Source organism: Ammospiza caudacuta, chromosome 1, assembly GCF_027887145.1.
Source record: "Ammospiza caudacuta isolate bAmmCau1 chromosome 1, bAmmCau1.pri, whole genome shotgun sequence".
Taxonomy (NCBI): Eukaryota; Metazoa; Chordata; class Aves; order Passeriformes; family Passerellidae; genus Ammospiza; species Ammospiza caudacuta.
In genome coordinates, this window is record NC_080593.1 from 43,450,391 (window position 1) to 43,594,569 (window position 144,179).

General features: G+C 40.7%; 2 protein-coding genes across 3 annotated transcripts; one reads left to right on the forward strand and one right to left on the reverse strand.

Moving 5' to 3' along the window:
- The first annotated feature begins 15,956 nt into the window (after window positions 1-15,956).
- SH3BP5 (SH3 domain binding protein 5) lies at window positions 15,957-66,721 on the forward strand. Its single transcript, XM_058806907.1, has 9 exons — window positions 15,957-16,101; window positions 18,241-18,303; window positions 27,694-27,822; window positions 46,746-46,910; window positions 55,001-55,131; window positions 58,996-59,038; window positions 60,915-61,134; window positions 64,295-64,555; window positions 65,259-66,721. The coding sequence occupies exons 1-9, from the start codon at window positions 16,021-16,023 to the stop codon at window positions 65,438-65,440; spliced, it is 1,275 nt and encodes a 424-aa protein (XP_058662890.1). The 5' UTR covers window positions 15,957-16,020; the 3' UTR covers window positions 65,441-66,721.
- A 1,211-nt stretch (window positions 66,722-67,932) lies between these two features.
- CAPN7 (calpain 7) lies at window positions 67,933-100,089 on the reverse strand. Of its 2 annotated transcripts, XM_058821605.1 has the most exons (21): window positions 99,933-100,089; window positions 95,865-95,973; window positions 95,068-95,225; window positions 92,740-92,807; window positions 91,441-91,641; window positions 90,950-91,036; window positions 90,136-90,262; window positions 89,723-89,808; window positions 87,962-88,055; window positions 86,248-86,394; window positions 84,457-84,563; window positions 82,869-82,989; window positions 82,462-82,606; window positions 80,866-80,965; window positions 79,001-79,136; window positions 78,460-78,535; window positions 76,047-76,192; window positions 75,267-75,329; window positions 72,778-72,908; window positions 71,510-71,602; window positions 67,933-71,429 (listed from the first exon to the last, which is right to left on the reverse strand). In XM_058821605.1, exons 1-21 carry the CDS (start codon window positions 100,032-100,034, stop codon window positions 71,285-71,287), a joined length of 2,442 nt encoding a protein of 813 aa, XP_058677588.1. In that variant the 5' UTR covers window positions 100,035-100,089; the 3' UTR covers window positions 67,933-71,284. The 2 variants fall into 2 exon arrangements, with proteins under 2 accessions (XP_058677588.1, XP_058677658.1); XM_058821675.1 differs by lacking the exons at window positions 76,047-76,192; window positions 79,001-79,136.
- Window positions 100,090-144,179: the final 44,090 nt, after the last annotated feature.

Below are 144,179 nucleotides of genomic sequence, written 5' to 3' on the forward strand. Positions count from 1 at the left end.
CTCCTTGGGAATGAGCAGTGCTGCACTTTTGGGAGGCTCCTGTGCAGAGCCCCACATTGCACAGGGGCTCATGGCTGCAGCCAGCAGACTGCACACGGCAGACCTCTGTGCCTGCTTGGCTCAGGGTGAGTTCTGAACCAGGAAGCCAAGCCCATCAACAAGTCATCCCCTATCCAGCCCTTTTCCCCATTTTCCATAATGTCCTTCTTTATTATCCTCCTGCCCTTAAGTAAATTGACTTGCCTGGCTCTCTCCCTTCAGTGATGCAAGCTACCATGCAACTAACCCTTGTTATCTGCATATGATAAACATTTCCTTCCTTCTTTAGCTTACTGTCTTTAGACTGCAGATATTTGAGGGCAGGTTTGATTTCCTGTATGTTTACATGGTACTAACAACAGCAGAATCCAAATTTAGGCTGAAACTATCAGGATTTAGTCATCCTTATTCTTATTTATCGTTTATAAAATATAAGTTCCACAGGTAAATGCTCTGTAAAAAGCACTGCTTCCTCGAGTGACCTTGGTTCCTGCTGTGCCTCATTTGCATTGAGGATGTGTTGGGGGAAATTGCTCCACACACAACATGGAGTTAATTGCACTTTATTATACCCTTATTCAACACCTCTCTTTTATTTTTTTCTTTTAATTTCTCCTTTTTCTGTTAAGCCCTCAGAAAAATGTAGACAATTCACATTATTTTTCTTATATGAGCAGCAAGAGCCTTCTCTGTCATTTTGTTCTGCTGACTAGTGAGTTCAAACAGTTTCACATCACTCTTCACATACAGCTCAGCAGAGTATGTCATCCAGCCTCCTCCCTTCAGCAATTTGCTTCCATCTCAGCAAGTTCTTAGTCTAAAAAAGGTCCTAAATTTCATTAATTGGTCTGTAAGCCGACATATAATGCAGCCCGGTTTGTGAGGTTGCACAGAAAGAGGGGAAACCTCATTCACTGTAAAATAATGTTCTGATTTCTTTTAGCCAAGTGGTGCTTATAGATATTTGTGCAAAGGAAGCACCTGTGCTCTGTAGATCCACTCCCAGTGCTTATTTTCCAATTTTGGGTCATGTTCCCTTCAGAAAGTAGGCATGAGAGGAAGAGCAGCCCAGCTGAAGAGAAGTGAGAGATTTGAGGAGAGGAGAATTGTGTTTGAATTACAAATCCATTTCCCACATGTGACATGTGTGAGAAAAAACACAGAGGCTGGTGGGCTTCTGCTTTTGTTCCAAAAACCAAAAACCATGGAATCTTTAACCAGCAGAGAAGCACAGGTAGAGTAAATCATTGCCTAGAGTGTGGATTTGTTTGAAGATCCTTACTATGACATAAACACAAAGGTCAAGTGGTGCAAGACAACATTAGTGCTCCTGCTATCTGCTCTCCAAACAGTTTGTTTTGTTCCTGGGAGTTGTCTGGGCAGTACAGGAGTTTCATAAAACTGGCTAGGAAATGCATGGTAGTGTGTTACACACAGAAAATCTGTTTGGAGAAACTTAAACTGCAGGTGCCATCCTCAGTCTCTTGAGGCAGAGGAGGATTAAGCAGTAGAGAGTGAGGGACAGGCTCACAGGGGATTTGTATCACTGAGCTTAGATACTGAGACTAGCTAGGCCTAAATAGCTGCAAGGGCATAGACAAAGAAGAAAATGCTGAGTTAAGCAGCTCTGGATGTATTTTGGCCACTCTTGCAGTCTGTTTAGAGTATGAAAAGAGGACCAGAGAGAGGTAGGCTCTGGTTTTCCTTGAAGCTTCATATGAGACCTGGCTGAGAGCTTCAGGGGTGACTCCCTTTTTCTTGTTTTTCCCAAGCATCTCTATCTGACTCAAGGCTCTTGATATAACATACCATACAGTAGTGAGAGGCTCAAACTCCTAATCAGTATAAATAGTAAAGTTTGCTCACTTGACATGAGTTGGCTTTGGCGCTCAAGAAAGATTTCATTGTCTTGCTTTGAGTTCCTCAAGTCCCTACAAAAAAAAGGTGCTCAGTTTGCCTTAAATTAGGAAGCACATGCAGTAGGAGAAAGACAAAAACTCAATTTGGACACCAGTAGAAGAGAAAGTAAGCAAGGACTGTGGAAATAAGGCTTGGTGTGCAGTGTCAAATCTCTATGCTGTCTTCCCAATATGCAGCCCACTTTCATTATTTTGTTTTTCTTCCTAGAGTCCCAGTTCAGGCTGGGACTGTATTACAGATTCAGTTCCCATTAGCAGAAATACAACCTCAGTTCCCAATCCTCTGAGTTGCAGAGCTTGAAACAGTGGCATGATAATAAGAGCCCCCAAATGGAGAGTCTACTGTGAATGTATTTTAAGCCATTTTGGGAGGAGGAGGAGGAGAATATTTGGTTATATTATGCAGAAGCTGCAGAATTCTCTTCCTTCTCTTCCCCCACTTACAGTTCTTGTAGGTAAAGAGGTAGGAAATGTACCAGATTATCTGGAGTTGATGGTGGAAACCTGTCTAGGATTTCTTGACTTAAAAACTGCTGGACTTTTTGTATTGTGACAGAAATACTTCACAAAAATCTGTTGTGTTTCATGTGCTTGTAATTTTTAAAGATATCCTAGATATAATATATAGTAGATAGATAAAATAGATATAAAACACATTTTGGAAACTGCAGACAAGAATGCATACATGTAATGACTGTTAGGATTTGCAGGATAGGAATCTAAGTCAATAGATGTGTTAGAAATACTTAGAAGAGAAGTCTGCTCATCTGAGAAACCCCACAGAAGTGCAGGCTCAAAAGGAAAATGTGTGGCAGATAAAAACATCTGGTGGCTTTTGAACTTCTCAATGATTTTTTTATTGCTGATACATCTGTGTGTAAGGTAGCTGTGAGACCATTTTAATGCCTCTTTTGGAAGGCAGGTCAGTTTTAAACCTGAAGTTCTCTTTTTTGCTTGCATTTATTTTTCCCCTTTCAGGGCATACAGGTGTTCCTTTGCTGTCCCTGTACCTGGTCATATTGCAATTTTCCATGGCAGTGCTCGGGGCAGGGGTGGCAGCAGCAGCCTGGCTGTGGGTCGGGCTGTGGCAAGCCCACAGGGAGGTACCTGGCAGATCATACATTTGTTCTCCACCTCCGCTTTGTGGCCTGGCTCTAGCCAGCATCCCTTCAGTTGGACCACGTGGATTTGTGAAAATAGCAATTTTAAGTGCCTGGCCGAAAACCATAATTTAGTAGAGAAATATTTCAGTGATCCTACTGCATTATGCCAATGTAAAGAATTCTGGCAGTTCTAATAATAACCTTCCTTTACATAGCTTAAAAAAGCCCTCCAGTCTTTCTTTTCTACTTTTTTTTTTCCCCAGGCAGTTCTTAGTTGTAAACTATGTAATGCAGTTTTCAAGAGAAACTGTTTCTATTTTTCTACTGACTAGAAGAATAAATGTTCTTTATTGTGAGACCAGACTCTAAATATGTAACTCCTGAAAGCTTAAAGTTTATTTCTTACATGAAAACATGTATTCAGATCAAGAGTCCAAATTTCAGAGCTTTTTTTATCCTAAGTTTTAAAGATCAGGATTGTGGAGAAGTAGGAGGATATGAACGAACAACATTTCAGAGGAGACTTTTGAACTTTTGAATTAGGCATTCGTTGCTGCTGTCCACATTCCTAAAGTTTTTCTCATTTTAAACCATTTATTTATTTATTTAGTGGTTGAATTATCATAACATTAGGAAACACGTTAGTCACACAACTGTTATCAGAGTGGTTCTATCAAAGTCTGATTAGAGCAATTTTTAAAATCAGAGCCTGTAAGTGAAGTCTGTAGTGTCTGTTTTCATCTGGATAAAAAGGAGCACTCTTTTTTGAAGAGAAATTGATCTGACTGCACACTTGGATACCAATTAGGAAGAAATTCTTGCTGCAAAAGCACAAGAAAGAGTGGGTGGAAGGTTGTACATCTCTTTAAAAAGAAACTGTAATGATACCCTTTTTACAGTCATTTGAATTGGGGAATATTTGAGGAGAGATGTCTGAGCACAGGCTTTTGGGTGTGGGGAAGGTGCACCAGAAAACAAGCCATGATTGATGAAAGGGTGCTCTGCTCTGCTCTCGCAGTGAGATACTGTTAAATGTTAATGTAATAGGTGAGGGTGTGGCATGCAGAGGTTTTTTATGTATTTAATGTATTTTTGGTAGAGAGCCTGTTTCCTTCTAAAAAGCTGCAGCGACTGTAACCCTCTGTAAAAGGTATCATTAGCTTAAAAGGAGCTTAGAATGATGCTGCTGCTTCCTCTATGTGTGTAAAGTCAGATCCATCTTGCACATCCTGCATGAGACTAAGATATTTGAGTCTCAGGTGTGCTCTGCTGTGCTGCCTTCATCTCCAGCCTCGTGTGTGACTGCAGTGGAGGAGAGGTCACAGTGTTCTGGTGCAGCTGTGTTAGGTTTTGGAGCCCAGGCATCTCTTGCTGGAAGGTGATTTTCTCTCAGTAACTTCATACCATGGCCTTTCCTCCATCCTGCACTGAAGAGTCAACTCTGTGCCTTGCCATGTGATGCAGCTGGTGAAGCCTCGTGTGCTGGACTGAAAGAAGATAGGAAAGGTGCCCATGGGCTCAGACAGACCAGCTTTAATGTGTGGGTGGCTTGGAAGCAGTAGTCTGTGGGAATACTCCTGTTCTTGGGGAAATACAGGAGTTTTCGAGCTAACTTTATACTTTTTCTATGTTTTGTTGTTTTGTTGTTTTGGTTTTTTTTTCCTTTTTCTGTACAAAGAGAGTTGTACAATATCACATCAAGGTTTTTTTCATGTATGCAAGTCATGACTAAACCCCTTGCTTCCATATCATAAAATTGTCCCTTGCTGCTGACAAGGCAATGGGCAAGTCTTCTTTGCCAGAAGTGACCTGAAGGAGGCTGCTCTGCACTCTTTGAGGCTCTTCCAGCTTCTGTTTCCAAAAGTTCTGTCATGTTGGACCTGCCCTTCATCTAGGAAAGATGCACAGCTCCCTTGGACTCAGGGGAGCTCTACCAACCTGTGCCAATGGCAGAAATCATCCATTATTGTTAGTGCTCCCAGATGGTGAAATGTCCAGATGCTGTTACTGTAGGCAGGGAAGGAGGAGCCACGGTTTTGTCCTTAATCTGTATCTTTGTAATGCTATGGAAGGGGGAAAAGGTGAAGAAGCATCTTTCCTCCTCTCACTTCTCCTAGTATTTACTCATGGATGTGACAAGCTGTCATTTTCTAGTTTGTGTGAAAAGTGACACTTATTTCCCTTCCCCCCTTTGCAACCTTGCCAATGTATTTGCTGCATGCAGATATAGATTTGTGTTCATTTCCCTAGCAGATGTCACAGTGATTCAGTGCAAAATCTGCTTGGGGACATGATGATAATTGAACTGTCCTCCAGGAAGGGGAGATGAATGTGTGGGCATTTTCTGCTTCTGTTACAACAGCAGAGCTTTGTATTTCAGATCCTCGATTCAGAGCTTTAATTTTCCATTTTTTCCCAAGCAGGCAGGGTGAGATGTACTGACATCTAAAATGATGTTTGAATTGTGCACTACCTAAACTGTTTAAGAACTGACTTTATATGCAATTCCATTGTGAAGTGACAGTTTGATATTTAGATGCAAGAAAGCATCTATTAGTGGAATGTAAATATTACTGTTATTTAAAGTAAAGTTTAATTAAGTGCTGGCTCCTGATACTCAAAATTTACTGAGAAAGCTTATCCTTTCTTTCACTTCTGCATCCAATTTGCATGTAAAAATCATTCACTGCCAAGGAAGTGGCTCAAGAAAGTTTGGTATTCTTGTTATGACAACCCAGGGGCATCACTTCCCTCTTCAGAGTACAAGTTGATTATATAGCTGCAACAAAATAATACAGGAGCCAAATTAAAGAAGAGCAAAAAGCAGTAACTACCTGCTCACATTGCTGCTGCTATGCAATTGTTTGATAGCTGTATAATTGATGTGTGTGGCTGTGATATGCAATCTCCAGTTTGTGTCCATGCTTGGTGCCTGTAAATTCTTCCAGGAATTCCTGACTGCCTGCTATTTTCTGTTGTTAGGAGTAGATGTTTACATGCAGTGCATCTCCAGCTGGCTCTTGACCAAGCCTTCTCAGAGCTTGTGGAAATACTCCTCCTTTAATAAAGTTAATGTCAGTGGAGATTGCCATCTTCAACCATTTTGATATCCTTGGCACAAAGGAAATGCTGTTTCCTCCCTCTGGAGGATTAGACAGCATTAAAGCTGCTCCATCTGTGCAGATTAACACACTGCTGGGTGGCTGGTTTTTCTCCCCTTCCCCCTTGAAAGAGTTACTGCTGCAAAGGGGTGCCTGCAAGAGGAGAGCTGTGCTGCAGGCTGCCTGACATCTGCTTTGTTCCTTTTGCTCTGTCTGCAGAATGCCTGACCTGAAAATCAGTTTCACCTCCTGCTGTTTGTAGAGGGTGTTCCTGTGCTGGCATCCCGCTGCTCATCCCAGCACTGTGTCGTGGGAACACTGAGTCTGTCCCTGCTGCTGTACTGGGGTGCCCTCCCACTCCTGTTTGCTGGGGCTGGGGAGCAGTGTGGATGCCAGACCGCATTTAAGCAGCTTTTATTTGCATTATTGACAGTTTTCCCAATTTGTCTGGGAACTCTGACAGACTCTTCTGGGTCCCCAGGGTGTTGAGCACACCAAACCTTCATGTGACCAAGGGGGCAGATCCCTCTCCTTTCTGTTAGTTGGCTGTTGAGATATTGATATGCCAAACATCTTCCCAGCTTATTTTGCAATGTGTATATCCTTCTCCAAACAAGGGCTGGATGATCCTCACAGAACCATCAAACACAAATCCCTTCAACTACTTGCCTCCACATTGATTTTCTAAGTCCATTTGCTGAAATTGTCCTGACAGCAAATCACCTAGGCAGCTTTTTCTTTTTAAGACCTGAACGCCTTTTTCACAGAAAGTAATGTGAAAAACAAAGAGAAATGAAGGTAGCCTTTTTTTGCACATATGAAATCATATTTTGGACATATAAAATCCCGCTGTCCTACCCAGAATCCCCCCCAGGTATTCAGCATACCTTCCACTTGCAGGGAATTCAGATGCTTTGCATCACAGCAGATTTGTTTGTGCCTTGGTGCCTCGACAGAAGTGTGGGTGCAGGGGTTTATGTGTGGCTTCTGGTGTGAACAGCTCACTTGAAAGGAGTTCCCCTATGGGAGGTAGGAAATAAAAGGGTGGAAGGAAATTGGAGGAAAGGCCAAGGAGCTAAAAAAGAGGCTCAGGGGTCACATTTTAAATCAGAGGAACACAGTCCCCAGTGTGGAGTGATTTGTGTTTATCTGCATCTTAATAAAGGACAATCTGTCAGGCTCAACATGATCCTTTTGGGCAGGATTTTCCAAAGGGCTGATGTGTGTTCCCTTATCTCTTCCTGCTGTTGTGGAACTTGCTCCTGAGATACACAATGGCTGTTACATCTAGGAACTATACCTGCAATTTGAGCTGGAAAATTGCTGTTCTGATATAGTCACTAGAAGAGAATAAAGGAATTGTCATCTTACCTTCTTGTGTCAACAGAAGAAGGAAAACCAAAGAATGAATGCCCTTTTAGACAAAAGGGAGTCGTTTTTAAATCCAGTTATCTGCACAAAATTAATCCCACTCTAGAAGTCTAGAGGGCATTTAAAAAAAGAACAATTTCTAACCATTGGGGAAGTTGCAGGGACTTTCAAAGTAAAATGTTTAATTTCTGTCACTATGACCTCTTATTCACTGGGATTGCAAAACTGCCCTCATCTTGGAGAGACTTCAGTGGAGAGGAATTTGCAGCTAGGGTTGAGTATGTTTCCTGTGGCAAAAGAGACTGCTCTGCTCTGGGGGAGATCAACATATTCAAAATGGTACTGCAAAAGTTTTTCAGTCTCTGCAACAGATGAGCAAACTAACCCCAAAGTGGGAGGGGAAATGATGAAGCTGCATCATTTTGACAAATGGTGGTGTTGAACCATTAGCATAGCTAATGGCAATTGCTGTGTAACAGTTCATATATGAAAGAAGGGGAAAAGAGAAATGAAGGACAAAGACAAATTGACGAAGGAGGGAAACAATGGGTTAAATGATACTTGCAGCTGTAGAAAGAAGGGGAAGACTGGGGAATAAACGAGGCTGAGCAGGAGGGTGAGGGAGCAGTAGAGATGACAGACTGAGGAGTGAGGAGCAGAGATCTGCATTGTAATCCAAAGTGTTTATTAAGCTCTAGGAGATGTGAGGCATTTGGTCAGGTACTGCTGCAGCATGGTTGTGCCAGGGAGGCTTCAAAACCTGCCCTGTGTGACTGCCTTTGGTTTCACAGCCTTGCTGCTGCTGCTGCAGGCTGCTCTTGGGCACCAAGATGGAAATGCAGGGCTGTGGCTCTGCAGCAGCATGCTCCTGAGGTTATGGCATGAGAGAAGGCAAAAGAGGGATCACAGTTAATCACTACTTCTCCTGACATATAAAGTTGGATGCTAAAACAGACTCTGCTTCACTCCTACACACAATGTGCTCAATCACTCCATATTTAATGTAACAGGAAGCACTGAAAAGTCTGATTCTACCAGAGCAGAAAATCTAGCTATTAATGCTGGGAGAGGGAAAAAGGGGGCTTTGTACACAGGAAGCATTTCACTTGTACAAATCTAAGACAGATATTTTTAATTCAAGTATTTTAAATATATATATGTATGGAAGGGCACACTTGAAGTGTGGACACTTAGGATCTTGCAGACATCAAATTCAGTTTGGAAAATGGACAAATTTTTCTGTATCTAGATACTTCATAAGCTTCATATTTTTTGGCACAAGGTAAAATAGGCTATAACCAGCCTGGAAGCTATAGAGGAGCGTATAAAAACATTTCCTATTTCTCCTGTCACTGATTATAAGCAGTCAAATGTGGTTAGGAAGCAAATAGGCAGTGCAAAGACCTTTCTTAATATCCTGCTAATGAGACTTGGCTGTGGAAGGGCCTGTCCCCATCTCTGGGCTTCCCAGCTGTCTCCCTCTTGGCTGCCAGTCTGCCTTCACAACTCACAGGCAGGAGTTACCCTGTGGTTGCCCATCCCTGTCTTTTTTTTTCTCTAGATATAGAGCGTGATTCTACCTTTTCTCTTTTCACTTGAGCTGTTCATGAGGATAACGAGATCCCAAATCTTCCTGCAGCTACCTGGTCTACTCAGGGCGCTAGTTTTGAACAGGTATTTGTTCCCCTCACCCTCTGGGCCATGCTTTTACTTGAAATGTCTGTGCTGCTTCACTCTATTAATCAATTGGCATGTAAAATAAACGGGATTTGTGCTGGGGTCTAAAGGGAAAGGTTCTCTGGATAGCTGATGCTTGAAGGAATGCTCTGAGATCTCCGATGGAAGCTCAAGATTTTGATGTTGTGTTTTCAGCAGCTTAAAATAGGGCATGAGTGGATTTCCTGCCTGATAACAAGATTAGTAGGAAGCAAAGTCTGTGGTCAGAGAGCCTTCAGCAGTCACCTGGTTGCCTCTGCACAGAGCTGTGCTCCAGCCTGCCCATGCCAGGGGAGACGACTCACGGCAGGGAGCAGGTGTCACAAAGCATCTGGCTGGAGCACTGCCTGCTCCAGGAGGCACATGGAGACACGTGGAGACCCTCTCCTGCTGAGCTGGAATGTGCCAAGTGCATAGATAGCCATGCTGCATGAGGGAAGGGTCGTGGAAATTGCCAGCTTTAAGCAGCCCTTCCTGGCTCTCTCACAGAAAGTGCACCAGGCACATGAATAGGCTGAAACAGAGCCACAGGAACTTCACTACCTGGAGTTTCTTGTTTGTCCTTACATTATCACAGGAACTCCAGCCTTCTGTCGGTGTTGCATTCGAGCATGGGCTGATGGCAAGAAATCTGTGAACAGAATTTATCCTTTAATGTACCAGTGAAAAATCTACTGCTAGAGTTAAATAGCCACAAATATAGAACTGGTCTGAACATTAGGCTCACTACTGAAAAAATGAGATGTATTCTTGCACGTGGCTGACGACATCTGAGAGTCAGAGGTGGTTCTTTAAATAAATGCTTTAGATGTGGCTTGCATAGATGTCTAAGTATAAAGAATAAAGGAGGAGGGTGGGTGTTTTTGTACTGAATAGCAATGATGTATCCACACCGCTGCAAAGCCTCAGTGAATTGACAGGCTGGGTAGAGGAGAATGGCACTTGCATCTCATTTTGGCTCTCACGAGCCAGTACTTCTTGTGTAAGGCCTCATTTTGAGTACAGACTAACAACTTTGCATTTGATCCTGCTGCCACTGAAACTGATGTGAGGCTGCTTATCAAGGAAAGCAGATAGCAGGACTGGGAACCTAGGTGGATATATTCAATTTAAAAGGGTGCAGTATAGGGTTATTCCCTGTTCAGGTATGAAGAACTGTAAAAGGGATCTTCCTTATCATTCAGCAGCAGATCTGAGGAAGAGGCTCATGTTACTCTGTTATTTTCTAAATCTGCAAGAGCAGCACACTCTGCATTGTGGCCAGAGGAGCAGCAGGACTGCTGCAAGTGTAGTGTCATTGCACGGATAGCTTTTTCCAGTGGGAAATTCCACCACCACCAGCTTTGCCAAAAGACAGCTTGGAGGAGGAGAAAATTTCCTGTGATGATGGTGGTTCTTTCCCAATGAAATAAGAACAAGCAGGGAAATCCATCAAGCTGTTAGTCACGCATTTTACACACACACACACACACACACACACACACACACACACACACACACATATATATAGCATAGTGCATGTGAGTGTGTCTATGTGTGTGTATAAAAAACCTATATTGCACTCACACTCTCCGTATGAAGCATCATCAATTTCAGCCTTCAAAATAATGAGAAAAGTAACTCATGATATGGTGGGAGATAAATGTATATACAATAGAAAATTGCCCGGCAGATAATTTTGCTAATAATCTTTGTATTTAATTTTTATGGAAGATACTAAGATTAGTATGGCTTGAAAATAGATTGTACCTCTTTAAAATGTGCCTCCTTTCTTTGTAGCCATGAGAAGCCTGGAGGTTATTTTTAATTTTAAATTGTGCTTGTTAAAGAGAAGTGAAATCAAAGGGTATTTTGGAATGTAGCCTTTTCTTTAAATACATTCCTTGTAGGTGGGGAAATCTACAAGTTTTTTGTACCACAGATGCTCAAGCTCCATTAATATTTCTTTGTGTGCAAGTTCATAAGGCAATACCATCTTACAGACTGGTGTAGGAGAGATAATTGATTTTTAGTGCTTTCTAAACTGCAGAGCACAAACATTCCACAACCACTGTGAGTATGGAAGCATGAAATTTATTGAGAAATAAGCCGGGGGAAGTTTTGATTCTGACCACTTAATATTTAATACCCTGCATATGCATCCAAGAAATTAAAAATCTTCAATAAATGCAAGTGCATACCTTCCATAAAAATTTTGTGCTTAGCCTCGTGTAAGAGATTTAGTGATAGATGCCCAGATATTCAAATAACTGTGGGTGAGATACCACCTAATGTTTAAAAATATTTCCAACATGTGCAGCAGACTTCTGGAAAACCAGGAAAGTATATGGGATTTGAACACTGGCAGAGCAATGTCTTTGCTGCAGGTTGGAAAATAGAGGTTGTGGCTCAGTGTTTAAATGAGACATTCCCTGAGTTAAACTAATTTCTGGTGTAACATTGCAAAAGTCAGTGTAGTAAGCTGGTCTTCAGGGTTAATTCAGCTAAGAAGCTACATGGTAGAATTTATGCTCATAAATGTATTTTGGGGACTGTGTTACTCCTTAGAATTGGACTGTTTATACTTCTCTGTTCGTTTTTTAGTAAATTATTTAAAACTGAATTACAACATCCCTTCAACATTTGAAGCCAATTGAAAGTTAGCCTCTAGCACCATCATCAAGGGAAGCAGAAGAATTTCTCAGAGCAGAACTGTTTCTCCAGTCCCTGTGAGGAGAGGGGCAGTATTCTGTAAGCAGGGCTCTGTCTCTTAGGCTGTTTTCTCCTGGAACACTTCCGTGAGCTGAAATGTGTCTTCAGTAATCAAATGTGCATTAATTAGTCCTGAATTTTGCTTAATTTGCTATCAATGTTCAGAAAGAGAAGATTCGTGTTTATGAGGAAGGAAATGCAACCTTTGATTTGTGTTTTCGGCTCTTGCCTCTAGTGCTGGGGCAGAAGCAAGCTTTGAGGGCAAGTATGAACAGAAATTCAAATGTAAGATGAGATTTGGAAAAAAATCTTCCATAAAATCCATTCAGAATCTACCATTATCAAATATATGTAAAATTACACTATCCATTCCCTTTGAATTTTATCCCTAAATTAACTATAGTCATTAGGATGTTTCCTCAGGCAATTCTTCACTGATGCATACTTCTTCCCAGCTTATTTTATTTAAAATGCAACTTCTAGTTCCCCATGGTTATTCAGCAATGTAGTAGCGAATCTACAAACCATCTTCCAGAATGAGGAAGAGAATTCTTCTCTGAATTCCTTCCTCAAAGTACAGACATTTCAATCTCTCCCTTGCCAAATCTTTCCCTTGCCTGTACACTGAGGATTTCTGTGGGACTAGATAATGTGTTTATGTAGCAGCTTACCCCAAAAGTAGAGCTGTAGCTGTACTCTCAGCCAGAACATCACCCTTGCCTAGGGATTTCTGTGCTCCAGGGCTTGATGTTAATGATAAAACTTGCACCCTAAATGCCTGCTGTAATGTAAGGCAGAGGTGTTGCCTGATCCACTTAAATTGGTTGCTGAAGCAGCTTGGATTGCTTGGATTGTGGCTTTTCCTTCATCAGTACCTCTCCTTGTGCTTTTTAGTTGAGCTGTACCCTCTTCAGCACAGCTCATGTTAAGTTGCAGCCCAGCCTGACAAGTCTGGACTAATTCTCTGCTGTGGCCACTCTGGAAACCCATTAGTGAAAGAGCAAGTGGTTTCTTCCTGCCTTGACTTCAGAGTGCTTTGTTCAAATATTGAATACTTGGGACTGGGGTTTTGAAATATTGATACAGGAGAGAGTACAGACTGTCTCGGTCAGGCCTCGTGCAAGCTTTGCTCAGACGCCTTGGCGCATGTAGGGCCTGTGGGGGAAGGAAAAGGTCAGCATGACTGGCTTTTTGGGAGTAAGGTGGGGCTGGGGAGCACTCTGGCCTTCAACAGATTGTGTAGGAGGGATTTGCTGGGATGGGATCACTCATGATTGGGCAAAAATAACACCCAAAGGCCATCTACTGCAGCTCACTTGCACAGGATTGACCTAAGGAGAGCATAGAACCATAGAATGGTTTGGGCTGGAAGGGACCTGAAATATCCTCTAACCATGGGCATCAATGGCTTCCATTATAGTAGGGTGCACAAAGCCCCATCCAGCCTGGCCTTGAACACTCTCAGGGATGGGGGATCCATAACTTCTGTGGGCAACCTGTGCCAGTGCCTCACCACCCCACAGTAAAGAACTTCATCTGATACGCCATTCCAGAATGGATCAGAGTGGGAGAATCACCTCCCTTACCTGCTGCTCGTGCTTCTCTTGATGTAGCCCAAGATGTGGTTGGCTTTCTGGGCTGCAAGCACACATTTCTGAATCATATTGATCTTGTCAACCAACACTCTCATGTCCTTCTCTCCATGGCTGCTCTCAGTACATTCTCCACCCAGCCTGTATTTTTGCTTGGGATGCCCCAACCCATGTGCAGCAGCTTGCACTTGGCCTAGTTGAACTCCAAGAGGTTGGCCCAGACCCACCTCTCACACCTGTCAAGGTCCCTCTAGATGATGTCCCTTCCCTCCAAGCTGTCAATCTCACCACACAGCTTGGTGTCACCAACAAACCTGTGGAGACCATGCCCACGTGTGATACACAAGTTTGTTCCTTGGGTATTTCTGGGGTCCTGCTGCCCTTTGCACAGGACAGCACTTTCAGCAAAACCCATTCCATGGTGAAGAGAAGAAAATGAACATGTAAATAATAGCCTTGAGTCTCTTATTGATCTTTATTTTACTGAATAGTCTCCCTTTCCCTGTTCTGTCAAGTCTTTTCCTTCAGGCCACTTTTCTGTTAATGCCTTAGTGATGTCTGCAGTAGTGACAGACGTGCATTCTTCAGTGATTTTATTATATCCAGATCTGCCCAATGTATTGGCTTGATATAAAATGATCTCAATGGCCTCAGGGCTCTATGAGAGATTTCAGATTCATGGGAAAAGAGGCTTGTGTATCCACACCATCTCTTGCACAGTGCTAAGCTCTGCAGGCAGCTCTCCCAACTTTCTGAATCTAAAGAGAGAGACAGCTTGCTCTGAGTGTGGCAGATTGAGGACTTTGGCTGGATCTTTTCGAGCTGCAACAATTATGGGAATTGTCACAGTGGCAATGGAAGAAGAGGGTCCTTTGTGCAAACATAACAAGTCTCTTTGGGAGAGCATCTGTGCTCAGGAGCACTTCTGTACCCCAAACAGTGTGCAGTGCTTTCTGTGACATTGCCATGGGTCAGCCTGTGCAGTTGTGGAGGAGCAGGGCATGGCTGCAGTGAACCTTTTTATGGTCTTGTTTTCTAGAAATCGAAGTGGTAACAGCAGGACTGTCCACATTAAGTCTTAAATGTGCAGCTTTGCATTTTCTGTGCTGTTTTAGGATGATGGGAGTGCTGGACATTTGACCCCTACAGTCTTGGCATGAGCCACAGCCCACCAGGGAAAAGAAACGCCAAGGTCCTGGGAATCTCTGGCTGTGTGTACTCACTGGAATCCCTTAACAGACAGCAGTGAGAGCAAACACTTGGCTTTGGCTAATTTGGTTTTTGGTTTGTTTTTATTTTTTTCCCCTCCTTAACATGACTTTTTTCTGCTGTGAGCAGTGAAGATGTTGCAAACAACCCATATGCGTTTTTGCAACACCTCCTCTGTTCCTTGATTATTTTAGGTTGTTGGTGTCACTTTGTATGTTTATACTATTTTCAAATGTTTATGTCACTCTCTTCCCATAGTTTGTTTTTTTCCCCCCCTGGTTGCTTTATAGCATTTGGAAGAGTTTGACTGGTTTTCTTTTGCCTCCTTTTTTACCTTAGTTACCTTAGCAATGTTAATTTTTATCATCTTATTTTACCTCCCTCTTATTTTTATCCTATAAAGAGATATGAGATTCTTTTTCACCTTCAGTCTCACAAAGGATGCTCCTTTCTTCACCACATCTAAACTTTCCATTTTTTTTTACTACCTTTTGAGGATTTTTCTAACAAAAAAATTGGGTTAAATTAATAGTGGTAGTTTAAAGGTGGAAACATATTCCTCATTTGTTCAAAATAAATTGTTATCCACCCCTGTGATTAGGGAGACACTAATCTGAAGTGCTCTGCTAGATATGGGCCACGCATGTACATATTTCTTGCACAAAGTTCCTTTTTACTGACAACAAAAGGATGTGTCTTCAGTATGTCTTTTTCTACTGCATGCAGTAGGCACAATAGTTGCCCGCTTAGCTGCCACACAATAGAAATCTGGATTTCATTTGAATTTTCAAGCTTGTTGAAAGTGCCTTTAGTATTTTTCTCTTCTAATTTTTTCTTCTCTCCATGGGCATGTCAGCCTCCAGCAGAGCTTGAAAAAGAGGGAAGAAGAAAAGAAGGGGGGGCGGAAAAAAATAAATTAAAAAAGCCAGCAAGGTGTCCTCAGCGTTTCCCGGCACCTGGAACCACTCATCCCGCTTTCACGCAGCGCCCTTGCGGGGGGACCCAGGAATTAGCAGGCCAGGAAAACGAGGCGTGAGGGAGCGTTAAAATAAAAATAAAGAAAAATAAAAAAAGAAGAAGAGGGAAAAAAAAAGGAAACCCCGCAATTCGGCGCTGCTTTCCTGGCTGCGCTGCGAAGGCACAAAGAGACGGGGGCGCTGTGGGGAGGGAGGGGTTCCCCCGGAGGCGGGGCCGGGCCGGGCCGGGCCGGGAGCGGCGGCAGCAGCAGCGGGAGCGGGAGGCGCCGGCGGCGGCTGAGGCTGAGGGAGCGGGAGCCGCCATGGAGCCGGGGGGCCGGCGGGGCCGCCCCGCCGAGGAACCAGCGCGGCCCGAGGACGAGGAGGTGGATCCCCGCATCCAGGTGAGGGCCTGCCTGCCTGCCGAGGGGCGGCTGCGCTTCCTTAAGTTCGTTTTAGTATGTGCGTTATGGCTGTATGAAGCAATGTAATGTAATGTATGTAATAATGGTTGCCTTTTATTTCATTGCTTTTGCTGCGTATGTGCATACATACATATATATATGTATATATGTACATACATACGCTCACGCATACATCCATACATACACACATATGTGTGTCTATATATATATATATATATATTTTTTTTTTCCCCCCGGGTGTCTCGGCGCCCGCCGGGAGCAGGGCAGCGCCCCCGGGCGCCCCAGCCCTTTGTTACCCCGGGCATCGCTCCCGCCCGGCTCTCCTGGGCGTCCCTCCTTCTCCTCCTCCTGCTGCCGAAATCCCCCCATCCCCATTTTAGTCTTGACCATGACAGCGTGACCTTGCTTGTGGAGCGGGGCTTAGAAATTCATAAATGCGGGAAAATGGGGTTTTAAATTTTGTCTCATTTTTTTTATCGTTATTTTCTTGTTTCTTGTAAAAAGGAGCTTTAGTGGAATATGGTGCTTCCTCTCAGTGAATGCCTTCTGCGATGGTTTTTATTCTTGCATGGTTTCTAAACAAAGCTTTTCTCCCCAAAATCGTGTCTCGACCAATAGCACGGTGCAAACTTGCAGCACACTGTGGTCCCTGAAATGAAATGTATTTTTAGGTCTCTGCAGATTTATGGCTTTTGCCTCCAGCATTGCTGGTACTGCTTGTCATGAATGAATATAACACGTGTGTACATTGCTGAGAGGATCCTTGGCGTAGGTCCCTGCTCGCTGTAATTGTCATTCTTTTCTCCATCGTGAGCATTTTGTTTTCCAGGGCTGTGCAGAGCCATTGCAAAATTCCCAAAATATGGTTACACAGAGCGAGGCCCTCAGCCAAAAGCTAGCCTGGTACTGCCCTGATTTTAAGAGGCTGAGCTTGGTTGGTGTCTATTGATCTAATTTTGGCCATAGGTTCTTTAGCTTGCTACACATTTCCACGTATATGATTTGTGAATTGTTGGCAAAACAATTGTTTTTGTTCAGTTTTCTGTTTGGTTTGAAAAACAGGCTGCTGTGTCTGCTTCCGTGAGAGCCATGAGGTTTTGAGCCTTACAGTAAGAGACAATTAGGTAGTTTTTGGATGAGTGTTTGTTTCAGACAACATGGATAACCAAGTAGGTGTTTTCCAAGTCCTAGGAGTAGGAAATGAAATCTGACTGCTGGGGATAAGAGAGCTAAACTGTTGTAATGAATTCCTTTCTGGTTGTAACCAGAGTCATTCTTGTAGTCCAGTGGGAAGCTGCTCAAGTGACAATCAATTTACAACGTTTGGTGTGTACAGCAAAACATTTCCAGGCGTGTTCTGTTACACTGGTTGACGATTAAATAACGTTTAAATTGGAGAACACTCCTGTTAAAAATCTAGTAATCATGTTGCCCAGATAAAGAAAGCTATCAGATCTCTTCCTAAGGGTTGCTTTTTGAGGTAAGAAAGTCAGTAAGAATGAGCTTTATTTTTACAGTAACTTCATTCATGCCAACACCATTTCTAGTATGTATTTATTCAAGGGATTTAACACCTTTTTTTCTGCTGTTAGGGGATCAAAGTGTTGGCAGGAAGGCAAATTATATAAACATAATTGTATATGTCCCGTGGACGGGTTGGGTTAAGAAATGATTTGCTAAAATCCAAAATAAAATGATCCTCATGTGGCAAGATGTGTTTCTTACCAGTTCTGTCCTTTCACTGTGTGTCTCCTGTGACAGTACAAACTTTGCTGATCTTCTGGGGTGGGTGTGTCTGTCTCTCAAGTACCTCTCTGATATTGACTATATTGATTAATGAGACAGAGCTTACTGTACCTTCTGTTTATTTGTAATAGTGAAGTAGCCAGAATAGGAAATGTGTTGCCTTAACATAAAACTACAGAGCTTCTCTTATTATTTTTTCTTTTAAGTAGTAAAGTAGAAGACCAGTGGCAAAGTTAAGCTGGGCATCTCGAGGTTTCCTCTTTTCACTAAATTCAGCCCTTGTGAGCTGTCAGTGGGGATGCTGAATGAGCCTTCTCAGACATGTTTTTTCCCCTGATTTCTTACTATGCATCTGACTTTCTTTCCTTCTAGGGGGAGCTAGAAAAACTGAATCAATCTACGGATGATATCAATCGCAGAGAGACGGAGCTGGAGGTACAGAATTTACCCTTGCATTTTCCTTTTGTGCATGTTGGATTGTGTGAATGAAAGGACAGTGGTTTTGAGTGGGTTGCCTCCTTAATTTGTGCATCCTGAATGGTAATTTTGCAGCAAGAGTCTGGTGATGATGTTTTTAAAGGTATGAATTGACCTAACAGGGAAAGGTAGAGGTATTCTGACAGTGGAAAAACCCTGGGTGGAGAACCTCACACACAACCACTGCCAGAACTTATTTTTAGGTTTTGACACTAAGCTTAGACAAGTTTTATTTTCACAAGTCACTGTTTTGTGTTTGTTGATTATAGACAGGGAAAGTTATTTGGTTAAGAGGTTTCTGTCTGCCAGGATTTTCTCTTTGGTGGCTGTTTGGGGTTTTTTTAGATTGTTATCTTTGCCTTTTTTGTCATCACTTCCTGAGCAAGGAAGGTGATGAAGGAAACTTGGAATAAAAGACTTCCTGCTTATACAGAGAGGTTTTCAGGGATATTGAAAAATCTAAAGCAAATTCTAGAGAAATTGTTTCTAAATCCCCAAATTTGAGCTTCATCTACTTGCTAGTTATTCTGGAAGGCTCAGCATTATTGATCTCATAGTGAAGCAAAACAAACTATCCTCTGTGTGTGTCTGAATTTTCTTTTGTTTGCAAAACAAAGAAGATAAACACAATGGAAGTATAAGATAAATATGCTGCTAAAGAAAAACTGGCATAAAATATGACTTTACATTCTAAATAATTTTGATATCATTACAAAATCTTGAATATTGTATTAAGTAAAACATTCTGAGATTGCAGTGAGGAGCATGCTATAAAAGTACATCTGTAGATTTCTGTCTGTACCTTCAAAATATCGAAGTATGGTTTGTTTGTTTCTTTTTAATTTTTTTTCCCTCTTGTGTGTCTTGTCATGAGATGGATACCTCAAGCATGGGGTGGCTCTTGATATAATTTTAAAATACTGGAATATCCACTGAAAGCACTGAACAGAAAATGGGGTTATGATCTTTGGACAAGCCTTGTCTTGTAGTTTTTTTCTTATCCCCACTTGTTTGCATATTCTGTCATTGTGGCATGTAGATTATGAATTCATTGGTTAATAAACTTAGTTAAATGGGGAACTATTTGCTATGCATAATGAAACAGTATTTTTGCTGTGAGACCAGTTCAGTGGCACTAGCATGATTTAAATTTTATGAGTGAACTTTAAAAATCAGTATTCTAGTCTGCACTAGAAGCAATTAAATGAACTTCAGGAATCTTTATATAGATATATTGAAAAAAATTATCATATGTATCTTTTCAATCTCCTTATTTCATGCTGAGGTACTGAAATTGAAAGATGGTGTTATGGATAGTTGCCTGGATTTCATTAATTTTGTCATAACCTTGCACTGAGGACATATTATGAAGCAGATGGAATAGTAATAATAATGCAAAGGCATCCTCATGAAATAAATCCCAGTGACTTTAAGATGGGATTTTGCTGCTTGATTAAAATTATTCATGTGATCAAGTGTTTGTGGAGCCTACAGATTTGTAGCTACTGTGTGTGTGGCACATGCTGAGCTGTAGAGGCTGAAAGGCTCCTGGAAATATAACTGTAAATAAAGGAGCAGAATTTCCACATTAGCTTGGTCTTACATTGTTGCTTGCTCAGCCTGGTAAATACCAGGTGTTAGATAGGTAGAAAATAATATAATCATTCTCTGCATTTGCCATTAAGTGTTTGCTGCAGATCTATCTGTACTACTTACTGTAAGCAGTTTTTGATGGAATTAAGGTGAAATACCACCAAGAGGATGCTTTCTTGAATGTTTCCTCTTTGCTTTTCATCCAAAAATCTTATTATTGGATGGGTGCCAGTTTGTGGTATCATGCAACTGCATAATTTTTAATCTGAAAAGATTTTCATTACATTTTATCTGCTTAAATATGCAGTTTGGATGATGTAAGCAATGCTTAATTTATATACAGGTTGATAAATGCATTTTAAATGGACTTAAAACCTTTCTAGGGGAAAGGAATAAAAAATCCCACGACACCCAACACTTGTGGTTAGCAGAAAATCTCTGCATTCATACTCTGCGCAAGAAAAATTTGCCAAGCAGCCTTATAGGAAAGTTTGGAAGGAGGAGTTTGGAACTGGGATCATTCTGCTTCAAAGGCTTCCAAAATCCATGAATGCTGCTGAAAATGTGGGCTTCTGGGAGAGCCATGCTGAGTTTCCCTTTGAAGATTTTCACTTTTGGCTCTTATTAGCTGCTTTGGGTCCCTCTTGCTGCCCCTTCCTAGTTTGTGGTGTTCCTGCTATATTTCATTGGAAGAGAGATGTGTGTGGGTGTTTTTTAACCAGGCAATGGAGTTAGATTTATCCTGTTTTGCTAGTATAATTTTCTTTATCTTTCCAATATCTTTAATGGGAACATAGATGTATCATTACATTATTTAGAGCGCAAGTTGCTGACGGCCAGCTTCCTGTAATGTTACTTTGTGGTCCTTAGATTCCCACTGTTGATTTTTTTTCCCAGAATAATCTGGAAAAGCAATGGGAGTGTTTGAGTAGAAGGTATATTTCTTTGAAGGAAGTTCAGAAAAAGACACCCATGTTTTTGTGACTTGATGTTCTCTCTGATAAGCAGGAAGGGTAACCTTGTGGCATCTGAATTCTGCGAGACTTTTCTGGACTTCCTGCATGTAGCTTTGTGTGACTTGCTCTAAGTGAGAATTCTGGCTGTCTCCAGTTCCCATTAACTGGAAAAAAAAGCTGTTAAATCCTTCTAAACCCATGCTTCTGTTCTTGCTGTGCCTCAGGTCTGCATCTGCAGAGTGGAAGTAATAATGCTGTGTTGCCCAGTGGAAAATGTTATGGGCTGAATTCAGTCGAGGCTTCTAGGATTTTGAGGCTGCTCTGACCTGGAGTAGCCACAGGAATGTCCTTGTTTGAGCAATGTAGAAAATACTGGTGTCTGCTGCTTACAGAGGTGATAAAATGGGGAATTCTGTTTTGAGTTGACCAGCCTGCCACTTCTTCAAGTTCTCTGCTCTGAAACTGCCATATGACCTGTTTTTAAGTTGAACAGCCTGGGTTTTTTAATCTTTTAAAATAACTTCTGCACCCATACCACTTGTGAGAGCACTGGATATACATGCATGGCATGGCTTGAGCAGATACATTGAAGTTGGATGCATATATTCCTTTACTTGGAAGAATTACTAATTTTTTGCTCTTTTGACCTACCCTATTAAACCCTGAAGAAACATCCTGACCTGCTGACACTCGCTGCATGTTCAGGAGCTGCAGAGCTGCTGAAGGGCACCGAGTGGCTCGTGGTTATATGTTGCGTTAATGTATTGCCTGTTAATGAATCTTTGATTAGACTTGATTTAAAATCCATAATGCTGCTCATCCTAAGCGCAGCACTGAGCATTACTGACACAGCAGAAGGGTGATAATGGTTCTCTGAGGGATTTAACACTTGGCTTCGCTAATGTCCCTGTTTATGTTTCAAGTGTCCGTGAAGGGCTGGGGGAAACGCCTTGCAGGCGAGATACAAGTGTGCTTTGGCCAAATGCAAGAGGTTTTTCCTGTTTATTGGAAGTGCATCTCCATCTGAGCTCGCATCAGGAGCTGTGAATGTCCTTAGCAAATGTGCAGGGTTTGTCTGTCCAGCCAGCTCACAGAGGGCTTGGACTGGGCTGAAAGTACAACTCAGCTGTAACAAATTAACCCGGGGACCCTCTGGCAGCCGTGTGGGGAGGGGAAATGCAGCACATACCATGAAAGTTACCACTGGAATCCCAGCGATCCCAAATGTGGTTTTTGTTAGAGAGAGTTTTTTGTGTTGCTGGAGCTACGAGCTTGCCAGTGTTTGTTCAGATACTGCACAGGAAGACTGGAGCTGAACAGTGCTGCTTTCAGCCATGCTCCTTATCAGAGGGCCTGGCTGGCATCCTTCTTGTGTGCTTGCCTAGATCCCCTAGTCCTGATCTGCAACACTTTGTGTTACTTTTAGTCCTGGGTTTATCATAAAGGTCACCCTGGGTTGTTGTTGGATATAAGGGAAGGGGTTTATTAGTTGTGGTGCTCTTTCACTGGTGAGCCTTGTCAGCATTTGAGCCCCTCTCAGAAGGGGAAGAACTTTTTGTCATGGTTTGACCCCAGCTAGCTGCTAAGCATGACATAGCCCCTTGCTCCCTCTTTGTCAGTGTGGGAGAAGCAGAAAAGTAGAAGTGAGAAAACCCATGGGTTGAGATAAAGGCAGTTAAGTAAAGCAAAAGCTGCACACACAAGCAAAACAAAACAAGGAATTAATTCTCTGCTTCCCACTGGCAGGCAGATATTCACCAGTTATTTAGAATTGCTTCTTACTTCTTCACTAAAATACTTGGCTTTAGGAAAAAAACTTGAGCTGTTGACCCTGTCACCTATAAAACATGTAAGTAGATTTTAAGGAAAAATTCTCCATCTTTCAGGTTTTAGAAAAATGACCTCTCAGTGTCTGGAATCTCATTCTGAGCGTGCCTGCTTGGCTTGAGGAAACATCTATCAGTGGAAACATCCGCCACCTTATCAGTATCCCTGTGCAGCATTTTCCAGTGTCCACAAAAGAATGCAGAGATAAGGGCAGAGCAGCTCACTGGCTGCTGTTCCTGCTGGCTTTGGGAGGAGCATGTACATGTGTGATGGATTTGTCCAGCACTATCAGGACAAATCTTTCCACATTTCTTTGTGATCTACTTGCTTCCATAGGAAATGGCTCCTGTGTGTGAATTCCTTGTTGTTTTGCCTTCTGCTTTCATCCAAGGATGGGCAAGGGAAGGCTTCTTCCTCTGCTGTGGCTCTGGAAAAATTTTGTCAACCAAGTGAGTCAAAGGGCTTTACTTGGTTCATGTTCTTGACGTACAGATGGGTTTCCAGTCTGAGAGAGGAAGGGTTAGGTGGAGAAATCTTGCTTTGGAAGGAGCACTCACCCTCCCATGCCTGCTTTCTTCTCTCTTCTTCTGAGAATTAAAAACATTTGTAGTAAAAAGTGTTGGTAGTCTCAGTTTGTAACTGTCTGCAAGCAGGAGATTAGAGCAGCTTTCAGGTACTGATTTTTTAATTATTCTTAGATGGCAAAATAGTAGCTGCCTAAAAAAAACAAATGGAAGGCTTTTCTTATCCCTTAAAAATGGAGATACTACTACTTTTCCCCTTCCTTGCACTTTGTTTTTAAGATTAGGTTGCCAGTCTGGCTTACTTGAGCTGCTCAGGTACCAAAGAGACATTTAAAGTGTCCTTAACTAGTTTGATGCTTGAAGGTAAATTTCTGAGCATACCTTGTGCATCTGTTTTGGTGTGGATGTGTGATGCTGATGCTGGTTTAGCTTGGAGATGAGCTTTTGCAGCTGCTGGGTCTTTGTAGCAGAGGAGATGGTATGGATCCTGTCAGCCTCCTGGAAATAGATGAAGGCTGTCTCTCAGCCAGCAGTTCCATTTCCAAGCACCTCCCGTGCTTGCCGGAGGTTCTGCTCACCAGACTGGCAGAACGGTCACGAGACAACCTTTGTAAATGAAATTTAGATGTACTTGGTACTAGGATGATTCAGACATGGTTGATATGTAAAGCTCATTTTAAAAATAGAATTGTTTGTAAATACATGTTTCATTTGATGGGCAGAAATAGTTATTTACTTGTCATCTGGCATCTAACACCAGCTCATCACCATCACTCATGAGTGAGGAAAACAGGCCTGCATTTTTTCCTCTGACAGGTGCATTATGGGTTGAAAATTGTATTTTAGCTTTTCAGTTTTTTCCCCACATTTGAGAATGGATCTTCAAAATGCTGCGGTAAGGATGACCTGTCCTTAAGTGTGGTCCCTCTTTCTGGTGCAGTATCAAAAAGCTGCCCAGCAGCAAAACAAAGTCTGCTTTTAATAATGAACTATTGCAGCAAAACCATATATGGGGTAGAGGTCTGGCATGCTCCTTAAGACAACACTAGTGAAATCTCTTTTGAAAGAAAAGTGCAAAGGATTTCCAGAAGGAAAGCTGATGAGCATGGAGCTCTTGCAGCCGTAGAACAAGATGTTGAAATGTAAACTGCAGCTGTCCACGTGCTACACTAAATGCTCTGCCTGCTGGAGTGTGTGTATGACAAACACCTAGCTAGTGAGAGTCTCCTTGTTAAGGCTGTAATTTAAATAAGAAGCTTCTCCTGCTACTTTTTTTTTTTTTTTTTTTTTTTTTTTTTACCTTGCAACACACATTGAGGATAAATGCCTTAATCGGCTTTTGTCCAGCTTGTAAAAGGTTTATCATCATCTCATTTGAGCAAATAGGAGGGGGAAAAAACATTGAAAGCTGACTGGCTAACATTTTCAATGTCACCTTTCTATTTCTGAAATCAGAAGCAAGGTGTTCTTAAAAATGATCAGAGACGATTAGGAGTGAGTAGAGGGGAAAAACACACTTTAAAAATGTCAGGCTGTTTGAGATGTTTTATGTCAGTTGCACTGCTTCTGTTAGAGTCTGTGTATGTGTTCAGTGCAGTGATGAGAAAAACAAAATGTGTTTTTAAAAAAGAAAAAAAACAAAACATAAAAACTGGCCCAGAAATGGTGAGTGTGACTCACATGTTACCTAAGGCTGCTGTTATCAATGGATAGCATTTCTGCTGGAATGAGTTATCTTTCAAGAAGCTGAAATACAGAAATAGGAAATTGAGGACTGTGCTAGAAAATTTCTATGGCATATGCTGCACTGTCTTGGTTTTGCTCACGACAGCAAGTTGCAGGAATTGACATATTTTCCTTTCTCTGTTATCTGTGTGTGCATGATAAAGGTCTAAATGAAGCAAGAGTTTGGCAGTTAAATAGTAACACTTGCATGGAGGGGCAAGTCACACCAGAGGATTTGATAAGGAGCTTGAAAAGGTTGTGGTTGTCTTTCTGACATGGATGTAGGACTTACCCTGTGCTGGGCACCACAAATGAGCTGCACTGATGTGCTGTTCTGAGCCTCTGAGTTTTTGATGTGTCCTCACAGAAAACACTGTTAAGAGGATTTATAGCTTTGAACCACTGAAGGGGATGGCTGGAAACCTTTGGTGGGGGTCTCATCCCAGCAGAGAACTGAGCATCTGCTTGTTCTGTCATGCAGAAGGTGTTGGAGCCTGCAGGCTTGTGTTCCTGGCAGGCAGGAGCCTGAGAATAAATGTCACTAAAATAAGTTGTGATGGATGATACAAAGTTCTGGGGTGCTTTGGTTTTCATTATTGTTCTTCGCTGCAAGAATGAGGGTGGTCAGACCTAAATTAAGCCTTAAAAGAAGAGCCAGTCATCTTTGGAGGAAAATGATAAACTGGGGTTTCACACCAGTGTGTTTTTCTGCTGAAGCTCCCCATTCTGTGTGACTAACGACTTTGTGGAGTGGAGTTTGCTCGTGGGCAAATGTCTGCTTCACCATTTGTAAGACCTGTGCTTCAGGCACCAGCTAGAGGAGCACTTGGAGTTCAGTAATTTGTATATGCTTCAGAGTTCAAGGGAGATGAATGGGTACAGAAGTTGCCGTTAATTTGACTGCTTTGTTCTTAGTGTCCTTTGTTTTCTTTTGTTTTGTGTTTTTAAACTCCAAGTGGGGACTAGTCATCTTTTTCCTATGGGATAAGACTGTGTATAATTATTAGATGAGTAAATTTGGGGTAGGTCTCCAAGCACAGATTTGTAGTGGTGGTTTCTTTGTTCCAAGTGATCTTACAAACATGGGAACTGAACTTCTGGATGAATCACTGCATTGGGATTTTTTTACTTAAACTATTTTGCCTAACTAATATCCTTAAATGCAGCTTTCACAAAGAGAGTTAAATCTTCTGGCTCATTCATTTAGAAATGAGCTTTTAATTCTGTTCCTACACCTGCAAAGAATTTTTTGCTTTGTTAAATATACTTCAGTACTTATTATTTTTCTTGCAATATAGTCATCATGCTTGGAGTCTTTTTTCAGTTACTTATGAAACTCATTTTGAGCAGTGAACCATGTATGGTCCAGTAACTTAATTGGAAATATTCAAATTCTTCTCACTGAGAAAATCATTGACTCGATAAATATTGTTTAAATGATACATTTCAGGTTTTCACTGAGAAATGAGATTATTGACTGGATTTGAGTTAATGAAATAATAAGTTAATGTCCATTTAATTCTCCATTTTTGACCTTGTTACCCATTTGAATAATTCCTTAGAATAAATTGGAGTACCTTAAGAATCCAAAGCTATTTGGCCTGGTCTAAGATAATGCTGATGCTGGTTCAGGTTTTACATAACACTGAAAAGGAAGCAAAGAAGCTTTTACAGAAGTATATTGCTTTTTCTGCAAAAACTGATGTATTGTTGCATTTTTTTTTTCCACTTCTGAGAGCATAGTGGCAGCTTGCAATGTATTTTAAATCTTCCAGTGAATAAGCAGTTTTGCATTCTAGAAATCATCAACAATAATGACAAAACCCTCCTGAATTAGGGCACTTCTTGAAGCCAGCTGCTTCCTGATTATCAACATGTCACTCCAGCAGTCTGCATAAATGTTGCACTCTAATTAGAGTTACAAGCCTTGTTGAGAGCTCACATGGCCCTTCCTCTTCATCTCCTTAAATCCTGGGCCAGGTCCCAGCCTGAATTTGCATCAATCTGCAATAATTTCATATATTTAGAGTCTGTGGTGGATTCTGAGATTGAAATCAGAATCACTTTGCTTACATGCGTGGAAATTTCAGCGGAGCAGAGAAAATATTTTAATTGCTTTAGCTAATCATGTAAGGAGTGCAACTCATCCTGTTTGGAAGTAGCTGGGTTTTTTAAATATAGAAAATATTAACAGTGAAGTGGAATGTAGGTGCCCTTCTCCATTGATAGAAACCACAGCTGAAAAGATGGGTTTTCTGTGCCAATTCCAGCTGATTTGCCAGCCTGCTGTGGGGGTTTGGCCTGCCTGCTAGCAGCATTCTAGCTTTATGTATGTGAGATGTCTTTGCCATTGAAGTCCCTCTCAGAACTTGTTTCACTGCTGTTTGCCTCCTCACAGAGTGAGTAATTTACAAACAATTCCTCTCTGAGAAACCCTGCCAGAGGTAACATCTAGAACAGGCTGTTGTAGGCTTTGTATAAAAGCTGTCACTGAAAAACAAAGATTTGGTGTCCAGGATGCCAGCTTTAGGATTTGGCTCTGGGTTCCAGGGTTCCTCTGCTGAAAAATTCTGTCTTAATCCAAATGCCAGCGACTGTTCTGAATGTGTCAACTCCTGTGTGAATCTAAAGAGGAACCTGAAGGTAGGAACAAACAGGTAGAAATAACTTTTAAAGCTCTAATCTGCCTTTGTCCTTTCTTCCCTTCCTGCACCGTTTTGAAGGATGCGCGCCAGAAGTTCCGCTCTGTGCTGGTGGAGGCCACAGTAAAACTGGATGAGCTGGTCAAGAAGATTGGAAAAGCTGTAGAAGACTCTAAACCTTACTGGGAAGCTCGGAGGGTGGCCAGGCAGGTAAGAGCTTTCTGCCTTGTCAGCTTGTGGGCACACACTGGTGGTGTTGCTTCCCTGCTATTAATAACATCCTCAGCACATGCACTTGGCTGGCACTGGGCTGTGCCTTCAGTTGCATGGGAATCAGTGGCAAAATGGATTTCTTCACAGCCACAGCTGCACGTGCTCTTCAAACCCACTACAGCTACAGCAGACACAATTGCAAAAGACTAGCTCTCTTCTCTCATAATAAATGGCCTTTCAGAGCTCTGTCCTATCAGTAGTTGTACTTATTTGAAAATACAGTGTAGACATTGTGTATGTGGTTTTTCCTCTTAAATCAAAATGCTCAGCAGCTCAATGGCTGCAGCTGGAAGCTGCAGGGAAAAAGGCTGGAGTGGGGCAGGGTCTGGTGCTGATTGGGTTGTGCTGAAGTAGGAAAGTGCTAAATGTGTCTCTAAAGTGTTTTGGTTTGGGCACAAACTGAGCTTGGCTTTCTCTGTCATCAGGGCCTTACTTCCCATGCCCCAACTACTGCTTGATTACTGATAGGCCTGTGGAGCTCAGGGAAGGATGAGGTGTGGAGGGAAGAGTGTGACCTGCTGGATGAAGAGAAAGCCAGAAAGCTTGTGACATGTCAGGCAGCATCTCATTTTAGGGAGGAAGCTGCAGAGAGTTGAGTGTGTGGTGGCTTAGGCAGTGCTTCTGCTGGGTGTTTGTGGTGGTGGGGCTTGCTGGTGGGTGAGGCTTTTTGGTTTTTTCCCCAAGGGAAGCATTTTCCTGGTTGCTATTTCTGTTTTCTCTTGAGGCAGGAAGAGTCAAGAAGAACTGCCTGGAGCAGCTACTTCTGTGCTTGGCTGGAAGGATGTGTGGGGTGGCATCTGTGGCTGGGTAGCTGGGATGTGACTGTGTTCAAGGGGAGAGTGAGAGATGGGGTGGCATCTGTGAAATATGGGAAAACTGCAGGAGAGTGAGAGATGGGGTGGCATCTGTGAAATATGGGAAAACTGCAGAAGGATTTTGTTCACAGAAGTAGGTAGAGGGATGAGAAAAGTAGAGTAGGGGTGTGCCAGGAGGCAGAGTAAACTCTCAGGATAGGAGAAGTGGAGGGAAGAGAATGTGTCCTCAGAACAGCGACAGGAAAGGGAGGAATGAACAAGCTTCATTTCCTTGAAAGTTGGTGAAGGAGGAACTGGGTTGATGGGGTGTGGCATGCAAGGTAATATGTGACTGTGTTGATGTTTTAAATTGCATAGCATTGTTCTGGAGGCATTGTCTCAGGTGATGGGGATGAGGTGTAGGGAGTATTAGGCTTAATCCTGCAGACTAGAAGCAGCGTGGCAAAGAGGTAAACTGCCCTGCTTGCTGTGCTTTGAAGTATCTGCCTCTCATCTGTAAGTGCTCTGAAACCCTGCTCTTGAGGGCTATGGTGTGTCTAGGGATAAAGCAGTGGTGAGCTACAGAGTTAGTAATTGTGTAAACTACTATGTGCAATTAGGAAAAACAATCCCTGCCACCCTGCCCTGAGCATGATCTTATACTTCTGTTACTATAAATAGCTGGGTAAGGCACAGCATGCATAGGACTTCAAGAGTTACACTTGGAAGAGTTAATGGTAGAAGCACACACTTTGCAGTACAAAAAAAATATCAAAAGATCAATTGACTTTGAGGTTTGTAACATCACAAACTCAGGGCAGCAAACTTTGCTCTCTGCCCTGAAGCTGGCAGCGGTTTATGTTCTGGAAATGGAATTTTGTATTGTTATGTCTCTGCTACCCCTGAAATCCATTCAGTCATTCTGGTTCAAAGGTACTTTGCAAGACCACTAAGAAACCCAAGCTCCTGAAGTTCCTTAAATCAGTAGAATCACTGCTCCAGCAGTAGGCTTGTTAGAGGGAACAGTACTTTTTCCCCCAATCCATTCTGTCACTAGCTAGATTTAAATGCTGTTTATCCCATTTATGAATGCTTCACATTCATTTGTGTTTTAATTCCTCGACAACATTTTATTTTAAAGCAGGGCTTGCCCTTCTAACCACTCATTTTCCTTTTTTTCATTTTGTTTAATGAATCTGGTCATGGAACAGAGTTCCTACTTTGTATCTGTTCAGCAGACAGAGATAGAAGATGGTCTCTGGTTTCCCTTTTGCCCTTTATCTAATAACATCTTAAAATGGAAAATGTGAGGGCCAAGAGGAATGCAAGCATCGAATGATAGTGAATCTGTCTGGAAGCTGGAAGATTGGAAAGATTGGTGCCAGTCATCAGTAAAGCATCTGTCTAAAGAGTTTTTCTAGTTTTAATTTAATCTAGAAAACTCCACATAACTAGGAGCAAATCCACTATAATAAAGTATGAAGAAGGGCAGAATAGGTAGGGAAATATGAAACTGAAGGAATGTACCAGAGTATTAACATGGTTAGGTGCCAGTTTGCATTTCTCTTTTTACTTTGATTTGCTAAACTGTAGAGAAATCATGGGAAGAGCTTGTTATTATTTTTTTAAAATTAATAATAACATCTAGCCTATGAAGAATTGTCTTCCTCCTCTTTTCTTTACACTTATTTTAGAGCCATTAGACTGCCTCCAGAAATACAGGAACAAGGTTCTTGAGGGCTGAAAGAGCTTTAATTAAACAATAGGGGAAAAATGAGTGACTCTACTGGTAAGAGAAAGGGAAGTGTAAATTCCTGTTTGTTGTTCTTACTAAAGGGAAGTAAAACTATGACCTTGTAAATTTTAAGCCTTTTGGAAATACAGAATTGTGTAATTGATGACTCTTAGTTTGGCAGAAATGCAGGAGTTGTCCAGAGTTACTTGGGTTTAAGATGTCAGCTGCAGGGTAAGTTACCTAATGCAAGCTGTAGTAAGTCACATTGAGGAGTTTGCTTTCACATGGCACCAGCACAAGTCTCTTTTGGAAATACATGAATACATGTTTCATCTATTAAGATAAAACCCATTCAAAACTTATGAGGGCAGTGATGTGGGGTCACCAAAAACCAGGTCACCAACTGAAGTTTTAACACTGGAGAAGCTTTAGGATCTTGAGCCCTTTTGTCTACTCACCCTTATCCCCATCTTGTGCAATCCTGTGTTGGCAGAAGATAGGGAGTTCAAAGCAAATTAACTCTCCTATGCAAAGGTCCTGTAGGATCTTGTTTGTGGAATGTTTGCCAAGAGAGCCATGGCTTGGCCTGTCTCAGGGTGAAACTTTGCTTCACCAGAACATTGGTCCCTTGGTGTTAGTCTGAGTACTTTGCCTCCTGAAATGGTGGCACAGGGAGTCAGGATGCTGTCTGTTGGTACCAAAGCAGTAATATTTGGTTTTTGCTGAGACTCAAGTGAGATCTAACTCATATTCTTGTTCAAGGAGATTTCATGTAACTTCTGACAAGACAGAGCTGTTGTAATTCCTCATTTGGTACAACAGTGGGCCTTTTGTGTTGATTGCAGACAAAACCTTACTTATTTTGATCCACATTTGTTGTTAAATCAAATTTTGAAGTACTTGTGCTGTGAGAACATTTTTGTCTTTTCATGTTGTTCTTTAACTTAAGCAGTAATGCCCATGTTCAATGGAAGAACCTAGGCATGTAGAGGATTGTGCAAGTACACAAGCAATGCCCACATTGTAGCAATATGAAATTCCTGTAATCCAGAAGATGGCCCAGGTTCTAAATGTTCAGAAAATCAAACTTCCCATGTTTGTTTGGTTTGGGTGGTGGTTTATTCTTTTTTCTTTTCTTTTTTTTTAGTTTTTTTTTTTTCACTAGTAGCTGCTTCCCTAGTTGTCTAGTCAAAGAATGAGACTTTTCTTACCCAAAGCTAATGGGGAAGAAGGGTGAAGTTGCCAGGAAACATTAATAATGTAAAGAGCAGTGCTGAGTCTCTGAGGTAAGGAGTGTCTTAAGCCACTCTTGACTTAGCATTTTGCAGGGCTGGGGCTGAAAAGTGCCTATGCAATGGTGTTCACAGTGGTGCCTGAGCAAGTGACAGGGATGGGAAGTGTGCTACCTCCCTGGTGACAGGATGCTGTGCAAAGGCAAGTGTGGTCTGATGCATAAATCACTGGGCTGGCAGGGGCTGATTTTGTGCTGCAGCATGGCACAGATGAATGACTTCATCTCTCTCTCAATTCCCATGTAAAATGAAGCTGTCAAGCTGCTGTGAAGCTGAGTTCATTAAGGAAGTAAAAGCACTTTGAGGTCACTGGGTGAGAGGTGCCATTTAAACACTGCTGTCCATACATCATCACTTGTGAGCCCATAGACAAATTGAGCAGGAGATGTGCCTTTCTGCTTTGCTTCCGCTGGAAAAATAATCTGAGAAAAGTGTATTCCCACCCCCACAAATAAAACAATCCATGTATTTTTACTGATCCTAACCTGACTAAAAGCCCTGGGAGTATTGTTTTTAATTGAGTTTCAGCATTGTTTTGGTTTGTTTTTGGTTCTTTTTTGTTGGTTGGTTTTTGTTTGGTGGTGGGCTGGTTTGGTTGGTTTGGTTTTGTGGCAGGGTGAGGGATTATGTTTTATTGGCTCAGATTGGGAGTGAGGAGGCTTTGCTGAACTTCAGTATTGAGCCTATTTGGGAGAGGCATGGTATTGCTTTGTGATATTCCCTTCACCCTTCTGCCCCCTGCCTCATTTAGCTTTTAAAATAAGTGTCAGAAAACTTACTTCAGGCAAAAATAGGTGAAAGATCTATGCTAGGTCATACCTAGCAAAGATAGAAACTTGGAACTAGTACCCACCGGTACCATGTGTTCTGACAGCAATATGTTGGAGGATATCCATGTTCTGCTTCCTCTTGGGTCAGTCTTCTAAGTTTTACAGCTAATTATTTTTTTCATGTTGTTGGCATACTTAAGCAGCACTCTTTTATCTGAAAAGGCTTGGAAAAAGCTGCTGGAATGAGTACTTAAGTGGTTCTTTTCCGTTGGTATCCAGGCATACCCAAGATGAAGTGCAGTTGATAGACAAGTAGGGACAGGTGTCCCATCCTGTTCACTGCAACTTTTTATGTTGTAGAGCTCCTTTCTCTCACCTCACTAATAATCTTTTACTCATGTAATATTTTATAACTGGATTGCCACATCTGTGTGAAGAAACCAGCTGAGAGAATAAAGAATTATTCAAGGTGAGCTTTCAGATGTTCAGATCCTGCACCTCCACTCTGCTTGTCTTCACAAAACTTAGGGGAGCCCAGTTATCACTGGGAAATTATTTCCTCTCCCAAATGTGAGTTTTGATGTGATTCAGTGAATTTTTTATTCTTAGTGAATCAGGATGAGAAGTAGCTGCTGTAATTTTGCAGAACAGGAATGGAGGAGGAACTGAGCCACTTGGTGGTGAAGGTGGGAGGAGTGTAAGCAGATAAGAGCTCACCTACCTACCTGGAAGAGTCTTCCTCAGCAGATGAGACTGATACCCTTCTTTGTAGAGATCAAGCCAGTAAATGAACAAAACTTTCTGAGGTGGCCATTGCATCTCAGCTGCTAAGTGTTCAGCTTGAGATGTCTGAAAGTAGTGTGGCAAGTGTGGAAAGTTGCAGATGGTGGCTTCCTGAGCTCAGGAAACAAAAGCTTTTTAAATTCTTGTAACTTGAAGGTTCAAAACTGCTGAGCATCCTTAAAGATTAATTAGGAACTGGAAACTTTGGTCTTGCCAGTTCAATTCCCACAGCACCCAAGTTTTGTATCCAAATTCACTCAGTGAGGGAGAGCTAATGGGATCACAGCACTAGCTGGCTCTGCTGGGAGAAGGAGGGCAGCATTGGGTGTGGATGGCAGCTCCTGGGTCCAGTTCCAGCAGTGGTAGATATCCAGGTCTTTCCCTGTTGTTCCTAGACACTAAATGTGTTATCCATCAGTATATTGACTTCCCATGTCATAAAAGTAGGATGGAGAAGGAATCTCCTTCTCCATCCTGCTTTTAGGAGCTGAAGTCCTGATGCTCATGTTTAGGGCAACAAGGAGTTAAGACTGATTTGTCTAATATGGTAAGTTTATCTTGGCAAAAAAAAAAAAATAGGTGGAGGGAGAAGGAACTTGAGAAGCAAAAATTAAATGTCAGCAGAACTGTGACAGACTTGCATTCCTGTTTGGAGACTTGCCATGGAGCTAGTAAAAAGCAAAATTATTGGCACAGTTACAGTGAAGCAACCAGCTGACCTTTCCTGGCTGAAGGAGTGTTTCTGGTTAACTGTTCATAAACCAAATAACTATCCAAAATGTGGATTCACATTTTGAAAGGAAGGAGTAGAGAGACTTGAAAATAAACTTTGACAAACCTTCTGCAAATTCTCCCAACTGTTTAAGGAAAAAACCAAATGCCCAGAGCACTTGACTGCTTTCTGTGGCTGTAGTTCAGTGCTGTTATTGTTTTTAAGTAATCATACAATTATGAAATGGTTTGGGTTAGAAGGGACCTTAGATATCAACAAGTTCCAGCCCACCTGTCCTGAGTATAGGTGCCACCCCCTAGACTGGGTTGCTCATTGCCCATGCTATCCTGTCCTTGAGCACTTCCAGGGATGGGTCATTCACAACTCTCTGGGCAACCTGTTACAGTGCCTCAGTACTCTCTGAGTAAATAATCTCTTCCTAACATGTAATCCAAATCTCTCCTCTTTTAATTTAAAACTGCTCCCCTTGTCTGATCACTAGGATATTTTTTTTTGCATTTTGTGTTATTTGTGTTTTGGATGGCTGTTGCTGCTCTGGCCTTTTGCACTAAGCAGTCTAGGCTGGCAGTGTAGATTGATTGTGCCCTGCCTGTGCTGTTTGCCCTTTGAACTGAGGATGCTGTACTGCAGCTGCCCTGGTGGCTCTCTGGGAGCCTCTTGGCACTGGGAGATGGGAGGGAATGATGCCTGCATGGGGAAGGTGGGGTGCATGGTGTGAGAGGCAGCTCACTCCCTGGGTCTGTAAATCAGCCATGTGGGAATGGCTGTGATTTTTAGATTACTTGGTGGAGAGGCAGGGGAGCAGCTCCCTTCCTGAATTGGGGCTTTGTGGTTGAGGAGCCTGTGTGTGGGATGGATGCTGATGTGATGGCCTCGGCTGGCGCTGTGGCAGGCATGGGAGGGAGGCAGGCTGGCACAGGCCTTGCCTGGGAACAGATGGCTGGTGTGCTCTGAAGGGAAAAGAGACATGGAACTTGCTGTGTGAGCAGTCAGGAAGCTCAGTGCTGTGAAGAAATGGAAAGGGAAGGAAACGTAGGTGAGCTGTGCAAGAAGTGCCTGAAAGTATGGAGCATTGAGGCTGTGTGTTGTACCTGTTTGCCTGTGAAGTTTTGAGTGTCCTTTTTACCTTTCTGCTCCCTGTGGGCCTGCTCTGGGTCTGAACCCCTTCTTCCCAGCAATGTTTTTGTTTTTTTTATTACAAAACACATCATTAAATCTTGGGGAAACCGTGTCGATGTGACGTCAGTCCTGTGGTGCAATGTGGAGTTCCCGCTGCTGTGATCCCAAAGGGCATTCCCACTGTAATAATCTCCCTTCCCACACAAAGCATGGCTGAAAGGGGCATAAGCCAAGCAAGGGAATCTGTAACTTTATTATTGAGGGTAAGGAGTCACTTCCTGGACTTTCACCAGGGAACCCACTGAATTTTGTAAGCTTTTTCTAAGGCAGGATGTACTTTGGCTTCAGTCAAGCAAATGTTTTGCCATGCTCAAAGTTTGATGGAGTGTCTCCTGTCGTGTTTGCACAGTTGGGATCTGAAACCCTGTGAGCAGCGTGTGGGGAGCCACTACCCTGCCATCAGTGCTCAGTGTCTCACTGCTGCTGCACAGAGCTTGTGCTTGGTGTGCCCTGTTTGTTCCTCCTGAATGCTTAGAATGTGAAAACTGTATTTTAGGTCTTGAATCATGGTTCTGTTGCATTTTCCTTCAGGCCAAAGTAGCAACAAAGCCTAGGAAGCAGGGAACTCAGGGTCACTTACCTGGGTCAACAAGCTAGGTTTTGCCTGGCTGATTTATTAACATTATTTATTTACTTAAAGCCTGACTTAATGTGGCTTTTGGGCTTTTGTGTTCTGGCTCTGTCACCTGGTTGAAGAGTGTGATAGTGGAGTGTGTCAAACTGGGTGTCCTTAAACTGCTGAGAAGATGACAGATGTTGCCTGGTTGGCTTGGGAAAGTTATCCAAAGATCTGATCTTTGAAGAAAGCTCCTTAATGTGTTTGTCTTCCCATCAACCTTACCAATAGGACAGTAGGTCAGTGTGGCTGGCAGATTTTTACCCTCTTAATCTGTCCCATGTTTGGGAGCACTGACAACTGTTGCTTCTCAGATGAACGGAAAAAAATCCTTACCTGATTCAAATTTAGTGCTCTGTTGCTATTATTTCCTGCAGAGGAAGTGGCATGTGTAACAATATCATCTGCAAGTACAATGTTCCTGGCACATTTGGATAGTGGGAACTAATTTTAACCACTTGCTTGTTGAAATACCTGTGTCAGTAAGTTCTGTGTGCATGTCCCTCTCTAAAAGTTAGATCACCTGTATCTCTCTGAGCCTCTGTGCCTCAGTATATGGGTCTAGTTATTCTAGGTTGGTATTCATACACCCTGCATTTCTGGTTTGTGTGAGCACTATTCTGTTGAAGGATGGTTGTATAAGCTATTGATACAAAAACTGTTTTCTTATGGTTATTTGCTGATGTGCCTTGGAGGGCTCCATCATGTAGATTTGTTGACTCTGCTCTGTAAATTAGAGATTCTTCCCTCTTCTGCTTTTCTTTGCAGAAGTAGAAGAAAATACAATTTAATCTGTTTTGAAGAATTTATGTAGGAGAGATGAAAAAAGTTACTCTCTTTTGGTGTCTCTTTCTCCCACTTTCTCCAACCCTACAAAGCCTCCATCAGTTCTCAGCCATAGTGGATGGCAGTAGCTCAAAGCCAGATAGCTGTTCAACCTTCTCTCCATTAATTGTTGGGAATCAAATGACCTAATTATTTTTCTACCTTCAAGAATGTTTTTTTTTTTTTTTTCCTGTTGTGAAATACTTAAAGTATTGTGCAAGTAGGTCTGAAGTAATGGAATACTGGGTTAAGCTGATGTGAAATACCCTCAGTTCTTTGGAGTAACAAGGAGAAGGCTGGTGCAGAAAAATTTGGGTTTTTTTGCAGATGACAGCTGATTTAGGCAGGAAGAAGTGATACAGGTGGTCTGGCTATTATGTTTAGACACAGATACAATAACAGATGCTGGAACTGGCAGGAAGGTGTAAGCAGCTCTCAAAGAGTCCTGGAATGTGAAAATAGAACAGAATCCCTTTTTCCTCTGCTGTTGCATGAAGATTTGAGTTGACATCATTTTGCATCCTCTTTATTTTGGAAAAACCTGAGGGATTAGGTTGTGCATTCCTTTGTGTGACTGTAGCACTTCCACAGCTATTGCCAGAACACTGATCTACAGGAAAAAAAAACCCAAAACAATTTAAAGGAAAAAGGTTGCTTTGCTTTGTTGTCTGTCACCATTTTCTTCCCTGATTTTTTTTTTTTTTTTTGTCTGGCCTCTAGTAAAGTCTATTTCAAGAGATTGTAAACCACAGACAGGATCATCTGTTAAAAATAGTAGTTGGCATTTGAGCCTGGGTGGCTTGAGGTCAGGGTGCTATCCTGCCTACCTGTTTTGTGTGATAATTGCTCAGGGATGACTGCTGAAGGCAGCACAAGTCTGGCCACTTCGGGGAATTTTTTCAACCAACCAAATGTTTCCTGTGTACAGTGGTCTAAATAGGTGGGAGTTTATTTTGGAGTGATAAATGCTCATGCTGAGGTCTGCTGCCAAAACAGATGTGATATGGATGTTGGTTACTGCCTTCTGGATGTGTTTTGGTTTGACTTCTAGTAAAACAGTATGAATTTTGCAGCTTTTGTCTGTTCTTGCTGGTAAAAATTATCTGAATACTCTAATTTCTGTATTAGGAAATTAGCATGTGGGAATGGCTCTGCATTGTAGTTTCTACAATGAATAGTTTCTACAAGAAATACATCTCAATTGCAGCAAACAAAAAGTTGTACTGTTCAACAAGAAATTTTGCTGCCAGGATGTGGGAGAAATGTCCACCTCTTTTAGCTGTGTCTGGTTGTTTGGTTTCTGTTTTATTGTTATTGTTTGGTTTGTCGTGGTAGGTTCTTTTAATTTGGTGAAGAGTGCTAATGGCTTGTTCTCAAAGGAGGATTTCTTTGCTGTGAAGTGGAACTGACATATTCCCTATTCCTGCTGCTACCTAGGCTATTTCCTTCGAGGAATGGACTGAGCCCTTCATTAGTCCAGGACACCGCCTGCAACTTCTTTGGTTAAGTGCAGCAGGTGTTATTCACCTGTGCTGTGGAGTTGTGTAATTTGACTAGAAAAAATGCTGAAGGGTTAAGAGTTATCTTCAACATGTCCCTTAGGAGGATGACTGTCTAAAAAGTATCTGTGAGGGTACAAAGGCAGACAAGGTCAGCCTAGAACTTTCTTCCAGAGTGTGTTCCTGGTATTGAGGACAGGCTGTGGGTGTGGGGCTTTCTGGGAACTGGGAGAACGTGTCCAGAACAGCCCATCAGCCAGGTGAAACTCCTACCCACATGCCTTGTCTGTGCTTATGCCAGTATGAATGCACAAGATGTGCTTTCAGAAGCAGCCTGCCAGTCTCTTGCCAGCACTCTGAAAACTTCTACTTAAAAACATTTGCTGCTTTGGTGGTGATTGCATGAGACAAGGATCCAGTGTTTCTCCTGAACATGCCTGTTGCATCTGTGTCTGCTGAATGTTGATTATCTTGGGTAATTAAAAAAAGCCACTAATGCAGGCGGTGTCCCTGTTCCAGGGTGTATTCATGGGAGTTGTTCCTTGCTTCTATATTTAATTCCAGCAAAGCAGGCTGCTGCCAGGTGCAGATGAGCATGTGGAGCCTCTGTAAACCTGGAAGGCAGCTGTCAGCCCTGGACTCGCTGACTCACTGCCTAAGCTCTCAGAATGCAGGTGCACAGAGCAGGGAGGATTACCTCAGTGTTTTTCTCTCTTAATAAGATTGTTTACCTTTGAAATCAAAACCTGGACATATTCTATCATCCCCTCTTCCAGAAAGCAACAGCTTAATAATTTTGGCCGCAAACAACTGCACAACTAACAAGCAGATGGCACTGAATGTCCAAGAAGGCTGTGCCTGGATGGTATTAGTCTGAGCCATTTGTCATGCTCTGGTGCCACAGACTTGTTAATTAGTGTGAATAACTCCAAGCACACCAGCATCTCTCAACAACCACATGAAAAACAAAGGAGGGGCAGAAGGCTTGGGGTAGTGTCTGCCATGCAATCTCTGCACCCAGGTGAGCATCACCTCCCTGTTCCTGTAAGGCAAGGAGCTACATCAATGAAAACCAGCAAGGAGACCAGCAGGTTTCAGATGACTGCACAGTGGCAGTGATCAGCTCAGAGGGGATATCCTTGCCCTCATTTCACAAGATCCTGGTTACAGCCTAGATGGGAGCTGCCAGAGAACAGAGAAGGGCTGGCAGCTGATTGTGCAGTCCAGTTCAGGACTGGCCTTAACAGTGTTTGAAGGGAACTGTGTGTTCAGATATTTTCTTTCCCATTTCCTTCCACAGGTCCCAAAGAATGGAGGTGGGATTCTGCCTTGAGGAGTCCAGCTGTCTGCATGCTGGTGAAAGCAGCAGCTAATGAATGAGCTCTTGGTTGTGCCCTGAACCTTCTGGGTCTTCAAACACACTCGTGATCCTGTCTTAAAGGAGTTAAACATACCACCTAACTTTAGCACAGAGCTAGATGTCTCTGGAAGCATGCTTTGTAGGTCTGCTCTTATTTCCTGAGCCTTTTTATAGACTGCATAGGAATGTAGCGCACAACCAGGAGTCAGGTCAGTTCTGCAACAATTTGGCTGTTAGAAGAGAAGGGGTGGATGCATGTGGGGGACTAAAAAGCCCAGCATAAGAATAAAACACCTAATCAAAAGCAGAGATTAAACTTCACATGGTTTTAGTGTTCCATAGGCATTTCACTAGTTATGCAGCAGGGAGGAAATGGTTTGTGTTTCACAAAACTCTAGCAAGGCTTGTTTTTGCCTTTTCCTCCCCTCTGCCTTCTTCATCCAGTTAAAAATCTTTCAATCTACTTTTGAAAAAACAAATTCTAACTAATGTTCAATTATATAGCTTTATAATAAACTACTTAAAGATCTAAAGAGTATTTCAGACTCGTGAGAGACTGTACATTTTGATGTAAACAGTCATCATAGATTATATAGCTCAGGCCTTGTAGCTGTGTCAAAATGAGGTCACTCCCATGGCCTTGGATTTTAGAAGTTGTTTAGAAAAGTATAGCTAGAAGGGGTTTCTGGAGTGTTTTTACTACTTTTCAGTTCTGGTTTGGATCAGAGTTTTAGGCTGTTGGGAGAGGGGAAGGAAAGGTCATGGTCCTTAAAAAAAGCAAACAGAACCCTTACACCCCCCTCCCCCACAGTTGCACCACTAGTCTGTTTATTCAGGAAAAGAAATGTATCTGAGTATCTAGGAGAACATTCAGCACCACTGCAGAGTTTTTGCAGAAATGTTCTTCAGATTTTGAGAAACTAGGAAAAATATTATGGTATTTGATTGAAATAGTGGTTGTTCAGGACCTTTGGAGGTCATCAGATCCCAACTTTCTGCTCAAAGCAGAACTGTCACATTGCTGGATTGCATTAGCCATGGCTTTGCCATGTCTTGAAGACTGCCAGAGATGAGGATTTGAAACCTCTCTGTGTAACCTGTCTGCAGGATTGGCAGCCATGCCCTCTTAGTTTAGCCTAGGACATGGTTTGCATTACTCCCAGGGAGACTGCACCTTCTCAGCTTTCTCAGCCTGACTCCTGTTGCAGTGTGCAGGTCCTTTTGACAGGGCTGACCGTGGGATTGTTCCACCCCAAGTGCAGGACTCCACAGGTCCCCTTGTAAAGTGTCTCTTGGCCCACTCAAGTGTCCCAAGGTCCATCTAGGCTGAAGTTCTGCCTTTTCAGCCACCTCCTCTGACTTGGTGTCATTTGCAGTTTTGCTGTGGATGGAGCTGTGCCAGTGCCAAGGTTGTTGTTATTTGTTTGGGTGTTGAGCATGGTGAGCCCTTGTGCTGACATCTGGGCTGCTGCTCTTGTTCCTGCCTGCCAGCTGAATTGAAACAGGTTGAGGAAAACTGAAGCTGAAGTAGCAGCTCTCAGTGGCTGGTTACTGTGAGCTGTGCAGTGAGCACTCAGCTGCCTTCACCTAGGGCTTCTGAATCTCTGAATCTGCTGCAGGGCTGGGTGAGATGGGGATGCTGTGGTCCATGAGTGGTAATCCTGCTGTCCCCATTCCTGCCAGAAGCTTGTGCAGAGTGCCCTGGTGCAGTCCCTGCACTCAGAGGGATCCCTGAAGACAGGCAGTGCCACAGCAGCTCTGGTGGGCGATTGATGGAGTAAAGTTCCTGTTTCAAAACACGCTCCCTGTTGTACTTTGCACAGCAAATTAACGTGGGATGTTGATACAAGAAGGAAAGGGGGCCAGAATGAAAACATCTGAAACTTGATTCCTTCTGAAGAGTGGGACTGGAACACAGTTAATCATTATCTATTTGCTAGTAAGCAAGTACATGCTTGCTGGTGGCAATTAAACTATTGTTTTAAAGATTAATGAGTGGGAGAAACATTGGTTTCACAGTAACAAACAAGTGCTTTCTAGAGCAAAGGCTTTGGGCCGGCACATGGGGTGCTGCTGCCTGGTTCTGACCAGCAGCTGTGTGTTCCCTCCACGTTCCAGCTTATGGTGATTTCATAAACAGAAATTGTTCCTGTCTTTCATTGCCAATAACTCAGAGATGCTGAAATAAAGTGGATGTCAAGGCCTTGGCAGTGCAGGATGGGATAGATTCACTTGGATAAATGACAAGCCAATTTTGAAAATATCTGATCTTTGCTGACTGATGTTTCTAATGGGAAAATTTCTAGTTGTGTTGTGATGTCCTTTTCATTAAATATCTGTACTTGAGGTCTGGTCCTCTGATGAGGCTGGCCAAGGGGAGGAATTCTGCATAGGCTTGTCTCCACAAAATGAGCCCTCTGCATCTATTTGGGGAAGCCTGGCTGGGCTGTGAGCTGTGTGCAGGTGTGCTCACGTGTCAGGGGCTGAGCTGTGCCTAGCAGGGTGCATTAGATGTTGGCTAACCTCAGAGGAATGCTATAGCTGTGTTGTACCATGTTTCAGTGGCAGTGACACTGTGCAGAAACAAAAACAAAAATCAGAGATGAGAGGAAATATGAGATGAGATATGTCATAGGTTCCAGATATATATGGGAAGGTGGGGAAAAATCTTCTATTAGCAACTGGGCAAGATCTTGACTACAAAGAGAGTTTGGGTCAATAGAAGCTAATGTAGACTAATCAGAAAATTGTATTTCATAATTAGAGTGCACACTTTTCTGCTTTGAAAGTGGACAAGCAGATGTCAGTATGTTGCTGGCAGTTCCAGAAGGACTGCATTTAAAAAGTGCCTGGTTTTGTTTTCTGTTAGCTTGCCATGGCCTAGTGTTTTTTTAATTTCTAGCTGACAACATAAATCTGTCTGTTGTGCTTGGTTCCCTTCTGTGCAAGGCCCTGTGCGGGCTAAGCAGAGGACTGCCTATGGGGATGCAGCTTTTATCCCCCAAAAGGGATTTGTCAGGACTGAGCATCTTTCAGCAATATATAAATAGCTTGCAGTTTTGAATCCTGCCAGTACCCCTTTAATTTTGCATAATTTATTTTCTAAGCTGACACATTTTATACCAGAGTGCAGGATTTGCTTCTGTGAGTGCTGCTACTGCATGTCACTTCTGGGTCTTTGGGAGCTGCTGGGAAGTTCAAGGCTGTGCCTGTCAGAGCCAGGGAGATCAGGGACATGGAGGAGCTGGTGAGAGGAGGTCACATGAGCAGAACAGCGCAGGGTGGAGAGCAGTGTAAAGAGAGCTCTTGGCCATGGGGAGGGGGCTGAGTGGGCAGAGCAGGACTTGTGCATGTGCTCCTGGTTGTAGGAAGGGATTTACTGTCATGGGAGATGTGTTTGTAGCTGGTTGCTTGTAGAAGACTGAGTTGCAGAGGAGGGACAAACAGAATGGCAGGAAGAGCTGATGCTCTGTGTTGACAGTGTGTGACAGATGTGCTGTGACAGTGGGATTCTCCTCAGCTTCATTCTCTGTGGCTGCCTAATTGTGTTCCTTTAGGACTCCCATTTTATACTTTACACTGATGCAGGAAGGGTCTGCAGTGGTGAAGGCACTCAATTGAGTTTCCTGGCAGAAAGCACTGATCATGAACCACATGAGCACTGTCACCCTGGCAGTGGGAGCTGGGGCATGGGTCCCCCAGTTCCCAAGGTGTCAGCACTTGCTCATTTTCAAAAAGAGGTTTCACTGGGCTGGCTCTTCTGACTATAATGAAAGAGATCCTCACTTCTGTGTTGGGTAGACTCCATCAAGCACCAGTGATATGGATGACAGGCAGAAAGTTGGCATACTACTTGCCTCCAGCCTCCCTCAGCAATTTTTGTCCTCATCCCTAGTACATTTTCTCTCATTCTACCCCAAGGCTAAGCCTCACTCAACTCAAACACGAGTTTCTGATGGAAGACAACCTAGTTTTCAGCCGTTCATTTGAATTTTGGATTTTAGTCTTGAGAGAAACAGCCACTGTCTAAAGTAGTGAAGTTTATATGCAATATAAGGAGGCTGGATGGAGAGGTGAGCTCCTGCTGGTTTCTCTGTGGTTTTAAAATCTCATGAAGAACATGGGTACTCTCTTTTCCATCAAATGGAGTGGCCTGTGGGCTTAGGACTGAGAGCAACCTCTTGGTGATGGTGCAGAACAACTTGTACATGCTGGAGGCAGTTTTAAATGAGGGCTAATTATTGGGTAACTGTATTAGAACACAAAAGAAAGTGTTTGAATATTCTTCTTCACATTGGCAAAGCCACAAACCTGTTGATGTTTTCCTAATGACAAATGTATCATTCTTTACCCTAGCATTTTTTTTTTCTTTCGCAGACTTTCAGGAAGCTGCTTAAATTAAAGACTGTAGACTGACTTCAGATAACTGTTGGAGCTAAATTGCTATTTGGACTACTATGTTGCTCAGAAACAAAACAGTGTTTCCAAATTGCCACTGCAGAACAGTATTCAACAAATGCAGCTGGGAGGGAGTGTTTAGGTGTGATTTTGTTTCAGTTTTCCATTTACCCACCCAGTTAGAGGGCATGAATCGGAATGGATTATGGGCCTAGAGCTGTGGGCTTGCCTGTTAACAGCTCCAGCTGTCACTGTCCTACAGGTCCAGGTGCAAGCAGAAATCTAACTAAATTGTAAATTTGGCTTCTGTTTTTATCTTTATCATAGAGACAGTTTTCCTGTTTTAGAGTCAATTGGCCATTAAGGCCTTCATCAGAAGGGCTGCTAGTACTGCAAGCTACCACTAAGTGTTGTTTTCCATGGGGATTAAGTATCTCAGCTCCTAATGCTCTGCAGGCTTTTTGCTGGCTCAGACGTCTTGCTCCCTGACCCAGGTACGTGTGCCAACAGAAACTTCCAAGTGCTGATGCATTACGGTGAGAAAAGTGCTCTTCTGTGCTTGCATTGCCCCTGGGATCTGGCTGTACTGAGTTTCCAAAGCAGTTGCTTGCTGAGAAGGTTCTGGCTGTGCTTGGAATGGGTCTGCAGTCTGGTTTTGTGTGTTTGTAACTGATTTCTCACATGGGCAAGCCTGCTCATGCAGCAGAAGCTTCACAGCCTTGTTGCTGGAAGCTGCTGGGACCTGGCTCCCTCTTGTAGAGTCTTCCATGAAAATTGGTCTTGCTCTTCCTCCAGGCATCCTCAGCATTGTTCTGCAGTACTTGGTGCAGGTTCTCACTGGAGTCTTGCATTTTATTTCCTATCTTAAAATCCCATCTCAAACTGCTTTTATGGAAACTTTTGGCCTTTAATTTGTATTTGATTCCTTTACTAGGTCAAACTTACTGGACAGAAAAAAGAAAGTTGTGAGATTTTAGAAAGTTTAGTAGATATTTTGGGGACTACACTCAAGCTTTTTGCTGTATTCAGGCTTTTTGCTGTATTCTTTTCTGGAAGCCCAGGTTGAGCCTTGTTTAAAGATCCTCAGATGGCTTTTTTGTATTGGCAAATTTTTGTGCTTGCTGGGTTAAGGTGAGTTAGTGGCTAAGTAAAACATTCTACAGTTAGGCTTATTCTGAATTTATAAAATGTATTAATATATTTGAAGCAGGCAACTGGTGACTGGGGTGAGAAGGAGGTGTAACATGTGGGTTTTTTTCAGAGAGGAAAAGAGGTAATGTTGTCATTGAACTTCTACCAGGATGCTGTGCATGCACTAACCTTGGCCCAAAGGATCTGTGCTGCTTGGAATGTGCAATTCTGCATGGAAATTAACACTTTTAGTGCCCTGGCTCTTCACAAAGGCTGTAGGCAGGGTGATATGGTGTAAACTGGCTGGAAAACAACAAAGGGGATATTTAGATTAACTTCTCTGTGGAAAACGTCACCAGCCTCTTCAGAAGGAAATGCATCAGGGACCTTAGTTGGAAGGAAATTACTGCTCTGATTGTGATGATTTTTATTTCCCTCTCCAGCTTGTAAGTGAAGAACCTCTGACACATAATTCCTATTTTTGCATGGTTACCTTGGAGTGAAGTACCTCCATGTGAGAGAGGAAAGGAAGTAAGAAGAGCTTGATGCTATTTCAGGACATGGAGAGGGAAACTTAGTGCGCTTTATTTCCTTTTGAGACTTGTGTTTAAATTAGGAGTCCATCTCCCCTGCCGTGGGGCAGGGAGGGAGGGTTTTTTCCATTACCTTTACAAATAACTGTGGTGTCTGAAGTGTGGAGGTGTTTGCAGCTGGTATTGAGGGGGTGTAGAAATACACTGTTGTTCAACTTATTTTATATCAGGAATTTTTAGTCACTTCCCAAATGATCACCATTTCTTCAAGCTAAAACCTCCTCCTTTATTCATAAGACTTTGACATACAGAATACTACACTGAGGAAGATAAAGTCCTTTCTCATGTTTGATTGTCAGACTCCTTCTGTGCATATCATGATACCTAAAGTTTTATTCATTATTTTGTTCTGTCAGTTATGTCTGGTCAAAGACGTTTTTCATAGGTATGTACTGAGTAATTCCAGTTTATTTGTGAAAAATCATTGAAGTGTAAATGAGAACTCTCTACACAGTGCTGGATGTTCAATTAATTGTGTGTGAGGCTTACATTGGAAGGGTTGTATTTCTGAGCAAAATAGCTCAAAAATATTCCTTTAAATAAGAATCTGTGAAATACATAATGTAGAAAAATCAGGTAAAGATTTTTTTAAATTCCCTTGGTTGTTCTTTTGTCTATGTGCTGGGGACTTAGCGAACCAGTTGTGTACCAGCGATAGCGAAGTAAAAAAACACCCAAAGAGTTAAGCAATCACCACCTCAGAGAATTGTTTGTTCTTTATAACAAGCTAATAACTCCAAAATATTTTCTCAGCGTGATTAATGGCATATCAGATAAAAATCCACCCTGACTAAACTCAGGGAGTGCCATTCTCAGTGTATTCTTGCCATGCCACTAGTTGGCTATTTCACTTTCTTTTGGTTTGTTCATCAGTGATTAAACCTGCATCATTTGGTGTTATCTCTCAGCCAGGTGCTTATTTGTAGGCCATCAGCTACAAATTAAACTTCTTGGCAAATGACCTCTTTGGGTGGGAAGTGCTGCTTTGGCAGGACTTACTGCAGTGAGAAATCTGTCATTTCAAATAAAAGTTTGGGAAACAGTGACGCCGGTGTGGCTCTTCGTAAAAGTCTTGGGATTTGTGTCATAGATCTTCTAAATGTGACTGTGAGAGTTCCTTTGTCTCTAATCCCAGACTTTTTTCCCCTTTAGGCTCAGCTGGAGGCTCAGAGGGCGACTCAGGACTTCCAGAGGGCCACGGAAGTGCTGCGTGCTGCCAAGGAGACCATCTCCCTCGCAGAGCAGCGCCTGCTGGAGGACGACAAGCGCCAGTTTGACTCGGCCTGGCAGGAGATGCTCAACCACGCTACTCAGAGGGTAACACCAACCTGCCCCAGCACCTGCCTTCTCCAGGCTTTGTGTTCCCCTGTGGTGTATGAGGCCCAGTTTCTGAAAGACCAGATTTTCCTTTTGGTCCAGATACCTGACATGTAGGAAATGAAGCCATGGAAATGGTGAAGCCTAAGCCTGAGTGGTCTGGGCCTTGGCTGCTTCTGGGACAACTCTAGTTCTCTGCCTGGTGGTGCTAAACTAGTGGAGTAGCTCTCTACAGAAAATTTTTAAAAAGTAATTACCATCTATTTTACAGGGATAAACAATGTCTTAAGGCATGTCTGCATTTGGAGTTGTGCCAGAATAATTGCGTGGAGATGCCTATTTCTGAATATGTGTGTTATGGAAGTGTTTACCCTGGCAAAACAGGGACATGTTTCAGTTTTAGTATAACCTGTTCTTTGTATGGACTACATTGGACAAGTCACTTTGCTTCAGAAATGTGTGTTTGAATGTAGAATTACTCAAAATCGTGTGTTGCATTTTAAGCTTGCATGCTGCTTTATCCTGAATTAACTTTGGAATTTAGACAGGGTCCTGCCTCCTTTGTAAAGTCTTCTTAAACCTACAGAAGAGATGCACTAACAAAGAAAGACAGTATTCTTTCTAGCAGATGTCAGGAAGCATTTTCCTGTCATTTGTCTTCTCTCTGTTAAAATAAACCTTTCTGCCTTTTTTTTTTTAACATAAAAGAACCAAAAATCCAAGTTAAAAACCTTTGTTCTGCGTGTACTTAATATGCCAGTGAAGCTGAGCTTGCTATTCCAAACATGCTATCATGCCATACAATGCTCATATTGTCTTGCAGCCCTCAGTGCAACAGTTGCTCTGTTCTGTTGCAGAAGCTTCTCAGTTGAAAGAAAGCCTCTATTTCAGAGTGAATTTTAAAATCCAGCTGCCTGATGAAGAAAAAGGGAACAGAAAGGATATTTGCTGTGTGTAGGGGGAGAGATAGAAAACCTGGTATATAGCAATGAGAAAATGAACTCCAGGGTACTGTTTGTGTTATTGTCCCTGTTATAATTTGGTATTTGCAAATGTGGTGACCTCTGTGTTTATGAGGGGAGCCCCACCTTTGCAGTGTGTGTGTGCCAGCTGTCATTTTTCTTGGCTGTAATTCCTGCTCCATATGAACTAAGTCCAGAAATAGATAAGTTTTGATTCTCAGAATTGATAGATGAGAAAACCAGAAGTGTTTAAGGAGTTGTTTAGAGCTCCTGACTGCTAAACTGCTGAGTTTTGGTGGACAGTGACAGCAATCACACCTGCTTCTCTAGCTGGCAGAACAAAAACTTGGTGTTGGGGTGGGTGACAAAAGAAACAATGGCAGCCTGAGGGTACAAATGAATTCTTCTTTTCCTTGGCTATTTCAAAGGCATCCCTGTGTCCTTCTACAACCCTTGATGGTTCCCTGACGGTGTGTGAGACGTGTGCACCTGAGATGAGCAAACCCAGTGATACAGAGCAGCAGCTGGCAGTGTTTGGTGGAGTTGTGCTGGGGGTGTTGGTGGGTGCTGGCAGTGATTGCAGGGCAGCTCCTTGCTGGGGGGCTGGCTCAAGCCATAATGCCTCTGAGTTGTTACAGCTGAGCAGTAAATGGGGTGCTTAGGTGTACTCACTGCAGCTGTAAAATCTCCTGGGCACTGAGTGGACTGTGTAGAACAGCTGAGTGCTCCATGAATGGAAAACTTGGAAAGCAGCAATCCCCAGTGCTTAAAATAGTCTGGGCAAACTCAGTTCCCAGAAAGCACCCATCTGCCCCTTTCCATGGTGCAGCAGGTTTTGGGAGAGTTCCATGGAAGTTTGTCTTGTGATTTTCATTGGCTGTGGTGGAGGTGTTAAGGCTGAGGCCAGAGCCAAGAAGGGTGAAAATGCTCTTGGAAGTCCTGACTGAGCACACCCAGCATTAGTTTGTTTGGAGTGCTTGACTGAGTTTTGTGTCTTCTCTAAGAGTGGGGTGAAAGCTTCCCTTGGCTTCAGTGCATGCAATTAATGAAGTGTTCAGTGTTCAGTGAGGCAAACAGAATGATTGGGATCTCAGGGAGGAGGAAACATTGGCATTGCCTACCAGGCTATGGGTGAAAAGAGGTTAGAGAATGAAATCTTCTAGAACAAAAGTTCTCCTTGACTGCCACAGTGTTGCTGACACCTCAGATCATTAACTATGAATTACATTAGAAATCACTCATGGAAAAAACTGATTCTGTGGGTGAAGACTGAGGGTTAAGAAATAGACATCTTCTATTGGCACATATAAAATTGCTCTTGGAGAAAGGTTTTGCACTCTGGTTATTTGGATTTTGTAGCTTTTTTTGCATGCATTTTTAGCTTACAGTAGTAGTGGGCAGAGAATAATCTTGCTCCAAGCCTTTTACAAGTGCAGAAAAGCACCTCTGAGCTAAATGTTAGAAGTGGGTACTGATTCATTTGTTTCTCTTCTGATAGAAATGTCAGGCCAGAGTCAAGTGTTTTTATTTGCTGTTCTTAGGCAGAGGGAGCAGGCTTTACTGAATGAATCTGAAACTTGGAGCCAAACCTGAGCCCTGTAGCAGCTTGGTAGCTGACAAACACTGTAAACAGAAAGCATAAAGAAAAGGGTAGGCGAGAGAACAAACGAGAAACTGATTTTTTAATACAGCTATGTGTGGAAATGCTGCCAGGTTACTTTTGCACTTGACCTGATGGATATAGACAAAGACTTGGGTTCCAGGGTACCAAAGAGGAAATGCTGTTTCCAGACCCTCACTGGGAGGAAATAGAGATAAGGGTTGTCTTGATAGTCTGAAAAGCTATTAACACTATTTTTAATGTGATGAGCTATTGGGCTTCTGCAGACAAGACTTTTGTAGCCACTGATCTAGAAAATCATACAATTCAGCTGATGCAAAATGGGACAGTTACTGAAATTTTGTTTTTTCTGGGTGAGCTGGGAGCATAATGTGTGGAAAATTATTCTATTCATGGAACAGGCAGATCCAGCATGAACATGTACATGGAGTATAGGCTATCACTCAGAAATTTCTTTGCACATCACAGTTTGAGCTGTTTCCAAAGGAGGCTGGGAGCATAAATAGGAGCTGGATTCCTGCCTACCTGCCTGTGAAGATGCAGCTGATCCCTGCAAATGTCTGTGCTTGAGCTAAGTGTTCACCACAGAGAAGCACTGGACTGTGGTGCAATCCTGCAAGTCAGGCAGCTGCTTTGCCCACTTCTGCACTTAACTTGATGTGTATTTTGGGTAAAGTCCTGGGGTTTTTTCTTAAATGTCCATTTTTCCAGAGATCTGGGAAGTGTAATGACACTTAGATTGGAATTTAGCTCATGGTGTCATGTCTGGAACCTGGCTGTGTATCACCATTACTTGCCAAATTTCCATTATGATGAAAGATGATTTGCTCAGTAAGTGGTGTCTGGAGAGCAATTTGTGTGACCAGAGGGGCAAGTTCATTAAAAGATAAATTCTCTGTTGATTAGAATGGAAATGTAGACAGGCTTGATGAGCTCTAAAGCTGCCTTGGGAGGAAGAATACTGTTCACTCTTAGCCATTGGCTTATCAGGATTTTGGTAACTGCAGTGTCTCTTTAAAATTCGGAGATGATGTTTTTGCTAGTGGTACCAGCCTGTTTGTACCTTGAATTGTAATGCTGCAGTTTGGGGTGCAGAGAGCAGGGCTATGAAAGAGACAGGACCAAAGGATATTGAATTTTGGAGGGATGGAGGAAAAAGATCTTCACATTTATGCTCCTATTGAAAAGAATTCATAAAGATGTACAAAAGGAAAGTATTGACAGATGTGTTACATCTAGTTTGACACAAGCTGGAGCAGAAAGGAAGATGCTTTATGAATTTCAAGAGAAATTGCTAATTTCTAATTGCTGATGCAATCTGCAGTCTTAAAAAGGTTCTGCTTTTACAGTCTTTCCTGAGATATGTTGAGTTCATAAATTCTGGCAGGGAGAAGAAATGTTTTGGCTCTTGATCATGAGACATTTTAAAAAAGAGAGGATGAGGGGAGAGTAAAGAGGGAGGAGGCATGCTCCCTCTTGGATTAATTTGGCTTGTGAAGCTCCCTTTGATATTACACAGTGAAGTACCATCTGTCAGTGTAAAATGTGTGGGTGCTTTCATGATGTAGAGAGGAGAGAGACTTCCTGCAGCTAGAAAAACTTAGAGGAAAAAGGGGGAGAAGAAAAGTCTATGAAAAAAACAACAAACCACATCTTGTCTTGTCCTGATCTCTCTGTCACTTTATCCTGGAAATGCAGTGATTTTTTTGTGATCCCTCTTATTGTCGATTCCCTTCTCCTGGTTTACTGATACTGCATTGTCTCTTTTCTCTCTTATTTTTAATTCTTCCCCTAGAAGAACAATCAATTTAATGTTTTGTGAAAGAAACAGTCCTTCAGAGTAAATCTCTTGCTTAGATGGTCAGCTCTGCTCAGCTCTACTGATAAAATTGTTCTTTTCCATCTGTTATTATTACTGAAATTTTGCCTGGAGTCCATTTTTACTTCTGATTGTGGGAACATTTTGGGTGGAACAAAGCTACTTGTACAGATTTATTGAGGGTAAATATATACTCTGCACTGACCTTCCTTTTCCAGACAGCTGGGTAGGAAATAGAGAGTAGGGGAGGAGAGAAGAGGAATTGATCAGTCCCTGTGTTGGGGTTTTTGCCTGCTCTGTTTGCCATTACTTGTATCTTACAGCCTGTGCTGCCTGGGAGAGTGAGTTCTGCCTGGGGTAGGTGATCCAGGGATTCAGTAGTTAGGGACAGGCAAGAGCTACAGGAATGTCTGGTGGGCGTGTGGGTATCCTGGAAGTTCATCCATCCTGGTGTTTTTGTCCCAGACTGTGTCCCCTGCTGACCCCGAGGGTGAGCTGAAAGGCAGATCCAATGCCAGGAGGTGAGATGTGTCTTGAGCAGCCTTTGTTTGAAGAGGTGTCATCCTCACTTATTTTTCTGCCTTTTTCTAAGTGATGCTGCTGCATCTGTGCTGGCTTAGGAGCATCTGCAAGGCAGGGTGGGTGGTAGAAGCACTTGGGTTAGACAAACCAGCTTATTTGGCAGCTGTGACTGAGAGCTTGTTTACAAGTCCATATGACACTGCAATTTTTTCACCAAATATATTATTAGCTCTAATAAAAAGTACTTCTTTCCTACACTAGCCTATCTGTCTATTTCTAAGCCTTCTTAAGGAGATGAGGAGTTTGGCTGGCTGGTCTTACATTGAACTTCCCAGCTGCAGAGGTGGCAGCGTCATTTGCAGTTTGTTTCTGTCTGCCAGCCCTGATGGACAGCTTCTCCATTTAAAGGCTGTTTGGAAGGAGGATGATCTCTCTTGCTTCTTCTTGTTTGAATGAAGTGCTTAAATGCATTTTGGCAGGTGATGGATCTCTGCAGAGGTAACTTACAATCCCCCAGGTCATATCCTGGCACCTTACAATCCCTCAGGTCATATCCTCAGCCTCAGGCATGCACCTTGAGCTGCTGTCCCAGGAAAAGGGGACAGGCAGTCTCTGCAGACTTGGGTGGATAATGTGAGCAGGAGAACAGAATTCCCACAGGAAAACAAGGCTGTGGGGGCGTGAGGAGAGAGATTTCTTACATCACTGATTTCTCAAAAGCATGAAGTATATAGCCTTTTTTTCCCCCCTTTCTTACTGAAGAAGGTAATGAACGTGGGTGTATATGGCTGGTAGCAAATTCCACATTTTGTCAGATATTTTGAGGCGTTTGCAATGTGTCATCCTCAAATCCCAGTTCTGCAGCGTTCAGCATTTCTGTGATGTTTGATATGAGACATTTGAAAAATCAGCACAGTACTGGACACCTAACCTGCTTTACAATCCTGATGTTGGTCATACTTATCATGTGGTTTATCCCAGATATCAAAGTTTATGCTGATTTTGCCCTAAGAAAGGATGTGAGGGACTGACATGTAACTGAGCATTGGCAAATTCCTATTGCTCCATTATTTTGTAGCTTGCGGCGTTTTTAAATTGCAGTTTCCTTACCACACTAGAAAGAAGATGAGCCATGAGCCACCTTCTGTACAGTCTTTGGAGACTGCAGTTTGATTTAAGAGACTTCCACATTAAAACCAGCCTTGTCTGACATGTTTCACTAAGGCAAGTCTTTGCACCAGCTGACTTTAAAACAGTTGTTTGAGATAAGAGGCTGCAGTTTATTTTTCAGGATGCAGGAGAGAATATGTCATAAGCCATAAGGTTTTTTTCTTCCTCTTTCTTTGAAAATGGATGCCTTATACATATGAGAAAGTTGAAGGGTGTTGGGGGTTGGGTATATTATTTTATATCTGATCAGAAGATCCTTTGAAAAACTTATTTCTCATAAAGTTCTCTAGGAATTCCTTTCTTTAATAATGAGTGGTGTGTGCAGATGAGCAAAAAGTGTGGCAGTGAGAGCTCCAGGTTGATGCTGATGGCTTTGGCAGTTTCACTCTTTCATTTGAGCATCAGAAAGGACAATGTGACAGTTTTCCTGAGAGGAACACTGATCCCAGTGAGTAAGAGTGGGACATCTCTTTTCCTTGCTCAGTTTAGCCTGAGGGCTGGGAGGATTAGCACACCTTAGAAAAAAAAATTAAAGCTTTGTGGGTGAGGTTATTTAAAATAGAGATATTTTGAATATTCTCTCTGCATATGTGAGCTCAGATGTAGTCGGGTGGTGGGAGGCAGGTGGAGCAAATTTATGTGAAGTTGTGGAGTAGTTGGAATCACAGCTGAGGTGTTTCAGAATCCAGTACTGGAGGGAATCAAGTCCTGCCATTTTTTGTGTGAATACCTTCATAGCTGCAAAACAGGAAGCTTAAAAAAAACCCCACCTGCTTTCCCCTCATTGACAGACCAACAAAGAGGTGTCACCACTTTCCTGACTTCGAAAAGATCAGTCACCTCCCTGCCTGGATCTTGACTGCTAGTGCACCAAATAAAACACATTTTCTGTGTTTTAGATGTAATTTCAGTATTTACTGTAAGCAGTAAAGACTGCTTACAGTACACCTCTGACATCTCAAATTTGAACAATAAAATACTCTGGATAAAATTACTGGCAAAGTGTGGCTGTGGGATACCAGCAGTGCAGCTAATGGAGAGACATTTACTTTCCCAATGCTTGTGACAACTCTTTCAGTGAAAGTTTTTTTCCTAATATCCAATCTAAACCTCCCCTGGAGCAACTTGAAGCCCTTTCCTCTTCCCTGTAGCTTGTTACTGTGGGGGGAAGAGGCCAATTCCCACCTGGCTGCGCCCTCCTTTTGGAGGTTTTAGAGAGCAGTAAGGTCTCCCTGAGCCTCATTTTCTCCAGGCTGAACACCCCCAGCTCCCTCAGCTGCTCCTAATCAGACTTGTGTTCTAGATATCTTGATACATGAGGATGGGGGGCTGGTCATCAGCATAACTCTCCTTGTCTGCATGGTGGGAGTGTCAGCTCAGGGCTTGAACCTTTGCATTTTCAGTGTTGAAACTGTGATTTCAGGCATGTCAGCTGTTTTTCAGAGAAGAGCCATCTTGGACACAGTTTTCTAGTGACTGGTTGTTGAGGCCAAACTGTGTTTGAGTCCTCTCTCTGCTGTTGTTGGTGTCCAGCCCTTTCCAGCATGGTGGGGCTGCAGCTGGGAGCTGAGCAACCAGCAGGCTCTCTGCTGGGAATGTCAGGGAGGGAGAGGAGCAGGGGAAAACAAACATTGCTGTTGAATGTGACTGGTGACTTCTGCTAGTGTTGCTCCACTTGTGAATATCTAACTGGGTTAAAAAATTGATGTTTCCAAAAGCTGAGGGTCTTCTAAACTTCCTGTAAGAGAGATTGTGTGAAAAGCTGTAACATCTTTGTCATAATTTGTAGTATTTGTCATAAATTACAGTATTTGAAGACCTGCTGCTCTTTTCGGGAAAGGCTTTTAAGTATGTTCACTGGAAGTAATTTTTTCTGTGCCCTCACTTTCCTGACATGAGCTGATAGGAGAGATTATGAAGTTGCTGTTAATTGAAATGATAAGAAGTGGATCACTGTGTCTTGCTGCTGAACCTGTTTTTTATCCCTCTCTTGAAGGTCATGGAGGCAGAACAGACCAAAACGAGAAGTGAGCTGGTTCACAAGGAGACTGCAGCCAAATACAATGCTGCCATGGGAAGGATGAAACAACTGGAGAAGAAGCTGAAAAGAGCCATCAATAAATCCAAGTATGTTTTATGTTTGGAGAGGAGTTTAGTGGTGAAACTGCTTGGGGGAAATACCTGTCCTACAGGGTTTTTGGACCTGAAAGTGTATTGCTCTTTGGGTTCCTTTCTGTGTGTAGCAGCCTCACAGCACAATTGGCACTGGTATTTGTCCTTGTTGTCTGTTCTGAGTGTCTTTTGAAACACCTGACTCAATGGACTGGTGAACTGGTTTAAGAAACCTTTTCTGAGCAGCATCCTGGTCTTGTTCTAGTGCACTGAACTCCGTGGTGGTGTGTGATTTGAGGAACAGGCACATGGGATCCACACAAGTGCTGTCTGCAGAGCTCTGTGGGGATGTTTCACAGCCTAGGATTGTTCACAGTTCTTATTTTTAGTTAGGAGAGCAACAAAGCAAGTGGCAGAAAGCTGAAAGGTGCGAGACTGCACGGGTGTAAGGTGCTGAACACGAGGCTTGTTTACTTCCTCCTGCTGCCATGGCAAAGCTGTGTGAGGGCTGTTCTTGGGGAGGGAAACACCCTTCAGAGGGCATAGCTAAGTAGCTTGTGTCATTAATAATTGTGTCTGCATTTGTTGTGCAGTTTGGCTCTGTTGCAGAGAAGTGAAACAGCTTTTTGCTCAGAACCTGTTTAAAATTTTGGCCCTGTTTACAACCAATTCTTAATCCTCTTTATATTTCACAGTCTTTTTTTTTTCCTAATATTTCCAGACTGTGGCTTGTCTAAACAGTCTGCTTGCTGTATTTAGCTTTTAATCCCCTCCATCTAAAAATGACTTTTTTGTGAAATCGGTCAACTAAAAATCTATTTTGATTGGTGTTTGCTCAATTCAGGAAAGGATTAGCACTTCTCAAGCAAGATTCAAGCATGTTTGCTGAAACAGTGTAGTGGTGTGACTTCTAGAATGAGCTGCATGCTGTTTGTCTAGCAGTGCACAAGTGCTGTGAAAACCATCATCAGATCCCTAAATGACAGATCCCTCTGGATAAGGGCAATAGCTGAGAACAGTTTGGGCTGCCAGGAGCTCCCTCCTTGCAATAAGATTTAAAATAAAGACCATGATTAAGTTGTCAGTGGGGTCCTACACAGCTTTTTATCATGGTGTGGAGCCTGGTTTCCCAGCTGCCTCTTGTGTGACGTGCCTCTGAGTTTTCATTTCTTTGCTGGATCTACCCTCAGAGGGGTGTCTTGTGTCAGTGTCCTCAGGCCAAGCTGGTTTCCACTTCTGTGGAAGGATCCCAGTGTATTCTTTTGTCTCACAGCAGGGCTGATTGCAGCATAAACCATCTAGGTAGGGTGTTTTGGAGGTCCTTTAATAAAGGGTGTACAGAAATGCCACTTCTAAGCTAGTACTGATGTGAAAGATGCCTGGTGGCACAAACAGTCGTGGATGTCTTTGAAGTTATGCTACATGGGGATGTTGGAAAGGTCAGTTGTCTCCCAGCATTGCAATTTTCACATAAAGGAAAATTGCAGCTGAGCTGAAAACATCAGTGCTGTCAAGTGGCTGCAGAAACTGGGAAATGAGGCTGCTGAATTTGCAGCTGTTGGTATTGCAGGGTGTAGCTGGCCTCTAGCTGCTCTTCAGGGGGGATTTAACACCAGCATCCTGCTCTGACCTCCTCCCTGCGAGGTGTGGCAGCACTGGCTGTAACACTTTGGCCTTTCTGGCCTGTATTTCATCTTCTCTTTTTAAACTTGTGGATAGACACACTGGATGATTTGTGCTCTTTTGGGCAGAAAATGATTTGCATTTGCTGCTTGCTTCAGTTGGGAATAAGATGCTTAAAGCATTACTGTTGTGAAAGCAAGACTGGAGCATCCTGGAGGAAAGTAATTTAGATTATTTGCTGGGTAAAGTTGATGAGCAAAGGATTATTGGATAGTTTTGTTCTGGTTTTGCTTTTAGTTTAGTTTTTGGCTGCTTACTTGCTTGTGATCTATGAATGTGCATACGGCTGCATGTTCTTAACAGTTACCAGATCTTCTGGCTCAGTGCCCCTGAGCTGTGGATAATGAACTTGCCTGTGCTAGCTGGTTTTTGGAAGTCACTTTCTGCTCTGGTGACTTGGGCAAAGTGCCTTTCACTCATCCTGTCACTGCCTTGAAAAGCACTTTGTGCAGTGCCCTGGGCTCAGTTGTAGGACACCAGAGAGCAGCTCCCTGCCCTGCTGAGTTACAGACCAGCCCCCAATGGCTGCAGGGCCATGGATGTCAGGGAATGAAGGGACTCTGGGACATGGGAGTGTCTCTGGCAGTGCCCTGGTTCCTGCTGGCACCAGGTGCCCAGCTGTGTGTGAGCCATGAGTGAGCAGGAGTGTTCATGTGAGCTCCTGCACACCAGGCTCGTGGTCTCCTTGTGCTGCTGGGCTGGGGTTCCCTCACCTGTTGCAGTGGGACATTCCTGCTCCTGTGTGCACAGGGATGTGTTTGTGTACACACACACTCGGGCATGTGTGGATTGCTTTTTCACACCATGCACACACACTTGTGCTTGTCACTGATAGAGAGGGCACCTTTCCCAAGGCTTGTGGAAGCTGGTGGGAGGTTAGGACTCAAGCCTGGTTGTTCCCTCCCGGCTGGCACCAGGGTAAGGAAGGTTGACAATCAGGTCATTTGAGGTGATTGGGTTTCCCTGTGCATGTTTCCCTGCAACAGCACTCTGTCAGTGTCTGTGTGCTACCATTGCTTTGAGGTAGGGCTGTAGGAGTCCTTTATCTGTTGGACCCAAATTCTCAGCTGCAGTGTTTCATTTGGCCTGGCAGTGCATCTGTGTAGCCTTTGGCAGGGTGATGTCCCACTAAGGGAAGGCTGAAGTGCATTTTGGCTGGATTGAAGCATTGAGACTTGGCTGTGTGCTCCTGGTGATGATGGGAGGGTGCTTAAAAATATCAGAGCTGGAAATCACCTACTCTCATGGAAACACCACTCAGTTATTTTTTCTGTGACCGTGTAGTGAATTCAACCCTTCAAAGAATATAGGATCAGAAAGCCACAGTTTCACACTCCTGAATTCTAGTGCACAGTCCAAAATGCAGCTGCAGTAGGGCTTAGAGCTCAGAAGAGCCTTGCTGTCAGGGTAGAAACACAACAGGAGTAGTTCACATTTCTACTTTCATGTAAAGCCATATCTGATTGTTTATCTCTCCCCTACTTTCCAGGAGAGCTTCTGAGAGGGGAGGAGGGTAGTGAGCCCTGCTAAATAACGGGGCTATTATTTTTTTCCCTGCTCAGAGTTGTATCAGATGATATTGGCTTGTGGGCTTCAAAATTTTGAGGGTGGAAAGTGGTTTCTAGGCTTTGTACTGCACCTCTTGTACCCCTGTGCTCTTGCAGCCTTACAAGCAAGTTTAGGGAGGTGCCTGGTGGGCCACTGTTGGGAGGTGCTGTGCCCTTGTGTAGGGTGCTCTGGCCTCCCTTCACACCCTCTCCTTCACTGGAAAACCCAAGAACTGCCTCTCCACCCCCCACACGTGAGCACAGAGAAGGTTCAGCTTCTGTAGGAATTTATATGTGCCATGGGCTCAGAAAGTAGCTGGGTAGAGAGAGGATGCCTGTACCTGAAGTTGGATGTTACATGTAAATATCTTGCAGAATCTAGGCCTGGAGAAATTATGCTGTCAACTCCAAAAACTGGAATTTTGCAATTTGTATTTAGGTCAAAGGACCCAAGAGGAATAGATGCATTAGGGAGTAAGAGAGAGACGCTGAGAGCATGTGTAGGTGTTCCATCATCTGGATATGGTCTCCTGGGATTGCAGTGATACACAACATAGCTGTATTAATGCTACAAAGAGAGCAACTCCCACGCCAGTACATGGCATTCAGTCTCAGTGATTGTAAACAACTCTTCTTTGTTTTTCCACAGACCTTATTTTGAACTGAAGGCAAAGTACTATGTTCAGCTAGAGGTACGTACGTAATTCACATCCATCTGAAACATCTTTACTGCTTACAGTAAATACTGAAATTACATCTCAAGTGCTCTGACAACTATATTGTGTTTCTACACAAAACCAATTCAAAACCTCTTAAACAATTTGCTAAGCACATTTTAAAGATAAAAGACTAAGAGAGTCTTTGTTTCCTTGTGTGAAATAGGAGTGTTTGAACTCTGTCAGAGCCAAAAGAGTACAGTTTGACTATCTTTCTTCTTGTAGTTTAATGTGTCTGGGATTTATTTGTTTGTTGTGGGTTTCATTTTTTCCCCCCTATGTTTTATGCTTCAGACTGTTTAACTGTACTTGGGGTGCTCTTTTATGTTTACTGGCTGGATCAATTAACAGAATAAGTAACCTGCTTGCAGTGTTCCAATACCATGCAGATGTGAATTTCTGATTTGGGGTTTGGCATAAGAGGGATTTGGGGTTTGGCTGGATGGGCTTCCAGGGCTTTTTGGCATCTCTGCAGTGCATTCTGTGTGGTGCAGCAATGTCTGGCCAGTGCTTGGGCACAGCACATAGTGGCCCTGGGCCAGACGTGGCAGTGCTGTGTGGGATGCTAATCCCTGCTGTTACAGCCAGGGATGGGATGGGAAGGCAGGGCAGCCCTACAAATTCAAATACAGGAGTGACTCTCTTTCTACTTGAGTGACTTTTGCTGCATGTGGCCCCTAAAATGGGGGACTGTGGCTCCTCACAGTTGCAGGGTGGTGGCCAGTGCTGTTGTTGTGTGGGATGGGCACAGGCTTTGAGTGGAGCACATTGCCTTGGACTGCTGGCCATGGGTGCAGGAAGGCTCCAGTGGGGTGTGGGGTCAGTTGGATCCTGGCTAGAAAAGGATTCCCATTCCTTGTCTGGGGTGCAAGGCATATCCCACAAAGGTTTTGTGAGCTCTTTCCTGCCTGAGATTCAGCAGCATTTTGTCAGCCTCAGAGACTCTGGTGTGCACCTATTTCCTTGCCAGGTTCCAGGCTTGGGTGCTCTCTCCTCCTCTGCCTTGCCTGCCTGCAGCTGCTGCTGCATCAAGCTGAGCCCTTGCCTGCCCTGGGCTGGCTGCCAGGCAATAATCCCTGCTGGTTAGAAGCATCTTTTGAGAAATTCCCTTTTTTCCACGGGCATGGTACACTCTTTGTGGGCCTGTTGCTTCTCCATGGCAGCTGCTCAGTGCCTTCCTGAAGCAAGGTGATTGTGTAAACCATATGAAAAAAGCACAGATGGTTTTTTTGTGCATTGAAAGCAAGCATTGAGAGAACTACAGACACACAAGCAGTGTTTCCCCTTTGGGAAATAGGATGCACAACACTTCTGCCCTTGCTGTAGGGTGGTGTTTGTGCCTGGGGACACAGGAACTGCTGTGTTACAGCTGTCAGGGTTTGAGGTTTGCTGCTTTCTGCTCTTCAGGTTGAGTGAGCAAAGTGATGGGTTTGATGCTCAGCAGAGAGTGAGGCTCAGCCCCCTCAGGGGTGGCCCCCAGCCCTGCTGTGCCCTGCAGACCAGGGCTGCCAGCAACCCTTAGGGGTGACTCTGGGATGACATGTGGCTGAGAGCTGCATTCCTGTTAAGGAGAGATCCTGTATGCTCCCTTGTTAACAGGACCCCTGCTCTGTGCCTAGCCAGGGGCCATGACCACACTCCAGAGGCAGTTCCTGCCCCTGGCTCCCATGGTTTGATTTCCTCTTGTCTCCTTCACCAGTGGCACTGCTTGGGCCAGGATGCTTCTGAGTTCTGAGCTCTGCCATCCCCTAGATACCAGCCCAGTTTGTGCTTGCCTGGACGTGTTACAGGGAGCTGTGTGCTGTGCCTCGTTTGTAGTGAAGGTCCATCTAATCCCTGTCTCCCTTGTTAGCAACTGAAGAAAACAGTGGATGACCTGCAGGCCAAACTGGCCCTGGCAAAGGGAGAGTACAAGACTGCCTTGAAAAATCTGGAGATGATCTCAGATGAGATCCATGAGAGGAGAAGGTCCACTGCCATGGGGCCCCGAGGGTGCGGCGTGGGTGCCGAGGGGAGCAACGCCTCCGTGGAGGACCTGGCAGCGAGTAAGCCAGAGCCAGACACCGTCTCCAGTGAGTACAGAGCACTCTGTGCTGGGAACATCCCATGGGCATTGTAGGAAATGCTGATGTTAGGGCTGCTCTGTGTCTTCTGCAGTTTTGAAATGTGCTGGCTGCTGTGGGTCTGTGGCTAAGCTGTGATGCTTCTTGTTATTGCAGGAGTTGATTGCATTCTTTAATAGGCAGTTTTCAAGGGAAAGGGTAATGAGTTAAAGTGCATCAGCCATTCCCTTAACATCTCTGTAGTTTTTTGCACAGTGCTGTATGAAAGGAGGAAAATGAACACACTCCAAAGCTTGTGTCTAATTCTACACCAGTGGTGCTGCTGGCAGTGACTCTCCTGGGGTGGCTGCAGGCTGTGGCAGATCATTCAGCCAGTCTGGGAACAGACCTTCTGGATCAGGGGCTTCTTCCAGTGTTGGGCCTGTGGCACAGGGAGCTGAAGTTGTGGCTACAGTAGTAGAGAAGAATGGGAAGAATGTAAGGATAAGCTCCTTTGTGCTGCAGAGTCTTTTGCCAAGGTGTGATTTCAGCAGTGTGTGCTGTGAGCAAGGGAAGGGAAGAAGCAGCAATATGCTGCTGCAGTGTGCTGAGGGGCTCTGTAGGAGAAATGTGGGACAGCAACAACCACCAAGGAAGCTCCAAACAAGCAAGGTAACCTCTGCTCTCTGCAGGACAAGGTCCCCATGTGCCACCAAGGTCTGTTGTATGGTGAGTTTGCATTTGTTCTGGCTCTGGGTGAAAGTGGATAGATGGACATTACATGTGGCCTACTTGTGCCTCCTTCCTGGACACTTTCCCCCCTTCTCGATGCAGAAAGTCTTTTTCTTGCTGCCCAGTCCCACAAATTCCAGTTTAATTGTATTTCAGCTTCGTTTCTACAGAGGAAAGTCTAGGTCAGGATTGCAGGAGTTGATGATTGCACAACCCTGGTGCCCAAAGGCAGAAGACGCAATTTCCCCATAGGCACCAATGTGTACTGGCACTGAGGCCTTGTAGGTCCATGGTACAGCCTTGGGAGCTGGGAAGCAGGCCTGGGCTGGCCTCCACCCTCTGCAATGGCAGGAATTTCTGCACAATGTGTTGGAGCTCTCACTCAGTGCTGTGCAGCTGGGACCTCAGATTGCAGCAGCAAGGGAGGGCTGTGTTTGGACATCTGTTGCAGCCAAGTTTCAGTATGGCTGCTTATCTTCCGCCACCCTTAATTCCTGAGGTGGACCCTTTCCAACCTAGGCAGGAATTGCCTCTTTTGGATACCCACAAGTCCCCCTCCTCATGCAGAAGGCCTCCTGAAAGCCTTAGGTGTAACTGAGCTTTAGGGTATTTTGTGCAGAAGGAGTTCAGGGACATGGGATATAGGGGCAGAAAGAGCCAGGCAAGTTAATGTTAACATTACTTGCTGGCTCCCCTGGCTGCAGGCAAGGACCAGCATCATGGGCTCATCCCTCTCTTTGGATGCACAGTCTGACATGAGTGGAAGGACATCAGATTGTCTGGTGCCAACACAGAACTGGATTATGACAGGGCAGGACTAGTAGACTGGATTAAATAATAAAATAGCCTGGATTAAATTCTCATTGTAATGTGGGGGGAGCTTTCCACCAAGGTCCTTTTGTATCTTGATTTCTGTCTGCTGGAGTTGGATAACACCTTGTCATCAGCAAGAGTTTCTTGGCCCTTGCAGATGCTCCTGTGCATTACAGTGAATTTAAACAGTGAAAAGCAAGCTACAGTTTAGCTGTGCCATGTGTAGACTGCCTGATGTCAGTGCTTCTTGCCAAGCAGAGGACTCTAATTGGAAACACCCTTTTTGCCAAACCTTTTATTGCTTTCTCCCCACAAAGTTATCTGTACTGCTTACCATATATTGGTGAAACACAGTAAGTGAGAAGAAAGGCCCCGCTGCAGTCTTAGATTTGACTTCATTAAAAACAAAACAACAAAATCCAAACCACAAGAGAGGCTGTCTCTGAGTATGAAATGCCCTTGAGAGGACTCAGGAAGGTGGATAATGTTGTTATCCATTTTATGTTTGAAGCCTTTGGGGTGAATTTTGCAACTTGTAAGTGCAGTTCTGCAATCTGGAAGTCCAGCAGAAAGAGGGTGAACATCTCTGCCATAAAAATGACAGGAACAGCCTCTGCTGGCATCTTTGTGTCCAAGTGGTGTCTGTGAGCCCCAGGCTGCCAAGGTGACAGGAGAACTTCTTTGAAGCTTCTCCTTTGAGCCATTTTGTTAACGCCTCTGCTTTGCTCCTGCTGCTCTTCCAAGGCGATTCTGAGCCTGGCTAACAATGGCAGGAGTCACCAGGAGGAGGAATTGGAGATAACCTCAGGTCACTGTGGATGTCTTGCTGTGTCTGAGACTTCTTCAGGCCAGTGGGATTCCAGCACACTCTTGTGTGGTGTAGAGGCTGATGCGTGTAGAGAACCTTCTGATCCCAGTGGGACTGCTTGTGTGCAGAAGTCTTTGGTCCCCAGCCTGCAATGAGTGTGGTGAATGTCAGCAGAATCTACACCCTTGTGTTGCAGAAAATGGAGCTTTCTTTAATGGGTTTCTGCTCTGGCTGTTCATAAGGACCCTGCAGCTTAACCCAGACAGACAGTTTGGAGTGGGTTTGCTTTAATTAGAATTCAGATCTGAGCAAACACAAGCAGGGAAAAGAATATGTTTTGTTGTGGTTTTTTTTGTGGGTTTTTTTTGGTGTTTTTTGTTTTGTTTTGTTTTGTTGTTGTTTGGTGATCTTCATTCAAAAAGAAATCTTGGGACCTGTGTCTTTCTGATTAGCACCTTAAATAACCAGGAGGCTGCACAGGGATCAAGATAGTGCCGGAGAGGCAGACACAGGGAATTAGGCTCTAACCTAAGTTGTCTACTGAAAACCACAAATGAACAAGGCCAGCAGGGGTGGTAAAAATCCAAGACCTCCTTGGCATGAGGAGCAGTAGCTAGTGCAGAGCTGGCCTTGCATGGCCTGGCTGGCAGGTGTGCTGCTGCCCAGGGCAGAACCAGGCCAAGGCTTTGCACAGGGGAGCAGAAAATCAGAGGGGGCAGCCCATGGGTTAGCAGTGTGTCTGTGTATGGAGGATGCAAACCTGAAATTTGCCTTTGCCTGGGAAGGTGCAGGAGGGGAGGCTGAATTACTGACTGGAATATTCTTTGAACATTGCAGTGGCTTCAGAAGTGTTTGAGGATGACAACGGCAGCAGCTTTGTGTCCGAAGAAGATTCAGAAACTCAGTCAGTGTCCAGCTTCAGCTCTGGTCCTACGAGTCCCTGTGAGGTGCCCACTCAGTTTCCTCCTGCCACACGGCCTGGAAGCCTGGACCTGCCCAGCCCCGTCTCCCTCTCCGAGTTCGGGATGATCTTCCCTGTCCTGGGCCCCCGGAGTGAATGCAGCGGGGCCTCCTCCCCCGAGTGTGAAGCTGAGAGAGGTATGCACAGCTGGATACACCCTGGGCCAGTGCTCTTCAGCCTCATAAAGGGAGCAGGAAAACCTTCCCAGCTCCCCTAGGCAAATGCCAGGGAATGCTCAGAGCTGCTGGCTGCTTCTGTGGGGAAGGCAATTGTGGAAGGCCCTGTGTCTCAGAGTTACCCTGTGTGTCAGAGTTACCAGTGATTTCTATAATGTATTAATTACTGTTCTCCTGGCTGAGAACCTTCCCCAGTTCTGCCTTAGTGCAGGGATTTGAGATTTCTCACTAAATAAGTGATCAGTGGAATTCTCATGGTACATTTATTTGGAGGAAAATCTGAGTTCATTTATTTAAGTTACTGTCCTGCTTTTTGAAAAGCTTGCTTTCCAGGGGAAAAAGAAACCAAAGCAAAATCCCCACAAAAAATAACATGCCAGAAGGAGCTCGTTGCAGGCTCTGCCAGCCCTGGCTGACTAATTCAGACTAGAGGATTACCACTGTCCTTGTCTGCTCCATTTTAAGGCTGTTCTCACTAATTTGCTGATGCCGTGCACAAGATGAGCACGGCTTGAAAGGCAAACTTGGTTTTATTACAGCATCTTGCTCCTGCTCCTGTAATTTCTGTGTGCTTTGGCAAAGGAAGCTGCAGAGGCACCTGCTTGAAGCTTAACTTGCAGAATGAAATCCAGGTTTAACGTGCACTTTAATCCTTTCTTTGCAGGGGATAGGGCAGAAGGGGCTGAGAACAAGACAAGCGACAGAGCGAACAAGAACAGGAGCAGCACCAGGAGCAGCTCCACGGAAGGGCTGGCTCTGGATAACCGAATGAAGCAGCTCTCCCTGCAGTGCATGAAAATCAAGGAGGGAATTTGTGCTGGCAGGAAAGCTGCCCAGATTGGCTGAGGCCTTCTCGTGCCCCATCCTGAATAATGGGAGTCTAAATATTTATACATGAACTTCTAAGTGTTTGAAGAACATTGTGCCAATAATATATGCCAAATCTTAAGCGTTTACTCTGAGAATTTAAAAATGCACTAAGGAGTTTAATTGATGTGGAGGGCTGAAGTTTTTATTCAGTAAATCCTTTGTAGGCCGGACGAGTTATCAAATGTTTAAGCTGTGCTCATATTTCACAGACTTTGTAAATTGTTTTGTAGCAGCCTGGCTGAAGCAATAACTAGTAATGTTCCCGTGTAAATTCATGCCAGTCAGGGTCTGAAATTCAAGCCAGACTTTTGCAGAGAGTGGTTTGGCTTCGGTTTTGTAGAATGAAATGCTCTTTAGATACAACCAGTCTCTTGAGTACAAGTGGCATAATCTTTAAACATCTGTATTGGTCTTTATTATGCTGAAACTGTAGAAATATTTTGTATACAGGAAAGCTGTTGCATGTGGGGGGTCTGAAAGCCTTCACTCTTCCCTTGGTGCTCACAGAAAATAAAATGAGTCATGCCTCTAAAAGCCTATAAAACAGATGGATGACAGGAAGGGGATGGTAATGCCCAGCAGTGGGAGGCCCTTTCTAGACACCTTCCTGAGTCTGGCTTGGACTCCGCAGGTGATTCCAGTGACCAAAAAGAGTTGATTGGCCCCTTGCCCTTCTGCTTCCCTGAGAAGTGAAGAATTATTTTTCAGCACTTTAAGTGGTTTTTTGTTGGTTTATTTTTTTTCCCCCTCAAAAATGGGAGTCATAGATGTTTTCAGGATGATTATGATAAGGGGTTTGCCCTTGAAATATGCATGAAGAAAAGGAATTGCCAGTGTAGATTGACAATGTGTTCTTAAGCTTCTCTGTAGGTTGTACTGTGTGGGGGTTTATAACTGTTAAAGGGACTTGGGATTTTAGTATGCCCTAGACAAAATGTTCAATAAAACTAGAAAGGGCACGGGGCATGTTTTGCCAGCAGCTGTTAGGCAGTAGTAGTGTCTGATAATTATGCTAATAAGTGGTAGTAAAAATCCTAGGACTCTTCAGTTTTGGTGACTAAGCATTTCTGAAAGCACCATTTTCTCTAAAATGTCAGTTTATATTGTTGATTTGATGGGAATCTTAGTATTGCCCAAAGTATTTTCTATTCTGTTTTTGCAGTCCTGTTGTATTTCATCCCTGCCACAGCTTGTGTATCTATTCTCGAAGTTAATGTAAAATTCTTCACACTACAGTAAACATTTTTGTTTTCCACATTTTGAGTCTGTGCAAGTGACGTTTATCTGAAATGCTGGGAACCAATCTTCTCCCACAGCAAGTTTAGCCTCCAAATGTCCATTTCCAGCTGAAGACTGCAGGCTGAGGTCACATTGGTGTTAGATTCCATTGAGGTACGTGGGCAAGTGGTGCCTTTTTCCAGCCTCCCAAATCCCTGCATATGTGGCTCACATTTTATTCTGAACTGTGCCACAAGACCAGAGCTTCAGTCAGGCTCTCCAAAACCTCCTTAGTGCAGGAGGAGGGAGGTATTCTGTTACACAAGACCTCTGTACTTAATGCTGCTGAAATTGGCTGTAAAGCCATGCAGAATTGGAGGCAAGGAATCCTGTTTTCCTAGAAAAATAGATTCCTCACATTATAGCTCTTAAGCTGTAACTGTGTTAGACATTTATATGTTTACATCTTCTGAAGACCTTAAGGCTGAAATCTTTCACTGCCAGCAGTTCCCAGGCACAGAAAATGCTTAGGAAAGAAGTCTCTGGTTCCAACTTCTGATGGGATCATGACTTAGTAAAAAGCTGGGATAGACAGTATTTAATATGAAAAGCAGTACAGGAGTGCCACATTGTATTAAGTGTTTTTACCTAAACTGTCATAGCTGAGCTCTTGTCTGTGCTCCATTCAGTTAGAAAACTAGCAGAGGCCTTTGAATCTCACTTCTGCATACCTCCCAGTCAACACCTGTTATATTTTCCTGGGTTCTTTGAATGGTTGTTTTGATGGTGATTTTTTTTTTTTTAATTTTATTTTTTAACCTCTCTTGTAATGAAATTTCTCCTTGTCTTGCCAGTTCGGACTGGAAACCCAAGCTTCCCACACTTTGGCACAATGAATTAATTTTTGTGTGTGCTGCCTTGCCTATGTCCTGATTGGGTTCAGCTCCCAGCTGGGTAAAACCATTGATCTGGAAGTTTGAAAGAGTGTGGAACCCCCTCTGCCCTTCCTGTTCTATCACCCTGCTGCAAGAGTTAGTGAAAGATCATGGTGCAGCCTTTCTCCTTGGTGAGCCCCAGACTTGGCAGGTAAATCTCCCTTCAAAGGTGCAAGCAAACAGGCACAACTGTGTTTCTAATAAATTAATGGAAAACTCATTTTATTTTAAACTTCATAAAAGCCATAATTATAATTATGACAGACTTAAATGAACATACATTGCTATGGAGTACAAGCAAATGAACAAGCTTTCTCCAGTTACTTTTTACTTAAGCTCTTCATGGATTCTGAAGGGTAACATGATGGTAGCTGCCTTCATGGGTATAAAAATAAGCCTCTGGTGTATCAAAGTATACGTGATTGCTTCATCTGCCCTGATGTGAGAATGTATAAAGCAAATGTTAACCTAGGAGTTCTACTTCTCTTTGGTATTATCAAACAATTTCAGTGTCCTTTTAAATGAAGCAATGAAAACTCTACTGTAAGTACACACAAACTTAGCTCTAAAGAGGTGGCTGTTCAAAGGCTGCAGAGACTGTGTGGTTAAATGCATAATTACTGTACAAAATAGTTACATGAAGCTTGCAGCAGGAGACCAGGACTGAGCTCAGACTCACAGTGTGGGGCAGTTGGGATGGAAGCTGTTGATACCATTCATCCATGGTCTGTGTCTCACTGAATCTTTGGTAACTGAGGGATTGGATCAACCAAGGGCTAACCTGTGCTTCCTAACAAAACAAACAGAACAAACTATATTCTCTGTCATATGGCTCAAAAAATGCTAAAAAGTACAGGGGAAAGTAAAGCTTAACTTAGTGGCCTGAGGTCATGTTAAAATCTAAGGGTCAGTTCACTTTGCAATAAGTTTTTCAGACTTACTTGTGGAAAATATATGAAAGTATGTATTTGACAGAAAATACTAAAGCAAATCCTAAATGCTTACATCAATGTTTTTTCTTAAGAAAAAAGGATAAGAAAATTTTATTGTAAAATTAATTTGCCATAACCAGAATCCCTAGGCTGCAATTTATATGGATATTTTGTAGTACCTCTTAAATACTTCACCTGAGTGTACTGTCCTATATCTGAAGGGAAGTGCACAGTGATGGCATTCCAGTACCCTATGCAGGTGCAATATTTGAATAGACTTTATATAGATAAGATTGACACTAAACTTAAGTCCTGTGCATTAATGGGGATGAGCCCAATCCACTGACTGTTCCAGATGTGTAAGGAATATTGCCATATCATGGTGGGACAGGATCCTTTGGCCTTAATGTCTTTGCCTGGCATTAGGAAAGTGGGTACATTTCTTACTTTTCAGTTCAGTTTAAGTTCTGCACAGTACGGAAGCTGAGCCTTATGCTCTCATTTCATGCAGCATAAGCTTTGGCACTAACTTGTGCTCAGGGGGAAAGAGAAAGAAAAACTCCTTCCTGCCAGATAGAAACCAACTACTGAAGAACAACAACAGATTTTCCTGTAGGCAAGTCTACCAGCTTGATCTCAAACAGCAGAGACTGTGCAAGAACTTGGTGCTGAAAGCTGGCATTTCTGGCATCTGCCTTTCATACTGCCAAAAAGATGCTCAGCTGAGACTTCCTCACTACCTCCAACTCTAGAGGTGATGAGATACATGGAGGACCTCACTGCTACTCTGGTTTAGCCTCAGATAAAAACTTAGAAACCTGTAGGGAAAATGGGAGTTGAATGAAACTTTCATATTCTAGGGGTGGAGCAGTCCTTGGCACATACTCCAAAAGCCAAGTATAACCACAAAGAACTTAATCTGCTTTATTCTCAGCTTGTGCTTATGCTGTTCCTTCTGTTGATTTATTGCAACAACCATCAGAAACTTCCCTGCAAAAGAAGGTAAGTCACTCTGTGACAAACTTGTCACTAATTCCCCAGCCCAGATGGCCTCTGAGAGAACTGCAGTCAGCAAGGCAAGTGTTCTCCAAGGCAGGAGCTATCCCTGCCCTTTCAGTGCCAGACACTTATTAAGCAGCTGTCTGATGAAGGACATGAAACAAAAGGTTCTTCTACTTTCTAGAGAGGACTAACAGCAGATTTCTGTGGGAATAATTTTAGCCCACAGCTATTTCTGCTGCTACTATAGAATATGTTTTCAGTTTCCCAATGGCCAAATGACACCTGTAACCTAAAGCAAGATTTAAATTCTACCTTTTTGCTTGGAAAACTGCCAAACCAGTGTGAATGGCAGCAAAATTCCCATGGCTGTTTTTAAAAATACCCTCTCTCCCCATTGTGAAATATTGTAAATTTTGTAAAAATGACAAAATTTAATCCATTTCAGGATCTGTGAGGCAGCTGGTATTAAATAATAACTTCTCATCTTGAATCCTCTTCAGATAAAGTGTATACAGATCTAGAGGAAGAACACATGGTGAGGGGGTCTTCTAATAAAATAACTTGTTCTGCATTAATCCCACCTGCACTATTTTCTTCAGAACTCTGACCCTGCTTCTATTGATGACACTGGCCCTGTGCTCAATTCCTTCACTGGTTTCAACTTAAAAGGAAAAAAAGTAGCTTTTCAAAGATGTCTTGCATAATGGAATCAGCAAGTGCATTCCTTGCAGCTGTGGTGTATTGGGAGAAAGGTTTAAATGATCCTTCCCTACAGGCCACCTACTTACAAAAGTGATGAAAATAAAATACTTGCTGAGTTGCTGATGGTGGGCAGTTCCCCATCCCCCTGCACCAGCGACTGAGAGTACCCTCAGCAGATACAGTGAATCTTACAGGGGATCTTCAGATGAAAACCTTTCACAGCTGCTCAGGGAAGGCTGTGCTGCACTGCCTGGTCACTGTGCTGGATAACCTCCTCCTTCCTGCTCATCAGGATCAACCTAGCTCTGGTAGATGGCAGGAAGAAAACCACAGAAGCTCCTGCTGTATTATGTGCTAAAGTCATACAGATATGAAATAACAGCTCTCAAGGTACACATAACATGAGCAAAGCAATTGCTTTGCTTTTAGAAATAGCTAAAGCTGGAACCTTCCTTTTCCTGTACTCCTATATACATATTCCAGAGAAGATGACACATGGAATACTACTGGCTCAGCAGTAGTACATTTACATTTAGATGGGAGAACCATAGATAGCAGCACAAATATGTAATATAATAAAAGCTATTTGGTCCTGAGACTGAATAAGCAGAATACACAAGAATATTTTTTTCTTATATGTTTACTTTTAAGAATAGAATCTTTAGCCCATATACCCTGTATGAGGGGAGGAGGGAATTTCAATATTAGTTTTTCTTGTAACTCACTCGACTTTGATTCAAAGTGTGGAAAAACTGCAATAAATTGAGTTCTTCTTCTGCTGGTTCATTTGAATATATGCATTTTAGCCTATTCCCAAGCCTGCTGAACAGTGCTCACTCCTGGACCATAGCAGCAAATCCACAGCTAACTGCCTGCCACAATTACCTGGCAATCTGTCATTCCATGCTTTTGGCTGCAACTCAGGATGTAATTCTCTTTTGTGCAGGTGTAATAAGGGTTCTTCACCTGTTCTCAGGCTGTAGGACAGGTCAAAACCATCTCCTTAAACAGCACTGCAATGTTCTGTCTCCTCACTGCAGCTGTGACACCTTAAGAGGAGTAGTACTGTTAAAATCTAAGAAAAAAGGCCCCTCTTGTTGAGGGAGGAATGTGGTGGGGATAATGTTGTAAACTCCAGCAAAAGTGTTCTCCACCTCCAAGTAGCAAAATCCACACCTATGATAAAGAAAACTACCTGTTAGAAATGAGATCTAAAGTATGTTTCAAACCTCTGTACAGACTTCATTAAGTGTTACCTGTAGTCACCACTGCTTTTTTTCTGAAAGCCATAGGAACCAGGATCTCCCACTGTTGAGACGGTGACCAGTTCAAAACCAACGCTGTATTGCCTGCAAGTGACATGGCAGACTTGCTTTAGATGCTTGGCTCATCAGGATTATCATGAAGAGGACTAGTTATTAAAAACTATACAGCATAACTGAAAGACACCTAGAAGTTTTGCCACATTTGTGGCAAAAATGTAAAGTCAAATTTACCATGACATGAATGTAGTATTTGGAGGAAGACAAAACTCAGTTCAGGTTTAGAACTGGACTGCAGGGAAGATGCCTGCTAGAAGCTGCCTGTGCACTCAGGCAGAATTCAAGCAGTTAACCTTGTGACACACTCCTGTGCCACATGGCACAGATCCTGGGGTGTGATCAGGTTGCTATGGGAGGACTCGGTGTCAGTGATCTCAGCAGAACTTCTCATGTTGCAATACAACTTGGGACACTTTGTCTGCTCCTGTTAATGCATGTGACAGACACCATTGCCTCTGTCCTCCAAACTACCCAAATATGATGTTCAAGTGCAGGAAAAAATGCAAAGAACTGCTCAAGTCATGGAACTGTGCAGCCACACCTCTGCCTTCATCTTCATTTCATGAGAGAAGGAGTTTCCTCAAAGAGGAGAGGAGAGATAGAAAAGTTCTATCACCTTGTAGGGCTCACTGTGCAGCTTTGCAAAGCATAAACAGTTAACTGTAGGTCAGGAGATGTTACTATTCAGAAGTACTGAAAACTGGTATTTTGAGGTAATCATTAATTGTGCCAAAGGAATTTGGCCTGCCTAAGTCTACTTTATGGGACATTGATATCCAGCACTTCTCCTGGCCTGCTACTAGCAGAGTAAATGCACTTTCAAAGGTGTTTGAGATCCCTAAGGGTTTGGTATCTTGCATATTAGCTCTACTACAAAATAGAAATTATGATCATAATTAGTTTTAAGAAGAAATCCTTTATACCTTCTTCCCTAGCTCTCCTCAGACCCCAAAACATGAAGAGAAAGGAAGGCTGCTGCTTTCCTTATAGGTCAAGGATTTCCCTCAGTAGTTAACGTATAGATTTAAAACACTATTGATGGTAAAGATAGAAACAAATAATACAAAATCTGAGTAAACTCCCACATGTTGTTTTCTGGATTTTCCATGAGCTTCCTACCCTCCCCAAGGGGATAGTGACAAAGCTTTATCTTTGGCATGCAATTCTTTCACTGTATTGATGCACAATTATTTTCTACAAACCTCGGTCCCCGTAGTTCAATTAGCAATGGTCCATTCTTGTCTAGCTGGAATTGATAAATTGGGTTATTTTTGTAGGTGTCTCTGAAGTTTCCACATCCTCCAGCACTGTGACCTTTCCACTGTCCATTAACCTGAGAGAAGTCAAAAGTACAGAAAACAGATCCTGAGGATTTCTATTGCTTATATATACACACAAACAAGACTAGAGGGTCCTCTCACTTTGGAAGTTACTGACTTTAGTGACGTCTCCTAATTTTCAAAGTGAAGTGCCAGATGGTGTTAGGCATTCACAAAGTCTTGTGACGCTCCCCCTCGCCCTCAAATCCTTACATTCCCTCCCTGTACTGTATTTTTCCAGCTTACATGAAACAAGCACTGAGTGACTGTTTCTGACTGTGAGAAACTGCAGCTAACAGAGGACCCACATTCCCATCTATCCCATGCCTACTAGACTACACAGGTTATCTTTTTTGTCCTCAGACACTCCCCTGTTGGATTACATGAGAAACAGCAGCAATACAGGGAGTACAACACCAATAATGTTGTAACTTTGCTTTTAAAGATCTCTGCCTCCAGCCCTGTCCATCACCTCTGTGCACTCTGAGAGCCAGCACTGCAATGACAAGGACCACAAGATAACCACAAGGACAGATTCTGCAAAGATAATGACACTCAAGGGGAAAAATGCTGCTCAGACTTTGAGAAGCAGCCCATCTGTTTCCAAGTTCCTCTTGCTAGTCATCAAACTGAAAGGTTAGACTCGTAAGGCATGCCAGGCACACATATTTATATCTGAGATCCATCTCTCCTGCTACTGCTCTCCTGGTCTCTGTCAAAGCAGCAAGGGGCAGCATTTTCCCTTTTGATTTAATTTCTCCACTCAGTGCCCAAACCCCTCTAACCTGGTAAGTAGAGAAGTGAGGGGAATTTCTCCTCCTCCCATGCTACTACCCAGGAACCTAAAACTGCTGTGTGCTGCTGAGCTTTCTAGCCCTTTCCCACTTCTGCTGCACTTAATTCCAGCATCACATCAGGGCTTGGTGAGCTCCAGAGGTGACCACTTGACTCCAGTATAGGACATCTAACAGAACTTGTTTTTACTGCTAAACTGTCATTTAGTTCTCTGCTTGCTTTTGAGTGTGATGACTGCTAAGCAATCACTAAACAGGCATTAAATACAGGTAACTAACTTTTTGTATTCAATCCTAAAGACAGAACCGGCATTGGATAGATAGAACATACCTTTTTTTTTTTTTTGAATACTAGACAGACATGTTCAAATAGTCAACAGAAGTTTTCTACATACTTAATTCTCTTTTCAAACGTATTACAACATAAAATGGATGTCCCTCCTCAAGCAGGCTTTTCACCTTGAATATTTTTGACCTCTTACTTCCTCAAAGTAAGCCCAGTTTTTAATAGCTCTATAGGACAATGGTTTCTGGAAGAACCAAACAAACCATCTTGCTGTTCCCAGGAATCTCTGTTCACTCACCATTCTCTAGAACAGGTTTCAAGGGACTGTTCCAGAAATACCAGCTGCTATGGAACATTGTCTGAACTCGAGAGCCAAGCTGCAAGCCAGCAATGTCCTCCTGAGCACACAGAGTAATGCAGTCCTGCTTCAGGCACAAGTGTCCTAGCAAAGGGACTGTTCCACTTGTTTCTCTCTGCCTGAACAAGTGACTGTTTGGACACAAGACCTCTGACTACAGTAGGATTCCCCAGGGAATGCATGGTAGGTATGGAGGTAAAGCTGCTGGTTTATTCTTTCCTGAGGATAAAACTGCTAAAACATGAAAATACATGCAAGTTACTTTATCCTGTGAGCTCTTGGCTATATTTATACTTCAGCTGAAGGTGTAACTGCAGCTCATGTTGACAGCTGAAATAGGAACGGCAACTGGCCCCAAAACTGCCTGAGCTTCTGACCTGGTTTCAGTCAAGTTTCTCACTCTCCCCCCTGTTCCTATACTCTCATGAAGTGTACAATGGATATACTTCCTTGATCCTGTCTGGCAACAGGAGTGCTTATTCCAATTGTTACAGACCCCAGAGGTATCTTTGAAAAATTTAGGAACAGGTAATGTGCTGTGATATTGCAATCGTAAGTTTGTTTCTTATGCTCTTGCTACTGGTGCCTTTGGTTTGGCATTGCGGATTTTGTCCCATCCTGCTAAGAGTTTTTCCAAGAAAATCATGCAATTCTCCCAAGGGTAAATGAGCAACACTTCTGGGGGATTTTCACTCTACACCATTACTAGCACAACCTGATTTCTGCAGAGTGATGACTTATTAGGGTATGGGTTGTTGTTCCAAAGGCCAGTCTGTTCTACAAAGGCTTTGCAGCATGTCTGCAATGGCACAGCTGCAACAACACACTCTGTGCTGGAGGTGGGGCAGTAGTATCAAAATATATTTTAAAACCTTGTACATCTCAAATATGGAAAAGCCAAACCAGTGATGCATAAAAGAAAATGTTTCGTTACCCGTTTGGAAATGGTGTAGGGTGTAGGAATCTTGGAAAAGGTGAACTTGCACAAGGAATACACCTATATTGTAAAAGAAGCAGCAGGTTACACATTTAATTTGCATCTTTCAACAAAATCATGACAAAATTAAAAGAAAACAGAAGTGCCCACACAACATTTTTAGATACTTGTTCACTTCATGCCTGTATTACCAACCAGATGACCCTGTGTCAAACTCAAAATTCAGAATAGTGCTGGGACTAAGACTTAGTTCTACTTGAAAACCCTGCCCCCTACCTCCCCAAAAAAAACCCAAACAAACAAACAAAACCCAACAAAAAAACCCAACCAACAAAAAAAGCAAAATGGAAACAATCTGCACTTTACTCTTTTTCTGTGAAAAAAAAATCTAGCACTGATCATTATGTGACTCAGCAGTTAAGAGAAAAAACCAAATCCTAAGTCAAGACCTAGAGAAGTCAAAAACCTTTAAATCTTAACCAGGATCTAAAATAGGTTTAATTTGGATACATGGAAAGCCCATGATCTGCCTGTACATAGATACTTTTTTATTCTAGAAAGTAAGAGTATTTTTCAGCTGACTTCATTACTAAAATTTTGTTACTACAAATGGAGAACATTATCAAACACATCATCCAGTGGGGCTGCTCCATCACTCATACCTTCCCTCCCCAAGACAGCAATATTAATTCAGAAATACCCTTTTTATCAAATTCAAAAACAAAGGACAGTTTACAGTTTAACTGCTTACATTCATTATGAAACAACAGCACATACCCTGATGGTGTAGTGGATGGTGTTTTGTTTCTCATACTGGGACACCACTAAGGTGAATGTATGGGAACCTGGAGAGGTCAGCTTTATCTTGGTCAGATAATGAGGACTGTTGATCCGAATACCATCAATATAAGGAGGAGGATCAGCTGAAAAAGAAAAGGATGAACATTTTTTCCTGACCAAAAATACCCCCAGCTTGGCAAACTTCTCAGATTAGACTGAACAGACCTGAGTGCTCTGAACAGATGAGAGCCTCAAGATTTACCCATAGAAAGGACAGTCTTAACATCAGCTACTGTTTCAGGAGGGGTACATCACACATGACAAGACACAAATTCTGTGCTTGAAAGTACAGCTTAAATCCCAAGACATGCAAGGACTGCTTATCCATCTCCCACCAATGCTACTACTCAAAGAAGACTTAGTTCTGTAATTATGTTGACATTTCAAGAGAAAGATAATGAATGTTTAGGTACTCTTTGAAAATCTCTGAAGTGTCTGCTCTTTCTCCATTGGCTGGACAGTTCCAGAATGCCAGCTGCCAGAACTTGGGCCACCTTGTAAACAATACTCCAAAACATGTTAATTCCTTTAACTAAACCACACACACTTTCTGTCCCTCTCTCTTCAAATCCCTGTGATCATTACACAGATGTAGCTGCATCCCAGCACCAATGCACGTGGTACTTAGAAAGATGCCAAATGTTTGCTTTTATAATTAGACAGTGTAATTTGTTATTTGGCCTCTAATTGGTTCTTTCCAGACTTCTTTTAATTTCAGTGAAGCAGGACCAAGTCTAGCCAATTACTTCAATAGGCCCAGGATCAGGTCCTTTTATTTTCTTCCACAAAGCAACATGGGAGAGGGGAAAGGATTAATATAAAACAATAAGAAGCTTAGGAATGGGAAATCTCGGCCTTGCTGCCAAAGGATTAAACTGCTTTGTTCTCATCTCACTTTAACAGATGGTTAAAAATAATAGTGCAGCTTGACCAATCTATTTCCATGGAAAAAGGTTTTAAACAAGTTTGAGCTCGTGAGATCAGAAGTTTTTAAGAGTTTGTGTAGCAAGACAAAACATACAAATTGTTCAGTTTTTGGTACTGGTCTTGTTAGGCTGTCTCCTTCAAGCACAACTGAACAGTTCACTCTGCTATACATTTGTGTTTGGGTTTGCTCACTTAAGGACATTTTCAGTGAGACTTGTGTAAAATAAGCACTGCTCCAACCACCAGGAACACCAGAAGCAACTTGGGCATTTACTTCTCCTCACAGAGGAGCTCTTGCAAAACCAGATGATGTCAGGTGTCAAGAGATCTTTCCACAGAAATACTTGGGTTCTCAGGGAAGCTTGGATTCTGGGGGAATTGGTCAGCAGAGTTCACTGAACAAGATCAGATGCAAACAATGCAATGCTCATTAGCCATTCCAATAGAAAAAGTCCCATAAATCCCACTCTTTGGTGAAAAAAGCTTTAAAATCTACTGAGGGAGTTGTTGCATGAGCAGCTACCTGAATGCAAACCTGGTTCTAAAGAGGTTCCTATCTGTAAAAGCAACTGGCCAAATCCCACTTGTTTTAGAATGCACCTTCACTGAATAATTCCAAGGAATATTTCTAGCAATCTTTAACTTAACAGCAACCTCTAACTTAACTTCTAGCAATCTTTAACTTAAAGAATAAATAAAAAGATGATCTTACTAGCTCTACCTTAAAGTTTCAGCCTATCCATTCAACCTGGGCATTACCTTTACACCCTGTGTCTCAGCCTGTGTCTCAGATCTGCTATCTCTCCTGAAATAAAGCATACTTGGCTACTTCACAGCTACAGCAAACCACTTCTCCTCAAGGTGACAAGAATCTGACATATGATGACCAAGAGATTTGGATAAAATTTGAACATTTTTAACATTCCATACCTGATACTTGGAAATAAGTTGAAGTGTTCACCTATATTTCATAAGCTTGCTTAGGTATTGTACTAAGACAAGTTCATGGGACAATTAACCCTGATTATTTTCATTCTGTGGAAGCTGTAGAGCTTTAAATAATTTCACAAATATAGGAAATAATTATGCTACCAGAGAAACTAACACACAGCATCTGATCTCTCTAAGCATTAACTACAGGCACTGAAAAATAACCAGAAAAAATAAAGAAAATGACGCATCAAAGTAAGTGTCAGCAGGACTATGCAGACCTCTAAAGAGTGCTTACAGCATGTTTAGAATAGCCTATTCCTTCAGTGTAGACTTTAAGTAGGATCAAACAGAGCAAAACAATGATTTAAGAAGACTGACTTCTTAAAGAGGCATCTAGTTTTAAAGAAAAGAGGGCCTTTCCTCTCCATAAAATTCTGTATCCTTCATTTTATTTATAACATCAGCTTCTGGACAATTAAGGCACACTAACCTGGATAGTAAACTTTTTTGCCATCAGTCTTGTACACAACCATTGTAATGAATTCCCGATTGTGTGCAAAGTCATCCTATAAAAAAAAACACAAAAAACCACAAATCAGAATTGTGATATTCTGTGAAACATCATGAATGCTTAATCAGAGTCAAGAACACCTTATACCATCCCTTTTGATCAGCACACAATATGATGTGATATTTGTATTTATTGGGATGCCCAACAGAATTCTTTTTAAAATGCCTGAAGTAATCCAGTTCTATTAGTAATCCACTAATAGAACTTATTCAGGCCCCAGGATTCAAAGTTACTTCAGAAGCTTTACAGTGGAATAGAATCACTTAGCTCAAATTTTACTCTGTTTCAATTGGAGGGACATGTACCTGCTGAATTAAAACACTCCACATGTATACAGGCATACACACCTGAACACAGGCAGTAACATACTGCCTATGAAATAATAAGAGAAATAACAAGAGAAAGCCATACAGAAAGATGTACAGAAGCTGTGGCAGAGCTTGCAGTGCAGAGCCAGCACCTTGTCAGTGATGTGCCTGCTGAGCAGGACCCAGACAGCAGCACCACCCTGTGGGCACTGCACCTCCAGCTTGTACTGAGGGTTGTTGGCCAGGCTGTAGGCATCCTTCACCGGGCCCTGCTTTGCATCCCACGTGCTGAAAGTGACACAGACACCTTATTAGACCAGTAGGAAACGAATTTGTGCTCTGAAACGAGCTCCAAATCCTACACATATGCAGAGTGTGATATTATCAGTAACAAGTTACCAAAGCCCAGTTTTCTACTGGAATCTATGGCAGTGGTTACATAACACAGTCACATCAGAAGCATTATCTTAGAACCTTGTTTATAAATGAGTTCATCACAATACATGTGTGATAATGAAAAATACTAAATACAAACAAGACTGTAACCACAGAAAGCACAGAAAAAGCTGAACCATTTAAGCAGCCTGGGCTACACAACCATAGCCATGATTGCACACACCAATATTAAATGAAAAAACACCTACACTTTTGTAACTGTAAAAATCTAACATCTATCTATCTATCTATCTATCTATCTATCTATCATCCATCCATCCATCCATCCATCCATCCATCCATCCGTCCATCTCTCTATCCATCTCTCTATCCATCTGCTATGGTTGGTTTCAAAAGCTTGCCAAATTTTTTTCCTCCTTTTTATTTTTTTTTCCTGGTGTAACTTTATTTTAAAATATGCCCTGTTTCATGCTTGTAAGGGTGCCCTGCAGGAGTGTTAAAGATCTTTGAGGTGCCCTACTGCAGAATCTGCCTGCTGCCTCGTGAAGTGTCTAGACAAGAAAAATACACTGAGAAGAAACAAAAAGTGCTGATGACTGAACACAAAGTGTGGCACACTGGAAGCAGAAGTGTATACAGCCATTCCTAAGTCTCCTTGTCCTTCTCACACTTGTAAAACTGAACAGCATGTGTGGAAGGCTGCATTAAAAAAGTTCCAAATTATCACCATTGTTACTTTCCATTTTATGGCAACTGCAACTGTGCTGAGGCTTTTCCCTACACAGAGGGAAGACAATCACTGATAATGTAAGGACAGACAGACCAGTAGGTGAGCTCTGACACAGCAGACACATTATCTCATCTTGCTGCATCACCACAGTGTATTTTAGAAATAACTGGAGTGCAAAGATGGAAGGAGCCTTTATAGACAAGCTCAGCAGTCACAGTGTGGATGAAGGAGCTTGTGCAGAGCTAACACAGGCAGGGACAGGGTGGAAGCAGTGCCAAAGTGCAGTCTAGTGGAGTGGAAAAGTACAGAAACCCTTGCTTTCCAAAATGGAGACACATATACACACACATCCTCAAACTGGGAGACAAACCCCTGAACGTAATGGGTATTTGGTAAGAGACAGGTATCACACTCAGAAAATAAATCAGCAGGAAAGGAAGATTATTTATGATAACTACAACTGCTCAAATCCAGAACTGGTTAAACCACCCTGATGTCAGTGAACACACCCTGTAAAGACAACACTTGCAAGTGGCCAGAAAAATGATTTCCAAATAATAACTGGGTCACTTAGGCACTGTCTGGGACCTGCTTAGAGATAGACTGCACAAAAATCTGATTTTTATTCTGATAGGGAGACGTGGGACTGAGGTCAGGATCTGGTTACACAGCTGTAGCTCCACAGAAACATCACAAGGGTCACTGAGCTCCACTGATGTTACAGAACTAATCAAAAACAAAGCCTGGGCTGAGAAAGGGTAAAGTTAGGCTCAAAAGAACAGGGTTGGAATTCAAGCCCCTAGCTATAACCTGGAAGAATTGAAGGAAGGAAATATCACAACCGAACACTTACTGAGATTTTGAAACAAAAATTTTATCTTTTGGACCAACCTGTGAATACATGTAGATTCTTTGAAAAGACTTGGGTTCCAACTCAAATAAATAACATCATAGTACTGGCACAGGTCCTCCCAGGAAATCCAGAAAATGCCTGAAAAGGAAATGCTGTTATTATTTTCTTTACAGATACCTTGATTTTACTTGTTTCTCAAAAGTCTCTTTCTGGGCAAATGGTACAGCTTATGTAAGTCAACATTTCTGCAAAATGTAGTAGTAATGTCTGCACTGCCTAAATGGCAAAATTTAAACTTGCCCTCCAAACCAAGTTAAAGCAAGAAAAAAACCAAATTAGTCTCTGCAAATTATCAGGGACTTTCTGAAGCTGGCAGAATGCTTTTCCATTCTCAATAACTAAGCAGAAGGTATGAGAAAATCTGCTATTTTGAAAGAGACATCATTAGGTGATTCTGACCTGATTTCCTCTTTCCTAGGTTTCTAAAAGCAAAAAAATAAAATACACAGTCAAACAGGTTCCTGCAATTCAACAACCTACTTCAGCACAATCAAGTATTCAACCAACATGTGAGTATTTTCAAATGTATTTCTAAGGTACTTCATCCAACACCTAGGTCACTGGTTTTTGCACACTAAATTTGCTGTATCTTTGCAACATTCTCATGCATTTATTCTAGTTCTCCATAGCTCCCTTAATTGCAACTCCAGCCAACAACAATGCCTTCAAGCCAACAAATTCCTAGTGGAATGAACTTTTAAAATGGTAGCAGCCTTATAAATCATGTCTCTGACATGGGCAGTTGCAGATCTTGCTGCACTAAAAACCAGTAATAATAACTACACAAAACCAAGAAGGCCAAAGTGTAAATCCAATTAGAAGAAATAACGCCATTAGAATTACTAAGGTAATTTCATATAAGATTTTAACAACCAGATGCTACAAATCACTTACTAAATGAATTGTTAAATAAATAATAAACTATTATTTCGTAACTGTCACAAATCCAGGACTGCTATTTTTATGTTTGAATCACAAGTTTTCATCAGGCATTTGCACAAGGCTTATCAATAAATGCTCTAATCTAATGGACTTGGAGGCATAGTGTTGTAAAACAGTGGCACTGACAAAGGGGCTCCCTCAGAGATTTGCAGGCAGCAACTAAGACACAGTAAAAAGCAGAAACATCTTTCTGAAAGTAAAATGAAGCTGATGCACAAGAAAGATTGACTGAAATACTGATTAGAGTAAGCATGTTGATACATATTTGAAAACGCTGGAAAGGAAAAAACCCCACAGAAAGTCCATTCACATATTAAAAAGCTGCATTACTCAGCTTATTGTCAGAATGTTCTCTTTGCACTGGACTCCCACATACTGACACAGCACACTTAACCAAGGAGGTACTTTCTTGTCAATTAATTTGAGATACATATTTAACAGTCTAGATTACTTAAACCCCAGACAAACCTGAAATGACAGATTTAAATACACAAATACTTCCTAAAATTTTGGACTGTTTAGTTTCTAGTATTTGTTTTAATCTCCTTGTGCTTAAGCGCTCCTTTCCTGCAGGGATTCACCACAAAGATATGTACTATTTGAAAAGATAATGACTTTTAAAGCCTTATTACCATTGTCTATTTTCTGAGCTGTTCTGGGATCAAAGTTTAAGTATTTTTGTAAGTCTGGGGTCCAGTTTCGTGTATCATTTTCACTGTATCGTCCCTTCCAACGTAAGTGGCTCCAGGGATTTTTTAGCTGAAGAAATCGAAGTCCCTAATAAAAAACACAAAGTAAAAGTGTCAATTCCGCTTGTCATGGTAATTTTTACATATTGAAAGTGCTTTTATATGGATCACGAAAACACAGAATTATTACATTTTCTGAAATTTCCCAGTAGAGTCCAAGTCCAAGACAAAATACAATGTATTAGCCATTAGAGCAAAAAAAAAACAGTAGCTACCCATCTAGGGTAAACCTAGCAGCACATGTAAGTTTCAAACAGGAGTTTGAAAACACCTCCAGCTTCATTTGATACCTTATATTCTCTTATATCCAAGACTGCATATGCATGGGTTGGAACTAAACCCCACTTTTCTCCTTCCTCTTCAGACATCACCCCTGTTGCTGTTGTGATAAGGACATCTCCCTTGTGAAATCTGTTCAAAAAGAGGTGAAAAAATACCTTAAATAGCTTAATTAAATCCCACAAGTTGCAATCTAACATTTGCCAGACACCACAACAGCATGTTTGTACACTGCCCATTAGCATGACCCTGCTTTATAAAAACTGGGATATAGGGGTTTTTGTCAACAGAAATCACTCCTGAAAAAAATTTGAGAAAGTGGAACTATTTTTCTTCCACAATTCAGTATACAGTTTAAGTTAAAAAATATTTTTAAAATATAATTTCATATTTTCATAAACAAAATTCAGCATTTATCAACCTGAAGCTCAGCTTGTGTCACTTTTAAGATACTCTTCACAAATCCACAGCTGAGCACAAATGTGTTTTCATCACCACTCAGTCAATGACTGCATATAGCAAATTATTAAGTCTGTCACACCCCCAGGATTCTGAAAAAGAAGTTCATGCTTCTATACTTTTGTAGGTGTTTATACTCACGTTTAGTGTTCTGAATAGCAATTGTTAATTTTGGAAGAATTACTGTTGTGAAAACACACTAACATGTTTCCAGCCTATGCTAAAAATCCAAGTTCATACTCAGTGTCCCTGGACAGATTACAGGATCACTGGACTGCAGGATCAACACATTTCCAGGTGAACAACAGCAATATTCCAATGGCTAGATCCCATCCTAACTTTAGTCATACATTCAAATTACAACACCAAAACATCTGAAAAATTGCTGACAGCTCTGAGAGCTCCTAAACAATTGAAAAAATTCTGCAGAAAGACTCTTTTATTGTGGATGCAGTTGTTTCAGTCAACAGAAACTGCATAAAATACATAAGACACTGGCTGCACAAAACCATTTGGAAAGAAATTAAAGTACTTAATATACCTGGCATTTGTAATTTACAGCTGTATCTTTCACCATAAGCAAAATAAAATAATAATTTACTTTGTACCCTTAACACCATCACATACAATTGCTACGGTAGGTCTGAAAACCAGTATTGCAGTTTTGAGAGACTTTTGCTGCTCCTCCAGGAGATTCACTGTATTATATCTGCTTGCCAAGGACAGCAGACACAATATAGTTCTGGGGAATTGTGTGGAAACACAGAACACATATCCTCCTTCTTTTTAAACACTTAACTGGTATATATTATACTAGTACCAGTTATATTATAACTGGTATATTGGTTTCAAACTGCTCTTCTCTGACTTTATATTCTGTTTTCTTTATCAACGAAAGGGTTATTTTTTTTATTCATATGTATAGAAGAAGAATTCCAACACAAAATTCCCCAGTATTTTAATCTTCTTTTTTAACAAAGCCACCAACACCTCATTTTTCTTCTTCCAGAAAGCACATGGAGGTTTTATAAAGCACAATTTGCTGTTGAAGCATCTGTGGTGACTCTACAGCTCTTACAGTGGTAACACAAGTACTACACAGCAAGAATTTTAATTACTTAGGAAAGAACAAATGTCTACCTCTGATAAAGCATTCTGAAAGTGCTGTCTTTATTGAAGGCTTGATTGTCAGAGTGCATTGCAATTCTTTCAGGTATCCAACCTGTCAGTGCATGGAGATCAATATTCTGAAATGCAAGTATTCAAAGGAAATCAGAACAGATAATCCATATATAAACATATGATGTCTGTACACAACTTATAAAACACCTTGAAAGAAATCAAGTACACATAAGTTACAATACAGCTCTACACGTAACAGGGTCAGGATCAAGACTAACAAACAAAAAACTCTTTGATTAGCCAAGGACAACGTTTCCAAGTATCTTAAAAAAAAAAGCTGGAAAGCGAACTGATGAAATAAACTGGAATTCCAGAGCAATTGAAGCATATCAAAATCATCAGTCATGCTCAACTGTGTGATGTGTTCTATTTATTTCATTGATTTACAGACTTTTAAAGCACATCTCAGAAGCACCAAATGTTACTCAGAAGGTACATTTGGTACCTTCCTATTATATATGCATTTTAAATAATTTATATTTCATTTCTAAAGCTCAGAGTTTGGGTTTTTTATTCTTTTTGGTAAAGCTGACACTGATATGTATTTCCATAAAAAGATGCTTTAATCTCCCAACTCCTTGAAATATTGCTTAATTCTTATTCTTTTGCTTTGTACTCCTCAAAGCAAAAGCAGAGACTGTAAATGCCTGAAGTGTCAATAACCACCACTGGGGGCTGGGAACTTGAGGAATTACAAATACAACCCAGCCTGATTGTAAGTAACTCTGATTACAGAAGGAAGCTGGAATACAGTGGAAAGTGGAGAGGGCAGGAAGGGTGGAGATTAAATGTCACCAGTCAAGCTGTTTTTCCAGATAGCAAGTTAGAGGATGACAATGGGAATTAAACATCGTTACTCTCACCAGCTTTTGTCCTTCAAAACAAATATTTTTAAGTGTCCTGACACTTAAAAATATGTGCTACATTTACCCCTTACACAAAGCCACATTTGTCTCCATAACAATTTTTCAAGAGGTGATGATTACTAAGTAAAACCACCAAGAATGTGATTGTCAAGACACCAATTAGCACCATGAAAAAAAAAATTAAAATTTTAGTAATATAAAGTTTAAATCACAAAGGCTTCCTAAGTAATAAATTATGTGGGCTACTCATTTCAGCAAACCATTCCTCCCTAAAGAATAACCTGCATGTCACTTGTATGATGTATGTTGACTGTTTCTTTAGTAACCACATTATAGAAACCCAATGCATATTTATGGAGATGAGTGGAACAATCTGATAAACAAACTTGCACAGATCAAAACACTTGCTCCCTCTATACAGACCTCCTAAATGTCTAGACTGTTCCTTTCCTAGCTGACTCCATTACCTGATGAGGGAGAACTGCCCTATTTATTGAAAGAGTTAGAAACCAAAATCAGCAGTATGGCAATATGCCATATGCATATTCTCTTTGATATGGGCAAAGAGAATTTGACTTCACCCAACAGGTTCATCTAGATTCTATATAAACACTTCCTATCCACAAGCATCAATACTGAAATCTGAGAACTAAGATTAACTTTGACCATCAAGATGTCTTGCTCATTCTATTCTGATGGAATAATTCCATTAAGTACAGCTAAAAATAATTGTGAAAGAAAGAAACAGAAAAAAAATTAAGAAAATGTCATACCAAATACTTGTCTCCCTAAGCTGTTCACTTTGATTTCACTAGAATGAAATTATTTTACCCATTATTATTTAAGTGGATTTTTTTCCTCTTAGAAATAATCTCATACTTACAGAATTTGATCCAGGAAAATCATATCCTCCCATGACCTTCATGTAAGCTTTTTCTATTAGTGACACCCATAATTCATTCTTATTATTGGAATAAGAGCAGAGAAGTTCCCCACTATGATCAACAGGTAGCTGGTCATCTATGATTACCTGTGTGAAAGGAATGAAGCATTATGAATACAGTATTTTGAAAGTAATCAGAAAATCAAACAAAATCCTCATTAATACAAAGCTTTTCAGACACAGCCAGACCTGACCATTATTCTCACATTTGGACACCTCTATTAACCTTGCAGTGGTTTGCCAAAGTCAAAAAGAAATTCCACTGCCAGCTCTTGATTGCACAGGTCTAATTGGGTGACATGTGAGTGGCTGCCTTGACTGATGGTGACAGTATACTCATATAAAGTGAGCAACAGCTACTGCAAAAGGCACTTGAAGAAAGTTTCCATGCAATTTCAAGCATAAAAAGTAAAGAAAAGCCTAACAATATTCCTCATCTAATTAGGAATCAGAGCATGGACAGTGCTTGGTAGCCAGCAGAGAAATAAATATTTATTTATCTTTAAGGGAATAAATTGTGTCATATCACTTTCATAGCCTCTAGTTCCAGATTTAAGTTTCTTCTCTCTGAAAAGGAAGAACACCTCAAAGCAGCAGCTCTGACAGCATTAACATTTCTTCTTTAAATTAGGTACTCTATATTCATCATCACTACAGATTCTGACTGCGTATTTGCAGTAATCTGAAGTAGCTTCTGTGAATAGATGTTTCAGTTTCCTGTTGGCACTGGTCCATTACCAACACAGCCCATTCTCTGGTCAAATCCTATCTGTGCAGGAATGAATAGACCTTTTCAAAGGAGAAAAAATGGCCATTCATCCTAACAAAAGGCAGCCCTTAGGAGATATTTTGGAAAGAGTATTAAGAGCAAGACAGATATAAAAATGATACTTTCCTGGAACATTCAGATTCTGGAATTTTGCAGCTCAAGGACTTCCTGACCCAGAGGTTATATTTTAACAATTAAGAGCCTTTGAGGAGTTTCCCCTACTTCCCCACCCTGTGAATATGACCACTCAACTTCTGAACTCTCGTAAGCATTCATCAGTCACTATGATCTGTGCTACAGTTAAGTATGATGTGGAGAAATACATTATTTTATGTTCTTCTTCATTGCACTGAAAAGAAAATGAAGTTGTTTGTGAGTTTGTGAAGTTTAATCTTCAGGCGTTTCCTCTTCTTACCAAAAATCTGTAGTTGAGCAAGGCCTTGCTTGAATTATCAGTCAAGTTATTCCTCTATGGTCATTTCATATCTACACTCTTCCTGATACCTCCCTCTATAATTTTTAATTCTTTCTAAGATGAAGTGGAAGAGTGCACACCTAATTCATAAATAGGGGATACAAGGCTTTGTTCCTACTTGGTTTTCACAATTTGTTAAGTAATATAAGGCATTTTTTTACATTAATTTAACGTAAGGCTGTTTCTATTAATGTCCATAGAAGTACAGAAGTACAGACAGAAGAAGTATGTGGCTGCATACTTCAAAACCAAAAATGAATCTCAAAAAGGTTTAACAATTAAAAACTACTTTCCAAAAACACCTGCCTAAAGTTTTTGCTATGCAAGCACTTCATAGTGAAGGTGATCAAGCTTTTAAAACACTTTTTGACTTTTGCAGTAACAGCAGTAAGTTCTCCCAAAAGATTTACCTTTCTAGGAACACCATTGATATGAAGCTTCACCATGTATTTACCACATGGATTATATTCTGGTTCTCCTTTCTTATTCTGAGGGTAAATTATACTGTTAACAGAAAAAAAAAAAAAAAGAAAATGAGGAAATTATGACATAAATGACTTGACTTATAAAGATAAAAGTGAGATTAACACAGTCTATTTATGGAATTTACACTGACCAGAAATATGGCATGTTCAATGAAAAGCAACTCAAATTTAGTAAAAATAATCATGTTTAAATAGGTTTTATTTTTTCAGGCCTTGCTCTTGCTGCATCTTTCTACTTAATATAGTAGCAAAAAGAACATAAGCAACCTAATTGTTTCTCAAACAGAAGCAAGGCAAACAAATTTATCTTATGATTAAACAAGCAGTATTTACAAATCTATAATATAAATACAGTATTTGCCTGAATGATAAGTCAAACTTTTGAACGAGAAGGCAGTGCAGAACTTGCTGCTCTTGAAAAGAATACAGATTCAGCTCCAAAAAGAACAGATTAAAACAAAACAATCCAAAAACAATCACACACTGGTCTGGCAAGAGCATCCTAGCAAAGTCCAGAAAATCCATGGCAAATTCATCATAGGATGCCAACTGAGTGGAGCTGAGATAGTATTGTTAACATTAATTCCACAATGAGTTGTAAAATGGACCACCTGTTGCACAGCAGCAAATAAAATAGAAAAATAAAACCAGAGGGCATTATAAATAAAGTTTATATTTAAAAAATCCCAAACAAATACAAAATCCTTCCAAACTATTTCTTATTTGTCAAAGCACATCTGAAGTTAGACTCCAGTTCTGTACACATACCCATATTGACAGCAAGTTATATCTTAGACAGGAGTTTTATGAGTTTTAAAAAATTTTGTCATGAACTATGCTTAATTAGTTAAGGAATGTTTGACTGTGATTTTAGCTGGCTTTGATTTAGATCTGTGTTGGCTGAGTGTCAGAAAAAACCCCCGAGAAATTATCTGACAGCACCTGCAGAAAGGAACTCCATGAACCCATACCCCTCAGAGAACTCAATCAGCAGCTGAAGAACAAAATTCAATAAAGAATTGTTCAATAGTTATATAACTAGAGATGAATAAGATGTCATGGAAAAAGAAAGCTATCTTGAGCAAGTTAAGGAGTCAAAGGCCTATACACCCCAGAAAACCTTAATTAATACATTGCAGGTACAGTAAGGGAGCCACTTAATAGACTTGTTACGCCCCAGAAAACTTAATCAATGGTAATTGTCCAACCAGGACAGCAAATTTAATAAAGTGCTGCTTGGCTGGATAAAATTTGGGCTATCCATTAAACAAAAAGATGAGACGTTCTGGTAGAAATAAAAGACACAAAACACCTATACCATGATGCAATAAATTGTGCAGAGTTTTGGCAGTATCTATAAAAAATCTTGGATATTAGAGCATAAATAAATGTTTGAAAACTGCTGTTTCTTTGAACATGTCTATGGTGAATAAATTCATTATCTGTTCCCAATTTTGATTGATCAAAATATTTATTAGAAATGTTTGTCTAACAGCCTTTTGCTTTTAAACTTAAAACCCTTTGTTTCAATATAAAGTTGGCTTCCAGCTTAGAAGCGCTGAAACCACAAGTCCAGGGGAGATGAAACAAACGCTGGTTTTGACTGTGTACAGCTGTCACAGAACATACTGCAAAAGCTGGGCAGTATTAAATCTGAAAAGATCTTGCAGAGCAACAGCTACTTACCTCGTGATCAATTTTTTGTTGTATCTTCTTTCATACGCTGCACTGATAGCTAGCGATGCCACAAAAGAACAATCTGACACTATTGTCTGCAAAGAGAAGAAAGCCAGTGAGGACATTTAGTAATAATTCAGCTACTGAGAGATGAATGCAGTATGTGGAGGGAAGGAAAACAGTCAGTTAGTAATTCCCTTCAAAAGGGAAGGATTTAAACCAAAAGAAGCAAAGCCACTATTAAAGAGGCATAAAATGTATGCTTGTTCAAGATGAGGCCCCTACAAACAAATTTTTTTGCATTTATTTAACCTCATAAGAGCCAAGGAAAACACTCTCATATTTGGGGATTCCTTTTTGAACAACAAGGTCCCCCATGATAAACAACTAGCAGCCCACATTTTTCCTTAGGAACAATTTACCTGCTTTATGCTGAAACTTGATACGGTGTAGATCATCGTAGGGTTATTTGTTATGTCATCTGGTCTCACCCACTTGGCAAACATTGCTTTCTGTTTGGGGGATAAGGGTAGCTTCCCACACTTATCACTAGATTTAAGAGAGAAAAAAAAGTAGAAATAAATCAATAGCAGTTTAGAAGAGCTTTTTATGGTATGTGCAGTCTTAAATATGTCAGACAGATGGTGCAAAATAGGCACAAAACAAGTACAAAGCTGTAAAACAATTTCAAGGAACACTGCTTTGAAGTTTGTGATTTTTAAGGGGGGGAAAAAGGAAAAATGTTAAAAAAAATCATAACAGACAAATGTCTTTGTCTATTATGGCTGTGTAATCTTAACTTATTATTATTGATTATGAATGAAAATCTAGCTGTTATATATCACTCTTACTTGGAATATCCCTTTTACAGAAGAAACAGCTATGACCTGCATTTTACAGGCAACAGAGCTAAGCTTATTAGCATGGAGCAGCATCAGAAAACAGTCTCAAGCTGCCAGCCCAGCCCAATAATCCAAAAAGCCAAATATAATATTATCCTTATAGGCTTGAAGACACAAGTGCAAAAGTACTACAGAGCAGGATCAGCTTACAGTAAAGTTTTAAGTTCAAAGTGGAAGAAGGAAGTGGTAGTATTTAAATATCTCTGCCTGAATCATGCTTAAAAGCCTATGTAAATTATTTTAAACCCTGAAAAATAAAATACAGAAATACCAAATATGGAAAAGTTTTGAAAGTAAAAACAAAACTAAAGTTCAGTAACTGAAGCATACTTACGAAAAAGGCATAGGGAAGGCAAAACGTTCCCTCAGATCAACACTCATGAAAGGCACATATTCAATGCCATTAATCTTTGAAGTCTTCCTGCAAGTCAGAAGAAAAACAACAAAAAAGAAGAGCTACAAACTTATCAATCATCTTCTGAAGATTAACATGCATAAGGTAAAAATGAAATAAGTTTTTAAAAACTAGAAATACACAGTGCTTCTGAAAACAAAACCACTACCTCTTGAACATTATATATTTGATAGTTTTCAAAAGTCACAATTTAGGTTAATGTTTTTATAAATTATTTGTAGCTTATTTCACCTATAATAAAAATCAAAGTAAAAAGAACTGGATGGAATAGAAGGCAGAGTAATATAAAATATTATGCTCCTTTTATTTCCAGTGAAGTAGCAGTTGTACAATCTATAAAAACAACTTTGCACTTTGGCTTCTCAGAGTCAGACCTTCCATGAACTCATTTTGGAAAACCTTAGACTTACCTGAGTACTTCAATCTCCTCTGCAGTGTATCTCTGACCTTGAGATTCACTAGCTTGTACTGCTCTGATTGTCTGTGGTTTATCATTTAAAGAAAAATCAGGTCCCAATGGAAAGAACGTTCTGACTGGCTGATTTGGTTTGGCTGCAGTTGACTTTTCTTTCTGAGATGACTTTGACATAGATTCCTTCAGTGCTTCTGCTCTAAAGCAAATAAAGAATGTATTTTCTTTACAACAGTGATAAAAAAAATGTAATTACAGTTCAATTATTGATTTTCTTTGTTCATGTTCCCACATATGTTAAATGGAATGAGAAAATGCCCCAGTTGACCAACACTACTTTTTCTTAAAAAAACCTCAAATTGACTTCTGATGTTGGTACTTCTTTATTGTTCTGTTCTTGAATCAATTAAAGTACAGCATTTCCAACTCTTACAAGCTACTTTTGACAGAACTCATTAGATTTTATTGCCTCTAAATTATGCTAATAGGAGAATTTCTGTAAGTGTTCATTATGTGGAATCTCAGAACAAGATCACTGAAACACAGAGAAAAAATTGATCTGTATCCTCTCATACCTTCCAGATTTATTTTGTCTAGCAGGTACAATAGTAGTAAAACCCATGGGCATTCTCACAACCCAGGCTTTCAACTGCTTGAACACTGTGTATGCAGGAGCCATATTTTGTTACTGCTGCAATAAGCTTCTGTATAGTCACACACATGCAAAGTATTGGGATTTTTTCTGAACACAGACTGAGAAATGCTAAAACCCAATTTATACTGAAACTTAGCCCAACACAGCCTGGGATTCACCATCATAGAGCTGATTTAAAAAGGTATACATTGACCTTATACTTGTGCAAATTGTTTCAGAGATCTCAATACACACACCCTATGTAATTAGATTGCTATTGTAAAAAAAAATGTTTCCCAGTTTCCAAGCTGTCTTCCTTATGGAGGGACACTGACACCTTGACTTCATGCTAGCCTGAATTCAGCATCTTTTATAGAGGCCAATGATGATAGTACACTGGATTATATCTCTGAAGCACTGCATTTGTTCTAACAAGCACACAGTCCTCTCCTAACTCTGCATGTCTCAAGATTCCCAGAGGGTTGGCACAACAGCTGCCACATTCAGTGAACATTCATCCAGGGTGAACTCTGCAGGAGCTTAGTCTACACAGAATCCACACAGACAGGTTAGACTAAGAATCCAACTCAGAGGGTACACTCAGAACTGACAGGAAGTATGTTTACCAACATTAGTATGTTTACTAACATTAGCAGTACTCACCTATCCAGTGCTTGTCGAGCCAGCTGTTTCAGTTTGGACTGGAGTCCTGCTTCTGAGGTTTCAGTAGCCTAAAGTGCAAAATTAAAGAAAAATCTACACATCCAAAAACCACCTACATGTTTCATTAGCTCAGTTGTCATACTTCTAGATTACAGCAAAGAGTAACTAGTTATTTATTCCAATTCTCTCTTTGAAATGAGCAAATATTTTGCTTTGTTTATTGTAGTTTCTTTTTTTAAACTCAGCATAAAAAGATACTATGTAAGCAAATACAATTTTGCTGTTCTAGTGAAATTTTGATAGAATGGAAGTTATGTCTAAAATTCTTCAGCATGAAAAACAGTCCACACACAAAGAGAATTTCCAGAAGAATTAACTGTATTCAAATACTATTGGCAGAAAGAAGACATAACAAAATGTTGTAGTATATGCAAGTATGTGAGCTTGGATGCATTTTGATTCTTTTCCCCAAATGTGTTAAAATGATCATAGTAACTTAGGAAAAAGATTTTAAATGTTTACTTTCTTAAGTGTTTTCAAATGAACAACATAGTGGTGCAAGAACAACATTTTTAACTTGCAATCAAAAGCATAAAATAACCTAGGACAGAGTGACAAAGATGTGAACAGTGTTAACATCCATTCCAATCTGGGAAGTCATTTATGACAGTTTATACTTTTGTCTCCCTTACAGATGAAGCATGGCTTCTGCAGCCAAACAATCTGCAGGAGGCACAACAAGAGGTGTGGCCTCTCCTGTGGCACCCAAAAGCAGGTTTCAGGTTCCAGCTTCGTGCCTTGACCAATTATTCCAGGTCAGGGATGTCAACTGAGGATACAAAAAGCAATCTACTTTCACCCCAAGGAATGAAACTAGAAACACCCTCTGTAAGCAACTAGTTTCATTTGCAAAGAAATAACACTCTGAAGCTCCTGGTTGGAAAATACTCTAAAAGATTTATGAAGGTAAGTAATGGAGATGGAACACCAGCACACTCATCTGGGAATCAGCCACAGAAGAGGAGTAATGGCTGCTCTCTGAGTTCTTCAAGGGTAAGGAAGAAACAAATCTCTGCCCCTGAATATACTGCAGAGAAAGATGGGAGTAAAGCTTCAAGATAGCAGAGTCCCTTAAATCTCCTTTCATCCTGTGAAGAAGAAAGTACTTTTGGGTCACCGCAAGGGACAAATCTTACTGTCATGTCAACAAAAGAATATGCTAGTCAAGATTAAAAGAAACTTCAGCAGTATCTTGTACCTAATGAAATACCCAATAAATGCAGCTGTTAATATGAGATATTTTCAGACTAACTTCAGTAATATCTGCATGCACTGACACAACAGAAGGAGGAACACAGCAGAGAAGAAGGAGCATGCTGCTGCAGTAAATGTTATGTAATAGACTGAAAATATTCCTCTCCAACAGCTCAAGTGGAAAAACTAGAGCAGCTCTACTAACTCTTGGTCTGGTTACACTGTACCACCAGGGTTTTAGCCTTGGTAAAACCTGTTAACATAATTCAGAGGAAAGGATTTACTCAAGCATGTAGCAACAGTAACATAACACCCTCACCAACCCACAAATATATTTACATTATAACATTGAAAAGAAGGGAAAAAGAAAAACAGACTTGGTGGAGTTACATTATGATGGTGAGCTCTTCTTGTAATGAGTTAGTTAAGGCAACTGGACTTAAGGGAGAAAAGCAGTACCTGTAGTTATATTCTTCATTGTTTATGTAATGGCCAATTCATCCTTATTAATTGCAGTGTGAATTGAATTCACTCATAACAGCTTTAGTGTTAAACACTTGAGTAATCAAGTAGTATTTGTAATAGTTTTGGCATCAGTAGACTGTTACATCTTCAGAAAATGTTACACACACAAATTTCCCTTAAATGACTTCCTTTATTGTAGTCAGAAATTAATACAGCTGACACATTGGCAAGTCATCTTCATTTTTAACAGTTTTTAATTTCTGTTTCTGTGGTATTTGCTCCAGGGCAAAAATCAACACCAAAAATATTCCAGAATATTTCTAACTTTTAGTATAATCCAGTTCAGAAAAAAAATCCACATAAATGACTAGTCTCCATAAATTTGTAGTGTTGTATAGAACATAAAAAAGACTGTAAGAAACACTAAAAAAAAAAAACCAAAAAACCAAACCAAAACCAGTGAAACAAACAAAAAAATTTTAAAATGTAGTTTTTACAAATACAGGTACTCCATTTTCAAGCCAGCCTTTAAGGGTCAGTCATTTGTGAGAGTGGAAGAATTTCTTACCATCACATAATTCCACCAAGTTAACCTGTAGCTTAACATACTGTTTTCAAACAGAGTTCCACTGCTTCTGTGTACAACTCTATAGCTTCTTCTGCATTGCCTTTATCATCTTCATCAAAAGCCTGAGTAACTAGGAAGTGAGCACGCTCCAAGTCCAACTGTTGTTTTGACTTCAGAGGGTCTGTCTTCTGTGATTGAACTAAAAGAAAAAAACAGTATTTAGCCTTCTATAGCAGCAGACATGGAAAAACATCCTGAACATGTCACCAAAACACTAGCAGCTCTAATCAGATGGGGAATGTCTATTTCTTGTCTGGGAACAAAATCTTTCCAAACTGCTAAAAACATCTATGCAAGGGCAAGGAAACACCATCACAATTCCTGAAGCAGAGGTTAGCTCTCAGGATATTTCAGATTTGAAATAATGTAAGTAAAATCTCTTTCATACTAGATGGAGAACAAGGATGTTTAATTATGTAAAATATTGCATCATTTGTGAAAATACATCACCTACAATAATATACTTCGGTGTCCATCTCACTTAATACCTTTACTAATGACCTTTCTCACATTTGCTCTGCAGATGTGGTTCCTCAGAATATTTAAAAGCAAAGAACACCCACACCCAAGTCCTTAGAAAGTCATGTTCCACTTAATTTATGGTCCATCAGAATTCAAAGCACTGCTGTGCTCATTGTATTTGTGATTCTTCACAAAGGACAAGAAACTCAGAATAATAAAAACAGAGCAAACACCATTGATATGTATTTCACAGCAGCAAACAACTTTCCACTCAATTAATTTAAGCAGAGGTTTAATTAGAAAGCTCCTTACCCACCTGCTGAATGGAGAGCTTGAACTCTCTCCAAGTACTCATTTATTTTTTCTTGAATATTTTCCAAGTTGGACCCAGCCATCCCAGCATAAATCAAGGCTTGTGCAGCTTCCTGAAGGGAGAGGAATTGGAAACAAAGTTAATGTTTGCTGCCTAGAAAATTACCATAAACAGAGGGCCTACAGCAGCCATGAGTTGCATGAAAGCAAGCCCTTAAATCTGCAAAAAGACTCAGTGGCTGCAGGGAAATTCTGCTCAAAAGAAAAAGTTTCAAGTTATAAGCTAGATCATGTTTAATTTCTCACATCTGGGACAACCTATAAGACTATAAAAACATTCAGAATTTCTGTAAGATCAGATGTTAGGCCTGTTTATATAGTAATGTATGAAAATAGGAGATTTTAAGTAAAACTCTTCATGCATGCACTGAGATCAGTTTGGTTTCAAAGTTGAGGATTTAAGGTTAGGAAAAAAAGTAGCTATTCCAGTTATTTGCATTTAATCTGGTAATAACAAAAGGAAATAAATATATAAGCTTTTTAAAATCAAATGTCAAGAATTTTTGTTTAGTAAGCATTTTTAAAAATTATTATTACTCAGATAAAGCTATCCAATCTGGAACATCTACAAATGTGAGGCTTCCTAGCTTCTCCAACTTGTTTTTTTTAATGTATATACACAAAATACTGGGTGAAAGTCTGCTTCCAGGAAGAAGCACAGGCCTCTGGCTCAGAAGCACAGTACATTACCCACATTAAGGCTTTTTCCATCCTGTACAAATCTATTAAGAAAAAACGCCTTCAGTTGCATAAGCTGTCTATCCCTTCACTGAATTCATGAAAAACACGTAAGTTTTGGCAGGATTGCAATAAATAGCCAGAGCTGACACAGTCTCCAAACCACATGGAGAACCAACACTTGTCGCCCCACAGAAATGAGGACAGAAACCTTGTTTTGTTCCCACTATGGACATGGAAAACCCCCCAGTTTTGTGGCAGTTCTTGCCCTCCCAGCAGCAGCAGAGCAGAGGAGGTGGTGGGGTAGCAGGCAGGCTGGGAAGGCAGAAAGCAGGAGAGTAACTAGAGAGGAAGGCAGAAAGCACTAGAGCACCTGGAGAGCTGCTTCACACAGATGGTGCTCAGAGGCTGCCCTGCACAGGGCAAGCACAGACCCATGGCCAGGGCTCCCTTGTGTGTTTTATGGCCATCATTTTGGTCAAGCTTAGCAGTTTGCTCCCATATCCATCTGTTTAGTTTGCCCAAACTTAAATCTGATCCTGACACAGCCTGTATTTGTTACTAGGATATACTTTCAGTGAGAAACATCACACAATCAACCACTGCATGCTCCCTGCCAGCATCCATCTCCATACTACGTCACACAAAACATCCACAGCCACTGAAGGGTAAGCAGAAGTACCATTTATATGTAGCAATTAAATACTATTAAGACCTAGCACACAACTATTTTTTGCAGGGGAAAAAGTGCACTACAGCTGTGTGCTCAAGGGATGGGTATATTTGTCTGTGACATACTGCAAGTACAGACTGACAAAACAGGTGCTGTATCATAAAGATATGTGGTCTACAAATGATGCAAAGCACAAATGTGGATTTCCAAACCAGTGTATAATTGATGTTTCTTCTGTGATTTCAAGCACAATTGTTTTTGCCTGGTTTTAAGATGTAAACATAACGGGAAAGTCTTTTATAAAGCAAATCTGCAAAGGACTGAAGCAGTTGACAGAGTGCTTGTGGAGCCAGCATGCCAGCTGTTTCCAGTGACCAGATGGATGTGCAATTCACGTTTATGATCTCTCCAATGTCACTACTGTTTGTCACGAGTAGTGTGCCACAGTCACACTAAGCTAACTACAGCTCATCAGTCTGCAAGCTGCTAACAGCTGGTCAACAGCCAGACTTAGCAACAGCCTTCAGCAGTTTTGGCTGAAGTCATCAGTGTCCAAATATGATCCTGACATTTCTGCAGAGCACCATTAATTAGCAAGCAGCCCGAAGCTGGCTCACATGCAGCACTCCCCATGGCGCCTATCAAAGTTACATGGAGCAGGAAGCCAAGCACACTCGCTAACCATAGGAACCCCATTCACACATCTTGGTGTTGTCTATGGCACCAACTGTGGCGATTTCCATATTTCATCCTTAGGGTCGAGTTCCTGCAGAAGCCAGTTCAGTACCCAAGCTTTCCCACATGCTTAGTAATTGCACCAGTGGGCTCTGAACTTCTTAGAGTAGTTCATAAGAAAGCAGGTGACAGGCCAGGGCTTACTTCTACTGTGCCGGAATAAATGAATAAATAAATAAATAAATAAATAAACAAAGTATCCCTGAAATAATAAATGGCATTTTGTAATTTATTTGTATAATCTAACATGGAAGTGATTCTTCAGGCAAAATCTGGAAAGCTAAACATATCTAGGTTACCCTCTTGTCTTGTCTAGCTTCAAGTGCACCAAGATTGCCAGGGGTTCATTTTTCCACTTAGCAAGAATATCACCTGTATACAGCATGTGAAAAAGATTTTCCACACACATGTATGTTCCAAAGCATACAGGGGTGACTATTTGCACAAAAAGATGCTTTCATTCTGAATAGCACTGACTAATTTCTGCCAGATAAAAGGAGAGATATACAGTGCTAAAGGAGTACTGCACATGGTTATCAGACCATGCACACATGCTGCTCCTGGTGAACACAGAGCTTATCGGCATTACTATGAGCAACTAAAATTTTTGCATTTATAAAGTACATATATAAAGTACATATATAAATTTAGCCCTCTAAAAATTAACAACTGGGTTAAAAAAAAAGGAAAAAAAGACTCTTCTTCCTATTCTTTCACACTTACATGAATAGGCCACCAAGATATTAACACTATGCTTTCTGAACATTTCACAGACACCTTGTACTCATGAAATAAAAGGCCAGCTACAAATCCCTTAACAAATTATTGGAAGAGAATCACTTTGTCAGGATAACAGAATCTGTGGAATGATTGCTGTGATAAGGATAAACAGAGGCTTCAAAGAGGCTTTTCGCAGGTGAGAAGTCAATGCGATATGGAACTTTAATGTAACTTTACGACACAAACCCCAACAATTTACATAGGTGAAAAATGCCTAATGGTTGCACAAAAATGACTAAATATTAGTAGTAAACCTGCAGATGTGGAGTAAGACACTGAATCAACCTCATTATACCCTTAGCTACACCAACCTGACATTCTACGGAAACAATAAAATCTTTTCCCTAACGGAAAGAGTATTCACACGAAGGTAAAAACCTGTCACTGACAGCTTGTGATCTGAAGCTGTGTTACTGCTGAGCATCTTGTATTTCACCACACACCTCTCTATTTGGTGACTGTACAAGACAGTTGCTTCCAGCTGCACACCCAGGAGCAGCAGCATGCCCACTTGTGGTTCTCCAAAATGCCCAGCATAAAACTGATCAGTCTTTCTGGCCTGGCAGGGCTTGGGGAGAGGCCAGGAATGAACGTGTCAAACCAGCAGGGCAGAGACGTTTTTAGGTTACGATGAATCCTCCCAGCAGCAGTGAAGGGGCCGTGTCTCCAGCAGCTGGAAGAAGCGCCCATTCCCGGTTTTTAAGCCGAGTACCTGCAGCGCTTCCCCACAGCCTGTCGGTAAACATCAGGCCCGGGCAGCGCTGGTTCCCACCTAAAAGCAGGACGCAGGCAAAAGGCGTTTCGCAACCCGCCCTGAAGGACGCGGCTCCTCCGAACACTGACAAACTTTCGACGCTCACGCACGGCCTTCCGCTCTCGTCTCGGCGGGCACCGCCTCGCCCTCCCCGGGCCGAGCGCGCTCCCGGGCACACCCGCCGGGGGAGGGCGGGGGCGGCCGCGCTGACCCAGCGCGTCTCCCTCCGCCTGCAGGGCCGAGCCGGGCCGCAGGGGTGCCGAGCACTCCTCTCCGGCCCTCGGGGGGCCAAGGGGGGAGCGGGAACCGTCCGGCAGCTCAAGAGCATCGCGCGGCCCGCGGTGCGGGGCAACCGGCGGCGCCCCGAGGGAACCGGCGCGTCCCCGCCGTACCTTGTAGTAGAAGACCGCTTCCTGGTAGCGCCCGCTCTGGTCCCGCTGCACCGCCAGCTTCGCGAACTTCACCGCGTCCAGCTCCAGCGTCGTGGCGTCCATGGCCAGCGTCCTCCCGGTGCCGGCGGCAGCGGCGACACCTCCCGTCGAAGCCCACCGCGTCCCTGTCCCTGTCCCCGCGCCCGCCCGGCCGCCTTCCCCGCCTCCCTGACCCCGCCGCGCCCGTCGGCCGCGCCCCCATGTCTGGCCACGCCCCCACGGATGGCCACGCCCCCGCCCGCACGGCCGCGTATGTGGCCACGCCCACCGGCTTCGAAAGCGCCCGGTCCGCCTCGTTTGGCCACGCCCACCGCGCGCCCACGCCCGCGCGCCCCGGCAGCCCTGCGCGTGCTCGGGCGCGCGGGGGCGGGCGGGGCCGGTGAGGCGGTGGGCGGGAACGGCGCGCGCCAGCCTGAGGCGCTGATAACAGAATTACAAAATTTCAGAAACACAAAATCACAGAATGAGTTAGGTTGGAAAAGATTCCTGAGATCATCGAATCCAACCCATGGCCGAACACCACCGTGTCAATCAGACTGTGACACTAAGTGCCATGTCCAGACTTAAACATCCCTGGGGACGGTGACTCCATCACCTCCCTGGGCAGCCCATTCCAGTGTCTAATCTCTCCTTCCGTGAAGAAATTCCTCCTAATGTCCAACCTGGACCTCTCAGAGCACAGGTTAAGACTACCTTCTCTTGTTCTGTCACTTGAAATATACCTTCCTTTCAGGGAGCTGTAGAGAGCAGTGAGGTCTCCCTGGAGAGAGGAGAGGCTCCCTTCCTTTTCTCCAGGCCGAACACCCGCAGCTCCCTCAGCTGCTCCTCAGAGGATTTGTGTGCCAGACCCTTCACCAGCTCCATCGCTCCATTGTCTGGACTCACTCCAGCACCTCCATGTCCTTCCTGAGCTGAGGGGCCCAGAACTGGACACAGCACTCAAGGTGTGGCCTGACCAGTGCTGAGTACAGGTGAAAAATCACTTCCTTGGATTCTCTTCCATCCCTTGGTTGTTAGCCATGGGTGAAGGAAGCAGGTGGAGCCCAGGGGTTGCAGAGTGGGGTTGGGTTTTTTTTTCCATTTCTCAATTTTTAATAGAGGTGGACATGGCTAATCCCCTGAGGTTGGGTTTTCTAGCCTTTAAAGGAGAGTGTTTTCAGTGTGCATCTGTTTTTCATATAGGTGTAAAATAGAAAGCAAACAAAACCCCGTTTTATTGTATTGATCCCCATTAAAAAAAAATTGGGCTAGCAGTTTTGTAACCTAGATTGCTTAGCTAGGATGTTCAGTATTTTCTCTTTTTTTCTACCATAAGAGGCAGTCAGGGAAAATCTGAGGAGTGGGATTCTTGAGGAGTGGGGTCCATGCTCAAGAGGCTACATGGCAAGGGGTAATGGGAACAAGTTGCACTGGGAGAGATTTCATTTTGTGATAAGAAAGAAAATTTTTATAGAAGGCATTTGTTGGAACAGCCTCCCTGGGGACATTGCTGGAGGTTTCCAAGAGGGTATAGGCAGGGTGCTAGTCTCATCTATGCTCCCCTTCCCACAGAAGGCTGTACAAGGTTCCTTCTCACCTGGACAATTCCGTGATTCTACAAGCTTTTATTTCTGCCTGAAAATACGACTTATTGCAAGGCATTGTTTTCATGAGATATAAAAATACTCTCTGGCAAGTTATTCTGCAGCTCTCTTTCGTGTGTATCTTTTCAGCTTGTTTTCTGATTATAGATTTAGTTGGAGGTGCAGCTAAATGCAGGAGTACTAGGTACTGAAATACTTAAATCTGTTATTTTCCCTGTAATTTTCTTAAGTGCAGAGTTAAGTGTTCCCAATCCATCTTGTTCTCTTTATCCCTTTTGTGCTTTACTGACTGCATTTATATAAATACAGTAATGTTTAGTGCAAAAAGAAACTTTGTTCTTGTGATCTGCCAGGTACAGGGAAGTTCTTGTGTTCTTCATGGCTTTCCTTTTTGGTTGTGCTCCTTATAAAGTTACTTTTTTCTTTCAAAGTATATTTTACAGGTTTTGTCTGAGCACAGGAAAGATTCACATTACGCTAAAGGGTTTTGCCAAATAAAGCTCTATTTGTTCCATATTTCCCTAATGACACCATGAAAATGAAGAAGGAGTTTAAGTCAAGGTCTGCTTCAATTTGATGTTGAGACATAGTGGTGTAACTTGCATAGTCTAAGTTAATTTGTGTATCATGTGTATCAATGTTTATCGTTTTGCTTCAGGCTAAACCATTTCTGGATCAAATGCAACTCTGCAGTGCTCAGAGTGACATGCATGATGCAAAGGAGGCTGAACTGGGCAGAACAACAGATAATGCTGTTCCTTACTTAAATCTTCATGCCCAAACCACCTGTTCTGTAGCATAAGCTAGGACCTCTTCCAGGTAATCGGGATTCAAAAATGTCACTTGGAAGAATTATTTTTTTAACTATTTGATGGTCACTGTGATTGGCCCTTTTCACATAATAAATGGCTTGTGTGTTTTTGTTTCTTACTAATCCTGTCTCAAATTCTACAGAAGGCTTTTAAATGCACAGAAAGTACAGTAAGTTATGAAGGTGATGGCTGTAGCTAAGACTTCACACATATAAATTTTTTGCCTTTTGTATGTAGTGGTGTTTTACTTTTGGAGCCAGATATTAAAATTGGCCCGTTTTCTTTCTAGATGAGGAAGAATAATTTCTTTCAATTGATGTTGATACATCTTAGATATTTAAATTTTTGTATGGTTAACTCTTGCCTTCCAAGATACTGTGCAGAAAACCACTTCCACTAACTAAGATTGTTAAACCCCTTTTTCCACTGTCACAAATCCTAATTCCACATTCAGGTGCTCTTCTGCCTCAGTTTTTCTTCCCTTTGGTGATATTTGTTCTGAGTATCCCTTACTTCCCACCTTTTACTTGTCTTATGTGCCTTCCTTCCTAATCTCATCTAATGCTTGCTTTCTTTCCTTCCTGGCTGCCTTTTGCAGTCAATATTGTCTGGGAAGATCATAGATCTGTAGGTTACCCTAATATAATTCCATCCTGCCCATGGCTTTTGGCAGAGGCAGTATCAGATGAAGAAATTCAGGTCTCTGTTTCTGTGTCAGTTTTTCATTACTAACAAGACAGAATCAGTTCGTTCTCATTTGTTCTTCCTCTGAAGATACTTTCATCCCTGTTTTCCTTTTGTCTCACATAATGCTGTAATTTGCTGTCTCCCAACTCCTCTCCCTGCCTCCTGATTTTGATTCTTGCTTCTCTGCCTCTTCTCCTCATTTTTTCAAATATGTGTTGTAAGGATAGATGTTTGCATGATGATGATGCTTCTAACCTAAATTTTGCCTGTTGCCATACCTGTTTTCATTTGACTGCAGCCAAAGCTTTTTCATGCTTTATAAAGCTTTCAGTGCTTCCCCCACCCCTGGCACTGAAAACCCCAAAGATACAAACCTTGGATATGATCTGGTCTGTGAGTTCCTGCACAGTTACTTTCACTCTGTTGAGGCAATACAGAGTCAGAACAGGAGTTACTCTGCTGCTTTATTCCTCTGACTGGAATGCAGTTGGTGCCTGTTGGAAGAGTACAGGAACAAGATAAAGTCAAAGTAGTGTTTTGTCTCAGCTTCCCGTAGGCTGTGGGTTGAACTCACATTATTGCCTCCGATACTGCTTGCTGGGTTTATTTTCAATTAATTAGTCTAATTGTTGCTTTAGCACATTTTGATTTTGGCATTCAAAATATTTTGTGGGAATGTTTAAATTTGTTGTACAACATTCCATTAAAAAAATACAAACCAAAACCCAAAATAATAAATCAACTTCCATGCTGTTTCTCAGTGCATTTTCCTACCCTCTCTCCCCTTCTTATAAAAAATTATGATCCTGTCACTCACATCTTTTATTTTGTCCATAAATTTATGTTCTTTACTATATCTTCCTACCATTATATTTTTGTCACACATTTAATCTTTTTAATCTCACAATGTGTCCTTTGACATGGAGTGACTAGAATAGTGCGCAGTATTAGAGTTGTCTTATTCATTTTGTACCTTTTGCATTGTTTTCTTCTGTTTCCTAATGACTCCTAACACTCTGTTTGCACTTTTAACCACTGCTTAGCATTGACTCAAGTTCTGAGCACTCTCCAGAATGACTCAGCTTTTCTGAGAAAGGATTGATGGTTTAGCATCTGTCATTATGTACCTAATGTGGTGGTTTTTCCCCTGTGACTTACCAGCATTTAATTTCACAGGCTGTTCACTACATGCACAGGAGAGATCCTTGCACAACTTTCTCTAGCAGGCTTTCACAAACCAGACTATTTGTATCACTGGCTGTGGAAAATTGCCAGGCTTGCTGCAGAGAATTGTTGAGGCTGGTTGAGCCAGTGTGAGATGAGATATTTTTTCTTGCACCTGGATAGAGCAAGGCTTACCAACATAATGTGTGGGGTGAAGCAGAGGCCTCCTAGCCCAATGTTGTCTCAGTGAAGCACAGAAGAGCACGGACACCTCTGTGCAGGGATGTTGGCCCTGAGATGTGAATCCTGCTCACCCAGGTGTAACAGGCCTTGTTAGAAGTGTGTGTCTGGTCCTTTGAGGAGACAACAATGTGTGGTTTTAACATGCTGACAGAAGCAGACTACTGGGCAGAGATCAGACAGCCTTTGCTGCTGCTTTGACTTTTTTGGAGAGGAAGCAAGTGCTAAAGTGCTTCTGCCTTTCATTCATCTATAAGTCCTATAGCTCAGCTTGACCAAAGGTCAAAAAGCCCCTCCTCATCCTTCCTTTGCATGTGAAAAAATACACCCATCAATATGAAAATGATAAAGGGGCTGCCCCCCCACCTATGGCAGCAGCAACATTTGACCAATTATATTTGACTACAGTCCCACCCCCATTTACCCAAAAGTCTAACACTGACATTTGGAATCCTCCAGGGAGAGGATGAAAATTTGACCCCAGTTCACAGACAAGTGTTGTTATCATATTTCTAAAGTCCAATACCTTCTGGGCAGTTTTCTCACAGCACTGCTGTTCCTACTTCTTCATCAAGCCTCTCCCTGACTGGCCAGCCCACCCCCCCTTTTATCCTAGTTATCTTCATTAGCCACAGCTGCAGCCCAATTAAGGACATCCCATCTGCAGCCCATTTAGAACAACTAGGATTGGGGCAAGGCCACTTATACAATCCATACATTTTACTAGGACTCCTACTATAGATAAGTTGTTGGGCTTGCTCCTCTCTCCTCCCCAAAACTGGTAGGGGTTTTTTTTGTAAGATTTGTGATTCTGACTTGTGTCAGAGCATACTCTGGTGAAACCAAGCTAATTAGCAGTGAAGTTAAGCATAGTGAAAAGCTGAATTTGTTGCTTTAGCTTGAGTTGTTAATTTACCTTAATTAATCACCAGCTGGCCTTGATATATTTATCACAAATGCAATAAGTGCAATTATCAATGGCTGCTCCAAATCTTTATTTCTGTTGCTCCAATAAACTGCACCAGTCATGAATTTGTGATTTTCAAAGTTCTTATTGAACGTGACTGGACTTACAGGGCCAAACTGGTTGTAATTAGAAATTCAGCCTACCTGCACCCAGCACCTCTGATCTCTGAGGACTAGAGATGAAGGAGAAATGCAAGGAGGTTTATTTTCTCACAGATTGCGCCACTGGCTCTTCACCTTATTATTTCTTGCCATTTTTAGGTGACTTGTGAATTTTTGCAATAGGTGACCACCTTGTTCAGAAACAGAAGTTGGAAATGCTGTGTTCAGGTTCTACAGGGGCCTCCCCCTTCACCATTTGAAGAATCAACATCCTCTATATTTTACCAATGGTTACTTCTTCCTCTATTTGTTAAAGAAGAGCACTGTGTGGGAAGCTTTTAAGTGCCCCTGTATGGAGCTGTCATCCAGATTTCTTCTCTCTTTTGAGTGACATCCTTTCCCAAGTGCCCTCCTCTCCTTTTACAAGTTGTTTTCCAAACATTCTACCTGAGATGCTGTTCATATTTTGACACTGTTGCTTAGCCAGGACAGTGTTCTCTCATTGTTTCCATTACTGTTTCATGTCTAGTCAGACTATAGGTACTCTCTTCCTTTTTTTAGTTCCAAGTACAGCAAAATTATAGTAGTTTTCACTACTTTAAAACAAATAAAACTAATCACTGTATTGGCCTCCTCCCACTTAATGTAATTTGTATTATTTTAGTCATTGAAGTATGTTGAATAATCTCTTTATCCTACATAAAAAGATTGTGGGTTTGTGTTTTGTAGTTTGATTCAATACATAATTTGTCAGGTTAATTTATTTTAGACATGTAATGGTTTATATTTTAAAGACTTGGGGAGATCTAGGACTTAGAGGAATGGAGAAAAGTGACAAGAAGCTAAGGATGGTAAAATAGCTCACTAAAGAATGGCAGCTGTTTGTTCAGAACATCTTTGAATATCAATACCTGTTTCATCAATAGCTTGTTGGATGTGTATACACAAGTGTTAAATGGATTCTGCAATAATTTAGGGAAACTTTGCCCACATTTTTCCGCTATGTAGGAGCAACTCTTTATATCTATATTTGTGGGCATTGTTTGCTTGGCTGTTCTGAGCAAGTCTGTTTATATTCTCCAGTGCACAAAATGTTTTCTTAAACAGACTAACTGATCTTGGCTTATTTTTGTGCAAAGTACCACAAATTTATTGTTACATAGGCTATCTAAGTATTCTATTTTAGGGACTGAACCCCCTACCTATTGATTATATTAAAATCTTTTGGTACAAAATTAAATTTTCCTTAATTGAAGGCTTCTGAATATGAACCCAGACCCCTGATTGCTGCAGATGGTACTTTTATGAAAATAAGATGCCAGGAAAAGCATAGGTGAAAATAAAGTCTTTAAGATTGTATATGATATTTTAATTTTTAATATGCTAGAAATCCCTTCTATTCACAGGGCTTTGGATTTATGAAACTATTTGAATAAAGGAATCAATTATATTATACCACTAGGTGTCCATCTACGATTAGATTGAAGCTAGAATTTTTTGTATGGTTAAAGGAACAGGAATTTTAAAAATACATTCTTAGTTTGACTCTGATTTACCTATGAATGTGGTTAAAGTTGCTTGAGTTAATTTTGGTTTTGAAGTTTTCTTGACTCCCTCACAGAGAATTAGATTTGGTTTTTATAGTCAAACATCCAGTATTCAGACTGGTCAAAAATATTGGTCCCCCAAACACTAGAGAAATAAAAGTATGAAATACAAAATTATTTTACTAAAGATTCTGTAGATTTTTTTCAGTAAGTAACACAGTTTCAGCAGAGATAATTGCAGTGCTCCAAAATTTATTTGTTAGTTTATTGCAAAAACGAATACAACTTTCTAAAAGCAAAATGTTCCTCCTTACACTTTTAAAACACTGGTTCTCAGCTCTCTGGGCTGTAATTTGTGGCATCTGTTTCAAAACAGTCATGGTGACAGGGACTGTGATCCTTATTATGAAAGAGGGAAGAAAAGAGAGAAATATATCTTGATAATAATATATCAAAATATTTAACATAGCCCTCGTTAATTTTCTCAATTTCAAGGACAGAAAAGTTATAAAATAGATGCTCAAATGGTTCTGTCATCCATTGAAAAACATTTCTGTAAAGAAAGCCTTATTCTTTATAGGATATCAAATTTTTACCAGAAGCAACTCCTAAAGGGTTAGTATTGGCTGATATTTTATTTCCTTTTTGAAGAAAAATTAAAATTCAGACTCCATGCATTGTGCAAGGTGGGCCTTTTTTAAAGGTTCCTTTGGTGCTATTTATTTTCTCATTTCCTACGAAGGCATTTTAATTAGCATGAATAATGTTATTTGCAAGAAACTTGAATTTAATCAAGGAAGTCCTTTACTGAAACAGCTTGTAATACTGTCAAATTTGTGCTCCCAGGTAATTAAAAATTTAAAACCCTAGACACATTCCTCTTCGTGATGGGTTGGCATCAGCTGGCAACCAAGCTCTCACACTTTACCTCCACAACAGGACAGGGCTGGGGGAGGAACAGAGAAAACAGATGAACAGGAGTGAGAAAACTCATGAGTCAAGATAAAGACAAGGAAATCATTCACCCCTTACTGTTGACAAAACAGACTCCAGCTGGGGATTAAATTAATTTATTGCCTATTAACATAAGCATTTAGTTAATGATTTGGGCATTGGGAAACAAAGATAACAAACATTTAAACACTTTGTGAAAACACTTTTCCTCCCCCTACTCTGGGCTTAACTTCACTGCAGACACCTCCCCTCCCCTCTTGTTACTGGTGCAAGTTACATGTAGTATTTTAAGAGAGGGTGATGTATGATGGAGGAGTTAGAGGTCAGTGTGTAAGTTTGTCTTTGTTCCTCCTTGTTTCTCTATTCTTCTCCTGTGTTTACTTGTGTGCTTTGCTCAGGTGTGAGTTCTCTACTGACTCGTCCCTTTGGGGTTGTCCCTCCTCCAGCCTGGAGTGGCTCTTTTCTGTTTCAGCCTTCAATGGGGATCAGTTTTGACAAGCTTTGGTGCATGTCCCTGCACTTGATGGCATGTGGCCTCCCTTTTGATGGCTTTGGGGAAGATTTTTTTCCTTTTTTTTTTTTCAGTATCCATGCTGTGTCCCTCATATCTTACCCTCCAAGCTGTGTCCTTCTCCTTAATTTTTTCCCCTGCTTTTGCATCATCTGTGAGGTTAGTTTTGGCCTCTTTCGGTCCTTTGCACTGCACCTGATATGTAATCCCGGTCCATTTTCTTGTAGTGTTTAAATTTCCCAATTTTCTTTTTTTTTCCTGCAATTGCATTTCCTTTGATGGTATTTCAATTCCAGACTGTTTGTAAATCCTTCTTTTCTGTTTCAGCCTTGAACGGGGATCAATTTTGGCAAGCTTTGGTGCGTGTCTGTGCTCTTGATGGCATGCTGTGTCTTTTCATAGCTTTGATATTAGTGAATATATATATAATTTTTATTTTTAAAGTATCCATGCCATGTGTCTGCTATCTTCCTCTCCAAGCTGTGTCTTCCTCTCTGATTTTTTCCCCTGCTTTTGCAACATCTGTGAGATTCGTTCTGGCCTGGTTTGGTCCTTTGCACAGCTGCTCAGTTCCTCAGAGACCATTTTTTGAAGGCACTAAATCTCCCGATTTTCTGGGGGTTTTTGGGTGTTTTGAAATTGCATTTCATTTGATCCTATCTCCTTGTAAGAGTGTTTGTAAGCCTTTCTTTTCTGTTTTGCAAGATACCATTTCCCTTCCCCAAAGGAAATGAAATTTCCTTTGGGGAAGGGAAACAAAATCTTGTGATTTCAATGGGGATCAATTTGGGCAAGCTTTGGTGCATGTCCCTGCACTTGATGGTATGCCATGCTTTTTCATGGCTTTCCCTTCACCGAAGATTCTTTTTTTTTTTTTCTTTTTAAATATCCATGCCGTGTCCCTCATATCTTCCCCTCCAAGTTGTCTTCCTCCTTGATTTTTTCCCCTGCTTTTGCAACATCTGTGAGGTTAGTTTTGGTCTCTTTTGGTCCTTTGCACTGCACCTCATTTCCTCAGAAACCATTTTTTGAAGGCACTTAATCTCCTGATTTTCTGGGGTTTTTTGGGTTTTTTCAATTGCATTTCATTTGATCCTATCTCCATTCCAGCTTGTTTCTAAGCCTTTCTTTTCTGTTTCACAAGATTCTGTTTTCATTTCCTTGGGGGAAGGGAAACCAAATCTTGCAATTTCAATGGGTATCTCTTGGGCAAGCTTTGGTGCATGTCCATGCACTTGATGGCCTGCCATGACCTTGTTGCTCACCTTACACTGGTACTCTCACTGTTAGATTTTTCTGCCCTTTTAAAAAATATTTTTGGAGAGGTGTAACAAACTTTGTCTGTCTCGCCTTCATTGTGCTGTGGGTCCATTGCTGGTTCAGCTGTTTTTGACACAAGCAGCCCCATACCTCTTTTCACTGAGACCACTCCTGCAAGCCCCCCACCACTACTAGAACCCAGTTCTTTATAGCCCAGTGTATTCATAAAGAGATGAGCTTGAGGAGAAAGAAGAGATTATTACAAATAAAGATTTTATGACATAATAAAGAGATTATTACAAATATTCCTCCTCAAATTTTTTAACAGGCAACTTAGTAAAACTGAGGCAGTCAGTTGGACTGGGTTAGTTACTGCTTGATATTACATATGTAAGGCGCAACTGAAAATCTGTTGGAAGGGTTTTTTTTATTGAGGATACATGGATTTCAAGTTCCCTTTCTAGGGTTACCCTCTTCTTTTTGCAGAGGGTGTACCCTGGGCTAAGCTAAATCCACAGCTGCAGAAGGAAACAATCCCTACTGCCTCAGCTCGTAATTGCTGAATCTGGCTGGGAAGACCCTTGTTGAAGATCCTTGTTGCTGATCAAGGAGACATAGGTCAGAAACCACAGATGGCTCCTGTGGGTTGTCCTTCATGTACAGTTTGTATGTTCCTGTGGCTGCTGCTCTCATGAAGGTTTGGGTTAAGAGTGTTGTCTTCTCCTGTTGGAACCAGGTTCATGTAAGAGCATATTTTGTGCCATTTTATGAGCAAAATTAAATTTCTGAACTTGATGCGTATCAGCTGTGCTGTGCCAAGTACTGTGTGAAAGCAACACTAAATAGTGAGATCAGTGAGAAGGTAAAACTACTTTGTGCATATTGTCTTTTAGAGGATAATGTACATGGGGCAACTGTTCATTGACTTTGTACTTGACCTTCCCTAACAGTAATTTTGCTTGTGTATCATTCCCTTGTTTGAGACTTTCTCAAGTGTCTTTCAGGTGCATGATTGGTCTCTCTTGACTACAATCTTCACACCCCCACCCACCCCCCCAAATCTCACATTGTACTCGGGTTCTGATTGCACTCTCTGATTTGTTAGCAAGTTTAACAGTTCTCTCTGATTTGTTAGCAAGTTTAACAGTTCTAATAAATATAGATATATCAAAGTGGGTTAAATTTCAACTTTCATCCTAGTATGGAAATGCCCAACAATGGTGAAAGTTTGAAGAACATTCACATCCATTGGACTTGATTAACAAGGTCAGCTCAGTGGACTGTGGGAGGCTGATTATTTGGGCAAATTCTTGGGATCATAGTAATGGTTTCTGTGGCTTTTAAGTAAGATGGTTTGATACAGGACTGGGTAGTTTATCCTCCTGCCAATACTGCTAATGAAGTTGGTCTGTAAAAGTTCTATTATTTTGCTTGATGTGCTTACTCTAATTAAAAACTGAAATTTTGCTTTAATTAAAGTAATGCTTCTTCATTAAAGTACGTTCTTGCAGAATTTCATCAAATAAGCATATTCTTTATAACTGTCTTCCAGGTGAGAAAGATACTGGATGCTTGAAGAACCTTTTCCTCATGAATGAACTTCATTACTGTACTAATGACATCTGACTGAATTTTGGAGATAGCTTTGTGGTAAAAACATTTTCATGTCCTTAATCTATATAATCTAGGTGAAAAGAACAAATGTGTATGAAGGAATGGGGAAATGTACATGAAGGAATGAGGAAAAACAGCTCAGAATAATTGTGATGGGAGGATGGAGTAAAATTGCTCCGAGACAGTTTTGACCCATCTTGGTAATTGTCACTTTTCTGAGAAAATTTTTCCTCATAAATTGATGCAGAGAACAAATTTGATAACATTTGGAGTAGATACCAAGTGTACATATTCAGCTTTCTCCAGTTATTATTCCCTGTGTGCATAAATACACTTGTGCTCAGTCAAGCCGGTTTTTACTACAGTTTTTTTCCATTTTTAAGTCAAATGACATGATTTCATCAATCATCAAATTACATTTTTTGTTTGAGTTTGCATTTTTAAAGGAGGCCAGAAACATTGTTCTAAGCAGTTATTAGGCAGGCAGCAGGCAGATTCCATGATGAGTGCTAAGATAATGCCATTTATATTGCATAGGAATGCAGCAGAAAAAAATAATGACATAGAAGTCCTGAGGAGACCAATGTGTATGTAATGGTGGGCCTCACTCAGTTATTGCAAATCCTAAACTTTTACTTTACCCTCGAAAATTTCACTAGGATTAAGTTCCTCATGGAGATAAGTGTTTGTACAGCTGGAATAAGAGAAAAGTGTAGGTACACTGCATGTGAATCTTTTAACATAACCATAATTCTCCAGATATTAATAAAAAAATAGCATGCCAAAAAATCTAGTCCATTTTTCAAATGCAAACCTACTTATTGTTTTTTTTTTCCTTCTGCACAGAGTCTCCCTTTAGTCCTGTAGGACCATTGTACAGGATTTAACTGTGTGATAAAACAATATTGAATAAAGTCTAGGATGTAGTGGGTTTTATAATCTGCATTGCTGCAGCATGTCTGCTCTGAGCTACCAAAATAAAATGGCTGAGTACAATCAGAAGGAACTAAGGACAGAAAACCATGACCTGGAAATGTCACTTCCGATCTGGCTGCCATATCCTATAACCTTTCCACGCAGTAGTGGCTTTGCATGTGATGGTCTCATTTTTATTATGTTTTACTTATACATTGAATTTTTCCAGGTTAAAAGGCAATAAGGTACTTGGTTTTTAACTAAATTGTGTCTGCCTCAGACAAATGAATAGCATAATGATATGAAAGTGTCCCTCAGAACTAAGACAATTCCTGTGCTTTATTTATTTTTAAAGTACTGCAGGCAAGGAAGTTGGCAGCGAGCACTGTCTGGAAAACAGAACTAGACCTCCAACAGTATTGGTAGGTGAACATTTCTTTGACTGTTTTGCTGCCTAGAAACAAAGAAGCAGCTTAGAATTGGAACTGGAGCAGCCTGGAAGTTATAACATTTTTGGGCAAAAAATCCCCAGTGTGTCTTGCAGGAAATTGTCTTTTTGCTGTGTTTTACAAGTCGTGTGTGTACACTTTTTTTAAAGTGGATCCTGTTGTTAGAGCTTAACTTCAGGCTCTCTGCAATGATCTTTAACTTGAGTCCGAAGAGGAATCCTTGTGTTCTGTATGAAGATAAAATTTTCATCAAAAAATTGTGCCAATCCTTGGTTCATAAATTTTTTTTTAGAATAATTTTTCCACTATCCCTGAAAGTCTGTGTGAGAGAAGAGTAAAAGAACCCAGCAGAAATGTAGTAATGATCTAGGATCAGAGATTTCTAGAGATAAAAGGTGGGTTTTCAATGCCTTCTGATTAATTTACTTTCAATTCATTGGCTCTTTGTGCATATCTGATGTTTTAGCAATCCCAGCACCCTGCTGCAAAGCATTGCACAACTTAAGCACCCAGTACTTGAGTCTCCATTCTGCTTGCTGTGAATCTGCCAGCATCTAGCTTCAGTTGATATCCTGTCCTTTTGCTGAAGAGCCACTGTCTCCAAGTTGCTCATGGCTTTATAAACACCCATCATAGCTGCACTCACTTGTCTATTTTTTTCCAGTAGTCTGCATAGTCACTTTATGTTTGGATGTCTTTCCATACCTTTCATTTATCCTTTTTATCCTGCTTTGTGCCTGGATGAATCTGCAAAGTTATTGCTGATCTCTGAAAACACTGTTATTTTACTTCAATGGAGACATGAGTACTTGATCATATGAGAGAAAAAAGCAGGAAAAGAAATACATGGGCTTGAAGGGTCTGTGTTGTCCAGTCAAATGCAAACATTGCTGCTTCTTTCTGTGTCTCATATGATCCCTGCAATGAAGTTAGGCTCTTCAATAGATCAAAATCTTCAAACAGTATGTCACAAGAACAGAATTAAAACCCAAACAAAACAAATGTTTAGTGGACAATGATATGTGTTATGAAGTAATAAAAGGAAATCAAGAGAAGTAGTAAAGTGCAACTGTGCATATTTTATTAACCTGATCTCATCTCATCTTTATGTACCAGCCAAGTGGGAAGTATTCCAGTTAAACAGATCTCAATGAACTCTCCATTCTTAGGAACATAGCAGAGTTCACTTTGCCAGATGTTCTAATTTCCTTTCTTTTGTAGGAAAACTGATGTTTGCCAGAGGAGGAAAACATATTTCCATGGAAGCTGGGGGTGTCTTTGAGGATTTTCTTCATGTGTCCCCTGGTTGAAATCCAAGTAATTTTCACTCAATACCAAAACTGCCACAGCGAGGATTGAGTTCAGTAATGACCTGTGTCAAAAGCCAGGAGTGCAGAGATCATGCAGAATCTATAGCCTTAAAGTTTATATTATTTCCTTTGGGTGTTAAAACTCTAGAGGTTTTACTATTTTTGCATTGCCTGTTTTTAAATACTCAGAATTTTCAATATCTGTAGTAGGTCACAAAACTAATGAAACAGAAATATAGCCTATTTAAAGCTCACTGTATGTTCTTCTAGACAGTGCACACATACTCAGATCAAGACCCTGAAGACATGATGAAGATTTAAGCCACTGAAATAAGGAATGAATGATGCATGGGTGGCATGCTGGGACAGCAGAGTTTTCACCATAAGCCTGAGTCTGATCCCTTTAAAAATAATTACACAAAAACTGTATTGTGCTCAAAAGCTACCCTCAGCTACAATGAGGTAAGCCTGTCTATTTCTTTCCCTCTACCTCTCCAGTTTATTTCCATTTATGAAGTACCTTAATGTTCCCAGCACCGGAAAAAAAACCCCAAAACAGGTTCCCAAGAGACCTAGTTAAAAGCTCTGCTATTCATCATGACAGAATAAATTATACAGTGGTTTCTTTTGACCTGGAAAATGATATTGTGCTTTGAGTTTATTAAGGAATAAAGACTGATCTTGCATTAAATTTTGAAAAGGTATACAGATGCAGTGATTGATTAGACTGGAATGCATTTATTCCTCAGTTTTGACTGAGCATTTTATTAGTTTTTCTTTGTAAGAAAATGTCAACTTTATTAATACATGGAATTGATTAACCTCTTGCTGGCTTCTGCAATGAAAGTATGAAGCTCCCTGTAATGATATTCATGTGATGGCTCCAGGCTTCTTAAACTAAGAGACTGTCTTTTATTTTTTTTCCCTTGAAACAGGTGGCTACCTAAGGCAGTGACCTCTTGGCATGGTAGCTTGTCTGTGTTAGGAAGGGTAGGAATCAATTTTTCCAGCAGCTACTGCTGCTCCTCTGACCCTGCTCCTTAACTTCACTAATCCCTGCCTAGTTTCTTGTAATTTTATTTTCCACATCCATTCCATCCTTTTATTTAAAACTGGCATCCTTGACATGGATGCAAGCCTGTAGACAAACAGATGTAAGTATCCTGTAACAGGCAGTATTTTGTATTAGGTTCATTTGGGAGGATAAATGAGTCTGGTGTTACCAGCTAATGGGGTTAGATCATCCCACAGCAATGCCAGCTACCCAGTTTGCTACATGTAGATATTTGTGTTCCTCAGTTCTGCCAGTGTTCTCTGCCAGCATGTGTTCACTGCTGGAACTATTATGGAGCCATGAGATGTCACTGCAGGGTTGTAAGCTAAGCCCAAGATATTTGTAAGAAGTTTTGAAAGTCAGGCTTTTAAAATTTGTTTTTATGAAGAATTTCTGCCTTCCTAGGAAATGAGGATTTTTTTTATCTGTACAGAATTAAGTATACTACCTGTCTACTGTCATCATGTGAATGTGCTACAGGATCAGGATGATCCAGAAACTTTTCCAGATATTCTACAAGTAGGTGTAGTTTGAATGATGGATCAGGCAAACATTCAGCAGTGTCTGTCTCATTTTCTGACCATTGGGCTCTCTACCCCAAAATGTAGGAGACACTAGCAAAACATTACAGTATTTGATGCTGGAAATCAGTTTTTCAGTAAAAGGTTAAAAAGAAATAGAATTAAAGCCACTAAATCCCTAAACCATCCCAAATGGTGCAATTGCCCCATTAGTTGGTGTGATGTAGTCCATACAGTATAGAGCTCCTTGTGATTGAGCAGGGGTAGATCCACACGAATCATTACTCACGTGATCTCTGTTCCAGTTTAGCCTTGCATACCATGGCATTATTAGCTCATCCTACTTTAGCTTTTGCATCTTTTCCAGTTACTGTGTTCAGAAGGGATGGACTTTCCTACTAAATCTATCTTTCACTGGAAATAAAGCAAAAAATCTCTCTTGTATCTTGAAGCAGTGTGACCTGTAGAGTCACTCTAACAATAGCTGGTCATTGCCTGTCCTGGGCAGTCCAAGTGCATTAGCTTTTCCTTTTCCTTCTAAGGAAAGACATTACTGGAGAGGCTATAGGAATAAAAGCCCCATCTGTACACCAGATCCTTATCTACTGTAAACTGTGCTAATGAAGTCTGTGGTTCTTTGTTGATTTGTATCCCAAGGGATATGTAGAATAGGAAATAAATTGGGGGAAAAAAAGCAAGGTTGCTGCCTGTCTTTCCTGAGACACCTGATTTCTATAAAACAGAACAAAAATTTTATGGGTTTTGAGACTCTATGATACTTAGATGATGTTTCCTAGGGAAATAACAACAATAACAAAAAAACTGATGGCACAGCTGAAGGTTAAAGCAAATTGAAAATAAAATGAAATACTGAAGAGAAAAAGTCAGGGTGCATGGAAGGAATCAGACAAGTCAGGGCACATCTGGAACTGAACCTGGCTAGGGAAATTAAAAATAACAAACAGTTTTTCTTCAGGTACTTAGGACAAAAAAGGAAGAGAAAGAGACTGCACCCTGCCTGATCAGTAGAAACGGGACCTGTCTGTGACTGATAGGTACAAAACTGAGATACTTGACAACATTTTTTCCTTCAGTCCTCTCTAGCAAGTGCTCCAGTCATGTCACCCAATTCTAGAGTCTAAAGGTAGGGGGGATGGGAATGGGATGGGAAAATGCCCCCTTAAATGCCCCTTAAGAGAAGATCAGGTTTAAGACCAGCTAAGGAACATGAATGTGCACAAATCTCATCTTTTCCAGGTGTTCTTGCCTTCTGTCCCTCCCTTTCCAGATGCCCCTGCACAATAGGTGTGAGGCTCTGCAAATGGAAATGAACAATTACAAAGATAATGATTCATCTTACCTGGGGGTGCCCCTGAGGTTAAGTTGCTCTACTCCCTGCATCAAAACTGCTTCCATAAAGAAAAAAAGATGGATGAGACTCCCTCCTGAAGGGAACAGAAAACCCAATGTCTCAGATGTGGGCAATTGAGCTTTCAGTGTGTTTGTTTTTGTTTTTTCCCATTTAAGTTTGAGACATCTCAAACATTTCTGTAACATGAAGAAGCATTTTTCTTGCCTACAACCACTCCAGATGAATTTGGTGACATAGTGATTGCTGTCTCCCTCTCATTGAAGAGAACTTTACTGTCTGTTGAGGCCAATGTCTCTGGGTGGTATTTTGACCCACTTGTCAATTTTCAGAGGATCCCAGGAGGTCTGGTTGTAGTGCTTGGAAGTAATTATCATGTTTTAAAAATGAGACCAAACTGCAGCTAAATTATCTGTATGTTGTGCAGGACAGTGTGCAAGATTCCACTTATTTTTAGTTTTTCTGATGCCAGACAAAGTAAAAGCATTTGTTTAGAAGCCCTTTTACATCTGAACTGAACCTACAACCTTCCAAAGCAAAATTAGAATGTAGAAGCATAATGGCTCATGCAAGAATTCTAATCAGTAAATAATTAGAGGCATATGGTAGTCTTGAACTGAAACATTGTCCGGGAAATGTTAGTAGTGCTCAGGGAAAAAAACATTGATGCTATACTTGTTTTCTTTTGTGTGGTCCTAGGGAAACAGAAGGTTCTTTTTGTAGATGATGCTGTAGAGGCCAAATTCCATGACTATTATTTATTGTATGTTATCTCAAAATACATTTTCTATGTAGGTTATTCAGTGTGCATAAAGTGAATTTCAGTGGGCATTGTCATTATAAAAAATGTGGGGAAAGGGTTTATGTGCACCATTCTTGCTGGATTGGAACATCAGAGACAAGGCTTTGAAGGAAGAGAACCCAACATCTTCAGCAGTAGTTTGGAGATTCAAGTGATATTCTTTCATCTGCCAAGGCAGTTCTATGTAGTACCGACTAATCATGTATGACAAACACTCATTTTGCAAGTATGATGTAGCTAGTTTCAGCATTCAAAAGCTTATTATTATAGCATTAAAAAATAAATTGGAGAACACTGATTTTTGAGAAAATGCAACACTTCAGAGGTGCCAAATTGTATTTAAATTTATTTACCTAGGGGAAAAATTGGAATTTTGGTCCTATTTTGATTCTGTACTACACTGATTTCCGAAGCTACATTTTTAAGTTTCTTACCTCCTCACAAAACTGTTTTTCAAGATCTGCTATAGTGAGATAGCAGATCTCTGAGGATTATTAATGAATGTTTGTATATGGATGAGCTTACATTTTATCTGGTGCATTGTGACTTTAGTGCATGGTGAGTGTCACAAAACACATTTTCTAAGTTACCTGTATAGGCATGCAGACACCCGAGACAGTGTCAGATTTCCACATTTGCTTTGCAGAATTTGTTATGGATTATTCTCTTGGTGTGGCAATATATAAAACATGCTGCTTAATTTTCATTGGTTTTACAACAGCTGCAGTTTTAAAGATGATTGCCACAAAGTTTCTCAGCTCTAATTGGCTTGCATACAATCATTTACATGATTCTTCCAAATACAGTATCATTCAGTCAAACAAATCTGCTTCATGTCAATGAATAAGAAAAGAGCCTTTGGATAAACAAAATTTATTCCAAATGATTCAAAGTAAAATATGCACCTAGTAATAATATCAGGATGCTTCAGAAATGTGTATGTCTCTTTGCTTTGTTCATTTTACAAAGATGTTTCATTTGACAAGACAACATGAGCCTCAAACTAATTATGGGTGATATTGTAGTCTTGTGAAGATATTCACAAGCAAAAATCTTGATTCTACCTAGCTTCATGTTTTCCTGCCATCAAAAGTGGTAGATTCTGCTAAAAATGCATAATTTGCAGTACTAGAAATGAGAGGATAATTAGTTGGGCTTTTAAGCAAGTATGTCAGCAGAAGTTTTACTCCTATTGACTATTGCAAGATAAGATTTTTCTAGCATTAAGTTTTCATAAAGCAAGAATCTGCATCTTGCCATCACCAGGAAGCTCCTATTTTTAGAATCCTATCCCAAAGGTACATCTAGCATATGTTAGTGAATAATTGATGGTTTAAAAATTGTGTAACGCTGCATACAAACTGTTATCCTCAATTTTAAATTCCCCACTTTGTGGTCGTTTAACATGAGGGGACTTACACTATTTTTATTCTAAAACAAGAATTGTTATGAAATTAATTTGTTCCAGATGAATTTGAGTACTTACTCCTGTGGATAGGATGCTTTCCCACTCAATATTCCTGGAAGTAGGAGAGTCACATCTGCTGGTTTTCTTAAGAGCTTTTGGCTTTGAGAAGCTGCTTTCATGAATGAAATGTTTGTGTTTAGTTCACTTAATATCCTCTACTCAATGAGTCAGTGAAGCACATGTGGGTAAGGTTTTGCATTTATGCTGTTGACATTTGTCTACTTTTCAGTTAAAGGGACTAGCAAGGATATGAAAAGTTACTCATATCGTCCTCCAGGTTTAGCTGACCCATTTTACAAGGTCTGTGAAATGCTTTTGGTTTCCTGCTTTAATGCTTTTTATTGATCACTTTCATACTCTTTTCTGCATGTAAACAAACTTGATCTGTGGCGCTGCCATGGTATTTCTTTGGCACTGACATGCTACTACAACAAAGTAAGTCTAAGGCCAGAACAGATAGAAAAGAGAGAGAGAAACAATAACAAATGTCTAGTTCCATGAGAACTTTCTGATGTGGGAAAACTGCTCATCCATATGAAGGAGCTCTTTTGGCCTCCTTTACCTCTTTTAACAAATCCCTTAGTAGGAGATACATTACCTTGCTGTGAACTATGTATATACAGGTTATTGGTTCCAGTCCCAAATTGTGGTATGAGGCTTCTGCTCTTCTTTTATTGAGGCCAAAGAACAGAGTGTTTAGGAGTTTGAAAGTGAGCTAGTTCTGGGTCAAAATGAGTCATGGCTAAGTAAGAACTCATTTAACTCAAGATGTAAAGACTCTAAAGTTTCACGGCTCCATTTAATGGGTTTGGTTTTAAAATTCTTTCCCCCATCTGGGATGAAAGGTGAAATGTAACCTTCATCTTGACCTCTTTCTAGAGGAAACTAAAACATGAGTGTTTAAAGCCATAGTAATGTGTATAGTTACGTTCATTGCTGACAGCTTGGGATAGTCTAGTTGAATTCATACATTTAGAGGCAAGCTTTAATTAATTTCAACTGAATATAGTAGTTTAAATTAAGGTGTGATTAGTAAATAGCTAATTACATAGTGTTCAATGTAAGGAAGTGAAAGCTTATCAGGCTCTCAGAATAGCTAACTGTGGTCTTAGATGTTGTAAGTATTCTGGTTAGATTTAATTTTCAACTCATGAGGTTTTCAGCCATTTGTTTTATTTTATTCTGTGTTAAAAATAGCTTTATGAGGAAAAACCACAGACTTTTCAGTGAAGATTTCCCGAAAGCAAAGTACTGGGAGTTGGGGCAAGCAACGTATTTGTTATCTGAGTCTTACTGAGAAAATTTGTTATCTGAGTCTTACAAAGTTTTTACTTCTGACACCTGGCAGGCAGCAAGGACAGCTCTGCCTGTCTCATTATCATGCATTGTGGGAGTTGCAGGTTGCTCATGCTGAGCAAAGGAAAGGTGTAAAATAGAGAAAGATTTTTTAGAGGATGCTCAGGACTTCTCGAGGAATTGTCCTGATCCTAAGGGAATATACATATGTACTTGACACATTCAACACATTTAACTTCAGGAGACACTATGGCTATGGTTATATATATGGTGTTTGGTATGGTTACTTCAGACATGGAGATGTCAAAAATAGCTGGGCTCTCTGACAGAAGATTTGTTTTTGAGGGATCTTCTGGACTGACGAGAGAAACTGTAATTTTATTTTTAATTTCATGGTAGGTTAAGAACTGTTTGAGACTGCCAGGATGCCAGGGTCTACTTATAAAATTTTGTTAATGTGTGCTTATTGCAATTTGTTCTGTTTAAACCATCAGGAATATAGAAATATGAATGATAAGGAAATTACTTAAAGGATCATAACGTGCTAATTACTAGGCTTTACTCAGATATGGAAAAATATGCAATAGGCTTATAAAAGGTGCACCAAATACTGCAATGGAAAATCATTTTGTCTCTTCATTCTTTAAAATGAAGTTGGCAAGTAAACATCCATCCCATTTGCTCACAGACAGGCAGACACTGATTTTGATGGTAAATGAAACTGATTTTTAGTGTCAGTCAGTTTTCCTTGTAAGACTGGGTGTAGACTCCTCATGGGCTGGTTGTGTGCTTGTCTGTACTTACGTCTGTCTGTGGGGGGGTTCCTGTCCTGGTGGCCACGTCCTTTCCAGCTGTGTCTGCATGTCCTTCTAAGCAAAACCACTCCTTGAACCATATTGATCCTCATGTTGTTCACACTGACTTCTTAACTCAGGTAAGTCACCCAGGGTCTCCTTGCTTGAATCAATGCCTGGCCCTGTGATTATACCTGGAATCATTAGGAAACTCCTTTTTCTGTGGGAAACCTGCAATGAGTAAAGCAGCAACTTTCTTCCTGAGACATTTCAGCGCTAACAAAAAGAGAATGTAGTTGTAGGAAAAAATATGTGGCTGTAGAGAAGAGATAACTAAAAAAAAAGATTTCTTCCTTTACATAAAGAGCTGGCACCTAGAAAGTATTTTGCATTATGCTTACAGCAACATTTATCTTTCTTCTGGTTCTATGATTTCTCAGTGTTTAAAGTACAATACGTGGATATATGAGGAGAGTTGTAGGGTGGAATGGACTCCTCCTCTTATACTGTTTGGTGAAACCAGGAAATTCTGCAGTTTAAAACCAGGCTTTAAATTAAATTTGCTTTACTGAGAGAAAATGAGATGGTGGAGGAAAGAAATAACTAAATGGGGCATGTAAGTTGAAGCTTTCTCTCCTCTGCATTCCAGGACTTACCTTATTTCAAAAACTTCAGAAGGAATGAAATCAGCATGTAGAAGTTGAAGTAATCTAACTGGAGTACTTCAGTAGGTAGGAGAAAACTATGTGATCTCATTTATTTGCACTGGTAGAGATGGGAGTTTAAGTTAAAAGAAGGAAAATTGTGTTCCTTCTGTTACTGTATATCAACACAAAAAGGAAAATATTCCCAGTCAGGTGTGCAGGGAGAATCCTGTATGCAAGATGCTTATAAATCATATATGAAAAAGAGATGTTGTTTCAAGATCTCCATGCTTTTGACAGTGTGCTTAAGGAGCATATTATCATTTGAGAGTGCATTTGGCTCTGGCAGCAAAAATCTACAGAAATCCTTTTTTACCTGCCTAAAACATTGAAGCAGCTGAAGATAAGAGTGGGACATTAGTTAGTTAAAAAACAAAAATAAAATATATGGGCAAGTAATCTTTGTGAAGTATTTAAAAGACTCAGGAGTATTGTTGATATTTTTCTTCCTTTGAGATTTATATATATATGTGTATATCTGGGAACAAATATGTAAAAATGCTGGCAGTAAAATGAGCTTTAAAATATGTATTATTTTGTACTGTTTTCTAAGGACTTTCAATAATTTTCAACTTTTATCTCCTAATATAGAATTAAAGTGGAAAGATGTCTTAGATTTTGAAGAATTGCTGCCTTAGCATCTTGCATAATTATGCTTAATATATATATTTATATAAGCAAGTACAGATGTGCATGTATAAGTACCTTATGCTAAGACCTTGTATATACTAGTTTACATTCAAATACATTTTAGAATTAAGATATTGCCAGTGTAATGCCCTGTAGCACTGCATGTTTCTGAGAGAGTTTATCTAGGTTTGATCCATAGTATCTATGAGCTGTATGATTTGAATTTTCCTTTAAATTACTTCTCATTTTGCATTAGTAAATAATGAAGAATACACACAGAGGGCCTAAAGCACCTCTGTCTGTGCAGTTTGTAGTACATGGTTGGAATTTTGTACGTGAAGATAAAGCAAAATAAATAGTACAAGCAGGAAAATCAGTCTACACGTTTCTAAATTGCAGTGCTTCTGTATATTTAAAGAAGCTGCCTGATGTCAGTAGGGACTAATTAAGGGAAAACCAAAGCAAGTGGTAAATAGGTTCCCATCTGCATGCACTGTTTAGGAAGAGTGGGAGAGATTTTTCAGGTCTTGGGTATCTGACCTGAAGAATTGGGAACATTCTAAAGGAACATTCTTGAGTCGTGGGGCTGGAAGAAGCTAAAGGAGGCAGAGACCACAGCTGTGGGGAGGCATGGAAATAGATGCATGGCTAAACAGTCACAGATTATTTTATATATTATGTTGGCAAGAGCTAGATTTTGGTATGATATCTGAATATTTACATATTTGAGGAAAGTCTAGCCCCTTGCTAAAACACTAACTGTATTTTACTTATCTGAGTATGAGCAGCCACATATACTTCAGAAGCTTGCTGCTATTTGGTGCTCTTGAGTTTTTCACATACTCATAGTCATGGAAATTTCTAGAGCAAAACACTAATTGGAGGCTTTGGAAATACTGGCAGCAACTTACTTATCTGCTTTTGAATATGTACATATCTAGCTGGGTCTGTAGATCTGTGTGCAATTTATTCAAACGAGAGTTCAAGGTGTTTATGCTGCTCTGGCATAATAACTGTGCTATCAAAGCAGGAACTGTGTAACACTGTAATGCAAATTAGAAATCATTGTTATTTTTTGGCACTACCATTAAAATATTTAGTTGTCTCTCAGTATAAAGTTTTAGCTTATTAACATCTAAAAAATAGGCTCATATAATTAGGTGTAGTAGTGAAAATAGATAACAGGATTAAATCTCTGTCAAAGTGATCAAGGGGAACTCTTAAGAGATTCATTAACTCTCAGGAATGTATGCAGAAAAATTAATTAAATCCAAGATAAAATTTAATTATGGACATAGCATGCATAATGGTTACAAAACAGTTTCCTTTATGTTAGTAATGCTTATGGAAGAAAATTGTGGTGTGCAGAGGCATGAAGGAGGTTTTCTCAATGCACCAACCCCAGCATTGCTGTCTGTTCTTGTTGAGGACTACATAATACCTAGAACCTCTTTGGTTGCATAGGGACCTCAGCTGCAGCAGGAATTTCTGTGTTACTGCAGTTGTAATAAAAGTGAAAAGTGCCAGTATCTGATAAATGCCTTGAGATATAGGAAATGTGGTGCTTTTCCCCCTAAGGGTTGCAAAGAACTCTTCAAGAACTTCAGTGCAGCTTGGTGTGGCAATACTTGGAAATGAAATTTTGCTCTTGCCTGAGGTTAGAATATAGATTCAATCAGATAATTTCTATTCATTGCCTTTTGTTATTTTCAAGACCCAGGGTAATATTACATGCTGTTACCCTAAGAACCTGGACTGAGGCCCCTGCTGTAACGTTAGACCAGCTATAATCTTTCTACTAAGTTGTCTTTGCAGATCTAAGGCACAGAATAAACAGTGCAATGAGTTGTTAAAGTCAGAATCAAGTGTGCTTGTGTCCTAGAATAGAAAGCTATTCAGAGCTGTTTTGTTCTCATTTGTTTAGTGTGCTCAGCATGCCTTAATTTTGTATTTTCTGAGATTTTCATTCCCATTATCCACAGCATTAAGTTTTGGCTTTTGGGAGATTTTTATACTGTATTTCCATTTTTTCTATGACAACTGTCTCTATTACTGGCCCACTGGTGTATTTCATTTGTAAATGAGTGCTTGTTCTTATCTATGTGTATCATATATAGATAACACCACCAAGTTTTCCTTTAAATTGATGTGGGGATGGGAAATTTCAAGGCTAGAAGGGAATCTTAAAGGCATAACTCCCATTACTCTTGCACTGTGAATAGCTTGCTTTTAGTTGAATTTTAGATCATAGTAAATATAGCTGTGTGAATCAGAACAAAGCATGATTGTGAGAGCAAAGCATTTAACAGTTCCTTTTGGTTATATGCTGTACATCAGTGTCAAACTCCTACAGCTCTGTGTTCAAAGCCTGTATGTTAAAAACTAAGGGGAAAAATTATGAATTTAAAGTACTGCTTTGAATTGCATACAGCTGGAAAGCCTGCATGTTGTTAATAAAATGCACTTATCCCATTCCTCCAGAATTAAGTCTCTTTTTTAGGGAATTATGCTCTGTATTTCTTATATCTTTTGCTTTGATTTTGTTTTCCCTAGGAAGGTTTTCAAAATGGATGCCTGGAAACCACTTCTTCTTCTCTACATTTTCACCTTCTCTACAGAGGCAGAGGAGTCTGGTAATACACTAAAGAAATTACTCTTCAAGTTAATAGTAATATTCCTTTTCTACATTTGCACCCAATGTCAATGGGAAATGAAGAATTGAAGAACATTTTTTCTAACTATTATTTATAATTAGGGATAATGTGGTCGGTTTTTAGGAAACTTATAACTACAATAGGATGATTTTCCTAAAAATGCAAAATTTGATGGTACAGCTCATTACATTTTGTTTGTACATGCATGCTAAAGTTTCATATTTGCAAAAGTAATATAAATCTCTTACAGTTGTAAGACTGCCAAAAGCAAGATAAGTCACAGTATTTAGCAGTTCCATTTTGGTAGTCAGGTCTTCTGAAAGATCTGTTTGAGAAGAGTTCTGCCCAGTTGCAGGATATTTTCTGCATGACAGTCAATTTGAGGAAATAATGACTGTTCCTTCCATGCTCTGCTAGTGTTATATGCTTCTGGAATTTGTGGAAACACATGAGTTTCACATCTACTACAAAGAAATGTGCTTAGTACTCCTTAAGTTAATGTGAACTTATTTTTTTTCCCCTCAGAAAATAAATATTGATTAGTAATGTATGCATGCAGAATGGAGCTCAAAGTGCATGACTAACTTTTCCTTTGCACTCTTGAGAGCAGGCCAACATATTCCAATGGTTGTGTTTCACGTACAGGTGTGTTTAATATGCATTAACTGCAGATAAGTTCTGAGCAGACTGTGAATGAAAATCCTGTTGTGGATTTCAGCACCTCTCCTTTTCCCGTGAATGGTGTTGCAGAAGGATGTATCTTCTGACCCTCTGTATGATAATCAGGGGAAAAGGAACTAGTGGGTGACAACAAATTAGCAGAATAGATGGAAGGGTTTTTCTGCAAAAGGCCAATAAGTCTTGGATTCTGAAAAGCAATTAGGATTCAAAATTACTTTTCTATTAGATTACACAACCTTTAAGGAAAGAGGAAATTTACAACATATTTTTTCAGTCAGCAGGAAAGCTTCCATGACAGACATAATTTTCCTGGTAGATGGATTCTGGAGTATAGGGACAAAGAACTTCATGATCATGCACAATGATCAATGGGAGGACAAAATCTGTGTTGGTGTGATTCAGCACAGTGATGTGACATACACTGAATTCTTGTTGAACACTTTTTATAACAAAAATGATTCCTTATAGAAGATACAAAAAATACATTACAAAGAAGAAGGCACCAAAACAGGGCAGAGCCTCCAGTGCTAGAGAATCACTTCATAGCAAGTGCTGGTAGCCAAAAAGAGGCTTGTCCCAAGCCTTTTTCAGTGAGCACTCTGCTTAGAGGGTAGAGGATGCAGCAATGGCTTTAAGGAGCAATGGGATCTATGTCTTTGAAGCGAACATAAGGATGATAAAATCCCCCTTGAGAACTGTTTTTAATAGCTGATGATGCAGGGAGAGTTCACAGTGAAAAATCTTGATGCACTGAAAACCATCATAAATAATGTCAATCAGGTCTGTTAATGCAAACATCTCCCTGGTCAGGGTAAGGAACAAACCTTTTGTTGGGTGTATAATGACAAATATCCATACAGTTTTCTGCAGTCCCTGATAAAAGTACCTGAGCTAACTGCACAGCAGTGCAATTGTTTTACCAAAGAGTACTGCCCACATTTAAAATTTGCAGTTAGCGCTTTACTTCAGTCAAGAGCCACTACACTCCTTCCTATGGTAAATAACTTCTGAAGTAAGACAGTGCTTCACATTAAGCCCTCATAGTTCCTCAGTGTCTGAAGGGAGCCAGAGCAGATACCCCCAGCAGGTATCTTAATAAACAAGAGGGAAACAGGCAATTCAGTGATACTTTAAAAAGAACCTCCTAGAAACTGCTTTGCCATCTCCATCTGACCATATTGCTTCAGTGGGATTGTCAGCAGCCACTGTCTGTCAACAAAACTGAAGTCTCACAGAGCCACTGTGCAGTGAGTGTGTCAGAAAATCCATCCATGGATTTGTAGGAGGTATTGGCAAGATATGAATAACAAACCCATGGTAATAGTGAAGTGCTATCCAAAAGTTTTTCCTAGATGAGAAACAGAAAGTGGTATCTCTTACTACATCTTTTAGATGGCAACAGTGGATTGGATGCCACACAGCCTGAGAGGCTGCCAACCCCAGAGAAAATAAAGGTTCAGTGATGCCTCAGTTAACATAGCAACTTTTATCAAATATCACATGCTGGTTTTGGGTCTGAGTTTATTCTAACTTGGTGCTGCATTACCAGTTGCCTTATCATGTGGGAAGACTGCAGTACAGAACAAACACAGTTGCTCTTTAACATTACATATTCATGCCAGCTGTGTAGTTTGATAATTTGATAATAATTGATAATACTGTAGATATGTTTGTTAAGTTGCAAAAAAGGAAAATGGAGTGCATGACAAATCAAAAAGCTGATATCTTCTGACTGGTATAAGTGCATGACATTGGCTGGGTAGGGCAAGAAAAGACAATTCTGGAGCATTTTTTCTCTCTTTGCTTATCCTTATAGGGACTGTGACTGTCCTTTAAAGCTCCTTGTTGTTTTCCTGTGTGTTATGTTCACATAGATGTGATATTTTGCATGTTTGTTCTCCTTCTTATGCCATAAAATTGATCCAACCCAGTTCTCCAGGTTTGTTCCCTTTGTAATCGGAAACTTACTGAGAAAGGAATACTGGGATGACCACACTGCTTGTCCAAGGTGTTTTGTAACAACAGCTGAACATCCCAGGCTAGTGAGACCTTGAACGCCCCAAAACTGGCTGGTGTTTGCCAGGGTGTTGGGGGCCAAAATGAAGAGCTGAACTTTTCTTCCTAAAGGCAGAAGCAACCTTGTGTGAATTATATCTACTCAGGTAGTTTGCAGAGAGGACAGCTGGGTCTGATTCAGTATGAGCTCTGTACTTCCACCCACTCTTTATCCCATCAAGAGCTGAGCAGACTCCCAGGTGAAAAAGCATTCCCTGGCTCCTGCAAGCAGAGAGAGAGGGCTGCTGAGGAAGGGGAGTGTGCTGCCATGGAACAGTATGACCGTAGCTGACACAGTAGCACCTCCTGGTGTTTCATGGCAGGGAACAGGGAGATTTAATGGGAGATACAGCAGTAAACTTTATATATATATACACAGGTACACGCTTGTTTAGAGAGAGAGAAGTTAAGGAAAGCACATTGGGTTTCATCTCAGTGATGCACATATTTATTGCTAAGATCTGCATAAATTTGTCTCATAAAATGAAGATCAGCTTTCTGTGAAGCCTGTTTTATCTTGTCCTGTCATCTGTTTTAATATATTCACTGACCTTCTTTCCTGTAATAAATGTATTAATTCCCTTGTCTCCAGTCACCTTCTCTTAAATGGACAGATTTTTCAATTTAAAGAATTGCATTTCAGGGACAGCATGTTGGCAGCAGAAAAAAAGATATCTTTGCAGCAGTAAGATAGAATAGTTTAACAATGTGGATGTATGTAGGAGAACAGGTGGTGAGAAAAAGAGTTTGGCAACACAGAGAGGTTTATTCCTGAAAATAAATGAAGATTATCAACAGGGTATAGGATACCCACCAGTAGATGTTTTACACATCTATTTACTGCTGTTTTGTTGTTCTTGCTGGTGCAATGAGGACTTGACAGAGAACATTTAAAGAGCTGAGCAGTGTGGATGAACAATTGTCAGGGCAAAACTGTTGAGTTCATGCTTCCCCTTCACACTACCTCCAAACTGTGTGGCTAAAAAGACCCAGGTCTTAGAAGAATCTCATTGTGAACACACACTCTGTGTCCTGTACAACAACACATACTGGAAGACATATCCATTAGATTTGTGTTCACATGTATGTGTAGACTTGTATGCATGTATAGATATATTTAACTGATTGTTTTGTTGTGAGCTGAAAAGATAAGAGACATAGATTTTTGGTGTTGCTCTGAGGTCTGAATGTTAGATTTTTTTAGCCATAAAATCTTGTTCAATGGGACCTTTTACAATCAAAGATTTTCACACTGCTTTCTGGCAGATCGCACCCTCTAGGGGGCAGTTTGTACCACAAGCGAACATATTGAAACATAATGTTGGTCCCTCTGAGATGAAACTATTTCTAGAAGTATTTAGTTAAAGAACTGAACACATTTATCTCTTCCATGAGAGAGAGAAAACCCAGAAAAATTATGTGGAATAATAGGAACAAGCCCAAACTAGTGAACACAGAAAGCAATCTTGTGATTGCTAAGGGTTTCAGAGTCAATGAATGAAAAGAGAATAAAATTAAGTAGAGTGCTGTTATAAAGCTAAAATTACATGCCTCTGACTTCCTTGCAGAGGTACAACAATGAATAATAATGCATCTAGGATCACAGAATAAAATTCAACATGAGAAATTAATAATCAAGATAGAGAAGAAAAAAATCATGTGGTTTAGCTGAGGTTTTAATGAGGGCAAGATGATTGGGACAGGGGGAGGAATTGACCATGTCACACTATTAGCTGTTATTACAAGGAAAAATGCAAGCAATTCTATAGCTGAGGTAGCCATCACCTTACAGCAGCTGTTTTTCACAATGGTTATGACATTTCATGTAGGCAATGCTGCCTCTCTCTCTCTCTGTTTGTTTCTATGGCCTGTTGTACGTTTGCATGTATCACCTGGTCTTGTGACAAAGTGACAGAGCACAGTCAGTCATTTAGGTTCCCTTCACAAATGGAATTTGTGTGGTACATTCCCAGTTGGTAGCAAAACTCATAGAGACATTTTCAAGATTAATCCCTTTGAGGGCACTGGGCAGCTGGAGAACAGACATGTTTTGCAGTTTTGGAATGTGCAGGTGTCGAGTAATTTAGTATTTGCAAGTTCATATGGCCACCTGTGGGTTGATGACGTTTTACGTGTATGGAAAATCTATCTTACCGATTCTTCTGGCTTTAAATCTACTATGTTGAATTTTGTTCCATGATTCTGACAGAAAAGAAGATCACAAAGCATGTGTGTTTATAGTCTCCTGTTTCCTTTTTTTTTTTCAGAATGCAATATAGATCTTTCTATAGCAATTGATATTTCAAGAAGCGTGCAGCCAGCAGCCACAATGCTCCTGAAACAGAGACTGCAAGCATTCCTCCCCAGACTTCTCCTCCAGATGAAGTCACTGCCAAATACCAGCTGCGATGCTCCAGTCAAAATTGGGTTCAAGTTCCAAGTATTGGCACAGAACAAACAATTAATCTTTGACTCTGGTTTTGATGACTATAATGAAGAGATCATCCAGAAGTTCTTAGGTGCACAGACCACTGTGGACACCTACATGAATGCAGACTTCTTGCAGGCACTTGAGGAGAACTTCTTTAATGTGACTTCTGCTAAAGTTAAGGTAACTTAATGGTATGAACATATATCTTGGAAAAATTAGGCAGTGTAATATTTACAGACTCTGATGCTGAGTACTCCAGGAAGACAAAAAGAAGTTCAGGAATAGATGATGCTAATAAACAGAATCACAGAAAGGTAGAGATTAGAAGGAACCCCTGGAAGTCACCTTCTTCAATCCCTCTGCTGAAGTAAGGTCAACTAAAGCAGCTGTCCAGGGCCATGTCCTGATGGCTTTTGTGTATCTCCAAGAATGGAGACTCCTCAATGTCTCCAGACAGCCAGTGCTAGTGCTCAGTCGCCCTTGTCTTTTCTTAAGTTTATACAGAACCTCTCATTATTTTGTTGACCTGATATAACCTGATATATCAATTCCAGTTCCCTAGGCACTCCTGTAGTGAGATGGTACCCAGAACTTTTAGCTTAATACATGTGATGAGTATTCCTACAGATAACCTTCTTATATCTACCATGGAATTATTGTACTTTGGGGAGTGGAAAGTAGTTTTCTTTCAGGAACTCTTATTCCTAAAAGGAAACTACTTTCTTATTCCTGATTCTGTATCTTTCTCCAGAATAGTGACAGATCGAAACAGAAGTCACAGAAAAAGGTCATCTGAGAAATTTGCTTACAGAAATTTATTCATGTCATTAACTTGTCAAATAATTTCAAAACACAAAGCTGAGTTCTACTTACAGATAACTGATGATCAGGAAATTCTGCCCAGATGCAGAATTTATCCATCTTGAAGTGAAGTGAAGGGAGAACCATAAAGCTTCATCTAATCTCTCCTGAAACAAATGGGTATTCTTTCAACTTGAGTTCAAGCAATTCAGATCTCATTGGAGTGTTTCAGGGTCAATGCCCTTACAGTTTATTCTTGATAAGGCACTGACTGTGTAAAGCACTGAGTATGTCCTGTAGTTGCTGTTTGAATACCAGCACTTACTAAGGTCTCCATGAAGGGAGACCTTCCTACTAAAGAAGGACTGGTTAGCTCTTGCTACATACATAAGGGGTTTCCTCTTCCAACTTTATTTTTGCTTTTATGAAATGCCAATTTTAATCTGGCATGGAGTGAGGAAGCCATATGACAAACTCCTCTGCTTTCAGATGAAAGTTGGCATTCTATTTTTTACAGCATTTGCATAGGTGTGTTTGATTTACCAATTTAAGTTGCACCAATATAGTGCACATTTAATGAGTTTTTTTCCATAGATTTCTTAAAATGTCTGAACAGGGAACATGACCACATAAGGTTTTGCTTGTTTTGAGTCTCAGAGAAAGAACTTGTTTGACATAAAAGTAAAAGCAATGCTTTTTTACCTCCTAATTGCCAGTTCTGGAGATCAGCATCAAGAAAGGCTTCTTTCTGCTTAGGCATAATTATTATTATAAATAAATATGCTGCATATCTCAGCACTTTACCAGTGGATTAATATTCTTCTCTGACACTGTTTATGTACAAATTGAAAGTACAAGACTTCAGAATACACATGAAATCACAATTTAATCTTCCTAGGATCCTGAGCAATAACATGCTTGTTCTGTAAAGATTATTAGTTATAAAACTCACCAGGGACCATGATTATCTGTTGGTTGAATTTCTTCTTTTCTTTGTTATATGTTTGCTTAGCAGCAAAAAAGTTGGACCTAATTCCAGCATTTTCAACAATGGATGTGTTCCAACAAGAGCTTGATATAAACAAATGCTTTGTAAACATAAAACATATCTTTAGATATATTTGCATATAATACCCACAGTAAAACCCCACATTCCCTGTTCCCCATGTTTTTAAAATGGAAAAAATATAGAAAAAACAACCAAATCCAGGCCTGCAGTGTTGTCTCTAACAATCTGTGATGACTTTACCCATCCATGGTCCAGTTCTCCACTGTATCACACAGTGTTTGAGCAAGCATAGAATTTGTACCAATGCCTCCATATTGTATGTTTGGTAACTTACCAGTTAGTTCCAGCTTAAATTCTTGTCTCCTAACTGCTTTAGTACAGAAATGGGATGTTTGGTGTGGCAGTCACTTCATTTGCTTTTGTCACCTGTGGAAAAATTTACCTTAACCAAAGTGACAGGTTTTGCACTGATTGAAGCTGTGCCTTGCATAGGGCATGTAAAATAGGGGTGGGGGGGAAAAAGCTCTAATTGTCTTTGTGTACTTGCTGGTCAGAGAGTTTAGGAGGAGTTTAAGTCATTGCCATTGGTGATAGGACACAATTTACTTGTGAAGCTTCTTTCTGGGCAAACTAATCCACTCTGTGAGTGGGACCTGAGAAGTCCTCTGTTGGTTTGAAGAGAAAATAGGAGGAGAGAAATGGGAAGAGACTGGCAGCTTGAAGGGGAACTAAGAAACGGTGCTTTTCCTCCATACTGGATGAAATTTAACTGTAACTCTTTGGCCTGAAAAGATGGAAAGGTATCCAATACAAATCCAAATTATTAGCATCCAGAAGTGAGCTAAACCTTATGTTATGAGAAGCAAACATAGGGCAGAGAACAGAGAAGGGTGATGACCTGCCTGTGTGGAAGGACAAAAGGACATAAATATCTGCCTGGGGGGAGGATTAGACCCAGAGAGGATGCACTTCCTGGTGTGGCTCAGTTGACAGCCAACAGGAGCTGCTCTTGCAGAAATGGGAGAATTTGCTTTTCATTCTTCTCCACATTCATGTATAAGAGAACTCTTCAGACACCAGAGAAAGTTTTTCAGTGGGTAAGTTAAAAAAGAATTTGTCTCTTACCTCACATGCTAAGCTGATAGATATAATATATAATGGCTATGCTATATTCAGCAAGAAAAATCCCTCAAATGGAAGTGCTATCAGGGAAGAGAGGCTTTTGTGTTCTGTTCTCATTGTTCCTCACTACCATTTTTCAGCACACATTTCAGGTCTACCACAGTGTAGTGCAATTTGACCATCTCATAGCCATTTCTCAATGTGAGCTGTAATTCTTACAAAGACTGAACTTTCCATTTCTTTGCAATTGACTTGTCATTACCCCCTTTCCTGCCAGGTTCTGTTAGTATTTTCAGATGGGCTGGATGATTCACTGGAAGACCTGAAGAAAGCAGCAGACTCACTTCGCTTTAAAGGTATGACAGTACCACTTTGACAGTTCCTGCCTCCTACTATCACAGGCCTGGGGTACAGCTCCTCCATTGCAACTTTTCCACTTAACCCTGCCTTTCCATGCTCATGTGGAATTGCCCAGGAGTCCCTGGGAGAGTATTTGCTTCTCCATGTGAAGCAGTGTACATGTTGACTTGTCACTATATGGCAGATGATGCCAGACATGCCTAGGGGTGGAGAAGTTCTATTTTCTGGAGTCCAGCTCCAACAGCTGGAGCAATTCAGGATGGACCCTTCTCACTGATGAGAACAGCACCAGAGGTTAGATACAACTCTGACTTCACTAGGAAAAAGCAGGTTTGAACTCGTGTTTGGGCACTGAGTAACATTCTGGTGTGACAGCTGGGGAGAAAAGTCAATTGGAAAATTACTGCTGTGGATTTTTCTCTTGCACATTTTTCTCAATAGCTTGATTTCTTTTAACATATTGTATTGAAGACATAAAATGTAAGTCTTCCAGGGGATTGCTGCTATTCAAGTTTATATTGTTGGTTAAATTGTATGTTTCAGATATCCACTAATTTAAATTTGTTCTTATGTTGAAGGTCTTGATGCACTTCTGTTAGTTGGCCTGGACAATACACAGAACTTGACTGAATTTTGGGAAATAGAGTTTGGCAGAGGGTTTGGATACAATGAACCTCTGAGTGTTGGGTTTGCAGATATTGCAAACATTTTGCAGAGAAACCTTGTAAGTCTTTCTGTGATATAAATAAAAGGCAGGGGGAAATCAGTCTTTTTTATGATTAGTATATGTAAATGGAATGTTTCTTGTAATTTTTCAGGATACTGTTGCAGAGAGAAAATGCTGTAAGGTTTTTTGTAAGTGTCTTGGAGAAAATGGTGATCATGGTGTCCGGGGAAATCCTGGAAGGAAGGTAGGAGGTCTAAGATAGAGATCACATAAGAACTTCTTCATTTTTCAAAGTGTTTCTGGCTTTTTGTAGTATTTCAGAGCATGCATATGTGTTTCCATACCATTTAATGTTAGGACAGATGAAGGAGAAACATGAAATGTGATCCTTTCTCTGCTGCATTCTCCTGTGTAAAAAATTTTTGTAATGAAAATTATTTGTACATATAAAAATCATTAAGCACTCTACTGCCCCAATTCAGCAGAAAATGGAGAGGGATTAAAAAAAAATAAGCCTGATTAATCAAGAGGCTTATTATCTATTGGGAATGAGAAACTTCCAACTGACAAGCTGAGAGTAGAAAATTATAATTTTTCACTCAATATGTGCCTTATCCTTTTGTGACTGGTTATTCCAAATGTCCTCTTCTGTAAGCCTGTTTTGATCCAGAAGGATTACTTCTTTTACGATTTAAAATTGGATTTTTAAGCCTTTTTGAATGTTACAGATACCACTACTTCTACAGCATACTAGTAGAATTAATTATTAAAGTTTTTAATACATGTAGTCTCCATTTGACTACTATTAATTCCGTTATTTCTACTTATTCCAGCAGCATGTGAGATAATTGATATCTGCAGTTCACACTCTTCAGTTATATGGTTGCAGTTAAATGAAGTTTTGGTTATCTCTTAAGAAAAGTATAGTCTTCCAATACTTCATAAACCAATTTATTGTTTGTTTCCATTGCTCTTGTTGCTTTTCTTATACCTTTCTGTTTTACTAAAAGACTAGATTAAGGTGCTTAGACAGTTCAGAATGTAAACATAGTTGTTTTGCAACTAGAAATTCCCTGTGTTCCAGTTTCTCTCTGTGCAAATTTTGCCTTAAGGGTAATGATATTTGCATGACTTCCAATATAAAGTTGAAACGTTCCTATGTGTTTGCAAGGCATTGCAATAACTTTGTCCTAACAAGTTTCCAGCTCCACATATTTTTCATTTCACCTTAGAATTTCATTACTGTAATGCTTTCTTTTCCAAATCACTAGAAAGATGTTTAATTTGACCAGGTATCCCAATGACCTTTGTTAAGCCACCACAGAATTTCCTGAAATAACAGCTGAAACTGTGTATTGACCATTGTTCTTTTCTTGGGTTTATATTTGGGGTTTTTTTCCAACCATGTCAGATACACAGGACAGTACAGAGTGTCTGTGTAAATGCAGAGAGCCTGCCCTCCTTAGCATAACCAGATCTAATTTTCAGGGAATGTTTTCTATCTCTATGTGCAGGACAATCTGATAGAGATGAACCCAGTGTGCTTGGAGAACAGTGTTACTTTTAAATTCTTCTTTTTCAGGGAGGTACAGGTTACAGAGGATCTCCTGGCCATCCTGGTGAGGAAGGTGGGATTGTAAGTAAACATTTATCTTCCTGCTATAATGATGTTAGTTGGTGCCTGAGTCTGTCTGCACTTATTCACTGAATACCCATCAATGTTAACCCAAAATGTGTTAGAGGAACAGGTAAATAGACAGATCTGTTTCTCTGTGCCTCTGCACTTCACCATATATAGTTACACAGTTAAAAAAGCCACTCACCAAAAGTGGGTTAGTTATTCAGTTAAAAAAACCAACCCACCTTCAAGTACAGACACTTGAGTTAGAGATTGGTAATGCAGTATAAACATGGCATGACAGTGAGAGCAAAGAACCAGATGCAACTCAAATTAGTAATTGATATTCTCTTATGGCCTGAATTAAATTTTCCAGAGGACTTGCATTTGTGTTCTTAGTGCAGTGAATGGTGCAGTTCTGTCTTGCTTTAGTCTTGTGTGATAAATTAACCAATAATCATCATTGTATGGATAAGATTGAACATTTTCCTTTGTTCCTAGGGGGAGAGAGGCCCAGCTGGTTTCAGTGGGACTCAAGGAGACAGGGGATGTCCAGGTGTCAGAGGCCATAAGGCAAGTGTGTAACTTTGAAACATTTCCTAATTTGTTTCCCATAAACCTGTTTTCTGTAGTGGGAGCAAATCCCTGTGCTGTCTCTCTGAAGCATGGATGAACATCAAGATCCAGCTGTAGGAATGGCAGACAGTGTTTGCTGTCTAATTTTAAGAAGTATTTTGTGTAACCTGAGCATGGTTGAATGGCTCAGGATTTTGCTGACTAAACAACTTGATGATGACTTTTTCACCATCAACTCCAGACTGACCTTAGTTAAAGCTATAAAGCTTTATGGAGTGGGAATGAAAATTAGGCCTGTTCTGTCTTCCCAGAGGAAAGGAAATCCTATATGTGACAGTAGAAGGTTTTACAGTAGGTACTACCAATACTGAGCTCAGCATACCTCTGCACAACAAGCTATTGTGCCCTGTTTTCAAGCTCAATAAAAACACTTTAACCAAATTTCATCTATATTTATTTTCAATTTCAGGGGGCCAGAGGCTATAGAGGAAGTCAGGTATGTATTTTCATGTGTGATCCATTTTCTTTGAGAACAGAGTTTGGCTCCCTTTCACATTACCCTGTAAATTAATCAACAAGGAAGGCAAATAGTGTAAAAATTTAATGTAAAAATAGCGTAACAACTTAGTGTGAAAATAGTGTGAAAACAGCATTCAATTTACTTTTGCTATGGTTCTATAAGGATGGATTTATGATACCTAGCACATTAATCAAAATCAGCAGTCGTAATTGTATTTTTATATGATTACAGTCTATTAGTCTAACTGACGGGAAAAGGATTTATTTACTGACTAGTCTGATAATCTGTTAAGGTGGAAATTCTGGTTATCTGAATCTCACTCTAATTGTGAGGAGAAGCAGAGGGAAAAAGAGGTTGTAACTAATACTTGTTGGGGATTTGGACATCATTTTCCCTAGATCATTATTGACATGTTTTCAATATCCAAACTTCTTTTCAAGCTGTGTTTGTCATCTCATCTGTTGATATTTCAAGTCTGCTCGTTTAACCTTTCAAACATGAAGAAGATATGGTCACTAATTCGATAATAAAAAGTGAAGCCTGGAAGACAATGATCTATAGAAGTAATAGCTTCCAAGCTACAGTGATTAAAATGAAATTAACTTGTATTGAATTCTTTGATACAAAACCACTTCTAAAAATGAATTATGAGCCTCAAAGATTCAGAAGATGTTTGCCTCCACAATTAAGCTGCTTGGAGAAAGTTCAGAGAGTTTCTGAAACCTCAGCTCTATTTAAAGTACTACTCTGTAGTAACTTTTTAATCTTCTCATGTGTTTCTCTTTTCCTTTTTTTTTCTCCATTCTCTGAAGTAATTTGTCCTTCTTCCAATGTTCAAAATGTCTGATTATAGAAGAGGGAGAGTACTTGCTGATGATTTCAATTTGTCAAAGTTAAATAGTGCAGTAGGTCTTACCAGTTGCACATACCCTACTGAAATCCAGTGAATACATGAATATCTTCATTATGTTGTGTCATTATATACACAAATTTTTTTAAAATAAAAATATGAAACTTTCAGGACATAAAAAATTGATTCAATTGTGCCAACTTAATAAGGTTTAAGCAGTTTATTGAAGTTACTGAAGTCTGGAAGGCATTTTAGTGTAGATATTTGAATAAAAGAAAATGCTGAATGTTGAATAGCATGAAGTTTGGCTCGGGTTTTCTGAGGTAGGAAATGGCTGATAGAAAAAAAACCACTTCAATAAAAGTCATGATTACTTATTTAGTGCTCAAAATTTTTCTGGAATGCTTATTCAAGAAATTCTTGTTTGTGATGTATTGATCTAATCAAAATGTACAGCCAGCTGTTTTTTTCTTGTAGTAGGCACAGAACTGTTTTAAATGAAAGAAGTTCTTCCTCAGGAATTTTAACTAGGAGGTTTTGCAAACTCAATTTAGCATCAAAACCTACAAAGCAATTATATCTGTGGTCTCTATCAGAGTGAGACTGCTCATGGTTTTATCTTGTTCTTGTGCCACTTTCAGTGTTTGTTGAATATCATTTCAGCTTTCTGGTTAGTTGTCTCTGCTAAATTAATTTTTCACTACAAATTAAGCCAGCACAGTTAATTCCTTCATTTTTATCCTAGTAAAGAAAGATGGAAGAAGTTTCAAAATATCCTGTAAAAACAGAGTTTGTTATTTGGCTGAGTCTGAAACATTGTGGAGCATACATAAATGAAATAAGAGTCTCACAGTCATAACTTTATTTAGATGCCTCACACAAGTAAACACTGCAAACTCCTTAAGTCTGGGATGAGTATTTTGTAGGAAAATGACTTCCATACGTGTTTGTATACACTTCCATAAATGGGGTGTATAATTTGCAGGCAAAGGGAAGAGAAAAACAATGTGAATTTGAAAGTGAAGGTGACTGATATTCATGTAGCCCTGGTGTTTATGTACTCTTGCTGAAAGAGTTATGAAGTTTCTTTAAAAAATCCTAATGTCTAAGATCAGTGTGCTGTAATTATTTTTTAATCATGGCAATTCTTTCTGGTTTTTAAATCCACTGTTCATGTTATAAAATGTTGTAAAAAAGCAAAAAAGCACAGTACAAACATATATGATGGCTGAAATCAAAATGACGAGGTTATCAGCATGATAGATCAAATACTAGTAATTTATTTTGGAATATATTTGGATTTTGAAGGTGGTGGGAAAAGATTTGAAAGCTAAAACAAGGAGAAGCAGAATTTAAATCCTGATGGAAATCTAAAATTTAAATAGCTGTTTTTTTATTTAGCGTCCTTAACAGTTACTTGATTTAGACAGTGTTACAGTAATTAAAATTTATTATTCTTGCTAACCATTAAAACCACAGGTCTTATTCAAGTTTTCAAATGCAGGGTGAACACTTTCTTTGCTCAAACAGACAAGTGGATTAATGCTAACTGGCTTTTTTTTTTTCTTATTCCTACAGGGTGAACATGGTGAGAGTGGATTTGATGGCACTGATGGAGAGCAGGTAAACATTACTTTAAATGTGCAGTGCTACTAAAGACACCAACCTCAGGGTTCAAAGGTACAGATTTTGTGCTTTGAATGGGCTCTAATGCTGAGCAGTAGTTCTGTTGTTGGGAGTCTAGAATTGTATATCTGAATGAAGTTGGATTCTGCCAGAAAAACTTGAGAACCTGATTTAGCAGAAAGAGCAAATATAAATTTTTATTCTTTTTCTCCCCTTTCTGAGTCTAGGGAGAGCGTGGATTTCCTGGACCTTCTGGAGAGAAAGGCAGCAGAGGGAAATGGGTGATGTACCCCTTACAGTAATGTTTAGATTTTATGGAAACATCTTTCCAAAGTGTAATGCTGTCTGTAATCACTGTGAGTTGTTTTTAATAGCTGCCTGTTCTCTAATATGCTGTCACTACTGCTCAAAATCAGTGTAGCTCCACTGACTTCAACAGATCTGGCCCTCTGCTGCCAGAGATACTATTTATAATTGTACCTGAATTGTTTGTGCTCTTTTTATGAATTTAGGGCAGAAAAGGCCCCAGAGGAGAACCAGGTGAACGAGGAGAATCTGGTCTAAGAGGAGATCATGTAAGTGCATTCCTGTTTTACTATATTTCACTGATTTGCTCCTCAATTTTGTGATGGAGAGGTCTGAAATATTTGAGGGTTTGAAGAGTTTTTCACAGTCCTAGAAAATGCAGTACCCTGCAAGAAGAATGGCATGTTCTAGGAGTCCTGAACTCTTTAGATGTAGATGGACTGATGTGTTTTGATGTGTTGCTTGGAAGCAGATGTTTAAGCCTCAGGACTCCTGCTTGTTTATGATTTTGTTTGTTTGTTTTCAGTGTAGGCAACATAACTCCTTTTGGAGCTGCTTATCATAGAATTTTAGAATGGCTTGGGCTGAAAGGAACCTTAAAGATCAACTAGTTAGTTCCACCCCCCCTGCCATGGGCAGGGACACCTCACACTAGACCAGACAGTCTGATGAAAAGACCAGGACTAGGTCAGTCTTCCCTGTTTCTTCCCACCCTACAGAGGAATTCTGGATCACTTGAAAGCCCTATGCAATGACTCTTGGTTAGCAATTTTTAATGATGCAAAGGCAAGTTACTTCTTTATATTCACATTTTTTCTTTGCATGTTTCAGAGATCTACATAAATGCATTCCCTGGACTAAAATTCCAGTGCAGATACCACAATTCTTGTCCTGAAAAGACACAGCTTTGTCTTTTCACATATATTTCAAATACTTTGTTCCAAACAGTCATATATTGTGCTGACTCCTGTCTTTAAAGTTTATATTGAAAAAAAAAGAGTTCCAGTGACATGGTAATTTGCCTCTTTGAGAGATCAGGGTTTCACCTGATCTAGCATTAAGTGGCTAAATGGAACTCCATTCTAGTGTAAGCCCCAAATGAAACTCATGAGTTATGATCGTAACTCAATTAACTATACCAAATCAACCAGAACAGTTTCACATTTTCAGTTTAATTTGGTGTCCTTTAGTCATTTTGCATTTAATCCCTGTGGAAAAGAACTTGGTGGACTTTGCAGAACTTCCTATATTGAGCTCTTACAAGCATCATCATTTAAAATAGGCTTTTTATTCCTTGCTCTCTGCAATTACAAATCTAATTAATTCTATTTCTATATCCTTCTGCCGTAGTCAAAGTAATAAAGGTATGGTAACAGAATATCTTTTTCAGGGAGATCCTGGGGCTAACAATAATGTTACTGGCCCTAAGGGTGAAAAAGGAAACCTAGCATCACAGGTAAGCAAGCTGTTCTATTTTGTGGAGAGAGGATTTGCATAATGACTAATTTCTACTGGCTGTCCAGTCACCAAGGAGGTTTTTGTTTGTCTGCAACACAGAAAGCTTTAGGAACTGCTTGATACAAGAAAAAAAGAAAAAAAATTAAACATGTTTACAAAGACTGTGGAAATATTCTCACAATGTAGAGATAATGGAAAACATGGATTTAGTATAAATATGTTATTCTTCCACAAATCTACATCAGTAGCCTGAAAGGCTTCTAGTAATGGGTTGTAAGGATACTGTTAAAAATTGTGCTGGGAAAAATTCATGGAGTACCAACAGGCTACACTCATTTTGTTATGGAGCTGCTATTGCCTCAGGGTGGTGGGTAAACTCCATTTTGATCTGTAAATAGAATATAAGAGCTGGGATATGTGCTTATATAGTGATATTTGAGTTTTTAACAGATGTTTTAGCAAAACTGCGAGGAAAGAAGCGTAACAGAAAAGCATGGCTTGCATTACCATTACAATTTGTTTGGAAAGAGTAAACAAAGCTGATAAGTAGCTGGACAGTAGCAAAAAATGATGGTGAATGAAAGCTTAAGAGGATGGCAAACATGTGGGGAAAATCCACTGCTTCAGAAGTCTCTGTCTGAACAAGTAGGATTGTATGTATACATGTATGTCTATGCAGAATGTGCTGAAAGCAGTAGAAAAATTCAGAGGTTTACTTTTGGAAGAATAATTGGCTGTTGATGATGCTTTGGAAGCAAATCTCATCTTAAGTAGTCCAATTGAAAGGCTGAAGTCAACAGAAATGATTTCACAGAAGCCTTGCCTTATTATAGACTGTTAGTGACTGGAAATCCAAAACAGACATGATCTATCTGGTTTATAATTTTTGAGTATAAATTATTTGTAAAAAGCAAGAATCAACCTTAGTATGACACTACTGATTGCAATGAAAATACTTAGAAGAAGAAACAAAGGACTGTATAAAAAATAACGTGCATGTACAAGAAAAAGGAGTGTTAAAAGATCTTGGTCATTACTTTTCCTTGCAGGGAGACCCAGGCCCACAAGGACCCCAAGGAGAGCAGGGCGATGCTGGCCTAGATGTAAGAATAACAATCAATATGGGGTGGAAATAACTGATAAAAACACACAGTGGGGCTCCCACCAAGAAAACCCATTTTTGCCTTCTTCCTTTTAAACTACCCTTCAAACTCCTGCAAGGAGAGAGAAGAAAAATCTTCTAAAGTTTTCAAAGGGAAACACATTTGGCTTCAATTCTGGTAGCTTATATATATATTGCAATGTGTTTTCTTTAAAATCAGGAATTTACATTCCTGTTAATTCCAGGTCTGATTCATGTGAAGTAACAAACCTTAAACTCAATTTCTTTTTCAATGAGCCTTAAATGCTTCAAGATTCCACCCTAGATTAATCTATGTCTTCTTTCTGCCCAAGACTACAAGTTTTCTATGTCTGTTCCTGCATATAGATAAGCTCACTGGCAGCTGAGCTGCTCCTTTGTAGTTCACTGGAGATTGGAAATTGTGAAGGCCCCTCTTCTAGTGTCAGCATTGTGTCTAATGCCAAAGTCTGGCATGATCACTCCTCAATCAGGCTGCAAAAACATCCTAAAGACCTCCTTAAGTTTGTGAGGTTTAGCAGTAACATTCACTAGAGCTGCTGAGCAGTGTGCAGCAGGAAGTGGTGCAAACCTCTGGGCTTACAGGGGGAAAAGGGGGCTTTTGTTCTCTTTATTTTAGCCAAAGGGCAATTGACTGGGAAGATGTTTTCCAGAATTTTGTTGAAATGTCTTCTCTCTGCACTCATTAAGAATCTAAAATATTTTTTCTTTTTGAAAAGACTTACTTGTGTAAGAATTTCTGTCCCAAATCCACCTTTTTCTCATTTTTTTAACCTTAAGTCTTTCTGTGGAAATATTCTCTGCTTTCTTTAAGCTGTATTTGGTTTTATTGTATGCATAATGTGTTTTATGATAAAATGCTGTTTCACATATTGCTCAGTATTCTGGATGTAATCTCTCCTGCCACTCCTTCCTAGGGTGCAGCAGGTCGAAGAGGCCCTCCAGGTATAAAGGTGAGTGTTTGACACTGCTGCTACCTATTTGTATGCAGCTACATGTCCAGCCTGAGAGTTTGCTCCTCTTAAGGGAAAAATTTCATTGTGAGGCAAGACACAGGTGTTTAACAATCAAAACTCTATTTCAAGCCGAGGCAGCTTTTGAATCTCAGGTGGATGTAGTGGAGAACCCCCTGACTTGAAGGATTTAGAACTGGAAGAGATGAAAGGACAGTCAAAATAAAAGGACAGTTACTTTTACTATTAGGGCAAGTATGGGAATGTAGCTAGAGAAAAGACTGTCACTAAAGATGACAGGCATGAGAAGTCAGGCTGCAAAGTCTGACAGTTTATTCCTCCTTTGCTGCATGCACAGAGATAAGTGTGATACACACATGCAGCACAGATAGAATTAGGGCAAGTTCTACACAATGCTTTGCTCAGAATAGTGTTAACTGCAGCTCTGACAATTGGCTCAAACATACAACATAATCAAGAGTTTGGAAATAATTTCCCAAGTCAATATCTAGAAGAATATAGGATGTGCAGAATAGGTCAAACCCACTACATGCTGACTGATCTTTCCAGGAAGATCCTCTGGTAGAAAAATCTCTCATGTAATTGAGAGATGACAAAATCTCTCTCA

Bases quoted from the DNA above. Each gene is read 5' to 3' on its own strand.
- SH3BP5 (XM_058806907.1), top strand. From the start codon at position 16,021: ATGGAGCCGGGGGGCCGGCGGGGCCGCCCCGCCGAGGAACCAGCGCGG. The intron at 18,304-27,693 runs GTACAGAATTTA...ACCGTTTTGAAG, and splicing joins GCAGAGAGACGGAGCTGGAG to GATGCGCGCCAGAAGTTCCG. The intron at 27,823-46,745 runs GTAAGAGCTTTC...TTTCCCCTTTAG, and splicing joins CTCGGAGGGTGGCCAGGCAG to GCTCAGCTGGAGGCTCAGAG.
- CAPN7 (XM_058821605.1), bottom strand. From the start codon at position 100,034: ATGGACGCCACGACGCTGGAGCTGGACGCGGTGAAGTTCGCGAAGCTG. The intron at 82,607-82,868 runs GTATCAAATGAA...GTTTTTTATTAG, and splicing joins TGGATATAAGAGAATATAAG to GGACTTCGATTTCTTCAGCT. The intron at 72,909-75,266 runs GTAACGAAACAT...GACTTCTCTCAG, and splicing joins CCTACACCATTTCCAAACGG to GTTAATGGACAGTGGAAAGG.